This window comes from Salvelinus alpinus, chromosome 27, assembly GCF_045679555.1.
Source record: "Salvelinus alpinus chromosome 27, SLU_Salpinus.1, whole genome shotgun sequence".
Taxonomy (NCBI): domain Eukaryota; kingdom Metazoa; phylum Chordata; class Actinopteri; order Salmoniformes; family Salmonidae; genus Salvelinus; species Salvelinus alpinus.
The window spans coordinates 15889266-16033444 of record NC_092112.1 but is presented as its reverse complement, the minus strand read 5'-3'; the positions used below and the strand labels follow the sequence as shown (position 1 = coordinate 16033444).

At 45.1% G+C, this 144179-nt stretch overlaps 3 protein-coding genes and 1 non-coding gene across 6 annotated transcripts; 1 reads left to right on the top strand and 3 right to left on the bottom strand.

Annotated features, from left to right (window-relative positions):
* Positions 1-58902: 58902 nt before the first annotated feature.
* LOC139556018 (serine/threonine-protein phosphatase 4 regulatory subunit 3) lies at positions 58903-83832 on the bottom strand. 3 transcript variants are annotated; one of them, XM_071369478.1, is made up of 15 exons: positions 82905-83832; positions 82306-82361; positions 82098-82196; positions 81132-81752; positions 77857-77934; positions 77546-77662; positions 76607-76723; positions 73782-73913; positions 73332-73434; positions 72360-72518; positions 68308-68477; positions 65434-65576; positions 63259-63473; positions 62752-62975; positions 58903-60173 (listed from the first exon to the last, which is right to left on the bottom strand). In XM_071369478.1, exons 1-15 carry the CDS (start codon positions 83053-83055, stop codon positions 60054-60056), a joined length of 2505 nt encoding a protein of 834 aa, XP_071225579.1. In that variant the 5' UTR covers positions 83056-83832; the 3' UTR covers positions 58903-60053. The 3 variants fall into 3 exon arrangements, with proteins under 3 accessions (XP_071225579.1, XP_071225580.1, XP_071225581.1); XM_071369479.1 differs by having other exon boundaries at positions 65434-65573; positions 82905-83205; XM_071369480.1 differs by having other exon boundaries at positions 82914-83205.
* Positions 83833-90238: 6406 nt separating this feature from the next.
* LOC139556017 (enhancer of rudimentary homolog) lies at positions 90239-93264 on the bottom strand. The gene is made up of 4 exons (XM_071369477.1): positions 93099-93264; positions 92499-92586; positions 91958-92078; positions 90239-91215 (listed from the first exon to the last, which is right to left on the bottom strand). The coding sequence occupies exons 1-4, from the start codon at positions 93099-93101 to the stop codon at positions 91113-91115; spliced, it is 315 nt and encodes a 104-aa protein (XP_071225578.1). The 5' UTR covers positions 93102-93264; the 3' UTR covers positions 90239-91112.
* Positions 93265-93848: 584 nt separating this feature from the next.
* Positions 93849-111176, bottom strand: LOC139556028 (papilin-like). The gene is made up of 13 exons (XM_071369503.1): positions 111024-111176; positions 110871-110932; positions 106619-106728; positions 106409-106469; positions 106181-106283; positions 105935-106065; positions 105403-105711; positions 98305-98481; positions 97958-98108; positions 97727-97798; positions 95368-95515; positions 94636-94714; positions 93849-94284 (listed from the first exon to the last, which is right to left on the bottom strand). The coding sequence occupies exons 2-13, from the start codon at positions 110925-110927 to the stop codon at positions 93991-93993; spliced, it is 1692 nt and encodes a 563-aa protein (XP_071225604.1). The 5' UTR covers positions 110928-110932; positions 111024-111176; the 3' UTR covers positions 93849-93990.
* Positions 111177-143453: 32277 nt separating this feature from the next.
* trnaa-ugc (transfer RNA alanine (anticodon UGC)) lies at positions 143454-143530 on the top strand. The gene has a single exon. It is a non-coding gene; the product is annotated as a tRNA-Ala (tRNA).
* The last annotated feature ends 649 nt before the right edge of the window (positions 143531-144179 follow it).

Below are 144179 nucleotides of genomic sequence, written 5' to 3'. Positions count from 1 at the left end.
TAACGTTACACGACTCTTATCAGACACTGGCTGACTGCTTCAGAGATCACTAGTCTAACGTTACACGACTCTTATCAGACACTGGCTGACTGCTTCAGAGACCACTAGTCTAACGTTACACGACTCTTAGCAGACACTGGCTGACTGCTTCAGAGACCACTAGTCTAACGTTACACGACTCTTATCAGACACTGGCTGACTGCTTCAGAGATCACTAGTCTAACGTTACACGACTCTTAGCAGACACTGGCTGACTGCTTCAGAGATCACTAGTCTAACGTTACACGACTCTTATCAGACACTGGCTGACTGCTTCAGAGATCACTAGTCTAACGTTACACGACTCTTAGTCAGCACACTGGCTGACTGCTTCAGAGACCACTAGTCTAACGTTACACGACTCTTATCAGACACTGGCTGACTGCTTCAGAGACCACTAGTCTAACGTTACACGACTCTTATCAGACACTGGCAGACTGCTTCAGAGATCACTAGTCTAACGTTACACGACTCTTAGCAGACACTGGCTGACTGCTTCAGAGATCACTAGCCTAACGTTACACGACTCTTATCAGACACTGGCTGACTGCTTCAGAGATCACTAGTCTAACGTTACACGACTCTTAGCAGACACTGGCTGACTGCTTCAGAGACCACTAGTCTAACGTTACACGACTCTTATCAGACACTGGCTGACTGCTTCAGAGACCACTAGTCTAACGTTACACGACTCTTAGCAGACACTGGCTGACTGCTTCAGAGATCACTAGTCTAACGTTACACGACTCTTAGCAGACACTGGCTGACTGCTTCAGAGATCACTAGTCTAACGTTACACGACTCTTATCAGACACTGGCTGACTGCTTCAGAGGTCACTAGTCTAACGTTACACGACTCTTAGCAGACACTGGCTGACTGCTTCAGAGATCACTAGTCTCTCTCTCTCTCTCTCTCTCTCTCTCCCTCCCTCCCTTCCTCTCCCACAAACGTGCACCTGCTATAATGCTATACATATAGCACACATTGTCACACAAACAACAGCACTCACACACAGACACAGAAACACAGAAACACAAAAACACACACACACACACACACACACACACACACACACACACACACACACACACACACACACACACACACACACACACACACACACACACACACACACACACACAAGCACTCTCACACACACACACACACGTGTCTGCCGGGGTCACCTTCACCGAGATAAATACCTAGATAGGCACATTACACACATTATACACTAATGGATGAATAAGAGGCTAGCCTAAAGCTATTGTGTAATAACTGTAATAACTGAGTAATAACAGTAATACAGTATATAAATACCCAGACTACAGTAACAGTATATAAACACCCAGACTACAGTAATACGGTATAAAAAACACCCAAACTGCAGTAATACAGTATATCAACACCCAGAGTACAGTAATACAGTATAAAAAACACCCAGACTACAGCAATACAGTATATAAACACACAGACCACAGTAATACAGTATATAAAACACCCAGACTACAGTAATACAGTATATAAATACCCAGACTACAGTAATACAGTATAAAAACACCCATACTACAGTAATACAGTGTATAGACACCCAGATTACAGTAACACAGTATATAAACACCCAGACTACAGTAATACAGTATATAAACATCCAGAGTACAGTAATACAGTATATAAACACCCAGACTACAGCAATACAGTATATAAACACCCAGAATATAGTAATACAGTATAAAAACACCCATACTACAGTAATACAGCATATAAACACCCAGACTACAGTAATACAGTATATAAACACCCAAGCTACAGTATATAAACACCCATACTACAGTAATACAGTATATAAACACCCAGACTACAGTAATACAGTATATAAACACCCAGACTACAGTAATACAGTATATAAACACCCATACTACAGTAATACAGTATATAAACACCCAGACTACAGTAATACAGTATATAAATACCCAGACTACAGTAATACAGTATAAAAACACCCATACTACAGTAATACAGTATATAAACACCCAGACTACAGTAATACAGTATATAAACACCCATACCACAGTGATACAGCATATAAACACCCAGACTACAGTAATACAGTATATAAACACCCAAGCTACAGTATATAAACACCCAGACTACAGTAATACAGTATATAAACACCCAGACTACAGTAATACAGTATATAAACACCCAGACTACAGTATATAAACACCCATACTACAGTAATACAGTATATAAACACCCAGACTACAGTAATACAGTATATAAACACCCAGACTACAGTAATACAGTATATAAACACCCAGACTACAGTAATACAGTATATAAACACCCAGACTACAGTAATACAGTATATAAACACCCAGACTACAATAATACAGTATATAAACACCCAAGCTACAGTATATAAACACCCAGACTACAGTAATACAGTATATAAACACCCAGACTACAGTAATACAGTATATAAACACCCAGACTACAGTAACAGTATAAAAACACCCAAACTAGTGTAATACTGTATATCAACACTTAGACTACAGTAATACAGTATAGAAAACACCCAGACTGCAGTAATACAGTATATAAACACCCAGAGTACTGTAATACAGTATAAAAACACCCAGACTACAGTAATACAGTATATTTAAAAAAACATACTACAGTAATACAGTGTATAAACACCCAGATTACATTAACACAGTATATAAACACCCAGACTGCATTGCAAATGACACCCTATTTCTATAGTGCACTATTTTCCCCCATAGAGCTATGGTCAAAGTAGTGCACCAGTGGTGGAAAAAGTACCCAATTGTCATACTTGAGTAAAAGTAAAGAACCCTTAAAAGAAAATGACTCAAGTAAAAGTGAAAGTCACCCAGTAAAATACTACTTGAGTAAAAGTCTAAAAGTATCAAAAGTAAATTTAATCACTAAAATGTACTTAAGTATCACCAGTACAAGTAAAATAATTTCAAATTCCTTATATTAAGCAAAATTACAGATAGCCAGTGGCACACTTCAACACAAATTAGGTATTTGTGTTTAGTGAGTCTGCCAGATCAGAGGCAGTAGGGATGACCAGGGATGTTCTCTTGATAATTGCATGAATTAGACAATTTTCTTGTCCTGCTAAGCATTCAAAATGTAAAGAGTACTTTTGGGTGTCAAGGAAAATGTAAGGAGTAAAAAGTACATTATTTTCTTTAGAAATGTAGTGGATTAAAACTAAAAGTTGTCAAAAATTTAAATAGTAAAGTACAGATAACTAAAAAACAACTTAAGTAGTACTTTAATAAAGTATTTTTACTTAAGTACTTTACACCGCTGTAGTGCACTATGTAGAGTTGAGGTCGGAAGTTTACATACAATTAGGTTGGAGTCATTAAAACTCGTTTTTCAACCACTCCACAAATTTCTTGTTAACAAAGTATAGTTTTGGCAAGTCGGTTAGGACATCTACTTTGTGCATGACACAAGTCATTTTTCGAACAATTGTTTACAGACAGATTATTTCACTTATAATCCACTGTATCACAATTCCAATGGGTCAGAAATTTACATACACTAAGTTGACTGTGCCCTTTAAACAGCTTGGAAAATTCCAGAAAATTATGTCACGGCTTTAGAAGCTTCTGATAGGACAATTGACATCATTTGAGTCAATTGGAGGTGTACCTGTGGATGTATTTCAAGGCCTACCTTCAAACTCAGTGCCTCTTTGCTTGACATCAGAAAGAAATTGTAGACCTCCACAAGTCTGGTTAATCTTTGGGAGCAATTTCCAAGTATAAACACCATGGGACCACGCAGCCGTCATACCGCTAAGGAAGAAGACGCGTTCTGTCTCCTAGAGATGAACGTACTTTGGTGCGAAAAGTGCAAATCAATCCCAGAACAACAGCAAAGGACCTTGTGAAGATGCTGGAGGAAACAGGTACAAAAGTATCTATATCCACAGTAAAAACAAGTCCTATATCGACATATCCTTACAGGCCGCTCAGCAAGGAATATGCCACTGCTCCAAAACCGCCATAAAAAGCCAGACTACGGTTTGCAACTGCACATGGGGACAAATATCGTACTTTTTGGAGAAATGTCCTCTGGTCTGATGAAACAAAAATAGAACTAGAAAAAAATAGATGGCATCATGAGGATGGAAAATGATGTGGATATATTGAAGCAACATCGCCAGACATCAGTCATGAAGTTAAAGCTTGGTCGCAAATGGGTCTTCCAAATGGACAATAACCCCAAGCATACTTCCAAAGTTGTGGCAAAATGGCTTAAGGACAACAAAGTCACGGTATTGGAGTGGCCATTACAAAGCCCTGACCTCAATCCCATAGAAATATGTGGGCAGAACTGAAAAAGCGTGTGCGAGCAAGGAGGCCTACAAACCTGACTCAGTTACACCAGCTCTGTCGGGAGGAATGGGCTAAAATTCATCCAACTTATTGTGGGAAGCTTGTGGAAGGCAACCCGAAACGTTTGACCCAAGTTAAACAATTTAAAGGCAATGCAACCAAATACTAATTGAGTGTATGTAAAGTTCTGACCCACTGGGAATGTGATGAAAGAAATAAAAGCTGAAATAAATCATTCTCTCTACTATTATTCTGACATTTCACATTCTTAAAATAAAGTGGTGATCCTAACTGACGAAGACAGGGAATTTTTACCAGGATTAAATGTCAGGAATTGTGAAAAACTGAGTTTAAATGTATTTGGCTAAGGTGTATGTAAACTTCCGACTTCAACTGTAGGGAATAGGGTGCCATTTGAAACCTACCCAGTAACCTCAGAATTTGGAGCGATCTGTACGGTATGTGGGTGGTCCCCGGGTTCTGTGTCTGTCCGTATGTTTTGGGCCACGCTGTGTGTCCCCTGGCCTGTACTGCCCGGAATAAGAGCCCTGTCTGACAAATCAGCAGTCAGCCATCATTGCCATGGGAAAAACGGGCGGAAAGAGAACCATCAATTAACGAACAATGTCTTCAAGGACCGGGAAAAATAAGACAAACGTTATTTTCCGTCTTTGAAGGCTGTCGCTGTTGGGACGGTTCAAGTTTCATGGAATTGAGGGTGACAGGCTCCCCTTAGCCCAGTGTGTGTGTGTGTGTGTGTGTGTGTGTGTGTGTGTGTGTGTGTGTGTGTGTGTGTGTTTGCCATGCTTCCGTGCTAGGGTGTGTATGCACGTACGTGCATCAAGTGTTGTTCCGCATGTGTGTGTTTGCCATTCATGCGTGTGCACGTGTGTGCGCGCCCCCCAGAACAATGCCATTGTCCTATTCTAGTAGAGACTGGGGCTGGCATTGAGGGATGCTGCAGATTGTCAGCCTGTAATTTGCCTCTCTGTTGATGTGGAGGGATCAGGGGGAAGTGATGCGTGTGTAATTCCCTCTGTGGGGATCACATGGCCCTACCGGCCTCCAATCAAACTCCAACCTCCATCGGCCCGGTTACATAACCAAGTCCCGTCGTCACGGAGACCACCCAGCACTCCCCGCTGTAACCGCGGCCAAGTAGGTCATCGCTGGTGCACACGATCGATAGGCATCAGACATAACGCTTCCGTAACGTCTGGTTAACGCTCCACTAACGCTCAGCTAACGCTGGACTAACGTTCAATTAAAACCCACATGTATTGAATGGTTTATCGATGATCAATAGGTAGCTTTGAAGCAGACAGGGTTGGATTGGGTGTGCAGCTAATGTTCAGCAAACGTTTGAATTATGTGACCGTTGTGGCGTGCGTTGTGTAATCGATTATTCCTGTACATGATCAATAGCAAACAAACGTGTGTCGGTGCGGCGACAAACGTGGAGCCGACTACGTCTCTGCAGTGCTTTACCCTAATCCCATACTGTGGAGTTTCAACTGCTCATGTACGATCAATATTCTGTTGAAACTGATCTAAGTCACGTATCCCCACTGTAGTTTATCAGATTTTCCAAAGCTTCGCAGTAGTTGACATGACTAATAAGGAAAGAGAGGGGAAGAGAGAGAGAGAGAGAGAGAGAGCGAGAGAGAGAGAGAGGGGGGGGGGGGCGAGATGCTGCTTGCTAATGTGCTCAGACAGTAGCTTTGTGTCACTCATTGTCCTGTCCCGTTGTTTGATGGCTTCCCTGAGGCCTCTCACTAACCGGCCTCCACTAGCCTTCGTTGGTGGCAATTTTCCTGTGTCACATCAGGTTCATTTCAAGCCACGTTTACATGTTGACACACATTCTAAAAAGACCTGCGGAGTGAGTGTCCCTATGGTGCCCTTTGGTTCCTGGTTCAAAGTTCCAGCTGTGGGTCCAACGGGGGTCTGACAGGCTCAGCCATGCCCGAGGTGACAGCTCTCTGTTTGGGGTAAGCAGAGACCCTGAAGGGGTCCCGGAGGGGGTCCAGCAGAGGTTCACAGACTGAGTCTGGACACTGGGGGTATGGGCAGCTGTGAGGGTCGGGGGCTAGGAAGGTGGTAGGGGGTGGAGGAGGGCTAGATGGGTTATTTTCACCACCTATCATCTCTCATTGCTCTGGTGAGGGTTGAACGGCCTGTTTTGGCTATTGTAAAATTCTCTTTCTTTTTTGGATCCCATGACCTTGGCTTCTCTCTCCTCCTCCCTTGTCTCCAGAGTATAAACACTACAGTCCCTCTTCATTTTAAGGGAATATCTACAATAACCAGAATGTCCTATATTCCCCTTTAACATCAATGACGAATTCACAGTACTACAATGACAAAGTGACAAAGGGTCAGCAGACTTGGAAGCACTCCCTTTCTCCCCTCACCTCCCTCTAGCTACAGTACACTTAGCCATCCATGAGATAGTTACTGCACACAGGGCTATCACAGACAACCCCGAGGGTTCGGCTGAGGACACAAACAAGTACAAGAAGTCCCCCTACGACCTCCACAGAGACATCAAACAAGCAAATATAGGAATACGGTGGAATCTTATTACACAGCCTGACGCATGTGGCAGGGGCTACAGTCCATTACGGATTACAAAGGAAGATCCATCCGTCATCTGCCCAGTGATGCCTCTCTACCAGACGAACGCAATGCATTGTATGCACGCTTCGGCAAAACAACTCTGAGACATGCACGAGGGCCCCCGCTGACCCAGGAGACTGGGTGATCTAGCTCTCCAAGGCCGACGCGAGTGAGGTTTTTAATCAGGTCAACACTTGTAAGTTCGTGGGGTCCGGACGGTATTCCAGGGCACGTTCTCAGAGCATGCACATAACAGCTGGCAGGCATATTCACAGTCATTTTCAACCTCTCTTTGTCCCAGTCTGTAATCCCCCTGTTTTAAGATGACCACCATCATTCCTGTTCCCAAGGCTTCAGGACACAATGACTACCACCCTGTAGCACTCACATCTGTAATCATGAAGTGATTTTAAAGGCTGGTTATGGCACAGATTAACTCCACCATCCCAGCCACCCTAGACCCACTCCAATTTGCATACCGCCCAAACAGATCAATAGACGACACAATCTCAATTGCTCTCCACACTGCCCTCACCCACCTAGATAAGGGGAATACCTATGTGAGAATATTGTTAATTGACTACAGCTCAGCGTTCAACACCATAGTTCCCTCCAAGCTCATCACCAAGTTTAGGACCCTGGGACTGAACACCACCCTCTGCAACTGGATCCTGGACTTCCAGACAGTCCGGCCCTAGGTGGTGAGGGTAGGCAACATTGCCTCGACCATGCTGACCCTCAACACGGGGGCCCCTCAAGGGTGTGTGCTGAGTCCCCTCCTGTAATCTCTGTTCAACCATGACTGCATGGCCATGCACGACTCCAACACCGTCATCAAGTCCGCTGACGACACGAAGTTGGTAGGCCTGATCACCGGCAATGATGAGACAGCCTACAGGGAGGAGGTCAGTGAACTGGCAGTGTGGTGCAAGGACTGCAACAGCCTGTCCCTCAACGTCAGTAAGACCAAGGAGCTGATCGTGGACTACAGGAAACTGGGGGGGGTGAGCACGCCCCCATCTACATAGACAGGGCTGCAGTGGAGCGGGTTGAGAGCTTCAAGTTCCTCAGTGTCCACATCACTAAGGACTTAAAATGGTCCATACACACACACCAAAACAGTCGTGAAAAAAGTGCGACAGCCCCCCATTCCCCCTCAGGAGGTTGAAAAGATTTGGTATGGGCCCACAAAAAGTTATACCACTGTACCATTGAGAGCATCTTGACTGTCTGGGCCGCCTTCGGCAGTATTACTTATGGCTAGGATACGGGGATTTAGTTATCTGGCCCTAATGTATTACTTGGGTCTCGGCTGATTGGGGCTACTCTCTGGCAGAAAATTACACGGGCTGCTTTATATAATTAACATTTCATTTTTCTGTTATTTTTCCATATTTTCCTAATTGTTTCTGCGATCAAAAAATACAATTAACATTTAAATGAAATTCTTCAAGAGTCCTGTGTAGTATTTTAGTAGATACTTTGTGCAAGACAACTGATAAGCATTAAAAACTTTGTGGACAGAGCCTCCCGAGTGGCTCAGCGGTCTAAGACACTGCATCACAGTGCAAACTGCGTTACTACAGATGCTGGTTTGAGACCCGTGCCGGCCGCGACAGGGAGACCCATGAGGCGATGCACAATTGGCCCAGCGTCGTCCGATTTAGGGGAGGGTTTGGCCGGCCGGGATGTCCTTGTCCAATCGCGCTGTAGCGATTCCTCTGGCGGGATAGGCGCAAGCACGCTGACATGGTCACCAGGTGTATGGTGTTTCCTCCAAGACAAAATGGTTTTTGTGGATGTGTATAATTTGTATGTATAAAATGTATAAAAGTAATCTTTAAAATTACTAAATCGGGTAATTTAGTATACATTTATTTAAATTTGCATCGGGCCGCTTCTGGGGGGATTCTGGTAAGATGCCGGCAAAGTCGGCTGAATTCCGGTCGACGGAAGCGGCCCGATGTACTTGGGCCAATTCAGGGCAGTCATTCATTTTGATTCCGGGTCGAGTCTGACACCCGATTCCAGTCCGATTCAATCAGTTCCGGCCCCCCAGAAGAGGGCCGCTTCGATACCATCGACTGCATCTTGCCTATGCCGTTCGGCCATCGCTCATCCATATATTTATATGTACATATTCTTATTCATTCCTTTACACTTGTGTGTAAAAGGTAGTTGTTGTGAAATTGTTAGATTACTTGTTAGATATCACTGCATGGTCGGAACTAGAAGCACAAGCATTTTGCTACACTCGCATTAACATGTGCTAACCATGTGTAAGTGACCAATAAAAATTTATTTGATTTGAATGTATTTGTTGAGGATCAGCATAGCGGATGTGTTGTTACCTACCTTTACCACCTGAGGGGCGGCCCGTCAGGAAGTCCAGGATCCAGATGCTGAGCTGTAGTCAATGAATAGCATTCTCACATAGGTGTTCCATTTGTCCAGGTGGGAAAGGGCAATGTTGAGTGCAATAGAGATTGCACCATCTGTGGACCTGTTGGGGCGGTATGCAAATTGGTGTTTGTCTAGCGTTTCTGGGATAATGGTGTTGATGTAAGCCATGACCAGCCTTTCAAAGCACTTCATGGCTACAGACGTGAGTGCTACGGGTCGGTAGTCATTTAGGCAGCTTACCTTAGTGTTCTTGGGCACAGGGACTATGGTGGTCTGTTTGAAACATGTTGGTATTACAGACTCAGTCAGGGACAGGTTGAAAATGTCAGTGAAGACACTTGTCAGTTGGTCAGCGCATGCTCGTAGTACACGTCCTGGTATTCCGTCTGACCCTGCGGCCTTGTGAATGTTGACCTGTTTAAAGGAACAGCTGAAGCTCCCGTGTATGCTTCAGTATTACTTGCCTCGAAGCGAGCAACGAAGTAATTTAGCTCGTCTGGTAGGCTTGTGCCGTGGCTATGCTTCCCTTTGTTGTCTGTAATAGTTAGCAAGCCCTGCTACATCCGACATGCGTCGGAGCCGGTGTAGTACTATTCAATCTTAGTTCTGTATTGACGCTTAGCCTGTTTGATGGTTTGTCGGGGGGCACAGCGGGATTTCTTATAAACTTCCGGGTTAGAGTCCCGCTCCTTGAAATTGGCAGCTCTACCCTTTAGCTCAGTGCGGATGTTGCCTGTAATCCATGGCTTCTGGTTGGGTATGTACGTACGGTCACTGTGGGGACAACGTCATCGATGCACTCATTGATGAAGCCAGTGACTGATGTGGTGTACTCCTCAATGCCATCGGAAGAATCCGGGAACATATTCCAGTCTGTGCTAGCAAAACAGTCCTGTAGTTTAGCATCTGCTTCATCTGACCACTTTCTTATTGACCGAGTCACTGGTGCTTCCTGTTTTAGTTTTTGCTTGTAGAGAGAATTATGGTCAGATTTGCCAAATGGAGGGCGAGGGAGAGCTTTGTACGTGACTCTGTGTGTGGAGTAATGGTGGTGTAGAGTTTTTTCCCTCTGGTTGCACATTTAACATGCTGGTAGAAATGAGGTAAAACGGATGAGTTTCCCTGCATTAAAGTCCTCGGCCACAAGGAGTGCCACCTCTGGATGAGCGTTTTCCTGTTTGCTTATGGCCGTATACAGCTCATTGAGTGTGGTCTTAGTGCCAGCATCGGTCTGTGGTGGTAAATAGACAGCTGCAAAAAATACAGATGGAAACTCTCTTAGTAAATAGTGTGGTCTACAGTTTATGATGAGATACTCTACCTGAGGCGAGCAAAACCTCGAGACTTCCTTAGATTTTGTGTACACTGTCCACAAAATGAGGTGGAAACTGAGCTGCACTTCCTAACCTCCTGCCAAATGGATGACCATATTAGACACACATATTTCCCTCAGATTACACAGATCCACAAAGAATTCGAAAACAAACCCAATTTTGATAAACTCCCATATCTATTGGGGGAAATACCACAGTGTGCCATCACAGCAGCAAGATTTGTGACCCGTTGCCACAAGAAAAGGGTAACCAGTGAAGAACGAACACCATGGTAAATACAACCCATATTTATCTTCCCTTTTGTACTTTAACTATTTGCATATAATATGACATTTGTAATGTCTTTATTAATTTTGAACTTTTGTGAGTGTAATGTTAACAGTACATTTGAATTGTTTATTTCACTTTTGTTTATTGTCTAGTTCACTTGCTTTGGCAATGTAAACATATGTTTCCCATGCCAATAAATCCCTTAAATGGAAATTGAATTGAGAAAGAGAAAGAGAGAGAGAAATAACGAGACAAAGAAAGTAATGAGTGAGACAGAAGGAGACAAAGAGGACTACATCATCAACACCTGAACATCTCCCACAGTGGCTACTCTTAATAACCACTGCTGTCTACATGTCTAACAATGGTTGCCTCCCAAATGGCCTATGGGCCCTACTCAATAGTAGTGCACTATATAGGGAATAGGATGCCATTTGAGATATACTCCATGTCAACCTCCTAGCAAACAACGTTAAGCAATGAGTGCAACCTCTACTATGACATCATCTATACATTACAGCATGGACTGAGAAAGGAACAAAGAGAAGGAGGGAGAGAGAGAGAGAGGAGAAGGGAGGGAGGGAGGTAGAGCGAGAGCACATGTCAGAAAGAGAGGAAGGGTGGAGGGGAGGGATGGATGGTGGGAGGGAGGGAGGGGGGATAGGGAAAGTACACATGAGAGAGAGGGAGATAGAGAGAGCATTACCCTCTGTAAGACAAAGAGAGCATTACCCTCTGTAAGACAAAGAGAGCATTACCCTCTAAGACAAAGAGAGCATTACCCTCTGTAAGACAAAGGCAACATTACCCTCTGTAAGACAACGACAGCATTACCCTCTGTAGGACAAAGAAAGCATTACCCTATGTAAGACAAAGAGAGCATTGCCCTCTGTAAGACAAAGAGAGCATTGCCCTCTGTAAGACAAAGAGAGCATTACCCTCTGTAAGACAAAGAGAGCATTACCCTCTGTAAGACAAAGACAGCATTGCCCTCTGTAAGACAACAACAGCATTACCCTCTGTAAGACAACGACAGCATTACCCTCTGTACGACAGCATTACCCTCTGTACGACAGCATTGCCCTCTATAAGACAGCATTGCCCTCTGTAAGACAGCATTGCCCTCTGTACGACAGCATTACCCTCTGTAAGACAGCATTACCCTCTGTAAGACAGCATTACCCTCTGTAAGACAGCATTACCCTCTGTAAGACAAAGAGAGCAAAAGACAGAGATGGGAGATTAATTTGTCAGAGTGCTCCTCCCCCTTTCAACACCCTGAAGTCCCGTCTTCTTTGTTGAGTGTGCAGGCGGAAAAACTACCAAGTCTCCAGCATAAAAACACACATTACTTAGCACCCCCGACTCCCTCCCTCCCCCAATTACCATCCCCTTCCCTTTGTTCCAATGCCCAGAAACAATAGAAAATCTAGTACAGATCATCTCTTATCACGTACAGATAATCTCCTATTTAATTTGATCTAGGATAATGAATTCCCTCATCGACTGGCCATCATGGAAATATTGCTCATCAGTTGCGACATGAATAATGGTACTATGGTGCGACAGGAATTATGGTCCTACAGTGCGACATACTGTATGATGTGTGAAAATGCGGCCCAGATTAACCAAAGTACTAATCCTAATTTTGCTGGAGGTCATTTAAGGTAATTCTCAACCGAATGCCAAAGAAAACGGTAGAGAATTTTGAAATAAACGTCCAATTTATGACACATTGTGAGAAAGCCTTACAAAGAGAACATATTGGGGATGTATAGGCATACCACCCTGGGCAGGTGAACTGTTAAATAAATACATTAAATACGTTAAAAACATCCATTTAAAAAAGAGAACAATGCTATAAACACATTTTTTTTAAAACAAGGTTTAAAACACATCTTCATGTTGAAAAGAATAATGCTGGAGTCTTAGACACCTCTACAGTGTTACCTGTATCAGAGATACAAATAAAACACATCTTCATGTTGAAAAGAATAATGCTGGAGTCTTAGACACCTCTACACAGTGTTACCTGTATCAGAGATACAAATAAAACACATCTTCATGTTGAAAAGAATAATGCTGGAGTCTTAGACACCTCTACACAGTGTTACCTGTATCAGAGATACAAATAAAACACATCTTCATGTTGAAAAGAATAATGCTGGAGTCTTAGACACCTCTACACAGTGTTACCTGTATCAGAGATACAAATAAAACACATCTTCATGTTGAAAAGAATAATGCTGGAGTCTTAGACACCTCTACACAGTGTTACCTGTATCAGAGATACAAATAAAACACATCTTCATGTTGAAAAGAATAATGCTGGAGTCTTAGACACCTCTACACAGTGTTACCTGTATCAGAGATACAAATAAAACACATCTTCATGTTGAAAAGAATAATGCTGGAGTCTTAGACACCTCTACACAGTGTTACCTGTATCAGAGATACAAATAAAACACATCTTCATGTTGAAAAGAATAATGCTGGAGTCTTAGACACCTCTACACAGTGTTACCTGTATCAGAGATACAAATAAAACACATCTTCATGTTGAAAAGAATAATGCTGGAGTCTTAGACACCTCTACACAGTGTTACCTGTATCAGAGATACAAATAAAACACATCTTCATGTTGAAAAGAATAATGCTGGAGTCTTAGACACCTCTACACAGTGTTACCTGTATCAGAGATACAAATAAAACACATCTTCATGTTGAAAAGAATAATGCTGGAGTCTTAGACACCTCTACACAGTGTTACCTGTATCAGAGATACAAATAAAACACATCTTCATGTTGAAAAGAATAATGCTGGAGTCTTAGACACCTCTACACAGTGTTACCTGTATCAGAGATACAAATAAAACACATCTTCATGTTGAAAAGAATAATGCTGGAGTCTTAGACACCTCTACACAGTGTTACCTGTATCAGAGATACAAATAAAACACATCTTCATGTTGAAAAGAATAATGCTGGAGTCTTAGACACCTCTACACAGTGTTACCTGTATCAGAGATACAAATAAAACACATCTTCATGTTGAAAAGAATAATGCTGGAGTCTTAGACACCTCTACACAGTGTTACCTGTATCAGAGATACAAATAAAACACATCTTCATGTTGAAAAGAATAATGCTGGAGTCTTAGACACCTCTACACAGTGTTACCTGTATCAGAGATACAAATAAAACACATCTTCATGTTGAAAAGAATAATGCTGGAGTCTTAGACACCTCTACACAGTGTTACCTGTATCAGAGATACAAATAAAACACATCTTCATGTTGAAAAGAATAATGCTGGAGTCTTAGACACCTCTACACAGTGTTACCTGTATCAGAGATACAAATAAAACACATCTTCATGTTGAAAAGAATAATGCTGGAGTCTTAGACACCTCTACACAGTGTTACCTGTATCAGAGATACAAATAAAACACATCTTCATGTTGAAAAGAATAATGCTGGAGTCTTAGACACCTCTACACAGTGTTACCTGTATCAGAGATACAAATAAAACACATCTTCATGTTGAAAAGAATAATGCTGGAGTCTTAGACACCTCTACACAGTGTTACCTGTATCAGAGATACAAATAAAACACATCTTCATGTTGAAAAGAATAATGCTGGAGTCTTAGACACCTCTACACAGTGTTACCTGTATCAGAGATACAAATAACACAACATTTTATTGGTCCCAAACATGAAAGGCAGATGTTATTGCGAGTGTAGGAAAATGCTTGTGCTTCTAGTTCCGACAGAATACGTGTTAGATATTACTGCACTAACAATTCCACAACAACTACCTAATACACACAAATCTAAGTAAAGGGATGGAATAAGATATACATATAAATATATGAATGAGCGGCATAGGCAAGATGCAATAGATGATATCAAATACAGTATAAACACATGAGTAATGCAAAATATGTAAACATTATTAAAGTGGCATTATTAAAGACGTTTAAATAAATGTCTTACATGATCTACATCCACACTAGTGCAAAAACAAAACATGCCTCCCAGAAATGTCCGTTGTTAGTTTATATGAGAGTGCTTCTCTAAGGTACATCACCTACACTGTGTACCCTCACAGAAGACAAGGACAGAAAGGCTTTTCATTTCAGACAGGCAGGGCAGGGGGCGACCCAGGGGCTATGAACGGGGGCCACAGAGCCAGTTCTGACACCGTAGGAACTCCTCAGGAATTTACCGTGACAACAGAAACAGACTCTCCTCAAGTAGACCCTTATAACAAGAGAAGAAAAAAAACATGTTTTGTCGTCACATCCACTGGATAGGTGCAGTGAAATGTGTTGTTTTACAGATTGGTGCAGTGAAATGTGTTGTTTTACAGATTGGTGCAGTGAAATGTGTTGTTTTACAGATTGGTGCAGTGAAATGTGTTGTTTTACAGATTGGTGCAGTGAAATGTGTTGTTTTACAGATTGGTGCAGTGAAATGTGTTGTTTTACAGATTGGTGCAGTGAAATGTGTTGTTTTACAGATTGGTGCAGTGAAATGTGTTGTTTTACAGATTGGTGCAGTGAAATGTGTTGTTTTACAGATAGGTGCAGTGAAATGTGTTGTTTTACAGATAGGTGCAGTGAAATGTGTTGTTTTACAGATTGGTGCAGTGAAATGTGTTGTTTTACAGGGTCAGCCATAGTAGTACAGCACCACTGGAGTAAATTAGGGTTATATGCTTTGCTCAAGGGCACATCGGCTGATTTTTCATCTTGTTGGCTCGGGTATTCAAACCAGCAACCTTTTGGTTACTGGCCCAACGCTCTAACCGCTAGGCCACACATGCATGCAGACCCCCATGCACCCACGCACAGATGGAGGATCTAGGCAGTGAACCCTTCCCATAACCTCCCCGTTGGTTCTAGGAAAAATGTGAGCCCCACGCTCAACCCTTTTGATCCCTCAAATGTTCTCTCACTCACTCAGTCCTGTGCTGTCAACACAGTGTCAGGTGAAGACACTTCTTTTATTATTACTTCTACGCAAATAATCCAAACGTAAGTCTTTCTCTGGTACAGCGCCTTCAGAAAGTATTCATACCCCTCGACTTATTCCACATGTTGTTGTGTTACAACTTGAATTCAAAATGGATTCAATATCATTTCTCACCCGTCTACACACAATATCCCAATAAATGTTTGCAAAGTTATTGAAAATGAAATACAGAAATCTCATTTACATAAGTATTCACACCCGAGTCAATACTTTGTAGAAAAACCTTTGGCGGCGATTAAAGCAATGTCTTTTTTGGGTAAGTCTTTAAGAGCTTTGCACACCTGGATTGTACAATATTTGCCCATTATAATTTTGTTTAATTATTCAAGCTCTGTCAAGTTGATTGTTGATCGTCGCTAGACAGTCATTTTCAAGTTTTGCCATAGATTTAAGACCATTTAAGTCAAAACTAACTAGGCCACTCAGGAACATTCAATGTCTTGGTAAGAAACTCCAGTATATATTTGACCTTGTGTTTTAGGTTATTGTCCTGCTGAGAGGTGAATTTGTCCTGCTGAGAGGTGAATTTGTCCTGCTGAAAGGTGAATTTGTCCCGCTGAGAGGTGAATTTGTCCCGCTGAGAGGTGAATTTGTCCCGCTGAGAGGTGAATTTGTCCCGCTGAGAGGTGAATTTGTCCCACTGAGAGGTGAATTTGTCCCGCTGAGAGGTGAATTTGTCCCGCTGAGAGGTGAATTTGTCCCGCTGAGAGGTGAATTTGTCCCGCTGAGAGGTGAATTTGTCCCGCTGAAAGGTGAATTTGCCTCCCAGTGTCTGTTGGAAAGCAGACTGAACCAGGTTTTCCTTTAGGATTTTGTCTGCTGTATTCTATTTCTTTTTATCCTAAAAAACTCCCTGCCGATGACAAGCATACCCATAACATGATGCAGCCACCACAATGCTTGATAATATGAAGAGTGGTACTCAGTGATGTGTTGGATTTGCCCCAAACATAAAGCTTTGTATTCAGGACAGAAAGTGCATTAATTTTTTTGCAGTTTTACTTAAGTGCCTTTTTGCAAACATGATACATGTTTTGGAATATTTTTATTCTGTACAGGCTTCCTTCTTTTCACTCTGTCATTTAGGTTAGTATTGTGGAGTAACTACAATGTTGTTGATCCATCCTCAGATTCCAGCCATTAAACTCTGTAACTGTTTTAAATCACCATTGCCCTCATGGTGAAATCCCTGAGGGGTTTCCTTCCTTTCCAGAATCTGAGTTAGAAAGGATGCCTGTATCTTTGTAGTGACTGCGTGTATTTATACAGCATCCAAAGCCTAATTAATATTTTCACCATACTCAAAGGGATATTCAATGTCTTCTTATTTTAATTGTAATATTATTAATACCCATCGGTGAGTCCATGCAACTTATTTTATGAATTGTTAAGCAAATTTTTACTGAACTTATTTAGGCTTGCCATAACAAAGTGGTTGAATAGTTACTGACTCAAGACATTTAAACTTTTCAAAAAAATAATTAACAAAAAAATTCCACTGACATTATGGGATATTGTGTGTAGGCCAGTTTTTTCCCCCTCACCTTTATTTAACCAGGTAGGCCAGTTGAGATCTAGTTCTCATTTACAACTGAGACCTGGCCAAGATGAAGCACAGCAGTTCGACATATACAACACAGAGTTGCACATGGAATAAATAAACATACAGTCAATAATACAGTAGAAAAAGGTCTATATACAGTGTGTGCAAATGATATTCAACGTCTTGTGTAGGCCAGTGACAAATATATATATTTTTTTAAATCACCATTTAATTCATTTTAAATCCAGGCTGTAACACAACAAAATGTGGAAAAGGTGAATACTTTCTGAAGGCACTGTATGTCAGACAGCTAAATGAGACATCAAGGTGTTGAGTTGTAACCAACACCGTTTGGTTCCTAGAACTCTCATTTCCCAGGGGCATCATTAGAGGGTGAAACTTCCTGTTGCACAAAAAAAAACATCCCCAAAAGCAGCGACGGTGGGGCCTTCACTTTACCGTGGTACCAGACAGGGATGTTTGTTTACCCCGTAGCAAATTCCCTTTGTTGCAGGTCCAAAAAAAACAGTAATTGACCACACAAACACGACAGTGCAGCCATGAAACTTCCAATTAACAAAGCTGGCAAACAAAAGCTGGGTTGGGATGCTAGAGCAGGCCTGTGCTTGATCAGCGGGGGTCGAGCCACGGCGAGAAGCTAAATGGAGCCAACCTGGTTCTATAGGCACCAACGGGGAAAAAAACGGACTGAAGCTGGGAGAGACAACCTGAACTTGTCTAATAGGAACCACTTGTTTTTTGTTTTCCGTTGGAAAATGTTTTGCTACAGTGTGCACTAATGAATACAACCTTGGATCTGCCTGAGCCCAGCGCACTGCCTGAGGGCAGAACATTCCCTGGTTATGATCCAGACCAATCAAAGAGGTATGCCTCTGAAGGTAGGTTGAACTCTGGCGACCTCAGAGAGGCAAGATAAAACAACATGCATCCTGGGTAACTTCCAGGTATTTCCGGAGCGCTCCCGGTCTAACGCACCTTGGGCCGATTTTACAGTGAACTTCGCGGATCGGCTTTCAGCATGTGCGCGCGTGCATACATACAATCATGCGTGTGTGTGTGTGTGTGTGTGTGTGTGTGTGTGTGTGTGTGTGTGTGTGTGTGTGTGTGTGTGTGTGTGTGTGTGTGTGTGTGTGTGTGTGTGTGTGTGTGTGTCTTGGCCCAACATGTGTTTCTGATGAGTCAATATAAATCTGCATTTCAAATAAAACCTAATGGGAAGCAGGAGAGAGGGATGGAGTGGGAGAAAGGAGAGAGGGATGGAGTGGGAGAAAGGAGAGAGGGATGGAGTGGGAGAGAGGGGTGGAGTGGGAGAAAGGAGAGAGGGGTGGAGTGGGAGAAAGGAGAGAGGGGTGGAGTGGGAGAAAGGAGAGAGGGGTGGAGTGGGAGAAAGGAGAGAGGGGTGGAGTGGGAGAAAGGAGAGAGGGGTGGAGTGGGAGAAAGGAGAGAGCGGTGGAGTGGGAGAAAGGAGAGAGGGGTGGAGTGGGAGAAAGGAGAGAGGGGTGGAGTGGGAGAAAGGAGAGAGGGGTGGAGTGGGAGAAAGGAGAGAGGGGTGGAGTGGGAAAAAGGAGAGAGGGATGGAGTGGGAAAAAGGAGAGAGGGATGGAGTGGGAGAAAGGAGAGAGGGATGGAGTGGGAGAAAGGAGAGAGGGGTGGAGTGGGAGAAAGGAGAGAAGGATGACAAAATCGTGGGGGGGGGGGGGTGACGTGACATTCTTGCGGCGTGATGTAGAATGGATGCAAAATTAAAAATATCCCACGCTCCTGGAGGGGGTCCAAAACCTTGGATACACACACACAACCACTGTCAGGGGATCCTCCCCCAAAAAGAAAGGAATTGCTCTGGATCCGGTAACCGCTCACTCACAGCCAATTGCGCCCCTGTGATGTGCGCCCCTCCTACACCCCATCCTGCACCCCTCCTGTGCCCCAGCCTACGGTCTTACCCCTCTGGCATATCAAACGCCAGAGAGAGGGAGCTGTCAAACCACTGGGATCAAAAAGCGTAATGAAACGTGAGACTGACAGAGTCCCAGGTGATGATTAATGAACTGTGTTTCTCTATAGTTGAGAAGAAACGAAAGAAGCGGAGCAGGGAAATATACAGATGGGAGCTCTCATTGAAAGTAGAGTACAGTAAGTAGCCCAACATGCTAAGAGAAGATGTGTGAGAGACTCACACGTTTCAGGGATGGCCATTTTGACGCAATTATCTTTATTCGAGATGAAAGGTTTGAGTTTTGTTCAGTTGAGGGCAGAGGCTGTCAGTCTATTTTCTTAGGCTTCCCAGAGAATTAACAGTGGATACAAGGTTTTCTATTCATGTCTCTCTCAGGTTTCCACTGGCATCCAGCCATGTACACACACACACAGTCTCTCTCTCTCCTTCACTCTTTGCCACTGGCGTCCAACCGGGTAGAACGGTGGAAACCAAACACTCCAGTATTTTGACTGGCCGTGATCCGTGGTTCCGGGCGGAATGAGGCCAGAACGGGATTGATGACTCTCACCTGGAGGAGGACATTTACAGGAAAAACTTCCTCGCTGGAATTCCCAAGTTCTTATATTGGATCCTGGACACACAAGGCCGCAGTCATGCCTGTGTGAGGGCCAAGTGGTCCCTGAGTGAAAGTGAAGAGTCCCTGGCGGCACATACCACACACAGACAGACACGCATGTGAGCTTGAAAACTCATCCAAGCACAGACAGACAGGCGAGCATGCACGCATATGTGCACACACACTACGTGTGTCTGTCTTTGTGTGTGTGTGTGTTCGGATTAGTGTTTTCAAGCTCACGTGTGTGTGTCTCTGTATGTGTCGCCAGAGACTTGCTTTTCACTCAGGGACCACTTGGCCCTCACACAGGCATATGAGAGAGAGAGAGACAGAGCGAGAGAGAGACACACACAGAGACCGAGAGAAATAATCAAATCAAAATGTTATTTGTCACATGCGCCGAATACTACAGGTGTAGTCCTTACAGTGAAATGCTTACTTACAAGCCCTTAATTAACCAACAATGCAGAATAGAGAAAATGGAGAGATAATTGAGAGCGAGAGCGAGAGCGCGCGCGAGAGAGAGAGAGAGAGAGAGAGAGAGAGAGAGAGAGAGAGAGAGAGAGAGAGAGAGAGAGAGAGAGAGAGAGAGAGAGAGAGAGAGAGAGAGAGAGAGAGAGAGAGAGAGAGAGAGAGAGAGAGAGAGAGAGAGAGAGAGAGAGAGAGAGAGAGAGAGAGAGAGAGAGAGAGAGAGAGAGAGATCATGAGCAGATGAGCTCCTGCATTTTTCAGTATGTTCTTAAACAAATATATAGAGTTAGATAAACTTGGATTTTGTGGCAGGGACATATACAGGATGCTACCCTCCACAACATAACCTTCACTCCAAAACCTACAACCTGAATTTGGACGGAATTACCTGGAAGACCCAAGCTATCCAGCAAATGCTCTGGCAAACAAACAAACTGAAAACACCATCCAACCTGGAAATGAGTGAGTAATGTTTAGTCTGAAACTATATTTTATATTCAAAAGCCAAGAAGAAAAATACATTACAATGATATATTTTACTTTATAAGGACTGAATGCTAAGTTAGGCTACCAAGCTTGCTTGGACAAGAGATACAACTTCAATTAGCACTGATGTGTCAAGTGTGAATGTTGCCAAAGTCCTTTAGCCCAACAATGGCAGGAGAATCAAACAGGCTACCCCAACGTAATTCAGAGCTGCCTCCCGCTGTTCAGAGGTAATTCAAATACAGTACCCTCTGTATGTAATAAATGACAAGGCAAGAAAATTATTCAAAATGAAGCTCCTTATGGAAAATCAAGAGACAATTTTTGCTAACTGTTATAAAAATGGGGACATAAGCAACTTAATCTTCCACACAGATCATCCCCTGGCATGGCACAGTGCTATATTAACCAGACCATCCCCTGGCATGGCACAGTGCTATATTAACACACTACCCCTCTGTTAAGAGGGGGGGGGGTGTTAACGAGGGGTGGAAACTCTGGATATTAGACCATGAGGACTCTGAGTCAGCTAATATAGATCTCAATAGTTCTGAAACAGTAATGGTACAGGGCAACCCCAAACAGTTTCAGCTGGAATTTCACCCAAACAAAGATTTAGCTGAGCAGGAGAAGCTCTCCCTTGAGAAAGATACCCCCACCCCGAGCGGGTCAGACCAGACCTCTTCATTATTTAACCCCACAGACAAGCAACCCCAAGCGGAAAGTCAACCTCCCAGCACAGAGTACTACCCCCTCATTGAAATGAAGGATGAATTCACCCAGCTCGAGGTAAGGCAGGTGGAGCTGGAACAGCAGGTGATTACACTCCAGTCAGCACAGACCCAGACAACAACACCCCCTTAACTAGACCAGGAGAGAGACATATCTGCACTCTGGACTGTAGTGAGACAACATCTACAGGAGAAAGAGCAGGAGAAGAACGGAGCACTGGAGAGGATCAGACTGCTGGAGGAGAGGGTGAGGGGGATGGCGTGTGACAGAACAACCTACTAGAGAGGTGGCCACCCCTACAGAGAAGCCAGCAGAACAGCCCACAGCTCCCGACAAAAGTCTCGACACGACAGCAGAACAGTCCACCCCAGACCCTGACCATAAAGTCAAAATCACAGCGGGACAGACAAAGAACCCCAAGCCCAGGGGATCTCACCCCCTCTGAGCCCCCCGTCAGCACCCTAATAGCCCTTCTGACAACCCCCTCACACCCACTGAGGACATACACAAAACAAATTGTACTCCTTATGGACTCAAACGGAAAATGTATACAAAAATATATACTTTTTCCCCAAACACAGTGTGTCTAAACTCTGGTGTCCAAACACCCAGCACGCCCTAGACCTTCTGTGTGAGGACAAACTAGGTTCACCCAGCCACATAATAATACACACAGGCACAAACGACCTGAGAGCACAGCAGGGAAGGGTGGCCACAGCACTGAAGGGAGGAATTGAAAAAGCTTCCCCAACGCACAAGTGGTTATCTCCACCCTGCTACCACGAAAAGACTTCCACACAGCGGGTAAACGCAAGAATTTCCCGTGACTGTGACTCAAAACCAAATGTTTACCTGGCCCACCACTCCACCCTGGACTTGAACAGACTTTACGACCAGGTCCACCTATACAGGGCAGCAGTGCCCCATCTTCGCACGGACCCTAAAAGGACATCGCTCTCAACCGCAGCCCCAACACTTCACACAGGAGCAACAGATCAATAGACACACCGGACGTACACATAGAGGACCCACGCCGAGAGGACCTACATGCAGACCACACCCCCACCAGCCACATCCACACCCCCACCAACCAACACCCACCCCCAAGTCAACCATGCCCACACCCCATTTAGACCCCTAGAGATCAGACCTACGCCCCTGCTGCCCACCCCATGCCCCCCACTCCCGCAAAGAGAGCCTCAACATGGAAGTCACACATACACCCAGGCCGTGAGCAAGAACAGGCCAACCCCCACTCTTACACTAGTCCAAGTCAATGGAATGTACCAGATGCTCAGCAGGCTCTGCTCACACTTACTGGCCTGAGGCCAAACCACACAACCAACAACATTGGACACTTTATGGAACACAAAGCCTTCACTATCTCATCCTGGAATATCCAAGGCCTGAGGTAATCTGCCTTTGGCCTAAAGAGCAGGAACCTGGACTTTATCAAAGAAATACAGACATTGTCATCCTACAAGAAACATGGTATAAAGGAGAATGACCCACTGGTTGCCCTCTAGGTTACAGAGAGCTGGTAGTCCCATCCACCAAACTACCAGGTGTGAAGCCGGTTAGGGACTCAGGTGGTATGCTAATTTGGTATAGCGCAGACCTAACTCACTCTATTAAATTAATCAAAACAGGAACATTTTACATTTTGCTAGAAATTAAAAGGAAATGATCTCAACAGAGAAAAATGTCCTCCTGTGTGCTACCTATATCCCCCCACTAGAATACCCATACTTTAATGAAGACAGCTTCTCCATCCTGGAAGGGGAAATCAATAATTTCCAGGCCCAGGGACATGTACTGTAATAGCCTGTAGCGACCTAAATGCCAGAACTGGACAAGAACCTGACACCCGCAGTATACAGGGGGACAAACACCTGCCTGGAGGTGACAGCATTCCCTCCCCCATTTGCCCCCCTAGGCACAACTATGACAATATAACCAACAAAATAAACAGGTCACAACTCCTGCAGCTCTGTCGCACGCTGGGTATGTACATGGTCAATGGAAGGCTTCGAGGGGACTCCTATGGTAGGTACACCTATAGCTCATCTCTTGGCAGTAGTACTGTAGACTACTTTATCACTGACCTCAACCCAGAGACTCTCAGAGTGTTCACAGTCAGCCCACTGACACCACAGTCAGCCCACTGATCACAGCAAAATCATAGTCTACTTGAACAGAGCAATACTCAAGCATGAGGCATCAAAGCCAAAGGAACTAAGTAATATTAAGAAAGGCTATAGACGGAAGGAATATAGTGTGGAAACCTACCAAAAAGAATTAGGCAACAACAAATTCAATCACTTTTAGACAACTTCCTGGACAAAACGTTCCACTGTAATAGTGAAGGTGTGAACTTGGCAGTACAAAATCTTAGCAGTATATTTGACCTCTCAGCTTCCCTATCAAATCTTCAAATTTCAAACAAAAAAACGAAGAAAATGAACAACAATGTAAAATGGTTTGATGAAGAATGCAAAAACCTAAGAAAGAAATTGAGAAACCTGTCCAACCAAAAACATAGAGACCCAGAATACCTGAGTCTACGCCTTCACTATGGTGAATCACTAACAATACAGAAACACCACGGGAAAAGAAGGAACAGCACATCAGAAATCTGCCCAGTGTAATTTAAGAATCTAGAAACTAACCACTTCTGGGAAAATTGGAAAACACTAAAACAACACAAATAATTATCTATCCAAAATGGGTAAACCACTTCTCCAATCTTTTTGGCTCTATAACAAAAGAACAAAAGAACAAACAGCAAAACATATACATGATCAAATACAAATCTTAGAATCAACTATTAAAGACTACCAGAACCCACTGGATTATCCAATTACCTTGAATGAACTACAGGACAAAATAGAAACCCTCCAACCCAAAAAGGCCTGTGATGTTGATGGTTTCCTCAATGAAATGCAAAAATATACAGACCACAAATTCCAATTGGCTATACTTAAACACTTTAACATCATCCTTAGCTCTGGCATCTTCCCCAATATTTGGAACCAAAGACTGATCACCCCAATCCACAAACGTGGAGACAAATTTGACCACAATAACTACCGTAGGATATGCATCAACAGCAACATCTGCATTTGTCACGCCCTGATCTGTTTCACCTGTTCTTGTGACTGTCTCCACCCCCTCCAGGTGTCGCTTATTTTCCCTCTATTTATCCCTGTGTTTCTATGCCAGTTCGTCTTGTATGTTTCCAAATCAACCAGTGTGTTTTTCCCCCGTGCTCCTGTTTTCCATTCACTTTTTCTAGTCTTCCCAGTTTTGACCCTTGTCTGTTTTTCTGAACTCCGTACCGCCTGCCTGACATCGAGCCTGTATGCCACTCTTTAACTCTTGAACTCAGAATCTGGTTTTGACCTTTTGCCTGTCCATGACCATTCTCTTGCCTACTCCTTTTGGATAAAAATAAACAACAAAGACTCTAACCATCTGCCTCCTGTGTCTGCATCTGGGTCTCGCCTTGTGCCCTTATAGCATTATCGTTAACAGCAGACTCGTACATTTCCTCAGTAAAAACAATGTACTGAGCAAATATCAAATTGGATTATTACCAAATTATCGTACGACAGACCACGTATTCACCCTGCACACCCTAATTGACAAACAGACAAACCAAAACAAAGGCAAAGGCAAAGTCCTCTCATGCTTGGTTGATTTCAAAAAAGCCTTCGACTCAATTTGGTATGAGGATCTGCTATACAAATTGATGGAAAGTGATGTTGGGGGAAAAACATACGACATTAGAAGATCCATGTACACAAACAACAATTGTGCGGTTAAAATGAGCAAAAAACACATTTTTTCCCACAGGGCCGTGGGGTGAGACAGGGATCCCTCTTAAGCCTCACCCTCTTCAACATATAATCAAATCAAATCAAATTTTATTAGTCACATACACATGGTTAGCAGATGTTAATGCGAGTGTAGCGAAATGCTTGTGCTTCTAGTTCCGACAATGCAGTAATAACCAACAAGTAATCTAACCTAACAATTCCACAACTACTACCTTATACACACACAAGTGTAAAGGGATAAAGAATATGTACATAAAGATATATGAATGAGTGGTGGTACAGAACGGCATGGCAAGATGCAGTAGATGGTATAGAGTACGGTATATACATATGAGATGAGTACTGTAGGGTATGTAAACATAAAGTGGCATAGTTTAAAGTGGCTAGTGGTACATGTATTACATAAAGATGGCAAGATGCAGTAGATGATATAGAGTACAGTATATACATATGAGATGGGTAATGTAGGGTATGTAAACATTATATTAAGTGGCATTGTTTAAAGTGGCTAGTGGTACATTTTTACATAATTTCCATCAATTCCCATTTTTAAAGTGGCTGGAGTTGAGTCAGTATGTTGGCAGCGGCCGCTAAATGTTAGTGGTGGCTGTTTAACAGTCTGATGGCCTTGAGATAGAAGCTGTTTTTCAGTCTCTCGGTCCCTGCTTTGATGCACCTGTACTGACCTCGCCTTCTGGATGATAGCGGGGTGAACAGGCAGTGGCTTGGGTGGTTGTTGTCCTTGATGATCTTTATGGCCTTCCTGTGACATCGGGTGGTGTAGGTGTCCTGGAGGGCAGGTAGTTTGCCCCCGGTGATGCGTTCTGCAGACCTCACTACCCTCTGGAGAGCCTTACGGTTGTGGGCGGAGCAGTTGCCGTACCAGGCGGTGATACAGCCCGACAGGATGCTCTCGATTGTGCATCTGTAGAAGTTTGTGAGTGCTTTTGGTGACAAGCCGAATTTCTTCAGCCTCCTGAGGTTGAAGAGGCGCTGCTGCGCCTTCTTCACAACGCTGTCTGTGTGGGTGGACCAATTCAGTTTGTCCGTGATGTGTACACCGAGGAACTTAAAACTTTCCACCTTCTCCACTACTGACCCGTCGATGTGGATAGGGGGGTGCTCCCTCTGCTGTTTCCTGAAGTCCACAATCATCTCCTTTGTTTTGTTGACGTTGAGTGTGAGGTTATTTTCCTGACACCACACTCCGAGGGCCCTCACCTCCTCCCTGTAGGCCGTCTCGTCGTTGTTGGTAATCAAGCCTACCACTGTAGTGTCATCCGCAAACTTGATGATTGAGTTGGAGGCGTGCATGGCCACGCAGTCGTGGGTGAACAGGGAGTACAGGAGAGGGCTCAGAACGCACCCTTGTGGGGCCCCAGTGTTGAGGATCAGCGGGGTGGAGATGTTGTTACCTACCCTCACCACCTGGGGGCGGCCCGTCAGGAAGTCCAGGACCCAGTTGCACAGGGCGGGGTCGAGACCCAGGGTCTCGAGCTTGATGACGAGTTTGGAGGGTACTATGGTGTTAAATGCTGAGCTGTAATCGATGAACAGCATTCTCACATGGGTATTCCTCTTGTCCAGATGGGTTAGGGCAGTGTGCAGTGTGGTTGCGATTGCGTCGTCTGTGGACCTATTGGGTCGGTAAGCAAATTGGAGTGGGTCTAGGGTGTCCGGTAGGGTGGAGGTGATATGGTCCTTGACTAGTCTCTCAAAGCACTTCATGATGACGGAAGTGAGTGCTACGGGGCGGTAGTCGTTTAGCTCAGTTACCTTAGCTTTCTTGGGAACAGGAACAATGGTGGCCCTCTTGAAGCATGTGGGAACAGCAGACTGGGATAAGGATTGATTGAATATGTCCGTAAACACACCAGCCAGCTGGTCTGCGCATGCTCTGAGGACGCGGCTGGGAATGCCGTCTGGGCCTGCAGCCTTGCGAGGGTTAACACGTTTAAATGTTTTACTCACCTCGGCTGCAGTGAAGGAGAGCCCGCAGGTTTTGGTAGGGGGCCGTGTCAGTGGCACTGTATTGTCCTCAAAGCGGGCAAAAAAGTTGTTTAGCCTGTCTGGGAGCAAGACATCCTGGTCCGCGACGGGGCTGGTTTTCTTTTTGTAATCCGTGATTGACTGTAGACCCTGCCACATACCTCTTGTGTCTGAGCTGTTGAATTGCGACTCGATTTTGTCTCTGTACTGGGACTTAGCCTGTTTGATTGCCTTGCGGAGAGAATAGCTACACTGTTTGTATTCGGTCATGCTTCCGGTCACCTTGCCCTGGTTAAAAGCAGTGGTTCGCGCTTTCAGTTTCACGCGAATGCTGCCGTCAATCCACGGTTTCTGGTTTGGGAATGTTTTAATCGTTGCTGTGGGTACGACATCGTCAATGCACTTCCTAATGAACTCGCTCACCGAATCAGCATATTCGTCAATATTGTTGTTGGACGCAATGCGGAACATATTCCAATCCGCGTGATCGAAGCAGTCTTGAAGCGTGGATTCAGATTGGTCGGACCAGCGTTGAACAGACCTGAGCGCGGGAGCTTGTTGTTTGAGTTTCTGTTTGTAGGCTGGAATCAACAAAATGGAGTCGTGGTCAGCTTTTCCGAAAGGGGGGCGGGGGAGGGCCTTATATGCGTCGCGGAAATTAGTATAACAATGATCTAGGGTTTTTCCAGCCCTGGTAGCACAATCGATATGCTGATAGAATTTAGGGAGTTTTGTTTTTAGATTAGCCTTGTTAAAATCCCCAGCTACGATGAATGCAGCCTCAGGGTGTGTGGTTTCCAGTTTACAAAGAGTCAGATAAAGTTCGTTCAGGGCCATCGATGTGTCTGCTTGGGGGGGAATATATACGGCTGTGATTATGATTGAAGAGAATTCCCTTGGTAGATAATGCGGTCGACATTTGATTGTGAGGAGTTCTAGATCAGGTGAACAGAATGACTTGAGTTCCTGTGTGTTGTTATGATGATCACACCACGTCTCGTTAATCATAAGGCATACCCCCCCGCCCCTCTTCTTACCGGAAAGATGTTTGTTTCTGTCGGCGCGATGCATGAAGAAACCAGCTGGCTGTACCGACTCCGTTAGCGTCTCTTGAGTTAGCCATGTTTCCGTGAAGCAGAGCACGTTGCAATCCCTGATGTCTCTCTGGAATGCTACCCGTGCTCGGATTTCGTCAACCTTATTGTCAAGAGACTGGACATTGGCGAGTAGTATGCTAGGGAGTGGAGCGCGATGTGCCCGTCTCCGAAGCCTGACCACGAGACCGCCTCGTTTGCCCCTTTTTCGGCGTCGCACAGGGTCGCCGGCTGGGATCAGATCCATTGTATTGGGTGGAAGGCAAAACACTGGATCCGTTTCGGGAAAGTCATATTCCTGGTAGGAACGATGATGACAATATATATCAACGAATTGGCGAGGGCACTAAAACAGTCTGCAGCACCCGGTCTCACCCTACTAGAATCTGAAGTCTAATGTCTAATGTTTGCTGATGATCTGGTGCTTCTGTCACCAACCAAGGAAGGCCTACAGCAGCACCTAGATATTCTGCATAGATTCTGTCAGACCTGGGTCCTGACAGTCAATCTCAGTAAGACCAAAATAATGGTGTTCCAAAAAAGGTCCAATCTCCAGGACCACAAATACAAATTCCATCTAGACACTGTTGTACTAGAGCTCACAAAAAACGATTTAAACCTTGGCCTAAACTTCAGCGCCACAGGTATCTTCCACAAAGCTGTGAACAAGCTGAGAGGCAAGGCAAGAAGGGACTTCTATGCCATCAAAAGGAACATAAAATTTGACATACCAATTAGGATCTGGCTAAAAATACTTGAATCAGTTATAGAATCCATTGCCCTTTATGGTTGTGAGGTCTGGGGTCTGCTCACCAACCAATAATTCAATAAATGGGACAAACACCAAATTGAGACTCTGCATGCAGAATTCTGCAAAAATATCCTCCGTGTACAACATAAAACACCAAATAATGCATGCAGAGCAGAATTAGGCCGATACCCGCTTATTATCAAAATCCAGAAAAGAGCCGTTAAATTCTACAACCACCTAAATGGAAGCAATTCCCAAACCTTCCATAACAAAGCCATCACCTACAGAGAGATGAACCTGGAGAAGAGTCCTCTAAGCAAGCTGGTCCTGGGGCTCTGTTCACAAACACAAACAGACCCCACAGACCCCAGGACAGAAACACAATTAGAACCAACCAAATCATGAGAAAACAAAAAGATAATTACTTGACACATTGGAAAGAATTAACAAAAAAAACTGAGCAAACTAGAATGCTATTTGGCCCTAAACAGAGAGTACACAGTGGCAGAATACCTGACCACTGTGACTGACCCAAACTTAAGGAAAGCTTTGACTATGTACAGACTCAGTGAGTATAGCCTTGCTATTGAGAAAGGCCGCCGTAGGCGTGTAGTAATTACTGCTCATTTTTATTGTCTATTTCACTTTTGTATATTATCTACTTCACTTGCTTTGTCAATGTTAACATATGTTTCCCATGCCAATAAAGCCCCTTGAATTGAATTGAGAGATCGTTGAGAGACAGACAGAGAGATCGTTAAGAGAGAGAAAAGATAGGACAAATAGATGGGGGTAAGGGTGTGGTAAGAGGAGACCCCAGAGACTAGTCAGAGGGGCGAGCCCATCGATCTGGTACACTGAGTGGGGTTGCATTTCACCTCCTCAGCAGAACACTGGCGCTTGGCCCATGGAACTGAGCCTTGTCCCATCTGTTCAGGGTCACCTCCAGGTGTGTGTGTGTGTATGTGTGTACGTCAAATCAAATCACATTTTATTTGTCACATACTTTTAAACATTAGGAGTAAACTAACAGTAGGCAAACCATTTCTGTATGAACCTCGCTTTGTGCACGGAGGCAGTGTCATGTTGAAACAGGAAAGGGCCTTCCCCAAACTGTTGCCACAAAGTTGGAAGCACAAAATCATCTAGGATCAAATCAAATTGTACTCGTCACATGCGCCGAATACAACAGGTCATAGACCTTACAGTGAAATGCTGAATACAACAGGTCATAGACCTTACAGTGAAATGCTGAATACAACAGGTCATAGACCTTACAGTGAAATGCTGAATACAACAGGTCATAGACCTTACAGTGAAATGCCGAATACAACAGGTCATAGACCTTACAGTGAAATGCTGAATACAACAGGTCATAGACCTTACAGTGAAATGCCGAATACAACAGGTCATAGACCTTACAGTGAAATGCCGAATACAACAGGTCATAGACCTTACAGTGAAATGCCGAATACAACAGGTCATAGACCTTACAGTGAAATGCTGAATACAACAGGTCATAGACCTTACAGTGAAATGCTGAATACAACAGGTCATAGACCTTACAGTGAAATGCTGAATACAACAGGTCATAGACCTTACAGTGAAATGCTGAATACAACAGGTCATAGACCTTACAGTGAAATGCTGAATACAACAGGTCATAGACCTTACAGTGAAATGCTGAATACAACAGGTCATAGACCTTACAGTGAAATGCTTACTTACAAGCCCTTAACCAGCAATGCTTGAAGAAAAAAAAGTGTTAAGTAAAAAATAGATAAGTAAAACATTTTTTTTTTTAAGTAACAATTAATTAAAGAGCAGCAGTAAAATAACAATAGTGAGGCTATATACAGGGGGTACAGAGTCAATGTGCGGGGGCACCAGTTAGTCGAGGTAATTGAGGTAATATGTACATGTAGGTAGGGCTGGGCGGTATACCGTATTTTACTATATACCGGTATTGATGCAGGGACCGATTTGGGTTTTTAACTTTACCTTCTATAACGGTATTTGAATGTTTGGTTGTTAAATGTGATACACCGCGCTTAACGTCCATTTTTATAGTTTACTCCGCAACTCTCTCCGCTCTCTCTCTCCATGCTGCTTTCCACACAGACCTAGTCCCACCCCAGTCACTCAAGGAGTGCGTTTGTTGTTGCTTGACCACGAGACACTTTCGTTCAGTCTGCATGGTCAATGCAGCACATGCAACAATGTTGATGACAACGATGTTTCCACTTTGATCTTAATATAAATCCACAAGCGTTCTATAATTACAACATTAGTGTTTCTTACATCTGCAAAGAGATATTTTCTTAGCAAGTTAAGCTAAATCATGTTAGCCACTAATGCTAATCCCTAGTTGCTAGCTAACTAGCTAATAAAAGTACTGAGTCAGAGCAAACATAGCTAGCTAATACAGCCTGATACCAGTACTGGTGGAGGCTTAAATCAGTATGTTGTTTGTGTAACAGTATCTTCTAAATCAAAGAGGAATAGGCGAAGGATGAATATGTTGGCTATACGAATAAAGATTTTATGTATCCAAAGACTATAGGGTCCCCTAGGTAAAACTGAACATCACTTTGGTTCCTACCCTGTCACAATAACCCATCCATGGTATTTTCATTCATTGTCATGTCAAACAACACTGTATTCAATGTGCCCACTGTTATTTATATTCTAACTATAGAATTATAATAAACATTCTATTTCCATGATTCCAAAAGTTCACCCAAATATTTTGATTTAAATCGCAATTGCAACATTTGGTTAAAAATGAGGCCTAGTATTTTTGCCCATATCGTGGCAGTGTGGATCTCAAATGAGTGCAGGAAATGTAGAAATTTATGGAAATGCAGGATATTATTTTAGGTTGAAGTTGAATTGAACAGTATAAAACAATCAGAATGGAGAAAGACACATTGAAATCATTTAGAATATATGTGTTGCCACCCCTAGGATCACTCACTACTCATTAAGCAAATTTAGAACTTTTATTAATCATAAACATAGAACCATGATAGGATATTTTGGCCATATCGCCCAGCCCTACATCTAGGTAGAGTTAAAGTGACTATACATAGATAATAAACAGAGAGTAGCAGCAGCATAAAAGAAGGGTCTGGGTAGCCCTTTGATTAGCTGTTCAGGAGTCTTGACTTGGGGGTAGAAGCTGTTTAGAAGCCTTGTGGATCAAGACATGGCGCTCCGGTACAGCTTTCCGTGCGGGACCAGAGAGAACAGTCTATGACTAGGGTGGCTGGAGTATTTGACCATTTTTAGGGCCTTCCTCTGACACCGCCTGGTATAGAGGTCCTGGATGGCAGGAATCTTGGCACCAGTGATGTACTGGGCCGTACGCACTACCCTCTGTAATGCCTTGCAGAGGTCGGTGGTCAAGCAGTTGCCATACCAGGCAGTGATGGAACCAGTCAAGATGCTCTCGATGGTGCAGCTGTAGAACCTTTTTGAGGATCGGAGGACCTATGACAAATATTCTCAGTCTCCTGAGGGGTAATAGGCTTTGTCGTGCCCTCTTTACAACTGTCTAAGTGTGTTTGGACCATGTTAGTTTGTTGGTGATGTGGACACCAAGGAACTTGAATCTCTCAACCTGCTCCACTATAGCCCAGTCGATGAGAATGGGGGCGTACTCAGTCCTCCTTTTCCTGTAGTCCACAATCATCTCCTTTGTCTTGATCACGTTGAGGGAGAGGTTGTTATTCTGGCACCACATGGTCAGGTCTCTGACCTCCTCCCTATATCCTGTCTCATCATTGTTGGTGATCAGGCCTACCACTGCTGTGTCATCGGCAAACTTGATGGTGTTGGAGTTGTGCCTGGCCACGCAGTCATAAGTGAACAGGGAGTACAGGCGGGAACAGAGCACGCACCCCTGAGGGGCCCCTGTGTTGAGGGTCAGTGGGGAACATGTGTTGTTACCTACCTTTACAACCTGAGGGCGGCCCGTCAGGAAGTCCAGGATCCAGTTGCAGAGGGAGGTGTTTAGTCCCATGGTCCTTAGCTTAGTGATGAGCTTTGAGGGCACTATGATATTGAACGCTGAGCTCTAGTCAATGAATAGCATTCTCACATAGGTGTTCCTTTTGTCCAGCTGGGAAAGGGCAGTGTTGAGTGCAATAGAGATTGCATCATCTGTGGATCTTTTGTGGCGGTATGCAAATTGGAGTGGGTCTAGGGTTTCTGGGATAATGAATGTGATTGTATGCTGTAGCACTAAGAGTCCAATGACGGCGAGCATTACAAATCAAATCAAATTGTATTGGTCACATACATGTGTTTAGCAGATGTTATTGCGGGTGTAGCGACACGCTTGTGCTTCTGTACCTGCGGGACAGGGACAGGATGGTAACAACAACTGCCCGAGTTACACCAGGAACACACAATCCCTCCATCAGTGCTCAGACTGTCCGCAATAGGCTGAGAGAGGCTGGACTGAGGGCTTGCAGGCCTGTTGTAAGGCAGGTCCTCACCAGACATCACCAGACATCACTCACCAGACATCACCGGCAACAACGTCGCCTATGGGCACAAACCCACCGTTGCTGGACCAGACAGGACTGGAAAAAAAGTGTTCTTCACTGACGACTCGCGGTTTTGTCTCACCAGGGGTGATGGTCGGATTCACGTTTATCGTCAAAATAATGAGCATTACACTGAGGCCTGTACTCTGATGCGGGATCGATTTGGAGGTGGAAGGTTCGTCATGGTCTGGGGCGGTGTGTCACAGCATCATCGGACTGAGCTTGTTGTCATTGCAGGCAATCTCAACGCTGTGCGTTACAGGGAAGGCATCCTCCTCCCTCATGTGATACCCTTCCTGCAGGCTCATCCTGACATGACCCTCCAGCATGACAATGCTGGAGGGCCATACTGCTCGTTCTGTGCGTGATTTCCTGCAAGACAGGAATGTCAGTGTTCTGCCATGGCCAGCGAAGAGCCAGGATCTCAATCCCATTGAGCATGTCTGGGACCTGTTGGATCGGAGGGTGAGGGCTAGGGCCATTCCCCCCAGAAATGTCCGGGAACTTGCAGGTGCCTTGGTGGAAGAGTGGGGTAACATCTCACAGCAAGAACTGGCAAATCTGGTGCAGTCCATGAGGAGGAGATGCACTGCAGTACTTAATGCAGCTGGTGGCCACACCACACCAGTTCTTGCTGTTGGTGTGGCCACCAGATTTGCCAGTTCTTGCTGTTACTTTTGATTTTGACCCCCGTCCCCCTTTGTTCAGAGACACATTATTCCATTTCTGTTAGTCACATGTCTGTAGAACTTGTTCAGTTTATGTCTCAGTTGTTGAATCTTATGTTCATTTTAATATTTACACATGTTAAGTTCGCTGAAAATAAACGCAGCTGACAGTGAGAGGACGTTTCTTTTTTTGCTGAGTTTATATACATGTCAGAGCGGCATTGGACTAAGATACAGTGGCATAGTATAGAATACAGTATATACATATGAAATGTTTGATGCAATATTTACACACAATTGACCCTTACACACAATTAAAGGGACTAAGATACCGTAGAATAGTATAGAGTACAGTTTATACATATGGGATGAGTAAATGCAAGATACAAAGACAGTATTAAAGAGGCTAATGTTTAATTTCCTTAAAGTGGCCAGTGATTCCTAATCTATGTCTATAGGCAGCCGCCTCTGATGTGCTAGTGATGGCTGTTTAGCAGTCTGATGTCCATGAGATTGAAAAAACGCTTCTGTTTCTCGGTCCCAGCTTTGATGCACCTGTACTGACCTCGCCTTCTGGATGATAACGGAGTGAACAGGCAGTGGCTCGGGTGGTTGTTGTCCTTGATGATCTTTTTGGCCTTCCTGTGACATCGGGTGCTGTAGGTGTTCTGGAGGACAGGTAGTTTGCCCCCGGTGATGCATTGGGCAGACCGCACCACCCTCTGGAGAGCCCTGCGGTTGCAGGTGGTGCAGTTGCCGTACCAGGCAGTGATACAGCCCGACAGGATGCTCTCAATTGTGCATCTGTCAAAGTTTGTGAAGGTTTTATGTGTTAAGTCAAATTTCTTTAGCCTCCTGAGGTTGGAGAGGCGTGCCTTCTTCACCACACTGTGTGGGTGGACCATTTCAGTTTGTCAGTGAAGCTTTCACCTTCTCCACTGCGGTCCCATCGATGTTTCCTGAAGTCCTTAGTTTTGTTGAGTGAGAGGTTATTTTTCCTGGCACCACACTCCCAGAGCCGCTCTTACACCATTCCAGCGGACGCTTGGCATTGGGCATAATGATCATAGGCTTGTGTGCAGCTGCTCGGCCACAGAAACCCATTTCATGAAGCTCCCAACGAACAGCTATTGTGTTTACATTGCTTCCAGAGGCAGTTTGAAACTTGGTAGTGAGTGTTGCAGACGATTTCTACGTTCTACGCCTTCAGCACTCGGCGGTCCCGTTCTGTGAGCTTGTGTGGCCTACCACTTCGTGGCTGAGCCGTTGTTGCTCCTAGATGTTTCCACTTCACAATAACAGCATTTACAGTTGACCGGGGCAGCTCTAAAAGGGCAGAAATTTGACGAACTGACTTGTTGGAAAGATGGCATCCTATGATGGTCACTTAGCTCTTCAGTAAGGCCATTCTACTGCCAATGTTTGTCTATGGAGATAGCATGGCTGTGTGCTCGATTGTACACACCACACTGTAATGGGTGTGGCTGAAATAGCCAAATCCACTAATTTGAAGAGGTGTCCACATACTTTTGTATACATAGTGTACCTTGTGAAAAGCCTGACGACCACCAACACCGGATTTTTAAATCTCTCCCGTTGGAACAATAAACACCTGGTACAGTGATGTTATAGTACTGTTGGATTGTTTCACACTTTATTCGCTCCACCATTTTCTAATCATTTTTCACTAGCGGATCAAGGCAAGAGAACTTGTGAGGGGAAACGGCTCATATCCCCTCTTATCCTCTTTCGCTCGACCCAACAAAACCCACCAACCCAGTTTCCTGATCATAATGTAAATATAGCTCACCCCATGAAGAATACAGACTGTGCTGAAAACACAATGAGCAATATATCCTAAAATAAAGCATGAAAGAAAAAGAAAAACACTATTTACAGTAAGGTTTAAATCACAGTTAACATGAAAGAAAAAAAAGCTGTAATGTATCAAATATAACTTATTGTTATATCTTAGGACTTCTTACACTTCTCTTAGAATCTTTTCTTTCTCTTTTTTCATGACAGGAAAGTGAACCTCTTCTAGTAGTCACTCCCTGTACTTCTAAACTCTGGTTCCATGTCAGATTTTAACACAGTGGAGTAGTTTGAAGCATTCCTAAACTCACAGACCTTTAATTCTAGGGTCAGATTGAAAACACTGTGGGGAGCTCTACAGCATTCCTAAACTAACATCAAACTGGTTTTGGGTCAGATATTGAACAGTGGGGAAAAGCCCTGGGAAACATTACTGAACACTGGGTCTTGTTCTCTGGTCAGGTTGAGACCACTGGGGTGTAGTTTTCTACTTTTTAGTAGGATGGTTCACTTGTGTTTTGCACACGTTCTTGACTTAAAGTTCCACACACACACCAGTAGTCAGAGACTGTGGACAGATGTACCTGTCAATCTATAGAGGGTTTTCTCCTGAGAGGTGGTGCAGACGGTCATCCAGATCTCCGTTTCTTTGTGTGGGTGATCGTGCCAGACACAGAAGCCTCCACTCAAAGTCAATTTGCTCACTTTTCTTTCGCTTTCCTTTTGTGCCTTTAAAAACTATTCTCAATGTCTAGAAACCATTTAAAAACTCTTGTCAATGTCTAGAAACCCTTTCAACTCTTCTCAATGTCTCAAAGCCCTTTAAATTCTTCTCAATGTCTCAAAGCCCTTTAAATTCTTCCCAATGTCTCAAGGACACATTAACAAAGCTGGATTTAATGGGGCTGAATTAAGGTATCAGGACATCATAGCCAGGATGTGGGCATGGCATGGCATGGGAAGGGAAAGTGTGTGTGTGTGTGTGTGTGTGTGTGTGTGTGTGTGTGTGTGTGTGTGTGTGTGTGTGTGTGTAGGCTATTTCTGGTTCACACAGACTATCTACAGATCCATCTATAAACAGCTGTGTCAGATGCATAGCTGTCTGTATTTCATGTAGCTCAGATTCAGAGCTGTCTGTATTTCATGTAGCTCAGATTCAGAGCTGTCTGTATTTCATGTAGCTCAGATTCAGAGCTGTCTGTATTTCATGTAGCTCAGATTCGGAGCTGTCTGTAATTCATATAGCTCAGATTCAGAGCTGTCTGTATTTCATGTAGCTCAGATTCAGAGCTGTCTGTATTTCATGTAGCTCAGATTCAGAGCTGTCTGTATTTTATGTTTTTATGTAGCTCAGATGCAGAGCTGTCTGTATTTCATGTAGCTCAGATTCAGAGCTGTCTGTATTTCATGTAGCTCAGATGCAGAGCTGTCTGTATTTCATGTAGCTCAGATTCAGAGCTGTCTGTATTTCATGTAGCTCAGATTCAGAGCTGTCTGTATTTCATGTAGCTCAGATTCAGAGCTGTCTGTATTTCATGTAGCTCAGATTCAGAGCTGTCTGTATTTCATGTAGCTCAGATTCAGAGCTGTCTGTATTTCATGTAGCTCAGATTCAGAGCTGTCTGTATTTCATGTAGCTCAGATTCGGAGCTGTCTGTATTTCATGTAGCTCAGATTCAGAGCTGTCTGTATTTCATGTAGCTCAGATTCAGAGCTGTCTGTATTTCATGTAGCTCAGATTCAGAGCTGTCTGTATTTCATGTAGCTCAGATTCAGAGCTGTCTGTATTTCATGTAGCTCAGATTCAGAGCTGTCTGTATTTCATGTAGCTCAGATTCGGAGCTGTCTGTATTTCATGTAGCTCAGATTCAGAGCTCTCTGTATTTTATGTAGCTCAGATGCAGAGCTGTCTGTATTTCATGTAGCTCAGATTCAGAGCTGTCTGTATTTCATGTAGCTCAGATTCAGGGCTGTCTGTATTTCATGTAGCTCAGATGCAGAGCTGTCTGTATTTCATGTAGCTCAGATTCAGAGCTGTCTATTTCATGTAGCTCAGATTCAGAGCTGTCTGTATTTCATGTAGCTCAGATTCAGAGCTGTCTGTATTTCATGTAGCTCAGATTCGGAGCTGTCTGTAATTCATATAGCTCAGATTCAGAGCTGTCTGTATTTCATGTAGCTCAGATTCAGAGCTGTCTGTATTTCATGTAGCTCAGATTCAGAGCTGTCTGTATTTTATGTTTTTATGTAGCTCAGATGCAGAGCTGTCTGTATTTCATGTAGCTCAGATTCAGAGCTGTCTGTATTTCATGTAGCTCAGATGCAGAGCTGTCTGTATTTCATGTAGCTCAGATTCAGAGCTGTCTGTATTTCATGTAGCTCAGATTCAGAGCTGTCTGTATTTCATGTAGCTCAGATGCAGAGCTGTCTGTATTTCATGTAGCTCAGATTCAGAGGTGTCTGTATTTCATGTAGCTCAGATGCAGAGCTGTCTGTATTTCATGTAGCTCAGATGCAGAGCTGTCTGTATTTCATGTAGCTCAGATTCAGAGCTGTCTGTATTTCATGTAGCTCAGATTCAGAGCTGTCTGTATTTCATGTAGCTCAGATTCGGAGCTGTCTGTATTTCATGTAGCTCAGATTCAGAGCTGTCTATTTCATGTAGCTCAGATTCAGAGCTGTCTGTATTTCATGTAGCTCAGATTCAGAGCTGTCTATTTCATGTAGCTCAGATTCAGAGCTGTCTGTATTTCATGTAGCTCAGATTCAGAGCTGTCTGTATTTCATGTAGCTCAGATTCGGAGCTGTCTGTATTTCATGTAGCTCAGATTCAGAGCTCTCTGTATTTTATGTAGCTCAGATGCAGAGCTGTCTGTATTTCATGTAGCTCAGATTCAGAGCTGTCTGTATTTCATGTAGCTCAGATTCAGAGCTGTCTGTATTTCATGTAGCTCAGATGCAGAGCTGTCTGTATTTCATGTAGCTCAGATTCAGAGCTGTCTATTTCATGTAGCTCAGATTCAGAGCTGTCTGTATTTCATGTAGCTCAGATTCAGAGCTGTCTGTATTTCATGTAGCTCAGATTCAGAGCTGTCTGTATTTCATGTAGCTCAGATTCAGAGCTGTCTGTATTTCATGTAGCTCAGATTCAGAGCTGTCTGTATTTCATGTAGCTCAGATTCAGAGCTGTCTGTATTTCATGTAGCTCAGATTCAGAGCTGTCTGTATTTCATGTAGCTCAGATTCAGAGCTGTCTGTATTTCATGTAGCTCAGATTCAGAGCTGTCTGTATTTCATGTAGCTCAGATTCAGAGCTGTCTGTATTTCATGTAGCTCAGATTCAGAGCTGTCTGTATTTCATGTAGCTCAGATTCAGAGCTGTCTGTATTTCATGTAGCTCAGATTCAGAGCTGTCTGTATTTCATGTAGCTCAGATTCAGAGCTGTCTGTATTTCATGTAGCTCAGATTCAGAGCGGTCTGTATTCTATGTAGCTCCGAGAGTCTAACCTTCCTGTGCCATATAGAGTTTTACTTCTTAAATCGCACTCTATTTCCTATATAGTGTACTACTTTTGACCAGAGCTCCATGGGCCCTGGTCTAAAGTAGTGCATGGGCCCTGGTCTAAAGTAGTGCACTACATGTGGAATAAGGTGCCATTTGGGACACACCCAGAGATAATGAAACGCTAGTATAAAAAAGTGGAGAGGGGAGAAAAAACCATGACCATGGAAGAGAGGGCTAAGAATAGCAGCTAATTGTGTGAAACCTGCCACTGGCTCTCTCACACACACACACACACATTCCTTGGCAACGAGTCTGAACTAAGTCCCAGTACAGGCTAAGTCCCAGTACAGAGACAAAATAGAGTCGCAATTCAACAGCTCAGACACAAGAGGTATGTGGCAGGGTCTACAGTCTATCACGGATTACAAAAAGAAAACCAGCCCCGTCGCGGACCAGGATGTCTTGCTCCCAGACAGGCTAAATAACTTTTTTGCCCGCTTTGAGGACAATACAGTGCCACTGACACGGCCCGCTACCAAAACCTGCGGGCTCTCCTTCACTGCAGCCGAGGTGAGTAAAACATTTAAACGTGTTAACCCTCGCAAGGCTGCAGGCCCAGACGGCATTCCCAGCCGGGTCCTCAGAGCATGCGCAGACCAGCTGGCTGGTGTGTTTACGGACATATTCAATCAATCCTTATCCCAGTCTGCTGTTCCCACATGCTTCAAGAGGGCCACCATTGTTCCTGTTCCCAAGAAAGCTAAGGTAACTGAGCTAAACGACTACCGCCCCGTAGCACTCACTTCCGTCATCATGAAGTGCTTTGAGAGACTAGTCAAGGACCACATCACCTCCACCCTACCGGACACCATAGACCCACTCCAATTTGCTTACCGACACAATAGGTCCACAGACGACGCAATCGCAACCACACTGCACACTGCCCTAACCCATCTGGACAAGAGGAATACCTATGTGAGAATGCTGTTCATCGATTACAGCTCAGCATTTAACACCATAGTACCCTCCAAACTCGTCATCAAGCTCGAGACCCTGGGTCTCGACCCCGCCCTGTGCAACTGGGTCCTGGACTTCCTGACGGGCCGCCCCCAGGTGGTGAGGGTAGGTAACAACATCTCCACCCCGCTGATCCTCAACACTGGGGCCCCACAAGGGTGCGTTCTGAGCCCTCTCCTGTACTCCCTGTTCACCCACGACTGCGTGGCCATGCACGCCTCCAACTCAATCATCAAGTTTGCGGATGACACTACAGTGGTAGGCTTGATTATCAACAACGACGAGACGGCCTACAGGGAGGAGGTGAGGGCCCTCGGAGTGTGGTGTCAGGAAAATAACCTCACACTCAACGTCAACAAAACAAAGGAGATGATTGTGGACTTCAGGAAACAGCAGAGGGAGCACCCCCCTATCCACATCGACGGGTCAGTAGTGGAGAAGGTGGAAAGTTTTAAGTTCCTTGGTGTACACATCACGGACAAACTGAATTGGTCCACCCACACAGACAGCGTTGTGAAGAAGGCGCAGCAGCGCCTCTTCAACCTCAGGAGGCTGAAGAAATTCGGCTTGTCACCAAAAGCACTCACAAACTTCTACAGATGCACAATCGAGAGCATCCTGTCGGGCTGTATCACCGCCTGGTACGGCAACTGCTCCGCCCACAACCGTAAGGCTCTCCAGAGGGTAGTGAGGTCTGCAGAACGCATCACCGGGGGCAAACTACCTGCCCTCCAGGACACCTACACCACCCGATGTCACAGGAAGGCCATAAAGATCATCAAGGACAACAACCACCCAAGCCACTGCCTGTTCACCCCGCTATCATCCAGAAGGCGAGGTCAGTACAGGTGCATCAAAGCAGGGACCGAGAGACTGAAAAACAGCTTCTATCTCAAGGCCATCAGACTGTTAAACAGCCACCACTAACATTTAGTGGCCGCTGCCAACATACTGACTCAACTCCAGCCACTTTAAAAATGGGAATTGATGGAAATTATGTAAAAATGTACCACTAGGCCACTTTAAACAATGCCACTTAATATAATGTTTACATACCCTACATTACCCATCTCATATGTATATACTGTACTCTATATCATCTACTGCATCTTGCCATCTTTATGTAATACATGTACCACTAGCCACTTTAAACTATGCCACTTTATGTTTACATACCCTACAGTACTCATCTCATATGTATATACCGTACTCTATACCATCTACTGCATCTTGCCTATGCCGTTCTGTACCATCACTCATTCATATATCTTTATGTACATATTCTTTATCCCTTTACACTTGTGTGTATAAGGTAGTAGTTGTGGAATTGTTAGGTTAGATTACTTGTTGTTATTACTGCATTGTCGGAACTAGAAGCACAAGCATTTCGCTACACTCGCATTAACATCTGCTAACCATGTGTATGTGACTAATAAAATTTGATTTTGATTTGATTTTGATTTGAACAGTAACCTAAGCTGTCCCACCACAGAAACCAAGGCAATCAGGAAATCAAAGTGCTGTGTGTGTGGGGGGGGGGTGGGGGGATAAACGAAAGCAGAAGACATGGTGGAAACAAATCGTCCGAAAAATGAGTGGTGTGTGTGTGTGTGTGTCTCTGCAATCTGATGTATAGGTGAATGAGAGAGATTTTGTTCACTCATCCCCTCATCTTCCCCCTTCCTTCACTCCTGGAGAGCATCTGAAGTCCATTCTCTCCCCCTCTTCTTCCACCACACACAAATACAACATCTCTCTCTGATGGGCCACTCTCCTCTCTAACTGTGCCCAGACAATTTCTTAACACGAGACAAAAGGGAACGAAGGAGAGCAGAGAGGAGAGTGGAGGGGTTAGGTGAGGAAGGAGAGCAGAGAGGAGAGTGGAGGGGTTAGGTGAGGAAGGAGAGGAGAGTGGAGGGGTTAGGTGAGGAAGGAGAAGAGAGTGGAGGGGTTAGGTGAGGAAGGAGAGAGGAGGAGAGGAGTGTGGAGGGGTTAGCTGAGGAAGGAGCGCAGAGAGGAGACGAAAGTGGAGGGGTTAGGTGAGGAAGGAGAGTTGAGGGTTTAGGTGATGGAGGAGAGAGGAGGATGAGAGGAGAGTGGAGGGGTTAGGTGAGGAAGGAGAGAGGAGGAGAGGAGTGTGGAGGGGTTAGCTGAGGAAGGAGCGCAGAGAGGAGACGAAAGTGGAGGGGTTAGGTGAGGAAGGAGAGTTGAGGGTTTAGGTGATGGAGGAGAGAGGAGGATGAGAGGAGAGTGGAGGGGTTAGGTGAGGAAGGAGAGCAGAGAGGAGAATTGGTGAAAAGAGGGTGAGTGCAGAGTTGGAGACAGAGACCGAGAGAAAGAGAGCGAGAGTGGAGTGAGAAAGAGGAAAGGGGTGGAGTGGAGAAGAGTGAAGAGAAGAGAGCGAGGAGAGGGGTGGAGAGGAGAGGGTGGAGAGGAGAAGGTGCAGAGGAGAAGAGAGAGAGGAGACGAGAAGAGAAGAGAGAGAGGAGAGGGGTAGAGTGAAGAAGAGAGAGAGGAGAAGGTGGAGAGGAGAGGAGAGGAGAGAGAGGAGTCAAAGGAGGAGAAGAAAGGAAGTGTTTGTTCACAACCACCGGCTGATAACTTGTCTTATCTCTTGCCCAGCTAAACCACATGCCCCTAGGCCACACTGAGGGAGCTGTGCGTGTGTGTGAACAAGACAGGGCACGTGCCAGACAGACAGGGAAGAGAGAAAGTGTGAAAGAAAGAGGTCAAATAGGATGAATGGAGAAAGTGAGAGAATAAGAGAGAGAAAATATGGCCATGGAGAAAGAAGGCGAGAGAGCAAGAGAGTAACAGACAGACAGATGGGGGAAAGATGAGTGGAGTTAGCAGGGGCTCGGCTATGACCTGGTTCCACTCTCTCCCCCATGGTCACCCAGTCGCCTGATGACCACACACATCGCCGGCCCGCCGTGGTGCAACTGGCAGGGCACAGACGCCATCGCCCCACGACACAGAGCCGCCGCCACAATCCTCCAGACACCCCAGCGGGCCACCATTTTTGCTTGACAGCCCTGACTTAACATCTTTGGAGCTGATAGTTCGCCGTAACAAAAAAAATGACCGTTGTGTCCGTGGAAAATTTGTGAGGGAAAGTGTGAATGTCAACCAACGCTTCGACTGCTACCGTATGTAGAAAACATATATATTTGCTTATTTTTATATTACTAGCTAAACATAGCGGCTGCCAAGACATTAACATAAAAGCTACAGATTTTTGAATTGTCAAGTTAAACGTTAAGTTAAATGAGGAGTGAAATGTACACAGAGTATAACAGTGTGTATCCAGACAACGGTGACTGGGGTTGGGACGCAAATCGGTGACTCGCTCCACATGTTCCAACTCCGGTTGAACCTTTAGGTCCTCGACTTCTGACTCCTCTGTTTATTGCTTATTATTAATTTATTATAATTACTATTTATTACTGTTTATTGGAACGCGATATCTTTAAGGCTTTATTCGTTCCAGCTTTAAAAGACCTGGTGCAGTCAAAAACGTGATTTACCCGTGTTTTATATACACGAGTATACAAAACCTGCTCTTTCCATGACATAGACTGACCAGGTGAATCCAGGTGAAAGCTATGATCACTAATTGATGTCACCTGTTAAATCTACTTCAAATCCCAATCAACAGTTTCCCGTGTGTATCAAGAATGGTCTACCACCCAAAGGACATCCAGCCAACTTGACACAACAGTGGGAAGCCAGCATCCCTGTGGAACGCTTTCGGCACCTTGCAGAGTCCATGCCCCGACAACTTCAGGCTGTTCCGGGGGTAAAAGGGGGTGCAACTCAATATTAGGAAGTGGTTCCCAATGTTTTGTACACTAAGTGTATATTTCCACACTATGAGGTTGTAATAATAATGCGAAATTGTGAAAATTATGATAATGCCCTTTTAGTGTAAGAGCTGTTTGAAAAGGCTGATTTAAATTTCTGCCTGTTTTTGGCCTTTCTGGTGACATCACCAGGTGGTAAATTAGTTACATTTACATTTACATTTAAGTCATTTAGCAGACGCTCTTATCCAGAGCGACTTACAAATTGGTGCATTCACCTTATGATATCCAGTGGAACAACCACTTTACAATAGTGCATCTAACTCTTTTAAGGGGGGGGGGGTTAGAAGGATTACTTTATCCTATCCTAGGTATTCCTTAAAGAGGTGGGGTTTCAGGTGTCTCCGGAAGGTGGTGATTGACTCCGCTGACCTGGCGTCGTGAGGGAGTTTGTTCCACCATTGGGGTGCCAGAGCAGCGAACAGTTTTGACTGGGCTGAGCGGGAACTGTACTTCCTCAGAGGTAGGGAGGCGAGCAGGCCAGAGGTGGATGAACGCAGTGCCCTTGTTTGGGTGTAGGGCCTGATCAGAGCCTGAAGGTACGGAGGTGCCGTTCCCCTCACAGCTCCGTAGGCAAGCACCATGGTCTTGTAGCGGATGCGAGCTTCAACTGGAAGCCAGTGGAGAGAGCGGAGGAGCGGGGTGACGTGAGAGAACTTGGGAAAGTTGAACACCAGACGGGCTGCGGCGTTCTGGATGAGTTGTAGGGGTTTAATGGCACAGGCAGGGAGCCCAGCCAACAGCGAGTTGCAGTAATCCAGACGGGAGATGACAAGTGCCTGGATTAGGACCTGCGCCGCTTCCTGCGTGAGGCAGGGTCGTACTCTGCGAATGTTGTAGAGCATGAACCTACAGGAACGGGTCACCGCCTTGATGTTAGTTGAGAACGACAGGGTGTTGTCCAGGATCACGCCAAGGTTCTTAACACTCTGGGAGGAGGACACAATGGAGTTGTCAACCGTGATGGCGAGATCATGGAACGGGCAGTCCTTCCCCGGGAGGAAGAGCAGCTCCGTCTTGCCGAGGTTCAGCTTGAGGTGGTGATCCGTCATCCACACTGATATGTCTGCCAGACATGCAGAGATGCGATTCACCACCTGGTTATCAGAGGGGGGAAAGGAGAAGATTAATTGTGTGTCGTCTGCATAGCAATGATAGGAGAGACCATGTGAGGATATGACAGAGCCAAGTGACTTGGTGTATAGCGAGAATAGGAGAGGGCCTAGAACAGAGCCCTGGGGGACACCAGTGGTGAGAGCACGTGGTGCGGAGACAGATTCTCGCCACGCCACCTGGTAGGAGCGACCTGTCAGGTAGGACGCAATCCAAGCGTGGGCCGCGCCGGAGATGCCCAGCTCGGAGAGGGTGGAGAGGAGGATCTGATGGTTCACAGTATCAAAGGCAGCCGATAGGTCTAGAAGGATGAGAGCAGAGGAGAGAGAGTTAGCTTTAGCAGTGCGGAGCGCCTCCGTGACACAGAGCTGCCTGTGAGTTAGACTAATAAGGAAGAGAGATCCAAACCGTTCTGCCAAAAACAACTCGTTTTCAGTTTCCCCCTCCCCACTCAGATCACTTCCAGACAGTCCTTGCAACATTTTTGCTTGAGAAATTGCTCTTTGCTAAGAATGTCTTTTTGACCATTTTAATTGAAAACAATCAACACCATAGTGCCCACCAAGCTCATGACTAAACTAAGGACCCTGGGATTAACCAGTTATTCAACAACAATTTTTTATTTATTTAACTAGGCAAGTCAGTTAAGAACAAATTCTTATTTACAATGACGGCCTACCCCGGCCAAACTCGGACAACGCTGGCCCAATTGTGCGCCGCCCTATGGGACTCCCAATCACGGCCGGATGAGATACAGCCTGGATTCGAACCATCTCTTCCACTGAGATGCAGTGCCTTAAACCGCTGCGCCACTTGGGAGCCCAAATGTAATCAAAAATCTACATAAAACCCTAAAGTCATTATTTATCATGAGAGGGTCATAACCAATAACTAGTAGTGCTGCAAACTCAGAGAAAGGATCAAATCTTACTTTTCTGGTTTAAAAATAAAAGTGATATATTGCTGAGGTCACAAGCTCAAGTTCACAGTACAAATATGATACAAATATGAAATATTTTATATGATGCATTTCCTATTCAACAAAACTATGAATAAGGCTGGAAATGACATATGCTTTCTAAATTTATCATAATCAAATTATAAAACGACAAACTTTAAGATTTCACCTGTAAAATACATATTTTCATGTTTAGTGTTAAATAAATGTGCATATTTTCTTAAGGTCTCTTCTCTGCCCCCATCGCTTTGAACGTCTCAGAACTCTAGCTTGGCTTCCTGAATTCGTTAGGAACTCGCCTTTCATTTCATATTAATCTTGTCCGTCTATGACAAACAGAGTGTTTTTTTGTTTTAAATCTATGAACTATTTTAGTTGAATGGCTATAAATAGATCTCTGAATGTGCTACCGTGATGAAACCACTCTTCTACTGCGCTAGCATGTAACAATTACAGGAATGTGTGCTTTGTCAGTGGCTGCGATGTAGGGTTCAGCCAGGAATTGATGGACAGTCAGAAGAGCTAATTAAATGGTAGGAGGAACATCCCAGCTTCAAGTGGTTTCAGATTGCACATCCTACGTCATACAGGCTCAAAACAAATACTACTGGGTCTGTGAAAACCAGGGCTATCACTCAATGTAAGGCATTTCAATCTACCGTGTCCACAGATCAATTTATAAGTGAACATGTCAGTCGGAACCAGTACCAGAACCACACAGGTCCCCAAAACAGGGGTCCTTACATCGCAGATGTTTTAAACTCTTCCCTCTGTAACTGTATCATGCACTTCCTGACGGACTGCCCCCAGGTGGTGAGGGTAGGCAACAACACATCCTCCCCGCTGACCCTCCACACGGGGGCCCCTCTGGGGTGCGTGCTTGGTCACCTTCTGTACTCCCCGTTCACCCACGACGGCGTGTCTGCACACAACTACAACACCATCATTAAGTTTGTTGACGACACGATGGTGGTATACCAGATCACCGACGATGACGAGGGAGGAGGTCAGAGAGCTGGCAGTGTGGTTCCAGCACAACAACCTCTCCTTCAGCGTGAGCAAGACAAAGGAGCTTATCGTGGACTACAGGTAACTGAGGGCCGAGCACGCCCCCATTCAGATCGACAGGGCTGTAGTGGAGGAGGTCGAGAGCTTCAAGTTCCTCAGTGTCCACATCACTAAGGACATATTATGGTCCACACACACCAACACAGTCCTGAAGAGGACACAACAATGCCTCTTCCCCCTCAGGAGGCTGAATAGATTTGGCATGGGGCCTCAGATCCTCAAAACCTTCTACAGCTGCACCATTGAGAGCATCTTGACTGGCTGCATCACCACTTGGTATGGCAACTGCTCGACATCCGACCGCAAGGCGCTGCAGAGGATACTGCGTACGTCCCAGTACATCACTGTGGCCAAGCTTCCTTCCGTCCAGGACCTCTATACCAGGTGGTGTCAGAGGAAGGCCCTAAAAATTGTCAAAGACTCCAGCCCCCCAAGTCATAGACTGTTCTCTCTGCTACCGCATGGCAAGCGGTACCGGAGCGCCAAGTCTGGGACCAAAAGGCTTCTCAACAGTTTTTACCCCCAAGCCTTAAGACTACTGAACAGTTAGTCAAATTTATTTCCAGACTACTTACATAAAGCCCCTTTATATTGTATTTAGAAACATTGCGCTGGCTCTATGCACGCTCACTAGACTTTATCCACACATACTACACTGACACTTCAACACACACACACACACTTTCACATATGCTGCTACTCTGTTCATTGTATCCTGATCATATTTGATTTAAGTAGGCCTAAGTTTCTTAATTGTTTCCCAGAAATGATTTGATATTGAGATAAAAACAGCTGCATTGGACCTTTATACTTCCCTACCAAGCGAAAAAGGCAGTAACTGCTCAAAGCGTGGAACTGAGAAAAACAGCTTTTATTTACCTTGGTTTCACAGTAACTTTATGCAGTTGCTGCTAACATGACCACCATTTTCTACAAACAACAATACGAGGCAGGATACTTGTACACGATTAAGCATGTATTTAATGTAGCAGAAATTACTACCTAATTTTCAACCAAATGAGCAGTCACTGCCTTTTTGCTTGGTAGGGCAGTAAACTTAGGTGAATGAAGTGAATTCAATAACTTGATTGCTGTTGGCAGTTTCCCTCTATGCCAAGTGATGTTACACCGCTGTGAGTGAGGTTAGCTAACCTCATTCATTCATTAGGCACGAAACAAAAATAAACAGGGAGGGACTAGCTGAACTTGCCCAATGTGAAACGCTCATATTCGTTTTCCGTTGTAAAACACTTTGCTTTGGCATGCCCTAATGAATACGACCCCTGTCCGGATGTTTGTCTCTCTCTCCCTCTGGGCTGCGCTCAGAGGAGTTTTTGTGTTCCTGAACGTTCCCCAGCGCGGTCTCGTTCCTCAATAACACCTCCTGAACAGCCTACTGTACAAGCCTTTGGGACCTTTTTAACTGTTAGTTTCACTCAGTGTGAGTTTTATACGTCTGTTAATGGAGGGGAGAAATTCACACCTGTGGAGGTTTTAATCTGCTCGATCTCAATGCATGACTTTACATAGCAATTTTTTAAATTGAACCTTTATTTAACTAGGCAAGTCAGTTAAGAACAAATACTTATTTACAATGACGGCCTACACCGGCCAAACCCGGACGACGCTGGGTGAATTGTGCGCCGCCCTATGGGACAGCCTGGAATCGAACCAGGGTGTCTGTGGTGACGCCTCTAGCACTGAGATGCAGTGCCTTAGACCGCTGCGCCACTCGGGAGCCCATTCTCTAGAATGTAGAGAAATGGGAGTTGTAGCGATTGCGGAATAGTCTCTCTCACATTATCTCTCTCACACACAAACACACTTCCGGTGCCGGAGGTGCGCTCTTTATCACTGTGACAGTTCCATTTAACACGCGGCTCGAACGCACTTAGCCTCACATCCGTGTTTCCTGTGCCCCCATAGCGAGCAATAACACCCCCCCCGACACTTAACATTTGAGACGGGTGTAAAGCAGGAACAGATCCCATCGCCATTCACAGAAAAGCTCATCATATCCCTCCAGATCTGGAGTGACAGCAGACTGATGGTGGGATTGGGGGTTTGCTGTTATCCAAGACAAAGAGAATAGGCGATGTATCCAAGCTGCAAAATTTATTGAGAAACAGATGTATGTAACCGATAGTCACATTGAATAGCTGGGTTATACTGTATGCCTATACACTGAGTATACAAAACATTAAGGACACCTGATCATTCCATGACATAAACTGACCAGGTGAAAGCTATGATCCCTTATTGATGTCACTCGTTAACTCCAAAAGATTTAAGTGCCTTTGAACGGGGTATGGTAGTTGGTGACAGGCGCACCGGTTTGTGTCAATAACTGCAATGCTGCTGGGGCTTTCCTGCGGAACAGTTTACTGTGTGTATCAAGAATGGTCCACCACCCAAAGGAGATCCAGCCAACTTGACACAACTGTGGGAATCATTGGAGTCAACATGTGGATGGCTTTCGTCACCTTGTAGAGTCCATACCCCAGATGAATTGAGACTGTTCGGAGGGCAAAATGGGGTGCAACTCAATATTAAAGGTGTTCCTAATGTTTTGTACACTCAGTGTATGTTGGCACTTGAGAAAGCACATTTTGTACTGGTCATCTGACCTGGTAGGCCTTCCCTTTTCTCGTGGAAGACAAGTCTGCTTATTTAAGTAGTGTTGTACAGGAAATCACAGATGTACAACACGTGGCCATTTGTAGATGGGATAAGGGATATGAGTGATATAAGCATGCACGCAACGAACGAACACACACACACACACACACCTACATATTGGATAATGCTTTGCACAACTCAAAATACAAATTAGGTTACTGAATAGGGTAGGAAGACATGTTTTATATCCAAGAATACAGGATTCATCCAAGGCCTACATCTGACCTTTCCAGTGAAGCATGTTAGCACCAGAGAACCTGAGCTCTAATGTCTCATCAACGCACCTACTGACAATTAAAAAATAAAACTCCAGGGCTGGCAGAAAGCCAGCAGCGTAGTGCTGCAGTGAGGCCTCTTCTCTCCCGGCAGCGGCATTAATCTAAAACACATGGCGAAACAGATGACTTTTTTTTCTCAGGTCTTTCATTACAGCTACCGACGGACGGATGCTGACTGTTGCGGAGACGGATGCCGACTTGCTGTGACCTCGGGCATGGGGCGGCTACTACCAATTTCGCAACGCGAGCGGCAGCCATCTGCACAGTTGGACCTCCCGCCACTCTCTCGCCCCGTAGGACACAGCACACAGAGATCCGGCCGTTTTCACATGGTGATTAATCACAGCGGACACGCTGTGCTGAACATGGCCAATCACCTCTATTAGCCCGGGAACCGCCGCCAACACACGGCGAGACAGAGGAGACTTTGTTGGCGAGAACACAGGTCATTGTCCGCCGGTCGCGGGCGCGACGCCTGGGTCCATTTTGCGGACATGAAGTGGACATTGTGCGGGGCTTATTTAGACAACCTCGCCGTGTACGGTCATGTATTTCCTCTCCAATGCAGGCTACGTTTCCTATTTCCTATTTTGCCACAAGATTATTTTTTTTATGAATGTTTCATATTAGGCCTACATGCTAGAAGATTAAAAAAGGCACGCACTTAGCAAAAAGTAGCAGAAATGACATCTGGGTGGCTTCCTCCACGCTATAATTGGCACATGTAAATTGTTTTGCGCGTTGATACTCGAACCCTAACTTCTTGACTTTTAATTATATATCACTTTCTCCGAAGGGCCCGTTGCGGGGATTCGATGACAAAACGCCAGGTTACAATGAATTTCCTTTCTACAGTTTAATCCAAACCCAAGTAGCAGCAGCAAAGACTTCATCACTCTCCTTTGTTACAGCTGACGGGTGATTCCTCACTAAAACTAGGAAAGATTCCACTTTGGAACGTTATATTTTTAATATTCATGTTTATATATTTCTATATTCATAAATTTTGAAAATAGTTATTGATATCAAAATAACTTACTACTCATATTACAGCGCAAGAGGTAGAGCTTAATTTGACACACAGCCCTTTGTAGCGCATACATAGGAAACGTTACGTAGTATTAAAGGAGGTCTGGGTAAGGCCCAAAAAAATTCCAACTTAAAACATAATTGAGAAATAATTAAGACACAAACGTCAATTATACTGTATGCCAACAATTCTTTCTCCAAAAGACCCTTCGATTAATAATTATTATTTTAATTAAAAATCCTGGTCTTGTTATATTATAGTTTGGTGAGGAATCACCCTCTCATCTCTCAGGTGAATCTCCTCAGGTGCAGGTGAGCATTAGAAGGGTAGCCTACTGTGAAAATAAAAGTCCCAAACAAAGTCTCAATGGCAATGCTATAATAAAAGTATCAGATACACATAACATTTCTGATTCGGATTATAAAACATTTATTTCAAAACCATGGCCAGAGCGGTGGGCCAGTAACCGAAAGGTCGCTGGTTTTGAATCCCCGAGCCGACAAGGTGGAAAAATCTGCCGTCCTGCCCTTGAGAAAGGCAGTATACCCCCAACAACAACTGCTCCCTGGGAGCCGATGATATGGACGTGGATTGAGGCAGCAGCCCCCCGGACCTCTCTTATTCAGAGGGGTTGGGTTAATTGCAGAAGACACATTTTGGTTGAATGCATTCAGGTTGTGCAACTGACTAGGTATCCCCTTTCCATTCCCTGTCCCTGCTTTCAAGACCAGATCAGAGGACAAGATTGACCTACCTGAAGTGTGAGGTGACCAAATCAGGACTGTACACAGCAGAAGGGCTGCTGGTCACTCTAGTTATAGCGTCATACAGAAGGTTCAGGGCCCATATCCACAAAGTATCTCAGAGTAAGAGTATTGATCTAGGATCAGTCCATATAACCTTATTATGATCTAAAAAGGCAAAAATGATCCTAGATCAGCACTCCTACTCTGAATTGCTTTGTGAATATGGGCCGTGATCCTCATCTACCTCCCAATTAGGGGATCCGAAGTCATCTCACTGTTCAACACATTGTGTTAGCCTACCTCACAACCTCTATATCAAGGGTGGAAATCAGTCTGGGAACCCACTAACGTAAAATCCTTGAATTCACCTTAAATTAATTTTTTACATGTCAAAATTATTTCACTCCCAGAATCCGGTCCATGCCCGTATATAACCCTCAATTCCTAGGCTACTGATGTACAAACACAAATTACCAATGCCATAAGCATTTTGTATGCTTAGCCGGTTTAATCTCAACCAAATGCCATTAATATTTGCCGACATTTCCCTCTGCAGGAACCCACGACAGAGTCATGGCCCATTGGCAAGAAGATGATGCAGAGTCATCTGGATTCTTAATAGAACAAAATAAGACTGGGGTAGTAGGACTAAACATATGGGCTAACTATAGGCTACATACCTACGCCCTCCTAGGTCCACCTATTGCTGTGCCCCTGCCCAGTCATGTAAAATCCATCAATTAAGGCTAAATGCATTTTTTATCGGTTTCAATTGACAATTGTGATGCCACACACAGGCTTGGATGTTGCTTTGGGGGCCCACCTGGAAATTAAACTAGGGGAAACACTGGCCTAAGGGACCTTGGCTAGATCGCATTTAAGTGAAACAGTTATGTAGCGTTGTCAGTTACCTGCATTGCTGTTAATGCTCATCCTGGACTGGTCAGTCGACGGAACAGCTCCTGATCGCTCCCAGACAAAACTGTGGGCAGCAATGTGGGCGAAGACAGGGAGTCATGCCAATCAAAAGAGCTGTCAAAGAGGGTATTCAATGGCACGCCAGGAAGTCCACGGCACGCCAGCAGTTCCGCCAGTGGGGATGCCTTCAGGCTGGCAGACACACAGGCGGGCAACGCAAGGGGGCAAGGGTCTTGGCAAAAGCCTTGCGTTGGGTTGGCATGCCTTTTGGTCGAGTAGAGCTGGCATCACTAGGCCACTACCAGACTGCCCCTCTCCCCAGTCTGGTAGGGAGTCGAGAGAGAACACACACCGTCATGCTGTGGAACAAAAGTAGCATTGGCGGGGAGAAAGGCTGTTTTTGAAACGCGTCTTGTCTGTAAAGTCAATAAAGGCTTTGTAGTGAATGGGGTTGGAAATAGGCGTTGTGAATCACAATGAATTGCGGCCTGCTGAGCTTTGTGGATCAGATGGGTTTAATCAGATGGTTTTAATTAATAGCAGACGTTTGATAGCCGAACTCTGCTATTGAAGGGATGATGCAGGATAATGCGTCGCGCACCAAGGCGACGGTGTCACAGTTAGCTTTTTGGTTTAGTTCCAGGGCCCACTGAGGCACAGATAAGACAAGACTAATCAATGTTTATCGTAAAGAGAACTGTCAGTCACACATCTATCCTGGTCTTAACCATAAAAATTGTGTGTAGTTACCTTCAACAATTGCCCCTTGGGAATTAATAGAGTGGATGGAATTAAAACTAATCTCCCCTGGCCCATAGACTACCTGCAAAATGGGAAATATTTTAATAATTTACATTTTAATGAGCATACGAAGGCAATCTAATACAGATGAGAGAATACATTTTTATTTTTTTGTTATTAAATGTAAAGTGTTATTGTAATCCCAGAGGTGGTGCTTGTTGCTTTAGCGGTCAAACCCTGCTATCAAACGTTACACAGCGGGTTTAAGTGGACTACAGATGCTCTTCTCTGAAGAAACATGCACGACTGTAGTAGAACAATGTAGTAACAGAAACATGTGGTAACAGAAACATGCATGACTGTAGTAGAACAAAGTAACAGTTTATCAAAATAAGCAGTTTGTTGAGAAAATAAGAACCATGACAACCTCTGATTAACCTGCATGTGAGAACTCAATACTCAATATAGACAAAGGCCCAGAAAGAACATCAACAAAGACCCACAAAGGACTTCAACAAAGACCCACAAAGGACTTTGAATGGAGGGGATGGCTGCCATTTTACAGGCTACTAACCAACTGTGCTATGTTGTTTGTTTTTTCGCATTGCTTGTAACACATTTTGTACATAATGCTGCTGCTACCGTCTTTTATGACCGAAAAGAGCTTCTGGACCTCAGAACAGAGATTACTCACCTCCAACTGGACTAAGACTTTTTTCTTTAATGAGTCCGACGCGAAGGATATACTGTTTTGTCAAGACAAGGCCCAAATCCCCGTCATCGGCGTGAAGAACAGATGGAGAAAAAGGGGAAGGTGGGGTGCCTTGTAAGAATTTGCTGACGAGTAGGTAAACCACCACTACCCTCCGTATTATTGGAAATGTGCAATCACTGGAAAACAAAACTGGACGATCTACGATTAAGACTATCCTACAAACCGGACATTAAAAACGAATATCTTATGTTTCACCGAGACGTGGCTGAACGACGACACAGATAATATAGAGCTGGCTGCCTTCTCCGTGCAGCGGCAGGACAGAGCAGCTACGTCTGGTAAGACAAGGGGCGGGGCTGTATGTCTATTTGTCAATAACTGCTGGTGCACAATGTCTAATATTAAAGAAGTCTTGAGGTGTTGTTCGCCTGAGGTAAAATACTTCATGATAAGCTGTAGACCACACTATATCTACCAAGAGAGTTTTTATCTATATTATTGGTAGCCGTCCATTTACCACCAAACTGATGCTGGCACTAAGACCGCTGTATAAGGACATAAACAAACAAGAAAATGCTCATCCAGAAGCGGCACTCCTAGTGGCCAGGGACTTTAATGCAGGCAAACTTAAATCAGATTTACCTCATTTCTACCAGCATGTCATGTGCAACCAGAGGAAATAAATACTCTAGACCAGCTTTACTCCACACACACAGAGAGGCATACAAAGCTCTCCCTCACCCTCCATTTGGCAAATCTGACCATAATTCTATCCTTCTGATTTCTGTTTACAAGTAATAACTAAAGCAGGAAGTACCAGTGACCCGCTCAATACGGAAGTGTTCAGATGACACAGATGCTATGCTAAAGGACTATTTTGCTAGCACAGACTGGAATATGTTCCGGGATTCATCCAATGACATTGAGGAGTATACCACCTCAGTCACCGACTTCATCAATGACGTCGTCCCCACAGTGACCGTAAGTACATTTCCCAACCAGAAGCCATGGATTACAGGCAACATCTGCACCGAGCTAAAGGCTAGAGTTGCCGCTTTCAAGGAGTGGGACACTATTTCGGACGTTTATAATAAATGCCGATATGCCCTCAGATGAACCATCAAACAGGCAAAGCTTCAATACAGGACTAAGATTGAATCATACTACACCGGCTCTGATGCTCGTCGGATGTGGCAGGGGTAGAAAAATATTACGGTCTACAAAGGGAAACCCAGCCGCCAGCTGCCCAGTGACGCGAGCCTACCATACAGGCTATAAGCCTTTTATGCTCGCTTCGAGGCAAGCAACACTGAAGAATGCATGAAAGCACCAGCTGTTCCGGACGACTGTGTGATCACGCACTCCATAGCCGATGTGAGCAAGACCTTTAAACAGGTCAACATTCACAAAGCCGCGGGGCCAGACGGATTACCAGGACATGTACTCAAAGCATGTGCAGACTGGCAAGTGTCTTCACTGACATTTTCAACCTCTCCCTGATGAGTCTAATATCTCCATGTTTCAAACAGACCACCATAGTCCCTGTGCCCAAGAAAGTGAAGGTAACCTGCCTAAATGATTACCACTCACGTCGTTAGCCATCAAGTGCTTTGAAAGGCTGGTCATGGCTCACAACACCATCATACTGGGAATGCTAGACCCACTCCTATTCGTATAACGCCCAACAAGATCCACAGATGACACAATCGCACTCAACACTGCCCTTTCCCACCTGGACAAAAGGAACACCGATGTGAGAATGCTATTCATTGACTACAGCTCAGCGTTCAACACCATAGTGCCCACAAGGCTAATCACTAAGCTAAGGACCCTGGGACTAAACACCTCCCTCTGCAACTGGATCCTGGACTTCCTGATGGGCCACCCCCAGGTGGTAAGGATAGGCAACAACATCTGCCATGCTGATCCTCAACACTGGGGCCCCTCAGGGGTGCATACTTAGTCCCCTTTTGTACTCCCTGTTCACCCACGACTGCATGGCCAAGCACAACTCCAACACCATCAATAAATTTGCTTACGCACAACAGTGGTAGGCCTGATCACCGACTATGATGAGACAGCCTATAGGGAGGTCAGAGACCTGGTAGTGTGGTGCCACGACAACAACCTCTCCCTCAATGTGAGCAAGACAAAAGGAGATGATTGTGGACTACAGGAAAAGGAGGGCCGAACAGGCCCCTATTAACATCGACAGGGCTGAAGTGGAGCGGGGTCGAGAATTTCAAGGTCCTTGGTGTCCACATCACCAACAAACTATCATGGTCCAAACACACCGATAGTTGTGAAAAAAAAGTTATATAGATGCAGCATCGAGAGCATCCTGACTGGTTACATCACTGCCTGGTATGGCAAATGCTCGGCATCTGACCTTAAGGTGCTACAGATGGTAGTGCATCACTGGTACATCCAGGACCTATATACTAGGCGGTGTCAGAGGAAGGCCCAACAAATTGTCAATGACTCCAGTCACCCAAGTCATAGACTGTTCTTTCTGCTAATGCACGGCAAGCGGTACCGGAGCACCAAGTCTAGGACCAAAAGGCTCCTTAACAGCTTCTACCCCGAAGCCATTAGACTGCTGAAAAATTCAACAAATGGCCACCCTTTTGTTTTTACACTGCTGCTACACTCTGTTAATTATCTATGCATAGTCCCTTTACAAATTACCTCGACTAACCTGTACCCCCACACATTGACTCGGTACCAGTACCCCCTGTATATAGACTCATTATTGTTATGTTCTTGTGTTACTTTATTTAGTAAATATTTTCTTAACTCCATTTCTTGAACTGCATTGTTGGTTAAGGGCTTGTAAGTAAGCATTTCACAGTAAGGGTTACACCTGTTGTTTTTGGCGCATGTGACAAATAAAATTTGATTTGAACAAAACAATGGACTTCAACAAAGACCAACAAAGGACTTCAACAAAGACCCACAAAAGGACTTCAACAAAGACCCAGAATGAACTTCAACACATAATGAGTAGCTAAGACCAGAAAGGACAACCTTCCACCTCCCAAAGACCCCCAGTATAACTTTTCCAAATGGACTGGCACATCTTGTGTGATGCGAGGGCACCACCTGGAGGAGATGTTGAATGTGTGCACTAACTGAGGTTTACCCATGTCAATATTTACAACTGATAATTGATGAGGTCAGCTTCAAACTATTACAAAATTGTTAGAAATAGGTTTAAAGTATAAAAAAGTTCCTATTCACAATAAAACAATATTCCACTAGACTTTTCAACATCAGTTTTGGACCTATAATAATATTTTATTCATTTTGTATTTTTAATCCCAGCCCCCGTCCCCGCAGGTGGCCTTATGCCTTTTGGTAGGCCGTCATTGTAACTAAGAATTTGTTAACTGACTTGCCTAATTAAATAAAGGTTAAATAAATTAAAAATAACCCCCCCCCAAAAAAAAAAAATGTTTGAGGTGTCAGGTGAAAAGCAGCTAGAGAACATTTAAAACATGAGCCTAGTCCCAGCTCTGTTTGCTTTTCCAACTCCTGTGGTCAATGTCAAACCCCTATATGAGTTGGCAAGACGGCACAAACAGATCTGGGACTAGGCTACAGCAACATAGGAGTGCAGAGATAACACAATTCAGTCGCCATCACAAAAGGTAGTAGGACATCATACAGCAAAGATAATTTTTAATGGTCCCAAATATTTCTGAACAACTAAGTATACACTTATGTAAAAGAAAACAAAAAAAAGAGAAGATATGACAAAATTGATCACATCTACAATTCCACTCAATCTTTAATCAAGACGGGATTACAAATTCTTTTTCCCAAAAAATCTGCAGTTTCAAAGGGCAAAAAAGGGTCAAACTAGCTCAACCTACTGAGGTCTTTAAAAACCTGTTCAAGTGCGACTGAAAATGTCCTGAACATGTAAAGGCTGGGTTGTTTACAAAAACAGGAGAGAGGGAGAGAGAGAGAGCGAGAGAGAGAGGGAGAGAGAGAAAAAGAGAGTAAAAAGACAAAGTAAGAAACCGCCGTCTTTTTTCTAATCAAGAGGAAAAACCTCCCTCTGAGTGACGACAATGACATCATCAAAACGAAAAACAGACAGCATTTTCGCCGCGCCGGTGTCTGCCGTCTCCCGTCTGGTCCTAGAAACTAACTTCTTTTAAAAAACAACGTAAAAACAACAAGAAAACGGAGAGAGAAAAGGGGAGGAAATGTAGCGGAGGAGACAGAAAAAAAAAGGAGCTGGGTGAAGGAGGAGTCAGCGTAGGGGGTGAGTGGTGGTTCTGCGTCCGGATTGGCCGGCCCCATTTTGGAGGTCGTTGCGATGTCCTTCCCTGAGTGGGGGGTTGGGGTGGGGCAGTGAGTCATGGTCTGAGCCAGCAAGCTCTTTGGGGTTTTAGTTTGTATGTGAGTGTGTGTGTGGATAAATGTGTCTATTTTTCCGGTATTTTAGCTTTGTTGAATTATAAATCGTCAGTCCGCCCCTTTTATCTGACCGTAATATCGGAGATAGTCATTTCTCCACGCCTTCCTCTCTCGTCCATTCGTTCGCTGCGTTCGCTCCTAGCTCCGCGGCCTCCCGATTGGCACTTGTATATTGGGATTAGTCCGAGGAGACGCATTTCCATTCATAGTCCGCTCCTCAACAAGAGCCCCCATTAAAAAAACCAAGGGGGTGAAGTCATTCATGGTTTTAACAGTTTTTGTTAGTTTCTGTGCCTATCGTGGGATCGGTGGGAAATAGTCTGGCGCTCGGAGCGAGAGAGAACAACAACATTAACGTTTTTTTTATTTTATTATTATTATTATTATTTTTAGGAGCTCAGCTTGGACTTCTTGGACAGGGGAGGAGTCTCCTCTTTACTCTCGCCGCTCACGTCCTCTTCGTCTTCCTCGTCGTCGTCGGGGTAGTCCACCAGCCCCACCAGACCTCCCTGAGAGAGAGAGAAAGCGAGAGAAGGGGGTGAGAAAGCGAGAGAAGGGGGTGAGAAAGCGAGAGAAGGGGGTGAGAAAGCGAGAGATGGGGGTGAGAAAGCGAGAGATGGAGAGAGAAGGCGAGAGATGGAGAGAGAAGGCGAGAGATGGAGAGAGAAGGCGAGAGATGGAGAGAGAAGGCGAGAGATGGAGAGAGAAAGCGAGAGATGGAGAGAGAAGGCGAGAGATGGAGAGAGAAGGCGAGAGATGGAGAGAGATGGAGAGAGAAGGCGAGAGATGGAGAGAGAAGGCGAGAGATGGAGAGAGAAGGCGAGAGATGGAGAGAGAAGGCGAGAGATGGAGAGAGAAGGCGAGAGATGGAGAGAGAAGGCGAGAGATGGAGAGAGAAGGCGAGAGATGGAGAGAGAAGGCGAGAGATGGAGAGAGAAGGCGAGAGATGGAGAGAGAAGGCGAGAGATGGAGAGAGAAGGCGAGAGATGGAGAGAGAAGGCGAGAGATGGAGAGAGAAGGCGAGAGAAGGAGAGAGAAAGCGAGAGAAGGAGAGAGAAAGCGAGAGAAGGAGAGAGAAAGCGAGAGAAGGAGAGAGAAAGCGAGAGAAGGAGAGAGAAAGCGAGAGAAGGAGAGAGAAAGCGAGAGAAGGAGAGAGAAAGCGAGAGAAGGAGAGAGAAGGCGAGAGAAGGAGAGAGACGGCGAGAGAAAGCGAGAGACGGCGAGAGAAAGCGAGAGACGGAGAGAGACGGCGAGAGAAAGCGAGAGACGGCGAGAGAAAGCGAGAGACGGAGAGAGAAAGCGAGAGACGGAGAGAGAAAGCGAGAGACGGAGAGAGAAAGCGAGAGACGGAGAGAGAAAGCGAGAGACGGAGAGAGAAAGCGAGAGACGGCGAGAGTTGGAGAGAGAAGGCGAGAGATGGCGAGAGATGAAGAGAGATGGCGAGAGATGGCGAGAGAAAGCGAGAGATGGAGAGAGATGGCGAGAGATGGGGCGAGTTGGAGAGAGAAAGCGAGAGATGGAGAGAGAAAGCGAGAGATGGCGAGAGAAAGCGAGAGATGGCGAGAGAAAGCGAGAGATAGCGAGAGATGGCGAGAGATGGCGAGAGAAAGCGAGAGAAGGCGAGAGATGGCGAGAGAAAGCGAGAGATAGCGAGAGATGGCGAGAGATGGCGAGAGAAGGCGAGAGAAGGCGAGAGAAAGCGAGAGATGGCGAGAGAAGGCGAGAGAAAGCGAGAGAAGGCGAGAGATGGAGAGAGAAAGCGAGAGATGGAGAGAGAAAGCGAGAGATGGAGAGAGAAAGCGAGAGATGGAGAGAGAAAGCGAGAGATGGAGAGAGAAAGCGAGAGTTGGAGAGAGAAAGCGAGAGTTGGAGAGAGAAAGCGAGAGTTGGAGAGAGAAAGCGAGAGTTGGAGAGAGAAAGCGAGAGTTGGAGAGAGAAAGCGAGAGTTGGAGAGAGAAAGCGAGAGTTGGAGAGAGAAAGCGAGAGTTGGAGAGAGAAAGCGAGAGTTGGAGAGAGAAAGCGAGAGTTGGAGAGAGAAAGCGAGAGTTGGAGAGAGAAAGCGAGAGTTGGAGAGAGAAAGCGAGAGTTGGAGAGAGAAAGCGAGAGTTGGAGAGAGAAAGCGAGAGTTGGAGAGAGAAAGCGAGAGTTGGAGAGAGAAAGCGAGAGTTGGAGAGAGAAAGCAAGAGTTGGAGAGAGAAAGCGAGAGTTGGAGAGAGAAAGCGAGAGTTGGAGAGAGAAAGCGAGAGTTGGAGAGAGAAAATTCATCTATTCAGATCTGATCCTCTGATTTGAAGGAAAACTAAATAACTCCACTAAAGTCTTTACCTACAAACTCTACCAAACACAAGGCCCGTGGGCCACATCAGAACCACAAGCTACTTTCTTGGGGCCCAGACTGATATCTGATTCCCATCCAGAGAACTTATTCCCTATTGGACCAATTACGTGTATTACTATCGCATAATACAGGCCACATATCTTTGGAGTAACCATTTTGTGGACCACCTAAAAAACAATCTACATAAAGGACACAACAACTCCAACCACTAACATAGAATGCTAGCAAATATGTTAATGTGCCCCCAACACCACACAAATAATATTTTGCACAATGTGGACATTGCTCAAAATGGCCACCTATAAGAGCAGCAAGATGGGTGTTTGAGACTCCGGCATCAGACTGTGCAAAGCTAGCATACACTGCACCTGTTAATTTGAGATAAATTGACTACTGGTAAAAGTCAGCGGTTGTTGGTAGTGGCTCTGTAAACAAACCCAAAGAGTGGATTGCAGTCTGTCCTTCTCCAGACTGCGTTCAAGGTAAGGAAACAAATGTCAATTTTCTACTATGGGTAAACTATCCCTGTCTTCTGTAAGACCTAAACTACTAAAACACCCCCCAGCCCCCAAACAAATCACCCCATTACTAGACACAGAACGAAGACAACTGATAAACTGGCAGGGTTACCTGGACTTGTCCAATAAGACATTTTCATTTTACATCAGGAAACATTTAAAATGTTTTCTGTTCTTATGTGCCTTAATGAACACAACTCAGGTCCCCTTGGGTTAGGTACTACTACCCACCTTTGTGGTGACTGCTGTCGGGGGCGAGCCCTTGGCCCCTGACCCTGGCGATCCTGGGGAGCCTGGCGAGCCTGGCGAGCCGGGGTGCAAAGAGGCGGAGGGAGGCGGGCTGGACAGGCTGGTCTTGGTAGTGGAGCCGGAGAAGGACAGCTTGAAGCTGGGGCTTTGGCGGCCCGACAGACTACTGGACTTGCCCAGGACTTCCTTTTCGTCTGAGTCTTTCACTGTGGGGTGGAGAGACCGAGATAGACAGTTGTAGGCAGTCAGTTTGACCATTTTTAAAGACAAAACTTACTAACTTCTCAGTACATAGAGTATGTCAGCTACTTTCAAATGCATGAGCTGCGCTTAAATTTAGTTAACGCAGAGTAACAGAACCAATTGAATAATCCCAAAAGTACAAATTCCAAGTTAATCCACATGTGAAATACAGTTTTTGGTACACAACTGGCCTGGGTCAAACACATGTTTTGCCAGGAATTCATGCATTCTTTCCCTGCAACTTACGTTTCTTCCTCTCCATGAACTTGCTGATGGGGTCCATGAGGTCTTCGTTCTCGCCGGCGCCGCCGCTAGTCTTGGTGGTCTTGTTGTCTGAGGGGGGCACCACCGCCTCGCCGTCCTCCAGCTCGTCCTCGTCCGCGTTGAACCACATCTCCTCGTCGTCATCCAACGTCCGCGCGTCCCGGCGGAACCTGTGGTTCCTCAGGATCGACCTCATGCTGTGTGAGGGGAGGTGACCAACGGTTAAACCTGACCATGACTGTAGAGTTTATTTACAGATACATAATGAATAGCAATCAATAAAGAACCGGCAGATTCGAAACTGTAATTATTTTTTATTAACTAACACCCTGTAGCTAACGGTAGTCATTCCCAAACAACCACTCACTCACCCTGTAGCTAACGGTAGTCATTCCCAAACAACCACTCACTCACCCTGTAGGTAACGTCAGTCATTCCCAAACAACCACTCACTCACCCTGTAGGTAACGGTAGTCATTCCCAAACAACCACTCACTCACCCTGTAGCTAACGGTAGTCATTCCCAAACAACCACTCACTCACCCTGTAGCTAACGGTAGTCATTCCCAAACAACCACTCACTCACCCTGTAGCTAACGTCAGTCATTCCCAAACAACCACTCACTCACCCTGTAGCTAACGGTAGTCATTCCCAAACAACCACTCACTCACCCTGTAGCTAACGTCAGTCATTCCCAAACAACCACTCACTCACCCTGTAGCTAACGTCAGTCATTCCCAAACAACCACTCACTCACCCTGTAGCTAACGGTAGTCATTCCCAAACAACCACTCACTCACCCTGTAGCTAACGGTAGTCATTCCCAAACAACCACTCACTCACCCTGTAGCTAACGGTAGTCATTCCCAAACAACCACAGCTAGAATGAACACCACCAACTCCAAACATCACTAGCAGAATTTTGATTCCACCGTCCTTCCATCCATCCATCCATTCAATCATTCATCCACCCACCCACCTTCCATCCCTCTCCCACCACCCTCCCTCCCTCTCCCACCACCCTCCCTCCATCTTACAGTAGTCTTTATTATCCCAGAGGGGGGAATCCTTTTGCACCACATAGTAAAAACAATTGAAACATGACAAACATATACAAAAACAATATTTCCTGTCCAGTTTGGGGTTGTCAATATATTACCTGTCCAGTTTGGGGTTGTCAATATATTACCTGTCCAGTTTGGGGTTGTCAATATATTACCTGTCCAGTTTGGGGTTGTCAATATATTACCTGTCCAGTTTGGGGTTGTCAATATATTACCTGTCCAGTTTGGGGTTGTCAATATATTACCTGTCCAGTTTGGGGTTGTCAATATATTACCTGTTCAGTTTGGGGTTGTCAATATATTACCTGTCCAGTTTGGGGTTGTCAATATATTACCTGTCCAGTTTGGGGTTGTCAATATATTACCTGTCCAGTTTGGGGTTGTCAATATATTACCTGTCCAGTTTGGGGTTGTCAATATATTACCTGTCCAGGTTGGGGTTGTCAATATATTACCTGTCCAGTTTGGGGTTGTCAATATATTACCTGTTCAGGTTGGGGTTGTCAATATATTACCTGTCCAGGTTGGGGTTGTCAATATATTACCTGTCCAGTTTGTCAATATATTACCTGTCCAGTTTGTCAATATATTACCTGTCCAGGTTGGGGTTGTCAATATATTACCTGTCCAGGTTGGGGTTGTCAATATATTACCTGTCCAGGTTGGGGTTGTCAATATATTACCTGTCCAGTTTGGGGTTGTCAATATATTACCTGTCCAGTTTGGGGTTGTCAATATATTACCTGTCCAGTTTGGGGTTGTCAATATATTACCTGTCCAGTTTGGGGTTGTCAATATATTACCTGTTCAGTTTGGGGTTGTCAATATATTACCTGTCCAGTTTGGGGTTGTCAAAATATTACCTGTCCAGTTTGGGGTTGTCAATATATTACCTGTCCAGTTTGGGGTTGTCAATATATTACCTGTCCAGTTTGGGGTTGTCAATATATTACCTGTCCAGTTTGGGGTTGTCAATATAGGTTGGGGTTGTCAATATATTACCTGTCCAGTTTGGGGTTGTCAATATATTACCTGTTCAGTTTGGGATTGTCAATATATTACCTGTCCAGGTTGGGGTTGTCAATATATTACCTGTCCAGTTTGGGGTTGTCCTGCCTCTCCCTCTGCTGTTCGTAGCGCAGCTTCAGTCCTTTAAAGGTCTGCACATAGTTCACGTCCTCCAGAGCCTTCCAGTAGTTCTCCACTATGTGGGCCGTCAGGGACTTCACATCCTCCTGGGGGGAACGGGAGAGTATAAAGGGAGAAAGAGAGAGAGGGAGGAAGGCAGGGAGGGATGGGAAGAGGGAGAACGTACCAGTCTTGTTTAATACAATGTCCTGTGTCATGTATATATACGCACATTAGTATGTGGACTCTAATGAAATTTGTGGATTCGGCTATTTCCAGCCACACCTGTTGCTGACTGGTGTATAAAAATCAAGCACACAGCCATGAAATCTCCATAGACAAACATTGGCAGTAGAATGGCCTTACTGACTTTCAACGTGGCACCGTCATAGGATGCCACCTTTCCAACAACTCACAGTTCATCAAATTTCTGCCCTGCAAGAGCTGTGGCGGTCAACTGGAAGTGCTGTTATTATGAAGTGGAAATGTCTAGGAGCAACAACGGCTCAGCCGTGAAGTGGTAGGCCACACAAGCTCACAGAACGGGACCAACGCGTGCTGAACGCGCAGCGCGTAGAAATTGTCTGTCCTCAGTCGCAACACTCACTACTGAGTTCCAAACTGCCTCTGGAAGCAGCAACAGCACAAGAACTGTTCGTCTGGAGCTTCATTAAATAGGTTTTCTTGGCCGAGCAACCGCACACAAGCATAAGATCACCATGTGCAATGCCAAGCGTTGGGGCTGGAGTGGTGTACAGCTCAAACAACATTGGGCTCTGGAGCAGTGGAAACGCGTCCTCTGGAGTGATGAATCAAGCTTCACCATCTGGCAGTCCGATGGACAAATCTAGGTTTGGCGGGTGCCAGCAAAATCCCACACCATCACACCTCCTCCTCCATGCTTCAGGGTGAGAACTACACATGCGGAGAACACCCGTTCACCTACTCTGCGTCTCACAAGACACGGCAGTTGAAACCAAAAATCTCAAATTTGGACTCATCAGACCAAAGGACAGATTTTCACCGGTCTAATGTCCATTGCTCGTGTTTCTTGGACAAGCAAGTTTCTTGTTCTTATTGGTGTCCTTTAGTAATGGTTTCTTTGCAGCAATTCGAGCATGAAGGCCTGATTCACGCAGTGTCCTCTGAACAGTTGATGTTGAAATGTGTCTGTTAGTTGAACTCTGTGAAGCATTCATTCAGACTGCAATCTGAAGTGCAGTTAACTTTAATGAACGTATCCTCTGCAGCAGAGGTAACTCTGGTTCTTCCTTTCCTGTGGCAGTCCTCATGAGAGCCATTTTCATCATTGATGGTTTTTGCGACCACTTGAAGAAACTTTCAAAGTTGTTGAAATTTTCTGGATTGACTGACCTTCATGTCTTAAAGTGATGATGGACTGTCATTTCTCTATACTTATTTGAGCTGTTATTGCCATAATATGGACTTGGCCTTTTACCAAATAGGGCTATCTTCTGTATACCACCCCTACCTTGTCACAACGGATTGGCTCAAATGCATTAAGAAGGAAAGAAATTCCACAAATTAACAAGGCAGACCTGTTAATTGAAATGCATTCCAGGGGACTACCTCATGAAGCTGGTTGAGAGAATGCCAAGAGTGTGCAAATACATGATTCCATGTGTGTTATTTCGTTTTGATGTCTTCACAATTAATCTACAATGTAGAAAATAGTTTAAAAATATAAATAAATAAATAAAACCTGGAATGATTAAGTGTTCTAAATTTTGACTGGTACTGTATATAGATAACATTTTGTGCACAAATCTGTTTACATCCCTGTTGGTGAGCATTTCTCCTTTGCCAAGATAACCCATCCACCTGGCATATTAAGAAGATGATTAAACAGTATGATCATTAAACAGGTGCGCCTTGTGCTGGAGAAAATGAAAGGCCACTAAAATGTGAGGTTGTCACACAACACAATGCCACAGATGTCAAGGAATGTCCACTAGAGCTGTTGTCAGAGAATTGAATGTTAATTTCTCTATCATAAGCCACCTGACCACGTGTAACCACACCAGCCCAAGACCACACCCAGCTTCTTCACCTGCGGTATCGTCTGAGACCAGCCACCTGGATAGCCGAGGAAGTGAGTTTGCACAAACTGTCAGAAACTCCCTCTGGGAAGCTCATCTGCATGCTCGTCATCCTCACCAGGGTCTGAGTGCCCCACGGTGGCAGTGGGGTTTCGTTTTGGACTGGCATAAGCTACAGACAATGAATTGCAATTTTATCAATGGCAATTGCATTTTATCGATGGCAATTTGAATGCACAGAGATACCGTGACAAAATCCTGGGGCCCATTGTCGTGCCATTCATCCACCTCCATCGCCACATGTTTCAGCATGATAATACACGGCCCCATGTCGCAAGAAACTGTACACAATTCCTGGATGCTGAAAATGTCCCAGTTCTTCCATGGCCTGCATACTCACCAGACATGTCACCCATTCAGCATGTTTGGGATGCTCTGGATCGACGTGTACGACAACGTTTTTCCAGTTCCCGCCAATATCCAGTAACTTCACATATCCATTGAAGAGTAGGACAACATTCCACAGGCCACAATCAATAGCCTGATCAACTCTTTGCGAAAGGAGATGGTGGTCACACCAGATACTGACTGTTTTTCTGATCCACACACCTACTTTTCTTTTTTTTAAAGTATCTGTGATCAACAGGTGCATATCTGTAGTCATGTGAAATCCAAAAATAAAGGGCCTAATTACTTTATTTCAGTGTATATATTTGAAAATTACAATAAAAAGTTCAATCACAAAAAGATGAGACATCGGAAGCGGAAAAATACTCACCACGCGGACATACTCAAACATCTCTATGATGGCTGAGTTCATGAGGTTGTAGCGTGCGCCGTTGTTGAGGAAGGCCTTGACCACGGGCTCAAACAGGAAGTTCCTTATGATGTAGCGGTTGTAAAACTCGTCCTTCAGACCAATGATCCGCCGCATGAAGCGCAGCGCGCCTGGAAGAGAGAGGGTGGAGGAGGAGAGAGAGGGTGGTGGAGGAGGAGAGAGAGGGTGGTGGAGGAGGAGAGAGAGGGTGGTGGAGGAGGAGAGAGAGGGTGGTGGAGGAGGAGAGAGAGGGTGGTGGAGGAGGAGAGAGAGGGTGGTGGAGGAGGAGAGAGAGGGTGGTGGAGGAGGAGAGAGAGGGTGGTGGAGGAGGAGAGAGAGGGTGGTGGAGGAGGAGAGAGAGGGTGGTGGAGGAGGAGAGAGAGGGTGGTGGAGGAGGAGAGAGAGGGTGGTGGAGGAGGAGAGAGAGGGTGGTAGAGGAGGAGAGAGAGGGTGGTAGAGGAGGAGAGAGAGGGTGGTAGAGGAGGAGAGAGAGGGTGGTAGAGGAGGAGAGAGAGGGTGGTAGAGGAGGAGAGAGAGGGTGGTAGAGGAGGAGAGAGAGGGTGGTGGAGGAGGAGAGAGAGGGTGGTGGAGGAGGAGAGAGAGGGTGGTGGAGGAGGAGAGAGAGGGTGGTGGAGGAGGAGAGAGAGGGTGGTGGAGGAGGAGAGAGAGGGTGGTAGAGGAGGAGAGAGAGGGTGGTAGAGGAGGAGAGAGAGGGTGGTAGAGGAGGAGAGAGAGGGTGGTAGAGGAGGAGAGAGAGGGTGGTAGAGGAGGAGAGAGAGGGTGGTAGAGGAGGAGAGAGAGGGTGGTGGAGGTGAGAGATAGAGGGTGGAGGAGAGAGAGAGGGTGGAGGAGAGAGGGTGTAGGATGAGAGGAAGTGTCAGCACTGTGTGACAATATAGCTTCCGTCCCTGTCTGTCCAAAGCAGAGTTAGACCGAGAGACTCCGCACAACACCTGCCACCCAAATCCAGCCGTGCTAGCTGACAGGCCAAGAGACTAGTCTATCATGTTGACTTTTATGTCTAAGGGAAGGTGACGTCAATTGCACGATGGCCGTTACTACTATCGCTAGATACAAACTAGCTAGTGATTTCACATCAGCTACAGTGCATTTGGAAAGTATTCAGACCCCTTCCCATTCTCAACATGTTGTTACATTACAGCCTTATTCTAAAAAGGATTCAATTAAATTGTGCAAACCCACAGTTTCCTCAGCTATCCGGGTGGCTGGTCTCAGACGATACCGCAGGTGAAGCCGGAAAGTTTATTTAATCCATTTTAGAATAAGGCTGTAATGTAAGAAATGTGGAAAAAGGAAAGGGGTCTGAATACTTTCCACATGCACTGTATCACTCAGGGGGAAGGGATCTGATATAGGCTGAAGCATGGGCTTGGTCCACCTGTATTTACCCCATTGGACAACATCCTGATTCATCTTATTATTATTATTATTATTCACTCAAAAAAAGGTTGATTATTTTGGTTTCTATTACAAAGTAGGGCTATGTCATTGCCGGTTGTAACCGCATTTGTAAAACGATGCCACTCTAGCAATTGAAGGAGTAGAGAAATAAACGTGGCGACAATGGAAAACTGGGATCACCCTCTTTATTAACAAAGGCCAAAACGGCTTTCAAAATACATTTACAAAAACTGCTTTCGAAAGTGTTTTCCTGTGATTGCATTAAGAATTGCTGTGCATTGACTTTTTACATTTACATTTAAGTCATTCATGTCAGAATACATGTTTCCCTCCCTATCCCTAGGTAAACTGTTCTTCTATGGGGCTGTCTGATTTAGTTTTAATAACAGCATTAGATGGCAGAAATAGTAGCATTGGACAGTTCCATCCTGAGAGAATGACTTAGCCGGCAGCTATCGTAGGCTACACGCCGCTGCCACAGTGATGTGCATTATAGACCTGTTAATTCCCTTCATCTGAACATCGGAGTGTCCGCAAACAATCGTGCATGTCAGTTCAGTGCACACAGTGTAAGAGAAAGTAAAATATTTGAGATATACATTTATTTGGGAATATATTTCGTAGAACAGACATGGGTATGTATTAGTCCAAACTGATCTGATAAGAAAAAAATAATCTAGAATCCATGAGGGAAACCCGTCGTACTAAAAGTTACAGGCTGACTACACCGCGTGCGCGAATGTTGCAAAATGTTATTCAATTATTGCACCCACTGCTCGCGCGCGCCAACAAGCGTCTGCATTGCCACGGGCTGAAATAGAAGTCAGTTCTATTTCTGACGCAGATTCCCGCTGCAAGTCCTGTCTCTCCCATCTCCTCATTGGTTTATAGAAGCAGGTACCCACATGCCATCTCCTCATTGGTTTATAGAAGCAGGTACCCACATGCCATCTCCTCAATGGTTATACCCACGTGGGTGACTGAAAGACGAACGAGGTCAGTGGCGGTAATGCACCTAATTAATGAAAGTGGCCAATCGCAATATAAAGTCAAGAGAAGAAAAAGCCTAGGAGAGAGATGTATACTAGAAACGATTCGGTTGACCGTTTTATGTGTGGATTAATTGGCAGAGTATAGGACCTTGTGCATTTCAGGTAAAATAACAACTCAATGTCTATATCCCAGGACAAATTAGCCAGCAACAGCAAGCTAGCTAAAAAGGACAAATTAGCTAGCAAGTGCAAGCTTGGTGTGTGGTGACACTTTTTTTGTTGCACTGAAACATGCAAAGAAAATCCCTGCTAGGGGGAAATGCAGGTTTTAACTAATTAAACAACAAAGAATATATTCTACATGATCAGTCTCTGTGTGCAAAATAAAAAGTGGTTAATGTGAACTTAACTCACAGCTAAAACATGTAAAGAAAGCAATCTAATGTTATTTGTTACCTAGACTTTACCGCAAATTAGAAAAAACAATACAGTAATATTGCAGTTAGCCATGACGGCCTTTACAATAGAATGCTTGTTACCATGACGGCCTTTATAATAGAACGCTTGTTACCATGACAGCCTTTATAATAGAATGCTTGTTACCATGACAGCCTTTACAATAGAATGCTTGTTACCATGACGGCCTTTATAATAGAATGCTCGTTACCATGACAGCCTTTATAATAAAATGCTTGTTACCATGACAGCCTTAATAATAGAATGCTTGTTACCATGACAGCCTTTATAATAGAATGCTTGTTACCATGACAGCCTTTATAATAGAATGCTTGTTACCATGACAGCCTTTATAATAGAATGCTTGTTACCATGACAGCCTTTATAATAGAATGCTTGTTACCATGACAGCCTTTATAATAGAATGCTTGTTACCATGACAGCCTTTATAATAGAACGTTTGTCACCACACACACATAAATATTGCGTGGGGAAAAAACATCTTCAAGTAGAAATAGAATGAAACAAACAGGCATTCTATTGTTGCTCTATTATAGTGGACACTATAGTAGACATTGATCAAGTGCACAAGGCTATATGTGTGCAAAAATAACATTCACTGAGTTAAAAAAATGATAATCTCCCCTCATTCACACGTGTTACTGTCAAGTTCAACACAACAAAAGCAATATCTTTGGGCTACACATTACTACATTGTAGACTTTCTGCCTGTGGACATCTGTTCTACAATGTGCCAGCAAAAGTGAGAAAGTTAGAAAGATGTGGTGTTCCTTTCACCTCTATGGTGGCATCCAGCTTAAGCCAGGCCCAGCTCCAGCTACACTTTAACCCTCAATCCACTTGTTGAACAAGCAACACCTCATTTTCACCTAATTCTCTCCTTCTGAAAATTAACCACATACTTTAGAGGGAAAACATTAGTTAACAGATCGTGGTTAGTTCGTTAGCTAGTAGCTAGTGAACATTTCCAGGGTCCAGTAAGCACTAACGTGTTATAACTTGAGGAATGGCAAGGAGTCATCCAAAGCCCCCCCCTCCCTCCCAAACTTTTCTCATCGGATCTACACGAATCACGTAGGTCACCTATTTTGCATTCAAAATATATATATATAGGGGACTCACAGAGGGCCAGGAAGGCGTGCTGCGAGGCGGTGAGCACCAGGACCCGGCGTAAGACGTCCTTGTTGATGATGTAGTTCTTGATGTGGTAGGTGTGGTGCTCCACGCAGAACGTCAGCAGTTCCAGGATCAGAGCCAGCAGCTGAGACGTCTGGAAGTCATCTGGGGGAGAGAGGTGGTTACTGTGTTTGGGGGGGGTTCATAACTATCATAAAGCACTCACACATACAGTACACTGGCTCATATGGTGAGTGTGTGTGTGTTGTGTGTAAGATTGGTGTTCATTCACTCACACATACAGTAACTCATCTCAGGTGAGCGTGCCTGTATGTATAACTTTCAGTGAATGTGTCCGTCCTCATGATAATCAGAGAACTCACACATTTACAGTGGGCCATGGACAGGTCAAAAATAATGTCATCTTGGCACGCACGCGCACACACACACACGCACAGGGGATTGATGACTCTTGGCTCTCTCTAATTCTCTCCTCTCTTTCTTTCTCTCTCTCGGAGGACCATACGTCAGGACTACCGGGCATGATGACTCCTTGCTGTCCCCAGTCCACCTGGCCTTTCTGCTGTTCCAGTTTCAACTGTTCTGCCTGCGGTTATGGAACCCCTACCTGTCCCAGACCTGCTGTTTTCAACTCTTAATGATCGGCTATGAAAAGCCAACTGACATTTATTCCTGATTATTATTTGACCATGCTTGTCATTTATGAACATTTTTAACATCTTGGCCATGTTCTGTTATAATCTCCACCCGGCACAGCCAGAAGAGGACTGGCCACCCCTCATAGCCTGGTTCCTCTCTAGGTTTTGGCCTTTCTAGGGAGTTTTTCCTAGCCACCGTGCTTCTACACCTGCATTGCTTGCTGTTTGGGGTTTTAGGCTGGGTTTCTGTACAGCACTTCGAGATATTAGCTGCTGTACGAAGGGCTATATAAAATAAACTTGATTTGATTTGACTCACCTTTGCTGAGTTTGTCGTCTGTGGTGTTGGCCAGTAGAGGAGCAGAGAGGATGTGCATGCAGTGCTTGTAGAAGAAGCTGAGGAACTCAGTCTTCTCCGTTTTCTGCAGGAGGACCAGAGACAAACTGTGAGTTACAAACACTCCCAAGCAAATAAAAGCTTCAACAAAACACAGGAGACCTACACCAGGGGTTAGACGAGAGAGAGGCCTCGTCTCCGGACGAGAGGAGAGGGGTGTGAGAAGGAGCTAGACTTTCGTTGGCGAGGACCAGCATGTTCCCGGGTGAGGGTTGTTAGCTCAGGGTGAGAGGTGAAAGGAAGGGTGAGAAGTGAGAGGAAGGGTGAGAGGTGAAAGGAAGGGTGAGAGGTGTAAGGAAGGGTGAGAGGTGTAAGGAAGGGTGAGAGGAAGGGTGAGAGGTTAAGAGGTAAGAAGCGAGAAGCTCTACTCACGTTGGCGGTAGCCAGCATGTTCTCAGGGTCCACCAGGGTGCGCAGCAGGCCCATCAGCTGCACGGCGCCACCCAGCTCGGGGTCCGTGTCACAGATCATGTGCTCGATGATCAGGTTGATCAGCAGAATGTCCTGGGAGAGACACGGTGGGAGATACAAGAGAGACTTTAGACAGACACCATTAGCACTGCTCCCCTAGGGACAGATCTGGGATCAGCTTTCCCTCCCCCAAACCTAACCAGTAGTGGGGGAAATGCAAAAATGACCCAAGATCAGCATCTAGAGGCAATATTACCACTAGCACTCATGCTACCTTTAAAAACACATAGGCGACTCAAAGAAGGTCAGACCGGATGACGTGAAAATTTGTGGACTACCCTACGTTGCTTGGCCGTTTGCCTGGCTGGCTGATTTGAAGAACATGCTAGCTTAGCTACATCCAAAATTCCAAACTGAACAAATATGGCACTTTGAACATCCAAACTTCCTAGCTACACTGTAGGTGATGTTGCTAAACATATCCTGATAGACATTGAAATGAGCCTAGTTATTGTTTTAGTTGGTCTTCACGACTAGTCTTATGCTAACAGAAGGCAAAAGGTTCAATGTTTTAGGCATCATTGTCTCATTGCAAACAATGACATCAGGTTTCGTCCTGGCATGATGAGTCGCCTATGTGAACGCAGCATCATGCACAATGGTGGCGTTCCAGGTCATTTTTATTGCAGTCAAGCTGTGCAGATTACCAAAGGATTCAAGATCAAAGCCTGGAAAGGTGTGTAACGTCTCAGGAATCTTTTTGATGGGACATAAGCCTAGAAATATTCTGAAATGCACAGCAGTGCGACAGCAAAAAGAACAACCTGGAACGTCACCCCTCACAATGTTCAAACCAGTGGTTGGAACCGGTTCAGGGAACAGAACCGAAAACCGGAAAATAACGACATTGAGGAACGGAAACAGAACCGAAAGTGATCTCTAGTATTCCGGAACAGGCCGTTTTTTTGGTTGTTTCATATGTCCCATTTCGATAGTCCATAACTCTTGAGGTTAGCATCTCGAATGTCCTACTAATGGGAATGCAGGGGTGTATTCATTAGACAAACACCGTAGCAAATCCAGTTCCAAACATTTTGCAACGGAAGGTGTTTAAACCAAATGGAAAGCATTTGTTGCAATGAAAACGAGAGTTTCTATTGGACAAATGCAGGTACTGTTGAAGTTGGAAGTTTACATACACCTTAGCCAAATACATTTAAACTCAGTTTTTCACAATTCCTGACATTTAATCCTAGTAACAATTCCCTGTTTTAGGTCAGTTAGGATCACCACTTTATTTTAAGAATGTGAAATGTCAGTATAATAGTAGAGAGAATGATTCATTTCAGCTTTAATTTCTTTCATCACATTCCCAGTGGGTCAGAAGTTTACATACACTTAATTAGTATTTGGTAGCATTGCCTTTAAATTGTTACATTTGGGTCAAATGTTTAAGGTAGCCTTCCAAAAGCTTCCCACAATAAGTTGGGCGAATTTTGGCCCATTCCTCCTGACAGAGCTGGTGTAACTGAGTCAGGTTTGTAGGCCTCCTTGCTCGCACACGCTTTTTCAGTTCTGCCCACAAATTTTGGGATTGAGGTCAGGGCTTTGTGATGGCCACTAAAATACCTTGACTTTGTTATCCTTAAGTCATTTTGCCACAACTTTGGAAGTATGCTTGGGGTTATTGTCCATTTGGAAAACCCATTTGCGACCAAGCTTTAACTTCCTGACTGAGGTCTTGAGATGTTGCTTCAATATATCCACATAAATTTTCCTCCCTCATGATGCCATCTATTTTGTGAAGTGCACCAGTCCCTCCTGCAGCAAAGCACCGCCACAACATGATGCTGCCACCCCGTGCTTCACGGTTAGGATGGTGTTCTTCGGCTTGCAAGCCTCCCCGTTTTTCCTCCAAACATAACGATGGTCATTATAGCCAAACAGTTCTATTTTTCTTTCATCAGACCAGAACTGTTTCTCCAAAAAGTACAATCCTTGTCCCCATGTGCAGCTGCAAACCGTAGTCTGGCTTTTTTATGGCTGTTTTGGAGCAGTGCCTTCTTCCTTGCCGAGCGGCTTTTCAGGTTTTACCTTTACTCGTTTTACTGTGGAAACAGGTACTTTTGTACCCGTTTCCTCCAGCATCTTCAGAAGGTCCTTTGCTGTTGTTCTGGGATTGATTTGCACTTTTCGCACCAAAATACATTCATCTCTAGGAGACAGAACGCTTCTCCTTCCTGATCGGTATGACGGCTGCGTGGTCCCATGGTGTTTATACTTGCGTACTATTGTTTGTACAGATGAACGTGGTACCTTCAGGCGTTTGGAAATTGCTCCCAAGGATGAACCAGACTTGTGGAGATCTACAATTTGTTTTCTGAGGTCTTGGCTGATTTCTTTTGACTTTCCCATGATGTCAAGCAAAGAGGCACTGAGTTTGAAGGTAGGCCTTGAAATAGATCCACAGGTACACCTCCAATTGACTCAAATGATGTCAATTAACCTATCAGAACCTTCTAAAGCCATGACATCATTTGTCTGTCAACAATTGTTGGAAAAATTACTTGTGTCATGCACAAAGTCGATGTCCTAACCGACTTGCCAAAACTATAGTTTGTTAACAAGAAATTTGCAGAGTAGTTGAAAAACAAGTTTTAATGACTCCAACCTAAGTGTATGTAAAATTCCAACCTCAACTGTACGTCCCTCCCCGCTTAATTGTGTTTGCTTATGTTTGGTTCATATTAAAACACATCCCTGGTATAGGTGAGAGCTGTACTCACGTCGTCGTTCTGCTGGGACTCCTGCATGACAAACTCTCGTACCATAGAGGGGTTGTACTCCACCAGATAGGAGAAGATATCAGTGGCCGCGCCACGCACCTGCACATCATCCATCCCCTGATGGCGCGCACACACACACACACACACACACACAAACACACGACATCAGTCACAGAACACAATGGAATAGAATATTACGGAGTAGAACAGATTAGACTAGAATAACACCACAAGTAGTTAGTCAAGGAAAAAAAACATCTGAATTTGTTAGTAATTGTTAAAGGCTGATGACACCTTAGTACGCTGGTCAAAAAAGATCAGTCAAATGCTTGAGCGGTATTTGATTTAGTTTGCCTGGTCAAATGGAACGCTTCCAAAAGTTATTTGACCATTTCTGACCCTGACGCCTTAATCAACTGATGTTGATTGATTGATTTTATTCCAGTGTCATACACCTATTGGTGGTCAGCTCACATGGGATTATAAGTAACACTATTAATTCTTTATGTGCACAAAACTAAAATTACACGATCGCTAAAAACTGCACAATTTAAACACTTCACCAATCCCCTCATCCCCAAACACGTGTAAATACAGTACTATAAATTGGGCCTTCCTGTATTATACGGATGTTAAAATGTTTATTCTGTTCTGAGACATTTACTTTATGTTCCTATTATTATTTATTATTGTTGTTGCATTGTCCAGAAGGAACCTGCAAGTAAGCATTTCATTGGACGGTGTATGCCATACATACAACTAATAAAACGTTAAAATTACACACAGACCATAATCATGGCAAGAACAGCTGCCATTTTGTCACATTTGACAAACAATACATTTCTCCTTCTCCCCAAGACTATGAAAATAAAAATCCTCAAACACATTCAAGTATTTGTCGTGTATGACCCAGGTCTGGAGTGCTGTGTGGGCTCTCACCAGTACCACCTCTAGTGCAGGGAGAATACCCATGTTCGACAGTGTCTTGAAGAAGGCTTCTCTGTTTTGAGGTTGTAACGTTTGGGAGAAGGCGCAGAACTCCTTTAGGAAGTTTACCTGTGGGGAAGAGAACTTCATGTTTGCCAATGACTACTATACAATGTGTGAGAAAGGTGGTAATAATTGTCCATTTTGTCCAAATAAACCCTTGTGCTTGATTCACATTACAAGGCCAAGCCCCACCGGCCTGGTAATGCGACCTAGTGGGAGTCCGGCATTAGTTGCGTCTGTGCTGATGTCAGTTGGCGTACCAGTTCGTATCGCTTGTCGTCGTCGGTGGCCTCGTCTGTGAGCTGTGCAAAGAGGTCTGTCAGGAACTTCTCATCGTCCTGACCGTGAAGGAAAGAAAAACAAGAGAACAAAGGATGAGGAGGATGATAACGGCATAAAGTTGTACACGGACACAGATCTGTCCGTTTTTGAGTTTGACTCCCAAATGGCTATGGTTGGAGAGGGTTTAAACTGATCATAGATATGTGCCTATGAAGGTAATTTGTATCTGAAGCTATCATGGTCAATAGGTCTGCTGATGTTTAGCTGTCCCAACATGCCGTGTTTACCCTGGGGTTGTTTCAGTAGGCACGAAACAAGAGAACATCTTTCCAAAAAGAGGAAGTACTACCCATCCTTGTCCAATAAGAACACTCATTTTAACTTTTAGTTGAAAAACATTTGAGCTTAACAACCCTGACTCACTGTAAGAGGAAGTTGAAAACCGTTTCCTAGATAAAGGACCTTTATGAGAAGTCCTAATTAGTGATGGGGGGGGAAATGATTGTTACATAGCGGCATATTTATTTACTTATATTGCAAAAAAAAAAAAAAAACATTAATCCCGGTATTCTTTTTGTGCTAGTGGGCAGTACCTGTGACAAAACTCTGTTTCCTTCTATAGCACCTTCTCCTCTTTTTAAAATGGTGAGTCAACATGTTTTCAGCACTTATTTCCATGACTGATCAAAACCTAGTTTTGGAATGGCTCTCGTTTATCCCACCGCAGCAGACATATAGTGAGCAATATGTTTGGAACATTTAAAATAGCAGAATCGAAATACATTTAGAATTGTAATATACCGAACAAAAATATTTAAAAACGCAACATGCAAAAATGTCAAAGATTTTTACTGAGTTACAGTTCATATAAGGAAATCGGTCAATTGAAATAAACTCATTAGACCCTAATCTATGGATTTTTTACGACTGGGAATACAGATATGCATATGTCGGTCACAGAAGGAAAACCAGTCAGTATCTGGTGTGACCACCATGTGCCTCAAGCAGTTTGACATCTCCTTTGCACAGAGCTAATCAGGCTGTTGATTGTGGCCTGAGGAATGTTGTCCCACTCCTCTTAAATGGTTGTGCGAAGTTGCTGGATATTGGCGGGAACTGGAATGCGCTGTCATTCACGCCGGTCCTGAACATCCCAGACATGCTCAATGGGTCACATGTCTGGTGAGCACGCAGGACATGGAAGAACTGGGATAATTACAACCTTGAAGAATTTTGTTCAGATCCTTGCGACATGAGGCTGTGCATTATCATGCTGAAACATGAGGTGATGGCGGCGGATGAATGACATGACTATGGGCCTCATCACGGCATCTCTGTGCATTCAAATTACCATCGATAAAAAGTAATAGTGTTTGATGTCCGTAGCTTATGCCTGCCCACACCATACCCCCACCATGTGGCACTCTGTTCACATCAGCAAACCACTCGCCCACACGACACCATACACGTGGTCTGCGGTAGTGAGGCCGGATGGACATACTGCCAAATTCTCTAAAATGACGTTGGAGGTGGCTTACGGTAGAGAAATGAATTCAATTCTCTGGCAAAAGATCTGGTGGACATTCCTACAGTCAGTATGCCAATTGCAAACTCCTTCAAAACATCTGTGGCATTGAGCTATGACAAAACTTTAGAGTGGCCTTTTATTTTCCCCAGCACAAGGTGCACCTGTGTAATGATCATGCTGTTTAATCAGCTTCTTGATATGCCACACCTGTCAGGCTCACTAGTGTATGGACAATATCTGGGATCTTTTATTTCAACTCATAAAACATGGGTCCAACACTTTACATATTGCGTTTATATTTTGTTCAGTATACATATTGCATCAGCACCTAAGTAATTCCTAGTCACAACATTTTTACCATAGTTAGCCTAGTTTCAGAGTCAGCAAATTAACTTTTCTTATTGGACAAGCCCAACTAGTCCCTGGCTGCTTCAGTCTGCTTTCTTCCCTTTGGTGCCTGATTAACACAGCCCATGTCTGTCCGTTTCCCCCCAAACAGCATAACTTGTTTACAAAACACTCTGCCGTTTCCACGGAGACTACCGTACACAAACAAGGTGTGGAGTTGACAGTGCAAAAACCATAAGGTCACTTGACCATAAAAGTAGCCAATCATTGACCATGGGTACAGCACATACAAGACAAACTAAAAAGCACACGCTTCCTTTATAGTGAGAACACACAGCATATATAGACTTTATCTGGTGCCTCTGTACTGATACAAAGGCTGACCATTTATTTTAGTTCCAAGAGGTTTGGTTAGGGCCAGGAGAATAAACCCAGCCAGAGAAATCTCTGGGCTCTAGGTATGGTTCATATAGCCTGGGTACCAGTCTCTTTACTAGCTAATCCACTTCCTGTACTCCATGTCATGTGCCAAAGAGACTGGCCTTTCTGCCATCTTCAAATACGAACACTATCAATAATGAGCTTGAGGAGATCACCCTCACAGTTATCATCCAATCACAACGATTATGCAAATATTGGAACTACCACTTTTTCTCTTCATAGAACATGTTGGTATCTGGTTGCTAAGCAACAGTTTGTTTGTCCAGATGAAACCAGTCTGTCAAAAGTTTCTAGCTCACATCTAAATGCATAACGCAATTCAAATCACAAATTGCCTTAAAATACAACAACTTGCCTAGCTAACAGCTAAATGTTTATTTTTGACTTTGTTATAAATTATAATTCTATTTCAGGCTCCACATGTCATCATGGTAAATATTCAATGTTATTTCCAACAACCAATGAGCAACTCCGCTGTAAACCCAGCACATATTGAATGTTGAGATTGCCGAAAGGCCCGTTTATTTGCCAATGACAAGGAGTGGAACGTAAGCGACTGGTACTCAGACTGGGGTTTATATGGCTATCATAAGAAAAACTCTACGTAAATAAAAACCAAAACACAGAAATCGCTGACATTTCACCATTACGGCACGCTCCCTGCTCCCCATGTGTACACCTGCATGTGTGTGTGTAGCACCTTACTCTGGCCTATGATGTCCTGACTGTGGCCACTTAATTCAAATCAAAATCAAATCATATTTGTTACATCCTTGGTAAACAGGTGCAGACTAACAGTGAAACGCTTACTTGCGGGACAACAATGCAGAGATAAAATGTTACTAATTATAGAAAGAAAGTAACGAGGAAAAAATACAAAACATGTTTGTGTTCACTGTGCATGCTGGTGCCCTCCCCGTGTCCCCACAGACTCACCTGCAGCATACCCACGATCTCCACCTTGTTGAAGAAGATGAACGAGTGCAACGTGGAGAGCATGTTCTCCTCGAACACCGACGGCGTGGGCAGCACCATGTCCTGGATGTACTGCACCCGGTACGTCTGGTGGATCTTGGCGCGCAACTCGGGGTCGCCGATGGGGATCACCTCCTTGAAGCGGGCAGTCTTGGTGAGGAAGTCACGGTGGCGCCGCGGCGCAGCCCCCAGCACCGGGTCGTGCTCCAGGCAGCCAATCACGTCCATGATGCACTCCTCTGAGAACATGACCTCGAACAGGGCCGTGCGGTTCAGCAGGAAAATGCCCTTGACGATCTCGTAGAGGTGGTGGAGGCCGTCGGCGTTCTCCAGGTCCTCGCACTGGCGGAAGAGCTCCAGGAGCTTGCGGATGTAGCCCTCGTTCTCCACAGCCAGGGCCAGTTTCTCACGACGTAAGGGCGAGGGGAGGGAGGAGGCCACAAGTTCTGCGAGCTCCTCGAGGCGGCCCAGCTCGCAGGGTGGGAGCTCGAGCCCCGGGGAGGACATGTCGTCGAAGCGCTCCTCCTCCGACTCGTCCACCAGCTCTTGGGTGATGTCCACCGACGGGTCCTTGCCCTGGACCTGGTAGAGATGGGACGGAGACACGGGAGTCAAAAATCACATGAACAAACCAATGAGTTATAACAGTACAACATTAGCGACAGAACAGAGAGAAACACGAGTCAAAACACAACGCATGAAGGCATTAGTTATACATGAACATGCATGCTCTAACCTTTCAACCATACTTAGAAATGTAGAAAAATAAATTCTCTCACATTAAGTGAGTGCTAAACATATAATTATACTTCATTATTAAGGGATTTTTGGCTTCTAGCCTCAAGACAATAGAGTTGAGTATGTTCCACCTTCATCTTATGCGCACACGCACACACACACACACAGAGAGAAGAAAAGTGGGATTACCTGACAGATTTTCTCCCAGATCTCATCGCAGCCGGCCTTCTCCTGGAAGCTGAGGGCCAGGTCATAGTTCTCAGCCTCCGACCATACTATCAACGTGTCCTGATGGAAAGAGACAAAACAGCACTATTACTATCATAAATACACTGTTAGAATAAGACAGGAAACATTACGCTAACATTCAAGAGTCTTCATCTAGCAAGTGACTGACCTGTTGTTTCTGGTAGGCTGTGTTTGGGTTTATCTTCGATTCCAGCAGTAGGGAACCTGGGGATGTGAAGAAACACAAAGTGAGTTAGCGGTAACACCAAAACTAACATGCAGCTTTGCACAAAGATTTCCACAGCTGAAGTGGACGCAGCTCGCTGCTGCAAAAGGACGGCAGGGGGCTAAATCGGGAGTTGTGTATCTCAGCCCCTCTTTGGGTGGCTGTGGGGACAGTGTGATTATGTAACTGTAAGGCAATAACATACTGTTTAGATGCATTTACAACAGGGGCCTGGCTGAGATGGGGCATGATATTCCATGATCACTTCTAGCTATGTATTTGTATCTTTTAGTGCACATAGTATGAAGATTCAGGGTCGGTGACTTGTATAGGACTCAAGGGCTCAATGGACCACCCACTAATTAGATATCGAGGCTCCTCTTTTGACGGTCTTCATAATAGTACACAAAAACGAGTCTACGTAGTTTGTTTACAGATAGCTAGCTAGGTGTTATCAACAACATCGTGACATGATCAGAACAAAGAGTATAGAAATCAATCAATGGTTGTGAGAATTAGTGAGAGTATAACAATACTTTTACCTGACTCACCATCGCTCTCCGCTCGCACCAGCAGAGACATGCCTTTCAGCCGCTCTACATAGCCCGAGGAGACGTGTCCGGTGCCGCGGTCGTCCCATTGTCTGTCCTCGTTGAGCGTATAAACTTTGACTCGGCGGCGGGTGTCCGTCATCTTGGCAGGTGGTCGTGACCGCTTTCCCCAGCCGACTTCTGTTTACCTTGCGCCGCAACGCGCCAACTCTACCGACTGCCTAGTATGGTGGTTGTGAGGATCAACTACTGTAGATCCACTTATTCAGAAGATTTCAAAAACTAGATTAACTAGCTAGTTATCACAGTTCGCTATGTGTAGCTTGCTACAGATGCTAGCTGGCAACCACAAAACTTGTCTCGCGCAAAAGCCTACGACGCGTCCGTTCGCGCTATCTAGCAGATCAGTTAGCTCGCTAGCTACCTACACATTCTCCTTCAGAAACTAGCTACACAAACAGTACAACCATAGACCAAATAATACGTATATAAACTAGGTTCGAATGGGAAACATTCAGTGTAATATTATGGCTATGTTAGAGGACTTCAGCTATAGTACACTGAGATAATTGCTGTATGCTAGCTAGCTAGCTATCTACCGGAGCTAACTAGCTAGCACGTTAGCTAGCTAGTCGGCTAACTGCCTTGCTACATTCAACATCTTATGAAAACAGTACATTATTATACATCGACAAATACCATACACCGGTTACATTATTGCCCGTTTACGAACCGCAAACAGTGTCGTTAAATGTAGCCCGACGTTTCCGATCAGCTATACGGCTTTCTATAATACGTTAGCTGCTAGCTAGCTATTTCTTTCCCAAGTGTTCCGCCATGTTCTGGCTCCGGGCCGCGGAGAAATCCGTCTTTCTCACTGGGTGTCCTTGCATTTCAAAATGAGGAAGACCATCAAGCTGTAATCGTATAACTCCCCCCAATGTTATGTTTCACATACTAACATTATTTGTCATTCATTTCCATCATATTGCTTATCTAGATAATTGTTAACTACAGCTTCTGTGACCATTCAGCCATCTTGGGTCCCTTCAGAAAGTCAGTACGGGGTTTCCAGCACAGCAACAACAGGGCAGCACAATAGTATCCAGCTGCAGCCCCACAGTAGCCTGTCACTAAAACCAATACTATCTCCATCTACAGGCCGTGGTTAATCCCTAGTACATACATGTGAACTTTTTCTTTCCTCCTTTGCTAACTTTAAGGAAAGGGAGATAGAGAAGGAGGGGAGGAAAGAGTGGTAGGGATGGAAAGGAATCTAGGAAAGGAGGTAAGGGAGTTAGGAAAGGAAGCTAGGAAAGAGCAAAAGATAGGGAGTTAGAAAATGGAGTGAGGAAAGCGAGAAAGGAATCTAGGAAAGAAAATTAGTAAAGGAAAGGAAGCTAGGAAAGAAAGCTAGGTAAAGAAAGGAGATAAAGAAATAGAGAAAGGGGAATAGAAGTAGTAGGAAGGAATGAGAAGTAGGGAAGGAAAGGAAGGTTTTTTTACACTGTTGCTACTCGCTGTTCATTATCTATGCATATTTGCTTTACCCCTACCTACATGTACATATTACCTCAATTACCTCAACTAACCTGTACCCCCGCACATTGACTCAGTACCTCTATATAGTCTCGTTATTGTTATTTTATTGTGTTACTTTTTTTTTTACATTAGTTTATTTAGTAAATATTTTCTCAACTCTACTTTCTTAAAACTGCATTGTTGGTTAAAGGCTTGTAAGTAAACATTTCACAGAAAGGTTTACACCTGTTGTATTCAGCGCATGTGACAAATAAAATTTGATTTGATTTGATTTGGAAAAGAAAGGGAGCTAGGAAATGAGGTTGGAAAGGGAGCGAGGAAAGGAGAAAAGGAATCTAAGAAAGAAAATGAGGAGTTCACATGTATGTGGTAGGAATTAACCATGTCCAGTAGGTGGCACATTTTCTCATAGAAAATTGATGCAACAATTTCCTGCTATGATGCGATCACATTTAATTGTCTTGTATCTGTAAAAACAGCTGGACATAATGTCACATCTAAAAAACATTTTTTAAATGCTAAAAACTAGAATGTCAAATAAAAATGAAGTGGTTGAAGTGTTTCCATTTAGTCAAATTGCACATTAGTATCTGTTTCATTTCTCAGGTGGCATGAAAAAGCCAGTATGGATAGAATGCAAGAATTTACTAATATTTGCCATATTCTAGTAATTCTCATGTGTCAAATTTCTGCCCTGCTAGAGCTACCCCGGTCTGTAAGTGCTGTTATTGTGAAGTGGAAACGTCTAGGAGCAACAACAGCTCAGTCACAAAGTGGTAGGCCACACAAGCTCACAGAACAGGACCGGCAAGTGATGAAGCGCGTAAAAATCCTCTGTCCTCGGTTGAAACACTCACTACCGAGTTCCAAACTGCCTCTGGAAGCAACGTCAGCACAAGAACTGTTCATCGGGAGCTTCATGAAATGGGTTTCCATGGCCAAGCAGCTGCACACAAGCCTAAGATCACCAAACACAATGCCAGGCGTCGGCTGGAGTGGTGTAAAACTCACAGCCATTGTTCTCATGACCAGTGGAAACGCGTTCTCTGGAGTGATCAATCACGCTTCACCATCTGGCAGTCCGACGGACTAATCTGGGTTTGGCGGATGCCAGGAGAACACTACCTGCCTCAATGCAAAGTGCCAACTGTAAAGTTTGGTGGATGAGGAATAATGGTCTGGGACAGTTTTTCATGGTTCAGGCTAGGCCCCTTACAATGAAGGGAAATCTTAACACTACAGCATAAAATGACATTCTAGACGATTCTGTGCTTCCAACTTTGTGGCAACAGTTTAGGAAAGGCCCTTTCCTGTTTCAGAATGACAATGCCCCCGTGCACAAAGCAAGGTCCATTCAGAAATGGTTTGTCGCGATCTGTGTGGAAGAACTTGACTGACTTGCACAGAGCCCTAAACGCCGACTGCGTGCCAGGCCTATTCGCCCAACCTCACGAATGCTCTTGTGGCTGAATGGAAGCAAGTCCCCGCAGCAATATTCCAACATCTAGTGGAAAGCCTTCCCAGAAGAGTGGAGGCTGTTATAGCAGCAAAATGGGGACCAACTCCATATTAATGCCCATGATTTTGGAATGAGATGTTCGATGAGCACATGTCCACATACTTTTGGCCATGTAGTGTATGTTGTAGCTACATAGATATTATTATATGGGCTAGCCAACTAATTTTGAGCATTTCTTCAGTTAGTAGCAAAGTAGGCTACAGCCTCATGATAAGCCAATACCAACCTAATAGTTTCTTAAGAGGAATTTATACATAGGCCTACCTGTAGGTACTCTCTCCAGGGTGTCATCCTCCTCTTCGTCTACGGACGCCTCTCCCTCAGGGCAATTGTCATCACCTATGTGGAGATTGAGAATCACAACATTATTGCAAGTTACCTTGCTGAAGTCCTATAGCCTAACGTAACATTACTTACCAGCACGTGAGCTGTTTATGTTGGTGTGCATTGAAACAACAGGTCTTTGTACTAGGATTTCATTCTTTCTGATAGGAAGTGGAACATGCTTTTACCTCCAGGACCACTTCGAGGAAGCTCTCTTTTTTCACTCAGGTAGCGCTGTTTCAAGGCCTTCCACTTGGATCTTAAGATGTGCCAGGCTTTGTTATGGCCCTTACTCTGCATGTCTTATTTACAGTAATTGTTCAAACAATGAGGCGTTTCTTTGGCGTTTTCCATCTTTAATACTTTTGAATCAAACCAAAAAACTCTTTGGTCTCTTCCTCCGTCCACTTGAATCTTTGTGTGCTCGGCAGGGTTTGAATGGCGCTGGAGGGTATAGCAGCCGTTTTACAGGCTCCTGACCAATTGTGCTATTTTGTGTGTTAACTTCTTTAGTACATAATGCTTCCGCCATCGTTTCTTATGACAGAAAAGAGCTTCTGGACATCAGAACAGCGATAACTAACATCGATTTGGATGAGTATTTCTACTTCAATGAGTCGGAGGGGAAAGACATGCTGCTCATTCCGGACCAGGCCCAAATCCCTGAGACTCGGAAAAAGGAAGAGGCCGGAGTGCGGGATACCTGACAAGACTACTTTGCCGGACAAGGGGCCGCATATCGGGCACCCTTCTGAGAATCCGGAGGTGAGCGAGTATACTCCCACTGACATCCGTTCTTCTTGCTAACGTGCAATCATTTGAAAATAAAATTGATGACCTACAATTAAGATTATCCTACCAACGGGACATTAAAAACTGTAACATCTTATGTTTCACCGAGACGTGGCTGAACGAAGACACAGACAATATAGAGCTAGCGGGATTTTCCATGCACCGGCAAAACAGAGACGCTACCTCTGGTAAGACGAGGGGTGGAGGGGTGTGGCTATTTGTCAATAACAGCTGGTGGGCAATGTCTAATATTAAAGAAGTCTCGAGGTATTGCTCGCCTGAGGTAGAGTATCTTATGATAAGCTGTAGACCACACTATCTACTAAGAGAGTTCTCATCTGTATTATTCGTAGCCGTCTATTTACCACCACAGAACGAAGCTGGCACTAAGACCGCTCTCAACCAACTCTATAAGGCCATAAGCAAAGAAGAAAATGCTCACCCAAAAGCGGTGCTCCTAGTGGCCGGGGACTTTAATGCAGGCAAACTTAAATCAGTTTTACAAAAATTTTACCAGCATATCACATGTGCAACCAGGGGGAAGAAAAATCCTAGACCACCTTTACTCCACACACAGAGATGCATACAAAGCTCTCCCTCGCCCCCATTTGGCAAATCTGACCATATATCTATCCTTCTGATTCCTGCTTACAAGCAAAAACTAAAGCAGGAAGTACCAGTGACTCCCTCAGTACGGAAGTGGTCAGATGACACGGATGCTACACTATAGGACTGTTTTGCTAGCACAGACTGGAATATGTTCCGTGATTCATCCAATGGCATTTAGGAGTAAACCACCTCTGTCATCGGCTTCATCAATAAGTGCATCGATGACGTCGTCCCCACAGTGACTGTACGTACATATCCCAACCAGAAGCCATGGATTACAGGCAACATCCGCATCGAGCTAAAGGCTAGAGCTGCCGCTTTCAAGGAGCGGGAGACTAATCCGGACGCTTATAAGAAATACCGCTATGCACTCAGACAAACCATCAAACAAGCAAAGCGTCAATACAGGATTAAGATTGAATCCTACTACACCGGCTCTGACACTTGTCAGACGTGGCAGGGCTTGAAAACTATTACGGACTACAAAGGGAAACCCAGACGCAAGCTGCCCAGTGACGCAAGCCTACCAGACGAGCTGAATGCCTTTTATGCTCGCTTCGAGGCAAGCAACACTGAAGCATGCACGAGAGCACCAGCTGTTCTGGATGACTGTGTGATAACGCTCTCGGTTGCTGATGTGAACAAAACCTTTAAACAGGTCAACATTCACAATGCCGCTGGGCCAGACGGATTACCAGGATGTGTAGGCAAAGCATGCGCGGACCAACTGTCAAGTGTCTTCACTAACATTTTCAACCTCTCCCTGACCGAGTCTGTAATACCTACATGTTTCAAGCAGACCACCATAATCCCTGTGCCCAAGGAAGCGAAGGTAACCTGCCTAAATGATTACCGCCCTGTGGTACTCACATCGGTAGCCATGAAGTGCTTTGAAAGGCTGGTCATGGCTCACATCAACAGCATCCTCCCGGACACCCTAGACCCACTCCAGTTCGCATACCGCCCCAACAGATCCACAGATGACGCAATCTCAATCACACTCCACACTGACCTTTCTCACCTGGACAAAAGGAACACCTATGTGAGAATGGTGTTCATTGTCTACATACAGCTCAGCGTTCAACACCATAGTGCCCACAAAGCTAATCACTAAGCTAAGGACTCTGGGACTAAACACCTCCCTCTGCAACTGGATCCTGGACTTCCTGACGGGCCTCCCCCAGGTGGTAAGAGTAGGCAACAACACGTCTGCCACGCTGATCCTTAACACTGGGGCCCCTCAGAGATGTGTACTTAGTCCCCTCCTGTATTCCCTGTTCACCCACGACTGCGTGGCCAAACATGACTCTAACACCATCATTAAGTTTGCTGACAACACAACAGTGGTCACCGACAACGATGAGATGGCCTATAGGGAGGAGGTCAGAGAACTGGCCGTGTGGTGCCAGGACAACAACCTCTCCCTCAATGTCAGCAAAACAAAGGAGCTTATTGTGGACTACAGGAAACAGAGGGCCGAGCACACCCCCATCTTCATAGGCTCTACCCACACACACGCATATTTACGCTACACACATACACATATGCTGCTGCCTAGTCACTTTTACCCCTACCTACATGTACACCTGCACATTGACTTGGTACCGGTACTCCTTGTAGATAGCCTTATTGTTGTTTTGTTTTACTACTTCTTTTTTTTTATCAGCACATCTTTCTCATTTTAACTCAGCATTGTTATCTCATAAGTAAGCATTTCACAGTAAAGTCTACATCTATTGTATTCGGTGCATGTGCCAAATACATTAAATTTGTTGCTCTGTCCTGCAAGCATATGCTTGAATGAATGAAATGCAGACTGGTGATTTATAGTTACGTGATGATATTACGTGCCCCGCGTACCTTAAAAATGAGTCAGCATTAATCACTTATTCAAAAATCACTGTTTCTATCATTTGTTCGCAATAAAGTTTTACCAAAATATAAATCCACCACTGTTGAAAGGATAAAAACATTCATTTTTTGAAAATGTCTCTATATATTCCATTTCACGTCACATTTGCGACATTGCTTTTGTTGAATAAACCTGGGTCAATGGAAACCTGCCTAGTTTTAGTGGCAGGCTTCTGTGGGGCTGCAGCTGGGCATATCGAGCAGCCCGCCACATTTTAAAGCAACAGTACACAGGTTTCAAAACGTAAGACAAGAAGAGCCTCTCAGCATCACTTGGTGCAAAATATGAAGATATATGCAGCTAATGACAAGGAATCATAACTACTACACATGCACAGTAATAGGAAAATATTAAATTATTTGGAAGAATCTTTTCAGATTCAGGTCTCCCTAGAGAATGTCATGTTTCATCCTCTGGTAATTTACCAAATGTTTCTATCTAAAGAAATCAATCCATTTGTGAATCTTCATTACACCGAAGACGAGCTATATATTGATAATCTTTACATAAAGATTTGCCTCTTCCCCTCTGCTTGTTCTCATCTTCTCAGTATAAAAGCATAGATGCAGTCTGTACCATAAGTAGTATATTGATATGCTTTCAGTAAAAAAGACACTACAAATCAAATCTGAAAACAATAGTTCATTTCCTGTATTCAGAGAAAATAACAAATGAACATGAAATCAGATGTCAGGCAAATACATTTACAAAAACAGACTGGTTTAAAATGAGAATGACAGTAAGAGGTGCAAATATTGAAATTAATCTACTGACACTAACATCACCCTAAATCAAAAATCAACATTTTAATTTCATTTTTTTAATGAACAAAATCACACCCTTAGTGGCATGTTACAATTCAGTTCTCCCTTAAAATGTATAAAAACAAAGCAAATAGTCACTCATATCCCTCTTCCTTGAACAGAAAGAAAAACAGTACTTAAATAGTTGTCCTGTTTTTAGCTCGTTTTTCTTCTGTTCAATAGACCCATCTTCACCAAGCAACTAGCCCCTCCCACAAATAGACCCAAACAAATCCCAGGCTTGTCTCCCAAGCCCCACCCCATAGATCACTGTCCCATCACCCCACCCCCAGATCAGCCCCAGTTAGAATACCTTCAATATAGTTGTTTTCTCCCTTCCTTGGAGTACTCACTGATCTGATCTGGTTGGATTGGCGAAAGCAATAGGTTGATAACCTTGCTCGCATCTATCCAATCACTTCTAGATCTGTGATTCTCAAGGAAGGGATGCTGCACTTTGTTTTGTGTGTACTCGAACAGGGCCACTGTCCCCCTCCCTTTATACAGCCCAGTAATAACCCAGACCAATAAAACCAAGGCCCACCCCAACACCCATCTGATGAAGTTGCCCCCATGCACTGTTCCAGAATCAGGGTTTTTACCTCCTAGTGGTTAGGGTTCTGATTGTGGTAGAGCAAACTGACCCTCGATCTGTGCAATGGGGGCAACCTCTTGGCTACGCCCCTTCCTGCCTGCCTTTACTTCCCAGCTTGTTGGGCCTGACGCCGCAGAAGCACGTAAATCTTCTCCTTGATCCAGTCTTTGTTGTACGGCTGGTACGTCTGAGTGTCCGCCCGGTACCTGAATGCAGAGCAGGAGGTTAGTATTCATTAGCCACCAAACAGAATAAAAACAGACAAACCGGGAGGAAATACATCAACATTTCCAACAAGAAACCCTCTTTTTTTTTTTTTTTTTTTTAAATGGAACCTTTATTTAACTAGGCAAGTCAGTTAAGAACTTGTTCTTATTTACAATGACAGCCTACTGGGGAACAGTGAGTTAACTGCCTTGTTCAGTGGCAGAACTACATATTTTTACTCTGGGATTCGATCCAGCAACCTTTGGGTTACTGGCCCAACGCTCTAACCACTAGGCTACCTGCTACCCCCAAAATAGGACCCAGGAGAGACATGTCATGAACATAAGATTGTTCTCCCACGACATTAAGCCTTGTGCTGAATTGGTAGAGAGAATTATTTCCTGGGGTCAAATAGCCTACCAGATCTAATTACCCGGGGGAAAAACAGAAGGCAATTCTTAGTCGCAATCCAAAATGGAACCCTAGTTCCCTAAAACCTTGGCAAAGCTGTGAAATGACAGGTTAAACCAGGGTGGTATTCACTAGGAATGGACGCAAACGAGCCAAAACGGTGAGGGATTACCTGATTACCTGTTTTTTCCCCCCCATTGCAAAACATTTCGCTACAGTGTCAACTAACAAATACAACCATGCAGTATAATAATAGCACCTCTGAAATGCAAGGTGGATTTATTGCTAAACCATTGGGCTCTAACGGTGAGGTTGTACAGTCCTACTTACACTAGACAGCTGAGGTCCGCCAAGTCATCAATGAAGTCAAACAGCTGGCTGATGTCATAGGTGATGGAGGGACTGTTGGGATTCATCCTCTTCAGGTGCTCTTCATACATCTTACACACACCTGGATCAGGAGGGACACAGGTTGAGACAGTGATACATAGAACGAGGATACATCATGTGAAAATACTTCTGAGCTCAGGACAAAACACACCGTGCTGACCAACAGTTAAAAGCAGAATGTCACCATGTGGAATCGTCTGGATATTAACAGTAAGTGACGGCCAATGTTCTGGTCAGAGGCAATAGGAAGGCCAACCGCTTCTTTTAACCATTCGTTGACACAGTGTTCTTTAAGTAGGGCCTACACAGGAGGTCGTGTTCAGTAGGGCACACCGTAGCAAAACGTTTTGAAACTAAACATGAAAATCTGTCTTCTTATTGGACGTTCAGGTAGTAGCCTATACCCCCATAAAAAAAAAGTGGGAACGACCACTTCAGAGACCCAAACAGCACCACTCGGTGTCTGTAGACTGATTCGCACCTTCCATGCATTCGTTGACTGACTCGTAGTCGGCATATGTTCGCCCCTCTGGTCTCTTAGTTGGCTGGACAAGCAGAATTGTGTGTGACTGTAAAGACAAAAACACTGTCGGTTTTTTACATATGTAAGTGTGTATTTGGCCTATACTGTAACAACCAAAACACACCGACCATGACGTTGTCTTCCACAATTGCATTAGGTAAATATTGTTACACTTTACCACTGCTCAAATTGTATTTTATTATACAGACAAAGTTACAATTTATCCAATAAGAATTGAGCAGACGGAATTTGGTCTGACGAACCTCATAACAGTTCCTAACGGATCAGCTTTGCTTACTGTCTCGATAACGCATAGAGTTGCTGTTATTGTATGATACGCATCAACATCCGCGAAGCTTGATAACATTGTAAATGACTGCATTTTGCTCATTAGGCAAATGTGTATCTAGCTAGCAAAGTTGTGAGCTCATGCCAGAGCCCTGTGGCTCGGGCTAGCCAGCTAGCCACAGTTTTAGCTAGCTAGCTCAGCAAGAGTCGAATGATTGGATAATGTAGTTCAGATTGTTTTTGCTCTTCGTACAGTGCAATCACACTTACCATGTTTGTGCTGGTGTCCGATTATACTTTTAAAGCTAGACTTACAGATTCAGCGTTTAAATGGCTGTTATATTGCTCTGCTAGCCCCGTGAAATGCAGCTGTATGGAAAGAAATTACGAGAAAGGAAGTAGTGATGGTTCGTTCGGGAACGGCTCTTGAACGGATATTTTTTGCTGAACGTCGGGAACCGAACCGCAGTGGTGAAAGAGCCGTACGTTTGGCTCCCTGATTTGCGAACTGCTACGATTGCTTTTGGAGCACACAAATCATTTTTCTAAAGAGTGAAAATCCTCACTGCAGAAACAATAAATAGTGGTGAGAGCGCGTCAATCTGGTCCACGCAGATTTCTTCAGAGAGTAAAAAAAAAGCTATAATAATTTGCTCGGGTACAAATGTATTTGAACGCACATTCCACGATCTGACAACCTTTTGCTTTACATTGGAGGTTTGCTATGTTGTCATGGCTCTAGGTCGATTTTGAACGAAGAGCCGTTTGGGAGCCAAATAGACCAGCTCTTTTACGTGAAAGGAGCCAAGTTGGCTGGCTCACCGAAATGACTCCGAATGGACATCACTAAAAAGTGGAGAAAATGTCTATTTCAAAGTAAAAGCACCTATTCAAAATAAAAGTCTCAATTTACTACGTGATATTTATAATGCCAGTGATAAACTGGGGCCACTCTTCAAGTGTAAAAAGTAAATACAAATATATTATGACACAAGAAGAAGGATAACATGATTCAACAGATTTGTTCAGTTCAGTTTATTGATATCAACAATGACAGCAAGCACAGAGAAATGGTCATTTATGGAATTGCTTCACGGCTTTCCTTTCCTCTGTACGGTGTGTGTATGACTGAAACACATTCATCACATTCATCCTGTGTCTCTTAAGACCGGGCGCGGTATGCCCTCGCCCTCGCGCCCACCCTTACTCTCATGCCAGACCGTGCGGGTGGGGATGCCTGTCGTGGTGTCACGACGGCGCCGCCACACTCCCTCTGGCAAACGTCCCTGGACACAAAGTTGTTGGCGTTGCCATGGCAACCGCCATACCAGAACTGGGTGCAGCTGCCAGTGGCTGAGTTGTAGTAGAAGCGGGATGTCCAGTTGGCACAGGGTCCATCGTCACGTGACAGGGAGCACATATGGCCGGACTGAGCATAAGTTGGGGCGGAGTGGTCCTGCAGAGAGAGAGAGAGAAAGTCAGACACACGCACACACAGAGAGACATACATACAAACAGAAAGACAGACAAACAGGTGGTATAGTAAGACATATATATATATTTAACCTTTATTTAACTAGGCAAGTCAGTTTAAGAACAAATTCTTATTTACAATAACGGCCTACACCGGCCAAACCCATGACGACACTGGGCCCATTGTGCGCCGTCCTATGGGACTCCCAATCACGGCCGGTTGTGATACAGCCTGGATTCAAACCAGGGTGTCTGTAGTGATGCCTCTAGCACTGAGATACAGTGCCTTAGACCGCTGCGCCACTCTGGTATAATGGGTGGTAGCAGCTCTTACCGCAGGTGGGTGGTAATCAGCACATCCTGCCCTTCCATGACCCTGAGCAGGAGTCACCCCATCCAGACAGCAGCCGTACCTGACAACCAGACACACACACAGGTAAGATATAGAAAAGAAACCAACAGGTAGCTGGTATGGACAGGCACACACAAAGACAGGTGAGACAGAAACACGGACACAGACGGCATCCATACAGGCCAGGGCTGCCCAACCCTCATCCTGGAGATCTACCGTCCTGTTGGTTTTCAGCCCAACCCTCTTCCTGGAGATCTACTGTCCTGTAGGTTTTCGGTCCAACCCTAATTTAGCGTATCTGATTCAGCTAGTTAAGGTCTTGTTGAGCAGCTAATTAGTAGAATCAGGTTTGTTAAATTAGGGTTGGACTGAAAACCAACAGGACAGTAGATCTCCAGGAAGAGGGTTGGACTGAAAACCAACAGGACAGTAGATCTCCAGGAAGAGGGTTGGACTGAAAACCAACAGGACGGTAGATCTCCAGGAAGAGGGTTGGACTGAAAACCAACAGGACGGTAGATCTCCAGGAAGAGGGTTGGGCAGCCCTAATATAGGCCATCAAGTTGAAAGTCACTAGTTGGACTGCAAGTAACATACATTTTTGTCACAATCAAACTCTTTGTGCCATGTGTGTTCAACACAACGCTATCTCTATCTGAACATTATGTAATGTTCTGTAACGTTGCGCCGTACTGAACAGACCCAAGGTCTTACCGGGTGCGTTCACAGTCATCTGTGGGACAGCCCTCTCCTCTATGCCCACCAGCGGATGTGTGGCCATCCGGGCAGCAGCCATAGTATGACTGGGCACAGTGGGGACCAACCACGGTGGTGGAGTAAGGGTCGTACACTGTGTTAGTGGCTAAAGAGAGCAAACACACATAAGGTCACATGTTTACATAATGTATACAAATAGCCTATCCTTAATGAGAGTAGCTTACCAAGACAAACTTCCAAAAGTACTCATTCAAGATAAAGGGAGTTGGAGCACTCCACAAAGAAAGGCAGAGATTTATTTTTTTAAATCACTCTGAGGAAGACGTTAGCTTGACGTTGAAACGTCAGTCGTCTGTTCGCATCCTGTACAATGGATTAAAGCGAGCAAAAATAAATAAATCTCTGCCTTTTCTTTGTGGAGTGCAACAACTCCTTTTCACCTCAAATTAGCCCTTTTGGAAGTTTTCCTTGGTAAGCCCTTCTCGTGATTTTTGTCATTGTTGTTGATCACCACTCCTTTCCTTTGTATGGTGAGGCGCGAAGGCCCAACTGAACTCTATATTATACTTAAAGTACATATACAAAAAGTAACACCCACCCGGATGAAAATGAGCATGTAAGAATATGTAGTACTGGGTGTGTTTATTTTTTGCTATGGTATATTTACTAGTGGTAGGTATGTTTAGTAGTGGTAGGTATGTTTAGTAGTGGTAGGTATGTTTAGTAGTGGTAGGTATGTTTAGCTAGACAGTATATTTAGTAGTGGTAGGTATGTTTAGTAGTGGTAGGTATGTTTAGTAGTGGTAGGTATGTTTAGTAGTGGTAGGTATGTTTAGCTAGACAGTATATTTAGTAGTGGTAGGTATGTTTAGCTAGACAATATATTTAGTAGTGGTAGGTATGTTTAGCTAGACAGTATATTTAGTAGTGGTAGGTATGTTTAGCTAGACAGTATATTTAGTAGTGGTAGGTATGTTTAGCTAGACAATATATTTAGTAGTGGTAGGTATGTTTAGCTAGACAGTGTATTTAGTAGTGGTAGGTATGTTTAGCTAGACAGTATATTTAGTAGTGGTAGGTATGTTTAGCTAGACAGTATATTTAGTAGTGGTAGGTATGTTTAGCTAGACAGTATATTTAGTAGTGGTAGGTATGTTTAGCTAGACAGTGTATTTAGTAGTGGTAGGTATGTTTAGCTAGACAGTATATTTAGTAGTGGTAGGTATGTTTAGCTAGACAGTGTATTTAGTAGTGGTAGGTATGTTTAGCTAGACAGTATATTTAGTAGTGGTAGGTATGTTTAGCTAGACAGTATATTTAGTAGTGGTAGGTATGTTTAGCTAGACAGTATATTTAGTAGTGGTAGGTATGTTTAGCTAGACAATATATTTAGTAGTGGTAGGTATGTTTAGCTAGACAGTATATTTACTAGTGGTAGGTATGTTTAGCTAGACAGTATATTTACTAGTGGTAGGTATGTTTAGCTAAACAGTATATTTTTAGATATAGGCCTACCAGTTTGGCAAGTGGAACCTGTGTTGTATATATCTAGCTACGATTTTATGATGGATTACAACACTCCCTAGACCACTCAAATTCAACTCTGGACCTCAAAGCTAGTTCCTGGACTGATTCAGACCTGGGACACCAGGTGGGTACAATTAGTTATCAGGTAGAAGAGAAACCCAGCAGGATCTGGACCTCGTAGGGTCAGAGTTGGATACCTTTGGTCTAGACAGGGAGGACTGGGACATACAGTATGTACCATAAGAGAAGTGTGTTTTAGCACCACTACCACCACCACAGGAGGTTGGTGTCACCTTAATGTGGGAGGACGGGCTCGTGTTAATGGCTGGAGTGGAATAGGTGGAATGGTATCAAATACATAAAACCTGTGGTTTTCCAGGTGTTTGATGCCATTCCATTTGTGCCATTTCAGACCTTATTATGAGCTGACCCTCCCCTCAGCAGCCTCCACTGACCACCACCAATCAACTTACACCACTGTGCACACACCCGTCGTTACTATGACAACTAGCATAGCTATGTCAGCAAATGACTGCTGTCTGAACATGCACAAATCCCATTTGGTCAATTGTAACTTGCTGATTGGACAGTCTGTAGACCAAAACGGATTTGAAAAACAGAACTGATTGGAGCATTGAGGCTTGCAGGGAGAACAAGTCTTCAGAGAAGTGTGTTTTAACCTGAGGATAGATAGTCTCATAGTCAACTCTGATTTGTTGGAGTGAGAAATGAGTGATAAATAAACGGTAGGCTATTTCTGTCTCTACTTTAATTATCCCAAGACAGTCTACGCACATGGATGATTATAATTTCACACACACACACATACCTGAAGGGTCAGAAGGCACAAATCCTCTCAGAGTTCTATCATGTTCTCTTGGGTCATGGACACTTGGTACACCTATACAGAGAGAGATGAGGATGAACAGAAACACACACACACACACACACACACACACACACACACACACACACACACACACACACACACACACACACACACACACACACACACACACACACACACACACACACACACACACACAGGGATTGGACTAACTCTGGGCTTCATGGCAGGCCTGGGTGTTACAGTGCTCCACAGTGGGGGGTCTGGGGTGGGGGGAACATCTTTCCTCCCCATGTGGGTTCTGTTCTATGTCCATACACACCACCCTTCTCTCACGCACCCCTCCACCACACTTCTTAGAGCACTATAGGGACAAGGAGAGAGAGAGAAAGAGGTAGAGGACAGTGAGAAAGAGCAGGATAGAAGGATAGAGAGGGAGAGAGTGACACAAAAGTAAGGAAAGATGAGAGGATACATAAGAGTGTACTGTAGTCTGTCAAAAGTATCTCTCACTCTCTCTCTCGTTGTTTCTCTCCCAATAAAAAAAAGTTCTCTCTCACCAGTCCGAAGTCATTGACGTGCCAGCTGATGTGGGTATGGCAGGCTAGTTTGCGGCAGGCCTGGACTGTGGGTGGGCGTGCCAGACCACTGCAGGCCTGCTCCCCAAGGCGCTCTCCTCCCGCCCCCACACAGAACACCTCCCTGGTCTGCTGGCCATCACCACAGCTCACTGAGCACTGGACATTGGACATATCAATTAGGGAATTTAGCGGCAAAACAAAATCTGCAATCTGAAAATCATTCTGTGGCGACACTGTAGTTGGATAGTACAGTAGTTTACACCTTGCTAGAGAGGTACAGTATATTGAATATGATTTTGTGTACCGACAGATTTGGGAAACACTCTCCTAATCTACCCTCTGTCTTCATACTGTTAATGTTGACTCTATACTGGCCATACTGGTACCCGGTACCCAGTACCCAGTACTCACCACACTGTAGCTACCCAGTACCCAGTACCCAGTACTCCCCACACTGTAGCTACCCAGTACCCAGTACTCACTACACTGTAGCTACCCAGTACCCAGTACTCACCACACTGTAGCTACCCAGTACCCAGTACTCACCACACTGTAGCTACCCAGTACCCAGTACTCACCACACTGTAGCTAATCAGTACTTACCACACTGTAGCTACCCAGTACCCAGTACCCGGTACCCACCACACTGTAGCTACTCAGTACCCAGTACTCACCACACTGTAGCTACCCAGTACCCAGTACTCACCACACTGTAGCTACCCAGTACCCAGTACTCACCACACTGTAGCTACCCAGTACCCAGTACTCACCACACTGTAGCTACCCAGTACCCAGTACTCACCACACTGTAGCTACTCAGTACCCAGTACCCACCACACTGTAGCTACTCAGTACCCGATACCCATCACACTGTAGCTACCCAGTACTCAGTACACAGTACACTGTAGCTACCCAGTCCCCACCACACTGTAGCTACCCAGTCCCCACCACACTGTAGCTACCCAGTACCCAGTACCCACCACACTGTAGCTACCCAGTACCCAGTACCCACCACACTGTAGCTACCCAGTACCCAGTACTCACCACACTGTAGCTACCCAGTACCCAGTACTCACCACACTGTAGCTACCCAGTACCCAGTACTCACCACACTGTAGCTACCCAGTACCCAGTACTCACCACACTGTAGCTACTCAGTACTCACCACACTGTAGCTACCCAGTACACGGTACCCACCACACTGTAGCTACTCAGTACCCAGTACTCACCACACTGTAGCTACCCAGTACCCAGTACTCACCACACTGTAGCTACCCAGTACCCAGTACTCACCACACTGTAGCTACTCAGTACCCAGTACTCACCACACTGTAGCTACCCAGTACCCAGTACTCACCATACTGTAGCTACCCAGTACCCAGTACTCACCACACTATAGCTACCCAGTACCCAGTACTCACCATACTGTAGCTACCCAGTACCCAGTACTCACCACACTGTAGCTACTCAGTACCCAGTACCCACCACACTGTAGCTACTCAGTACCCGATACCCATCACACCGTAACTACCCAGTACCCAGTACCCACCACACTGTAGCTACCCAGTACTCAGTACACAGTACCCACCACACTGTAGCTACCCAGTCCCCACCACACTGTAGCTACCCAGTACCCAGTACCCACCACACTGTAGCTACCCAGTACCCAGTACTCACCACACTGTAGCTACCCAGTACCCAGTACTCACCACACTGTAGCTACCCAGTACCCAGTACTCACCACACTGTAGCTACCCAGTACCCAGTACTCACCACACTGTAGCTACTCAGTACTCACCACACTGTAGCTACCCAGTACACGGTACCCACCACACTGTAGCTACTCAGTACCCAGTACTCACCACACTGTAGCTACCCAGTACCCAGTACTCACCACACTGTAGCTACCCAGTACCCAGTACTCACCACACTGTAGCTACTCAGTACCCAGTACTCACCACACTGTAGCTACCCAGTACCCAGTACTCACCATACTGTAGCTACCCAGTACCCAGTACTCACCACACTATAGCTACCCAGTACCCAGTACTCACCATACTGTAGCTACCCAGTACCCAGTACTCACCACACTGTAGCTACTCAGTACCCAGTACCCACCACACTGTAGCTACTCAGTACCCGATACCCATCACACCGTAACTACCCAGTACCCAGTACCCACCACACTGTAGCTACCCAGTACTCAGTACACAGTACCCACCACACTGTAGCTACCCAGTCCCCACCACATTGTAGCTACCCAGTACCTGGTACCCACCACACTGTAGCTACCCAGTCCCCACCACACTGTAGCTACCCAGTCCCCACCACACTGTAGCTACCCAGTCCCCACCACACTGTAGCTACCCAGTCCCCACCACACTGTAGCTACCCAGTACCCAGTACCCACCACACTGTAGCTACCCAGTCCCCACCACACTGTAGCTACCCAGTATCCAGTACCCACCACACTGTAGCTACCCAGTCCCCACCACACTGTAGCTACCCAGTACCCACCACACTGTAGCTACCCAGTACCCAGTACCCACCACACTGTAGCTACCCAGTCCCCACCACACTGTAGCTACCCAGTCCCCACCACACTGTAGCTACCCAGTACCCACCACACTGTAGCTACCCAGTACCCAGTACCCACCACACTGTAGCTACCCAGTACCCACCACACTGTAGCTACCCAGTACCCAGTACCCACCACACTGTAGCTACCCAGTACCCACCACACTGTAGCTACCCAGTACCTGGTACCCACCACACTGTAGCTACCCAGTACCCAGTACTCACCACACTGTAGCTACCCAGTACCTGGTACCCACCACACTGTAGTTACCCAGTACCCACCACACTGTAGCTACCCAGTACCCACCACACTGTAGCTACCCAGTACCCACCACACTGTAGCTACCCAGTACCCAGTACCCGGTACCCACCACACTGTAGCTACCCAGTACCCAGTACCCACCACACTGTAGCTACCCAGTACCCACCACACTGTAGCTACCCAATACCCACCACACTGTAGCTAGCAGTACCCACCACACAGTAGCTACCCAGTACCCAGTACCCACCACACAGTAGCTACCCAGTATCCAGTACCCACCATACTGTAGCTACCCAGTACCCAGTACCCACCACACTGTAGCTACCCAGTACCCAGTACCCACCACACTGTAGCTACCCAGTATCCAGTACCCACCATACTGTAGCTACCCAGTACCCAGTACCCACCACACTGTAGCTACCCAGTACCCAGTACCCACCACACTGTAGCTACCCAGTACCCAGTACCCACCACACTGTAGCTATCCAGTACCCGGTACCCACCACACTGTAGCTACCCAGTACCCAGTACCCACCACACTGTAGCTAGCAGTACCCACCACACTGTAGCTAGCCAGTACCTAGTACCCACCACACTGTAGCTACCCAGTACCCAGTACCCACCACACTGTAGCTACCCAGTATCCAGTACCCACCACACTGTAGCTACCCAGTCCCCACCACACTGTAGCTACCCAGTATCCAGTACCCACCACACTGTAGCTACCCAGTCCCCAGTATCCAGTCCCCACCACACTGTAGCTACCCAGTACCTAGTACCCACCACACTGTAGCTACCCAGTACCCAGTACCCACCACACTGTAGCTACCCAGTATCCAGTACCCACCACACTGTAGCTACCCAGTACCTAGTACCCACCACACTGTAGCTACCCAGTACCCAGTACTCACCACACTGTAGCTACCCAGTACCCGGTACCCACCACACTGTAGCTACCCAGTATCCAGTACCCACCACACAGTAGCTACCCAGTATCCAGTACCCACCATACTGTAGCTACCCAGTACCCAGTACCCACCACACTGTGGCTACCCAGTATCCAGTACCCACCACACTGTAGCTACCCAGTACCCGGTACCCACCATACTGTAGCTAGCAGTACCCACCACACAGTAGCTACCCAGTACCCAGTCCCCACCACACTGTAGCTACCCAGTTCCCACCACACTGTAGCTACCCAGTACCCACCACACTGTAGCTACCCAGTTCCCGGTTCCCAGTACCCACCACACTGTAGCTACCCAGTACCCAGTACCCCCCACACTGTAGCTACCCAGTACCCAGTACCCCCCACACTGTAGCTACCCAGTACCCGGTACCCACCACACTGTAGCTAGCCAGTACCCAGTACCCACCACACTGTAGCTACCCAGTACCCGGTACCCAGTACCCACCACACTGTAGCTACCCAGTACCCACCACACTGTAGCTACCCAGTACCCGGTACCCAGTACCCACCACACTGTAGCTACCCGGTACCCAGTACCCACCACACTGTAGCTACCCAGTTCCCGGTACACAGTACCCACCACACTGTAGCTACCCAGTACCCAGTACCCAGTACCCCTCACACTGTAGCCATCCAGTACCGGTACCCAGTACTCACCACACTGTAGCTACCCAGTACCCAGTACCCACCACACTGTAGCTACCCAGTACCGGTACCCAGTCCCCACCACACTGTAGCTACCCAGTACCCACCACACTGTAGCTACCCAGTACCCAGTACCCAGTACTCACCACACTGTAGCTACCCAGTACCCAGTACCCGGTACCCACCACACTGTAGCTACCCAGTACCCACCACACTGTAGCTACCCAGTACCCAGTACCCAGTACCCCCACACTGTAGCTACCCAGTACCGGTACCCAGTCCCTACCACACTGTAGCTACCCAGTACCCACCACACTGTAGCTACCCAGTACCCAGTACCCACCACACTGTAGCTACCCAGTACCTGGTACCCACCACACTGTAGCTACCCAGTACCCAGTACCCACCACACTGTAGCTACCCAGTACCTGTACCCAGTCCCCACCACACTGTAGCTACCCAGTACCCAGTACCCACCACACTGTAGCTACCCAGTACCTGGTACCCACCACACTTTAGCTACCCAGTACCCAGTACCCAGTACCCACCACACTGTAGCTACCCAGTACCGGTACCCAGTCCCCACCACACTGTAGCTACCCAGTACCCAGTACCCACCACACTGTAGCTACCCAGTACCTGGTACCCACCACACTGTAGCTACCCAGTACCCAGTACCCACCACACTGTAGCTACCCAGTACCGGTACCCAGTCCCCACCACACTGTAGCTACCCAGTACCCAGTACCCACCACACTGTAGCTACCCAGTACCCAGTACCCACCACACTGTAGCTACCCAGTACCGGTACCCGGTACCCACCACACTGTAGCTACCCAGTACCCACCACACTGTAGCTACCCAGTACCCAGTACCCAGTACCCCCACACTGTAGCTACCCAGTACCGGTACCCAGTCCCCACCACACTGTAGCTACCCAGTACCCACCACACTGTAGCTACCCAGTACCCAGTACTCACCACACTGTAGCTACCCAGTACCGGTACCCAGTCCCCACCACACTGTAGCTACCCAGTACCCACCACACTGTAGCTACCCAGTACCCACCACACTGTAGCTACCCAGTACCCGGTACCCACCACACTGTAGCTACCCAGTACCCACCACACTGTAGCTACCCAGTACCCAGTACCCAGTACCCCCACACTGTAGCTACCCAGTACCGGTACCCAGTCCCCACCACACTGTAGCTACCCAGTACCCACCACACTGTAGCTACCCAGTACCCAGTACCCACCACACTGTAGCTACCCAGTACCCAGTACCCAGTCCCCACCACACTGTGGCTACCCAGTACCCACCACACTGTAGCTACCCAGTACCCAGTACCCAGTACACCACACTGTAGCTACCCAGTACCCAGTACCCAGTACCCACCACACTGTGGCTACCCAGTACCCACCACACTGTAGCTACCCAGTACCCACCACACTGTAGCTACCCAGTACCCAGTACCCAGTACCCACCACACTGTAGCTACTCAGTACCCAGTACCCACCACACTGTAGCTACCCAGTACCCAGTACCCAGTACCCACCACACTGTAGCTACCCAGTACCCAGTACCCAGTACCCAGTACCCAGTACCCAGTACCCACCACACTGTAGCTACCCAGTACCGGTACCCAGTCCCCACCACACTGTAGCTACCCAGTACCCAGTACCCACCACACTGTAGCTACCCAGTACCTGGTACCCACCACACTGTAGCTACCCAGTACCCAGTACCCACCACACTGTAGCTACCCAGTACCGGTACCCAGTCCCCACCACACTGTAGCTACCCAGTACCCAGTACCCACCACACTGTAGCTACCCAGTACCCAGTACCCACCACACTGTAGCTACCCAGTACCGGTACCCGGTACCCACCACACTGTAGCTACCCAGTACCCACCACACTGTAGCTACCCAGTACCCAGTACCCAGTACCCCCACACTGTAGCTACCCAGTACCGGTACCCAGTCCCCACCACACTGTAGCTACCCAGTACCCACCACACTGTAGCTACCCAGTACCCAGTACTCACCACACTGTAGCTACCCAGTACCGGTACCCAGTCCCCACCACACTGTAGCTACCCAGTACCCACCACACTGTAGCTACCCAGTACCCACCACACTGTAGCTACCCAGTACCCGGTACCCACCACACTGTAGCTACCCAGTACCCACCACACTGTAGCTACCCAGTACCCAGTACCCAGTACCCCCACACTGTAGCTACCCAGTACCGGTACCCAGTCCCCACCACACTGTAGCTACCCAGTACCCACCACACTGTAGCTACCCAGTACCCAGTACCCAGTACCCACCACACTGTAGCTACCCAGTACCCACCACACTGTAGCTACCCAGTACCCAGTACCCAGTACCCACCACACTGTAGCTACCCAGTACCCAGTACCCACCACACTGTAGCTACCCAGTACCCAGTACCCACCACACTGTAGCTACCCAGTACCCAGTACTCACCACACTGTAGCTACTCAGTACTCACCACACTGTAGCTACCCAGTACCCAGTACCCAGTACCCACCACACTGTAGCTACCCAGTACCCAGTACCCACCACACTGTAGCTACCCAGTACCCAGTACTCACCACACTGTAGCTGGACACACTGTACTCGGCACACTGCTGCTGGTTGCAGGCCTGCTGGCTGGCCGGCCTGGGTAGTCCCTGGGAGACGCAGTAAGAGTCGTCCACCACATGGGGCGCCGTCGAGTCCTGGACCATGCACTGTACACTGCGGTGCTGTGTGCCTCCGTTGCAGGGGGCTGAGCACTCGGACCAGGCGCTGTATGTGTAGGCATACGTGAGGGACTCGCGGTGGCGCAAGTTGGCGGCGGGAGCGGGAGGGGCCGGCACCACGTCACGGTCCATGCCGAGGATCTCTCCGTTGATCACCGCCTAGGTATCAGATAACAGATTAAGACAATATGAGTGTGTGTGTATGTGTGCGTGCATGCGTATGTGTGTCTGTGAGTGTGTGTGTGTGTGCGTATGTATGTCTGTGAGTGTGAGTGTTTGTCTGTGTGTGCGTCTGTGTGTGTGTGTGCACGCACGTGCGTGCATGGCATGTTGAACTATTAAATGTCGAATGAAAAGAACGATATAAGGTAAGTACTAATACCATGCAGATGCCTGCGATACAGATGTCACTGCGGCCCACATAGCAGGGTGTCCCGTCCACCACGGCAGGCCTGTGTCTGTAGAAGAAGTTCTCTCCACGGGGGACGCAGTTCAGCTCACATGGGTTAGACGCTTCACAGGTAAACAGCAAACATTAGTCATTCTTCATGTATGTATAATGAGGATATGGGTAATAATCCACAGTGAAATATGACACTTTATAATTTGCATGTAATTCCCGTTGCACCTCCATGGTAAGGCAGCCAGGCATAGCGTTTGCTCTGGAAGTCCATCCTATTGAACTGGGCACACTGCTCCTCACGGATATCCCTGGAACCCACTGGACATGCCTGCATGGAGCAAATACAGACAATCCCAGTCTGTTGGTGTTTTCATGGAGGGTGGGGGGGGGGGGGGTTGTGTGCGTGTGCGTGTGTGTGCGCGTGCGTGTGCGTGTGTGTGTGTGTGTGTGTACCTGCATATTACAGGTGCGGTAAGATTTTGAAGATCCCACGCAGTTGTTTCCTCCGTCTGTCCTGCAAATCAAAGAGGAGAGTCAGAAAGACATACAATCCTCATACACACACTCTCAACTCTCTCTTTCTCTCTCATTCTTTCTGTCTTTCTCTTTTCTCTCTCTCTCACACACACTCTCTCAACTCTCTCACATTCACTTTTCTTTTACCTTGCAGTGATACATTGCCTGGTCCTCATGGCTACTCCAGTGCCACAGGGGCGGCTGCATGGCCCATAGGTTCCGTATTCCCCCCAGTAGTCATTGCTGGGCGCCGTTAGCTGGAACACAACAGCAGTGAGCACACCAAACACCATAACCCGACAGTAAACACAGTACTCGTTATGTATACACCAGAATAGCAAGTGGAAAACATCCTATCACCACAAAGAATTACATATCATTACACAAACCTTTTACACACCAGTATGGTAACGATATAAAATCCCCACATTCCAGCTGTTTTTGTAAACAAGATATGACTATGTGTGCCTTTAATGTGTAATGACATGAGTTGTGTTGTATTATTGCTGTTTTATATACATGTTGGGGTATTACGTAGTAGTTTTAGATCATCATATGCATTTCCGGTTTGTTTTTGTTTTGTTTGTCTTCCATTGAGGACCTCACTGAAAATCTGCTTTGTATAACATTGATAAATAGTGAGCTCCAACAGTATTGGGAAAGCGACACATGTATTGTTGTTTTGGCTCTGTACTCCAGCACTTTGGATTTTAAATGTTACAATGATCATGAGGTTAAAGTGCAGACTGTCAGCTTTAATTTGAGGGTATTTTCATCCATATCGGGTGAACTGTTTTAAATTACAGAACTTTTTGTACACAGTCCCCCCATTTTAGGGGACCAAAAGTATTGGGACAAATTCACTTATATGTGTATTTAAGTATACTGAACAAAGATATAAACCAACATGCAATAATTTCAACGATTTTACTGATTTACAGTTCATATAAGGAAATCAGTCAATTGAAATAAATTCATTATGCCCTAATCTATGGATTTCACATGACTGTGCAGGGGCACAGTCATGGGTTGTCCTGGACCAGCCAATCAGAGTTTTTCCCCACAAAAGGGCTTTATTACAGACAGAAATACTCCTCAGTTTCATCAGCTGTCCAGGTGGCTGTTCTCAGATGATCCCTTAAGTGAAAAAGATGGATGTGGAGGTCCTGGGCTGGCATGGTTACACGTGGTTTGCGGTTGTGAGGCCAGTTGGACGTACTGCCAAATTCTCTAAAACGTCGTTGGAGGTTGGACATTCTTGCAGTCAGCATGCTAATTGCACGATCCCTGAAAACCTGAGACGTATGTGGTATTGTGTTGTGTGACAAAACTGCACATTTTATAGTGGCCTTTTATTGTCCCCAGCACAAGGTGCACCTGTGTAATGATCATGCTGTTTAATCAGCTTCTTGATATGCCCCACCTATCAGGTAGATGGATTATCTTGGCAAAGGAGAAATGCTCACTAACAGGGATGTAAACTAATTTGTGCACAACATTTCTGGGATCTTTTATTTCAGCACATGAAACCAACACATTATATTTTGCATTTATATTTTTGTTCAGTATAGTAAAATGCTAAGTGTTTAGTCCCATATTCCTAGCACGCAATGATTACATCAAGCTTGTGATTCTACAAACTTGTTGGATGCATTTGCTGTTTGTTTTGGTTGTGTTTCGGATTATTTTGTGCTCAATAGAAAGGAATGGTAGATAATGTATTGTGTCATTTTGGAGTCACTTTTATTGTAAACAGAATATGTTTCTAAACACTTCTACATTATTGTGGATGCTACCGTGATTACATATTGGCCTTAAACGAATCGAGAATAATGATGAGTGAGAAAGTTACAGAAGCACAAATATCATACCCTCAAGACATGCTAACCGCTCACCATCAAATCAACTGAAGTCAAGCTTTATTTAAACATCAACGCAATGTGCTTTACAGGAAAGAAAAAAAACAACAACAAAAAACTATGAAAATAACGCTGAAATAATTTACTACACAAAAAACATAAGATAAAAAACAAAAGACTGACAAACTGAACTAAAAAGAACCCTGAGGAAAAGCAAATCAAAAAATTTGTTTTAATATCTATTTTTTAATATGTTCACAGTTTCAGCCCCCCTCAGGTTCTCTGGCAAGCTATTCCAGAGGCTGGGGGCATAATAACTAAAGGCTGCCTCTCCATGCCTCTTGGTCCCCCTCAGGTTCTCTGGCAGGCTATTCCAGAGGCTGGGGGCATAATAACTAAAGGCTGCCTCTCCATGCCTCTTGGTCTGAGGCTTTGGGATAGTTAAAAATGCCAGAGGACCTGAGGGACCTACTGGGTACATAACTTAAATTCATGTCTGCATATATTGGGGTGCACAATCCTGGATTGATTTAAAAACCAATAGAATCATCTTAAAATGAATTCTAAAAAACTCACAGGCAGCCAGTGCAGAGACCTTAAAACCAGTGTAGTGTGTGCTCAGTCTGGTCTCGGTCACTACCCATGCTGCAGCATTCTGTATGTTTTGCAGTTGATCAATGGCTCTCTTGGGTTGACCAGACAGGAGAGCATTACAGTAGTCAAACCTGCTTGTAATAAAAGCATGGATGAGTCTCTCTGTATCAGCCTGAGAGAGAAATGGCCGCACCTTGGCAATGTTCCTCAGGTGGTAAAAAACTATCTTGGTCACATTTCCTAATGTGTGATTTGAAATGGAGTTCAGATTCTAAAATAACACCTACGTTTTTTTACCTTATATTGTCCGTAAATGAACATTTGTGGCTAGATTCTTTCTCTCTGCTTTGGCTCCAACAATAATTACATCTGTCTTGATTTAGCTGGAGGAAGTTGTAAGCCATCCAAGTATTTAAATCACTAATACAGTCTAATAATTTATCCATGGAGCTAAAATCCTCTGGTGACACAGAAATGTAAAGTTGTGTATTATCTGCTTAGCAGGGAAAATCAATGCTGTGCTTTCTGATAACGCTGCCAAGGGGTAACACATATAAACTGAACAGTATCGGGTCCAATATTTGACAAAAATAAAACTCTTGACCGGTTAAATAGGTCCTAAACCAATTTAGAACTGGACCGGAGAGACCAACCCACCTCTCCAGTCCATCCAGAAGGACATTATGGTCAACAGTGTTGAATGCAGCACATAAAACTAAGAGTACAAGGACAGAGCGCTGTTTGGCATCTGTGTTGACTCTAAGATCATGTATCACTGTAAATAAGGCTGTTTCTATGCTGTGGTGGGCACGGAAACCAGATTGGATTTTATTCTAAATACGGTTGGCACTTACAAAATTATTTAGCTCTTTGAACACAAATTTCTCCAGAATTTTGCTTAAGAATGGAAGGTTGGAGATCGGCTGAAATTTGCTAAGAGCTGAAGAATCTAGATGACTTTCTTCAGAAGAGGTTTCACCATAGCAGTTTTTAGTGCAGTGGGGAAAATGCCTGTAAACAGGGAGAGATTAACAATAGCTTGCATTTCTTCAGATATGCAATTAAAAACTGTTTTGAAGAAGGTGGTGGGGATAGGATCGAGAAGGCAGGTAGAAGACTTAAGTTGTGATATCACTTTCCTGAGCATGTCTGTGTCAACCAGGGGAAATCAATCCATAGTGCTTTTGCGTGCTAGGTTAGGGGACATATCACCAAACTTCTCATCAGGTCTTGACTGATACCCAGTCTAATGTTGGTTATCTTATCTCTGAAATATGCCGCAAACTCATCACATTTAGATGTGGAGGAAAGTTCACATAGGTTTGCGGGGGGGTAGGATTTATCAGGCCATCAATGGTCGAGAAGAGCACTCAAATTATTCAGATTATTAGTGCTCAAGTTGGAAAATGAGCCCTTCCGGCATTTCTAATTGCCTTGTTATATATGCCAAGTTGTTCTCTCCGAATATCATAATAGACCTGTAACTTTTACTTTCTCCATTTCCGCTCTGCCTTTCTGCAATTTCTCTTTAATTGATTTGTTTCCTCACTCATCCAAGGGCCTCTTCGTTTGGCTGTGGCCCTTTTCAACTTCACTGGAGCTATGGCATCAACAGTTGCCCTTAAATTGCAATAAAAACGATCAACTAAATCATCACAAGAGGAAGGCAGAATAGGTGATGGAGTATTGTTTCGGACACTCAATAAAATCTGTAGCAACTTCAGAGGTAAGATAGCGTTTCTTAATAATGCGTTCAGTATTACCCTGTGCTATGGGCAACAGGGTAGTAAAAAATAACACAAATAAAATACAATAACAGGGGATGTTAGTATTTCTGAGGTGGGGGGATATGGTATTGGTGAGTCTGTAACTTTCTCACTCATCATTATTCACCTGTATGGTTTTTTAACCCAAGCAATACATCAAATCAAATAAGTATCACTCACAGAGAATGATGGTACAGCCAGTAACTGCAGGACGACCAGGACCAGTAGGATGTTCATGTTTACTAGCAGAGATAGGATAAAATACAAAGGTGCCTAAACGTTTGCAAAAATGTCCAAAATACAATAGAATATATGATCATCATTCAATCGTACCTTTTCAAGATCTCTGTAGTTCAAATCCACTCCTCTTGCTCAGTGTCCCAGAAGGATGTGCACTCGCCCAGGAAACAGGAACGCCACTGACACTCAGTTATCAGCCCTCTTAACTTCCCAGCTCTCAGAGCTGTTAGTACAGGTGTCCGGTTACAATTAACTCCTTGCATGAAATTAACACCTTTTAAATTCAATTCACTTTGTTCCTTTCCACTTGGATTTCCCCCATCACTTTGTTTTTCAAAAAAATAAATGTTGCTTTTTATCAGGATACATACCTATTTCGGGGTAAAATTTTTCTTCTGTTCATTCTGGCAAACTATGACATTCAACTCTGTCTGAAGTGACATCCAGGCCAATAATGTGTTGGTAGTACAGTATGTTATTGTGTACAGTATTTGATACATCAACCTTGTTGCACACAGACATTGATATATTGTAAGGCAGGACAGGGCAGAGCAGGACACCATAAGAGCAAACAATAACACAAAATGTACCTTTTATTTCACTGTGAAGAAATTACCTCTGATTTACTTAAAAATGATTAAAACAGTCATTACACAAAAATAACCTAATTACAACACTGAATTACTCTTTCTCTAGGAATCAGTCTATCAAGCACCACTAGGCAAAACAGGTAGTTAGTTACCAGTTATGAAGTTTTGAAGAAAGTACCAGAAAGTACCCATTATAATTCCACAACCATTCCTATAGTACCAGGTAAGAGGTAAGTATCCGTGGTATCAGTAACGTAGAATAAAGTGAACTAAGATCATTGGAAGGACAATGAAATGATCCTAGAATTCAGAATGTATATTGTGATGGGGAAATGATAACAAAGGTCTATAGTGTGATGGTGTGGGCTGATTGTATCTAGAATTGATTGTGGCTGTTATAATAAATTGTTCTCATATATCTGATGATAATGATTGACGACAGAGCTAGTTACTGAAGGTCCAAGGACCTTGACGATTCACATGAATGTATACACACAGGAATTGTATTACACCATTATGTATCAAGTATATACTGTACACGCTGTGTGATTCAGTCTCTGACTGCAACAATCTTCTGCTCTGATGTGGATTGTTGTTCCCTTTTTGCTATTATTCAACCTAATTCATTGTACCAGCCGCCACTCTTTCTTAGAGGCCTGAGTTTTCCTTATTACAAATATACACATCAATAAAAGCATAGAGTATACCAGTTGGAAAAGACATGGTTACACACATCCAGGGACAACAGTTAGTTAAGTCCTTTAAAGGTTTGTTTGTGGCTCAACTTCGTGCGACGTTTACCACTCCAACCGCTGAAAGTCCCTTTTGCACACCACCACAACCCCACTAAACACACACCAAGTCACTGAAATCACCTTAGGGGGTTATTTCTGAGTTATTTCAGTGTGAAAACAGAGGAAGAGCAATGCCAGGGTGGGGAAGGAATCATGCCCTGTTTCTGTGTGTTAGGTTACCATTAGTAGCAGTTCCCATGCCACGTTTTCACCAGACAGAAGAAGACAGTAGACATTACGGTTTCTCTGCTGGTGAACACACAGCCACACGGAACCTTGGAATATATACTTTAATCTAATCAGTAGGCTATCTATCCTGGGGAGAGAAAGGGGGGGAGAGGGAGAGAGAGAGAGAGAGAGAGGGAGAGACACAAGGAAGAAAAAGAGGGAGATTTCTCAGTCAAAAGCAGACAAGACAGAGTGCAGGAGAAAGTGACAGAAAAAGACAAGAGAGCAGGAGAAAGGGACAAGACAGAGAGCAGGAGAAAGGGACAGAAAAAGACAAGAGAGCAGGAGAAAGGGACAGAGATAGGGACAAAACAGAGAGCAGGAGAAAGGGACAGAGAATGGGACAAGACAGAGAGCAGGAGAAAGGGACAAGACAGAGAGCTGGAGAAAGGGACAAGACAGAGAACAGGAGAAAGGGACAGAGAAAGGGACAAGACAGAGAGCAGGAGAAAGGGACAGAGAAAGGGACAAGACAGAGAGCAGGAGAAAGGGACAAGACAGAGAGCAGGAGAAAGGGACAGAGAAAGGGACAAGACAGAGAGCAGGAGAAAGGGACAAGACAGAGAGCAGGAGAAAGGGACAAGACAGAGAGCAGGAGAAAGGGACAAGACAGAGAGCAGGAGAAAGGGACAAGACAGAGAGCAGGAGAAAGGGACAAGACAGAGAGCAGGAGAAAGGGACAAGACAGAGAGCAGGAGAAAGGGACAAGACAGAGAGCAGGAGAAAGGGACAAGACAGAGAGCAGGAGAAAGGGACAAGACAGAGAGCAGGAGAAAGGGACAAGACAGAGAACAGGAGAATGGAACAAGACAGAGAGCAGGAGAAAGGGACAAGACAGAGAACAGGAGAATGGAACAAGACAGAGAGCAGGAGAAAGGGACAGAGAAAGGGACAGAGAAAAGGACAAGACAGAGAGCAGGAGAAAGGGACAGAGAAAAGGACAAGACAGAGAGCTGGAGAAAGTGACAAGACAGAGAGCAGGAGAAAGGGACAAGACAGAGAGCTGGAGAAAGTGACAAGACAGAGAGCAGGAGAAAGGGACAAGACAGAGAGCAGGAGAAAGGGACATAAAGGGACAAGACAGAGAGCAGGAGAAAGGGGCCGAGAAAGGGACAAGACAGAGAACAGGAGAAAGGGACAAGACAGAGAGCAAGAGAAAGGGACAAGACAGAGAGCAGGAGAAAGGGACAAGACAGAGAGCAGGAGAAAGGGACAAGACAGAGAGCAGGAGAAAGGGACAAGACAGAGAGCAGGAGAAAGGGACAAGACAGAGAGCAGGAGAAAGGGACAAGACAGAGAGCAGGAGAAAGGGACAAGACAGAGAGCAGGAGAAAGGGACAAGACAGAGAACAGGAGAAAGGGACAGAGAAAGGGACAAGACAGAGAGCAGGAGAAAGGGACAAGACAGAGAACAGGAGAAAGGGACAAGACAGAGAACAGGAGAAAGGAACAAGACAGAGAGCAGGAGAAAGGGACAAGACAGAGAGCAGGAGAAAGGGACAAGACAGAGAGCAGGAGAAAGGGACAAGACAGAGAGCAGGAGAAAGGGACAAGACAGAGAACAGGAGAAAGGGACAAGACAGAGAGCAGGAGAAATGGACAGAGAAAGGGACAAGACAGAGAGCAGGAGAAAGGGACAGAGAAAAGGACAAGACAGAGAGCAGGAGAAAGAGACAGAGAAAAGGACAAGACAGAGAACATGAGAAAGGGACAAGACAGAGAGCAAGAGAAAGGGACAAGACAGAGAGCAGGAGAAAGGGACAAGACAGAGAGCAGGAGAAAGGGACAAGACAGAGAGCAGGAGAAAGGGACAAGACAGAGAGCAGGAGAAAGGGACAAGACAGAGAGCAGGAGAAAGGGACAAGACAGAGAGCAGGAGAAAGGGACAAGACAGAGAACAGGAGAAAGGGACAGAGAAAGGGACAAGACAGAGAGCAGGAGAAAGGGACAAGACAGAGAACAGGAGAAAGGGACAAGACAGAGAACAGGAGAAAGGGACAAGACAGAGAGCAGGAGAAAGGGACAAGACAGAGAGCAGGAGAAAGGGACAAGACAGAGAGCAGGAGAAAGGGACAAGACAGAGAGCAGGAGAAAGGGACAAGACAGAGAACAGGAGAAAGGGACAAGACAGAGAACAGGAGAAAGGGACAAGACAGAGAGCAGGAGAAATGGACAGAGAAAGGGACAAGACAGAGAGCAGGAGAAAGGTACAGAGAAAAGGACAAGACAGAGAGCAGGAGAAAGAGACAGAGAAAAGGACAAGACAGAGAGCTGGAGAAAGTGACAAGACAGAGAGCAGGAGAAAGGGACAAGACAGAGAGCTGGAGAAAGTGACAAGACAGAGAGCTGGAGAAAGGGACAAGACAGAGAGCAGGAGAAAGGGACAGAAAGGGACAAGACAGAGAGCAGGAGAAAGGGGCAAGACAGAGAGCAGGAAAAAGGGACAGAAAAGGACAAGACAGAGAGCTGACGTGGAGAAGTGTCCCCCGATGACCTGAGAGCCCAAATCAAAAATAACTACAGTATGTAATGTGTAGAACTGTACTTCTTTCTGGTCGGTCCTGAACTACTTTGGTGACCATATTTCAGGTGCTCCCAACTGAGTTCAAACGCACGGTCTCCTTCATGCTACTGCGTTAGCTGTGAACTAAAGCCTAGGCATTAGCTCAGGGAGCTAACGCTAGTCTTCAGGTCTCAAACAAGACTGTTAAACTTGCATAGGCTCAGACATGACAGATTGCTCTTTGATTGACTCATCGCTCAACATCACAAACAGCTAAATAAAAACGCTAAAAATACCATTCCACAAAGACGTCTCCTCCCTCCCGTTTCTCCACACACAGAGTGATACATCTCTATCCTCTCTAACCCCACCACACAGTCTCTGCTCTCTCAAGTGTCCATTTGGTTTTCCATAGAGCAGTCTGTGACAGAATCTGAATCAGTCAGTCTCTCATGGGTTGTGTTCAGTATATCGCAAAACATTTCGCAGAACAAATGAAAATCTTCACTCTCATTGGAAACATCCAGGTAGAATCTCCCGGTTTCACTCCATTTCAAAATATTTTCTGCCTACTGAACACCACAGTGCTCTTTTCCCCTCAGAGCTGCCTGTTGAGCTTCTGGGCTTGCCTCTCCTTGGAGTTGAAGGCGAACTTGGTGTCCTGCAGCTCCTCCATGGTATCCATGGCCTCCTGCATGTCACGGGACAACGCCTCGTACCTCCCCGCCAACTCTCTCCGCTCCTGCCTCAGCTCCAGCACCATGCGGGTCAGCTCCGTCATGTTGTGGCCGCAGTGGCCCCGGAGCTGCTCCACGTCGGAGAGGAGAACCTCCATGCTGTTCATCAGCTGCTCCAGGCGCTCGGGAGACACCAGTATCCCGCCCTCCCCCATCTAGATTGAGACAAAAGGCTGTAGTGAAGAGGCTTCACAGGAAGACTAGCGGTTGCTATGGAGTCAGCTAATGGGGATCCAAAGAAAGAAGAAAGAGAAATCCAAACCAGGAAACAGAAATGTAGCGGTAATCAGAGGTGCTGATGATCAACAAGTAAAATGGGAAAGAAATATGAGTACAGAGTTGAAAGAAAAAAGCTAGAAAAAAACAAGAAGAAAGTAACAGAGAAAGAGAAATGGCTCCTGCTCTTATTCTCTCTGTAAAAGATTTTTAAGCTTCTTCTGGCTGAATACAGATCTAAGGGTAATCCTCTGTGCTTTGTGTGTGTGTGCGTGTGCGTGTGTGTGTGTGTAATAGAGAGTACAGTATGTCTGCACAGACCATAGTGTGTCTGCACCTGTGTGTGTTCAGCCCGCTCTCTGACGTCTGCTGCTCACTAATCCGCTTACAGCAGCTAACCTGCCCTCCACCCCACAGTCAGGGCGCCTGCTTACCTCCCACTCCATCGTCCTTCCCAGCCCTGAAGTTGTCTGTCTGAGTCAAGGTGATCATAGATCACAGAATTCCATATAAGACGCAGAGGCAGAATGTGAATTACGGGGGTCAGCTCCCCTGAATGAGACATGAGCTCCTCTAAAGGTAACAAAAGTAAAACTTTGGGGGGGGGGGGGTCTATAAATATTGATCATTTGACAGAGATGTGCGCCGACAGCAAGATGTGCGCCGACAGCGCCCCTCTGTCTCCGTATGTGTAGCCCAAGTATCTGATGCTGTCTGGACTAAAACAGTATGACATGGGCTAGATAGAGGGGGTGCTGTTTCACCCAGATGCTTTCTCTGGTGAGATACTGTAGATTCAGCCTGCTTTCTCTAGTGAGATACTGTAGATTCAGCCTGCTTTCTCTAGTGAGATACTGTAGATTCAGCCTGCTTTCTCTAGTGAGATACTGTAGATTCAGCCTGCTTTCTCTGGTGAGATACTGTAGATTCAGCCTGCTTTCTCTGGTGAGATACTGTAGATTCAGCCTGCTTTCTCTAGTGAGATACTGTTGATTCAGCCTGCTTTCTCTGGTGAGATACTGTAGATTCAGCCTGCTTTCTCTAGTGAGATACTGTAGATTCAGCCTGCTTTCTCTGGTGAGATACTGTAGATTCAGCCTGCTTTCTCTAGTGAGATACTGTAGATTCAGCCTGCTTTCTCTAGTGAGATACTGTAGATTCAGCCTGCTTTCTCTGGTGAGATACTGTAGATTCAGCCTGCTTTCTCTGGTGAGATACTGTAGATTCAGCCTGCTTTCTCTAGTGAGATACTGTTGATTCAGCCTGCTTTCTCTGGTGAGATACTGTAGATTCAGCCTGCTTTCTCTAGTGAGATACTGTAGATTCAGCCTGCTTTCTCTGGTGAGATACTGTAGATTCAGCCTGCTTTCTCTAGTGAGATACTGTAGATTCAGCCTGCTTTCTCTGGTGAGATACTGTAGATTCAGCCTGCTTTCTCTGGTGAGATACTGTAGATTCAGCCTGCTTTCTCTAGTGAGATACTGTAGATTCAGCCTGCTTTCTCTAGTGAGATACTGTAGATTCAGCCTGCTTTCTCTGGTGAGATACTGTAGATTCAGCCTGCTTTCTCTAGTGAGATACTGCAGATTCAGCCTGCTTTCTCTGGTGAGATACTGTAGATTCAGCCTGCTTTCTCTAGTGAGATACTGTAGATTCAGCCTGCTTTCTCTGGTGAGATACTGTAGATTCAGCCTGCTTTCTCTAGTGAGATACTGTTGATTCAGCCTGCTTTCTCTAGTGAGATACTGTAGATTCAGCCTGCTTTCTCTGGTGAGATACTGTAGATTCAGCATGCTTTCTCTAGTGAGATACTCTAGATTCAGCCTGCTTTCTCTGGTGAGATACTGTTGATTCAGCCTGCTTTCTCTGGTGAGATACTGTAGATTCAGCCTGCTTTCTCTGGTGAGATACTGTAGATTCAGCCTGCTTTCTCTAGTGAGATACTGTAGATTCAGCCTGCTTTCTCTAGTGAGATACTGTAGATTCAGCCTGCTTTCTCTGGTGAGATACTGTAGATTCAGCCTGCTTTCTCTGGTGAGATACTGTAGATTCAGCCTGCTTTCTCTAGTGAGATACTGTAGATTCAGCCTGCTTTCTCTAGTGAGATACTGTAGATTCAGCCACTTGTGAATTGAAGGAAAATTATGAAACATTATTTCATACGTTTTTTTCATTTTTTATATTGTTCACATTATTGGGGAAGATTGGCTTCCCGTGGAATACATGAATACGCCCACTGTAGTAGGCCTAATGACAATCACTGAATGTCACTACACGTATGGTGTTAAGCAGCGCAGCCGCAGGTAACCTACTTTTTTAGGTGATTTGTTTGAATATCAGATGAAAACATCATGACTGGTTGTTCATGCCACATTAAAATGTAATACATTTTTACTGTTAAATTACATGTCTTTACTATTAGACCCATTATAATATGTTTTCCATGCTCCTCTGAATGTCACAGTGTACTTTTCCCTCTGCAGAGGTCTTGCTTTCTCTCTGGCTTCATTATGGTGATAGAAACTGTGAAGACACACAATTCATGCATGTGTAAGGCAATACAATCTATGTACAAGAACTCTAGCATGGGGATATTAAACCGAACCGACCATGATGTATGAGATGCAGATTGACAGCTGCACCATTTGATCAGCAGAGGTCAGTTGCACCATTTGATCAGCAGAGGTCAGCTACACCATTTGATCAGCAGAGGTCAGCTGCACCATTTGATCAGCAGAGGTCAGCTACCCCATTTGATCAGCAGAGGTCAGCTACACCATTTGATCAGCAGAGGTCAGCTACCCCATTTGATCAGCAGAGGTCAGCTGCACCATTTGATCAGCAGAGGTCAGCTACCCCATTTGATCAGCAGAGGTCAGCTACACCATTTGATCAGCAGAGGTCAGCTACCCCATTTGATCAGCAGAGGTCAGCTGCACCATTTGATCAGCAGAGGTCAGCTACCCCATTTGATCAGCAGAGGTCAGCTACACCATTTGATCAGCAGAGGTCAGCTACCCCATTTGATCAGCAGAGGTCAGCTGCACCATTTGATCAGCAGAGGTCAGCTACCCCATTTGATCAGCAGAGGTCAGCTACACCATTTGATCAGCAGAGGTCAGCTACCCCATTTGATCAGCAGAGGTCAGCTGCACCATTTGATCAGCAGAGGTCAGCTACCCCATTTGATCAGCAGAGGTCAGCTGCACCATTTGATCAGCAGAGGTCAGTTGCACCATTTGATCAGCAGAGGTCAGTTGCACCATTTGATCAGCAGAGATCAGCTACACCATTTGATCAGCAGAGGTCAGCTACCCCATTTGATCAGCAGAGGTCAGCTACCGCATTTGATCAGCAGAGGTCAGTTGCACCATTTGATCAGCAGAGGTCAGTTGCACCATTTGATCAGCAGAGATCAGCTGCACCATTTGATCAGCAGAGGTCACTTTCAACATGGGAATGTAGTAACTTTGGTTACATTAGGACAAGATATTTAGGACACAAACACATTTGACCCCATACCCCACAAAGACCTGGACAAAAGGAACACCTACAGTACATGAGAATGCTTTTTATGAACTACAACTCAACCTCAGCAAGACGAAGGATCTTATTGTGGACTATAGGAAACGGAGGGCCGACCACGCCCCCATTCAGATCGACAGCGCTGTAGTGGAGCAGGACGAGAGCTTCAAGTTCCTCAGTGTCCACATCACTTATGACCTATCATGGTCCACACACATCAACACAGGGTATGACAACTCAGGAGGCTGAAGAGATTTGGCATGGGCCCTCAGATACTCAAAAAGTTATATAGCTGTACCATTGAAAGCATCTTGACTGGCTGCATCACCACTTGGTATGGCAACTGCTCAGCATCCAACCGCAAGGCGCTACAGAGGGTAGTATGTATGGCCCAGTACATCACCGGGGCAGAACTGCCTGCCATCCAGGACCTCTGTACCAAGCGGTGTCAGAGGAAGGCCCTAAAAATTGTCAAAGACTCCAGCCACCCAAGTTCTCTCTGCTACCGCACAGGAAGCGGTACCGGAGCACCAAGTCTGGGAACAAAACAGCTTCTACCCCCAAGCCATAAGACTGCTGAACAGTTAATCAAATGGCTACTCATACTATTTACATAAACCCCCTTTATTATTTATGTATCTTAAATTGTTTTGCACTGACTCCATGCACACTCACTAGACTCTACCCACACATACTACACTGACTCTATGCACACTCACTAGACTCTACCCACACATACTACACTGACTCTATGCACACTCACTAGACTCTACCCACACATACTACACTGACTCTATGCACACTCACTAGACTCTACCCACACATACTACACTGACTCTATGCACACTCACTAGACTCTACCCACACATACTACACTGACTCTATGCACACTCACTAGACTCTACCCACACATACTACACTGACTCTATGCACACTCACTAGACTCTACCCACACATACTACACTGACTCTATGCACACTCACTAGACTCTACCCACACATACTACACTGACTCTATGCACACTCACTAGACTCTACCCACACATACTACACTGACTCTATGCACACTCACTAGACTCTACCCACACATACTACACTGACTCCATGCACACTCACTAGACTCTACCCACACATACTACACTGACTCTATGCACACTCACTAGACTCTACCCACACATACTACACTGACTCTATGCACACTCACTAGACTCTACCCACACATACTACACTGACTCTATGCACACTCACTAGACTCTACCCACACATACTACACTGACTCTATGCACACTCACTAGACTCTACCCACACATACTACACTGACTCTATGCACACTCACTAGACTCTACCCACACATACTACACTGACTCCATGCACACTCACTAGACTCTACCCACACATACTACACTGACACAGCAACACACACACACTGCTGCTGTCGTGCTTGGACCTGGTCGCTCTTGAAAAATAGATTTTGATTCTGTTTGACATGATAATTCCATAAGGACATGGTAGGAGAGCAGAAATAGACAGCCACCCAGGCTAGTCCGGCACATATTAACCAGGCTAGTCCGACACTTATTAACCAGACTAGTCCGGCACATATTAACCAGGCTAGTCCGACACTTATTAACCAGGCTAGTCCGACACTTATTAACCAGGCTAGTCCGACACTTATTAACCAGGCTAGTCCGACACATATTAACCAGGATAGTCCGACACTTATTAACCAGGCTAGTCTGACACTTATTAACCAGGCTAGTCCGACACTTATTAACCAGGCTAGTCCGACACTTATTAACCAGGCTAGTCTGACACATATTAACCAGGCTAGTCCGACACTTATTGACCAGGTTAGTCCGACACTTATTAACCAGACTAGTCCGACACTTATTAACCAGGCTAGTCCGACACTTATTAACCAGGCTAGTCTGACACTTATTAACCAGGCTAGTCCGACACTTATTAACCAGGCTAGTCTGACACTTATTAACCAGGCTAGTCCGACACTTATTGACCAAGTTAGTCCGACACTTATTAACCAGACTAGTCCGACACTTATTAACCAGGCTAGTCCGGCACTTATTAACCAGGCTAGTCAGACACATATTAACCAGGCTAGTCCGACACTTATTAACCAGGCTAGTCCGACACTTATTAACCAGGCTAGTCTGACACTTATTAACCAGGCTAGTCCGACACTTATTGACCAAGTTAGTCCGACACTTATTAACCAGACTAGTCCGGCACATATTAACCAGGCTAGTCCGACACTTATTAACCAGGCTAGTCCGACACTTATTAACCAGGCTAGTCCGACACTTATTAACCAGGCTAGTCCGACACATATTAACCAGGATAGTCCGACACTTATTAACCAGGCTAGTCTGACACTTATTAACCAGGCTAGTCCGACACTTATTAACCAGGCTAGTCCGACACTTATTAACCAGGCTAGTCTGACACATATTAACCAGGCTAGTCCGACACTTATTGACCAGGTTAGTCCGACACTTATTAACCAGACTAGTCCGACACTTATTAACCAGGCTAGTCCGACACTTATTAACCAGGCTAGTCTGACACTTATTAACCAGGCTAGTCCGACACTTATTAACCAGGCTAGTCTGACACTTATTAACCAGGCTAGTCCGACACTTATTGACCAAGTTAGTCCGACACTTATTAACCAGACTAGTCCGACACTTATTAACCAGGCTAGTCCGGCACTTATTAACCAGGCTAGTCAGACACATATTAACCAGGCTAGTCCGACACTTATTAACCAGGCTAGTCCGACACTTATTAACCAGGCTAGTCTGACACATATTAACCAGGCTAGTCCGACACTTATTGACCAGGTTAGTCCGACACTTATTAACCAGACTAGTCCGACACTTATTAACCAGGCTAGTCCGACACTTATTAACCAGGCTAGTCTGACGCTTATTAACCAGGCTAGTCCGACACTTATTGACCAAGTTAGTCCGACACTTATTAACCAGACTAGTCCGACACTTATTAACCAGACTAGTCCGGCACATATTAACCAGGCTAGTCCGACACTTATTAACCAGGCTAGTCCGACACTTATTAACCAGGCTAGTCCGACACTTATTCACCAAGTTAGTCCGACACTTATTGACCAAGTTAGTCCGACACTTATTAACCAGACTAGTCCGGCACATATTAACCAGGCTAGTCCGACACTTATTAACCAGGCTAGTCCGACACTTATTAACCAGGCTAGTCCGACACTTATTAACCAGGCTAGTCCGACACATATTAACCAGGATAGTCCGACACTTATTAACCAGGCTAGTCTGACACTTATTAACCAGGCTAGTCCGACACTTATTAACCAGGCTAGTCCGACACTTATTAACCAGGCTAGTCTGACACTTATTAACCAGGCTAGTCTGACACATATTAACCAGGCTAGTCCGACACTTATTGACCAGGTTAGTCCGACACTTATTAACCAGACTAGTCCGACACTTATTAACCAGGCTAGTCCGACACTTATTAACCAGGCTAGTCTGACACTTATTAACCAGGCTAGTCCGACACTTATTAACCAGGCTAGTCTGACACTTATTAACCAGGCTAGTCCGACACTTATTGACCAAGTTAGTCCGACACTTATTAACCAGACTAGTCCGACACTTATTAACCAGGCTAGTCCGGCACTTATTAACCAGGCTAGTCAGACACATATTAACCAGGCTAGTCCGACACTTATTAACCAGGCTAGTCCGACACTTATTAACCAGGCTAGTCTGACACATATTAACCAGGCTAGTCCGACACTTATTGACCAGGTTAGTCCGACACTTATTAACCAGACTAGTCCGACACTTATTAACCAGGCTAGTCCGACACTTATTAACCAGGCTAGTCTGACACTTATTAACCAGGCTAGTCCGACACTTATTAACCAGGCTAGTCTGACACTTATTAACCAGGCTAGTCCGACACTTATTCACCAAGTTAGTCCGACACTTATTAACCAGACTAGTCCGACACTTATTAACCAGGCTAGTCCGGCACTTATTAACCAGGCTAGTCAGACACATATTAACCAGGCTAGTCCGACACTTATTAACCAGGCTAGTCCGACACTTATTAACCAGGCTAGTCCGGCACTTATTAACCAGGCTAGTCCGGCACTTATTAACCAGGCTAGTCCGACACATATTAACCAGGCTAGTCCGACACTTATTAACCAGGCTGGTCCGACACTTATTAACCAGGCTGGTCCGACACTTATTAACTAGGCTGGTCCGACACTTATTAACCAGGCTAGTCCGACACTTATTAACCAGGCTAGTCAGACACTTATTAACCAGGCTAGTCTGACACATATTAACCAGGCTAGTCTGACACTTATTAACCAGGCTAGTCCGGCACTTATTAACCAGGTTAGTCCGGCACTTATTAACCAGGTTAGTCCGACACTTATTAACCAGGCTAGTCTGACACATATTAACCAGGCTAGTCCGACACTTATTAACCAGGCTAGTCTGACACTTCATATACGTGCTTTTGAGGCAGCTCTGTTGCGTCTGCTGGGATGAAGGAACAGAGAAAATGTAAAATATTGCATGATATAGCAGCACAACTATCTACTTCAATTATTACCTCAGCTTCTTCAGTATCAAACATTGGCTTTATTTGCCTCCAACTTTGACGTTTGTGAGTTTTGTTCTGTAAGCATGTCCTCCGTTGCTTGTTGCTCGTTATGTGTTTTCCTGAACCACTTTACACAAGAAGAAGTTCCTTCACATGAACAATAAAGATTTGAGTTGAATTGAATATTTAATTAAATTGAATTGAATATTTAATAATATATGTATTTTCTTCCTGGTAACTATGTACCAGATTCAGTGATCATTTCTATCTTCAAGTACCAGAAAACACCCAGGTATAGTGTATAGTTGGTGCATGGAAGTGCCTTGTAAATGTTCTTGTTCTTCCCTCCAAAGGCAACAGACAGCACAGCAGGTACACATACAGAGCGATGATTGAGATCATGGACTCTTTTATTCTCTGGGTAATGACAAATAACATACACTCACTCCTCTCAAACAGAATGAAACAGTCTGAGAAAATGGCATATTGCAATAATATGGCTAAAGTTGTAGTACCACCAATTAGCCACCAGATGTCAGTCTATACACATCAATGTAATAAAATGTCAATATGAGTGAATATAATAATAATAATAATAATAATAATAATTTGGGGTGTTTATATTTTTCACTTACATAGGTGTGAAATGGAAATTAGGTTTCCATGATCATCTACTCTTCCTTGGCAAATAAAGGTGTGGTTCAGGTATGAATCTCTGAGACATTATTTTTCAGTCATATCAAACTCCATTCTTTGTATGATGATGTTTCTGCATGTATGTATTACAATTATACAGTTCAACAGTGTTTACCACTCCTGCTCCTGGGACATCAATGATTATAGACTAGAAACACGACTGATTTGTAATTCATATATACAGAAAGAAAAACGATGCATATCTAACTCCCTTCATCATTAATCTGAAGACACAGGATAGTATTTCAATGTGATACTTCATTTCAACCAGTGGAGAATGTGAAACGCTATCCAGGTGTTATAAATACATAATACATGCATGAGAGTTGATAAATGATAATTGTAATATTATATTATAAATACAAGTTCAATCTGTACTAGCTCTACTAGGGCAAGTAAAATGGTCAGAGTGGTCTCATTTGTCACACATTTCGTTATAATAATGAGAAAAAAAAATACTCTTTCAAAATGCAGATGTTGATTTAGTTATGGATCCATAACCAATTACTATGCGAATAAATATCACTGATTTACAGAAATATTGGAACAAAGTTATCGAATGAAGGCAAACAATTTAGAATCCGCCAATCCTGTAGCCTACTCCCGACCGTCACGTTGTACAGCGGAAACCCTGAGGGTCTCGTTTTTCTCTGAATAGAAACACCATAATATTAATCAAATGAAATTAAGCCAAATTTCTTAAAATTAATCCCATATACTATGTTATTACAAAAAGGTTTTAAATTCTCTGGTAATGCCAATACGGAATACTATCAAATGCTTCTCAAAGATGGTGGTCAAACTAGAAATAACTTGCAGTAACAGAAAAAATGGCTGAAAATGAAATGACGTGCCACAGAATGCTGCAGCAGCACGCAAGGTGTGCCGCAGTATGACGCAACTTTTGAAGGAGGAACCACTGCTATCAGCTACCGGCCCAAGCTCCAAACCGCCAGGCCACCAGCCCTCCAAGATCCCCCCCAGAGTTCCCCTGAGAACCCCCCCCCCCCCCCCCCAAGTCACCATCCCCCAATGCACCAACAACAACAAAAATGAACAAAAGAGAAAAAAACTGAAAATCGAAGGAAAACAGAAAACAATGCCAAAACAAAAGCCATCAAGGACAACAAAAAAACATAACAGAATCCGACTTCTTCCTGTGTTTGTAGGATGCCGTTCAAAGATGCCGTGTCACGCCCTGGCTATAGAGAGGCTTTTTATTCTCTATTTTGGTTAGGCCAGGGTGTGACTAGGGTGGGCAGTCTATGTTCTTTTTTCTATGTTGTTGGTTTTCTATGTGTTTGGCCTGGTGTGGTTCCCAATCAGAGGCAGCTGTCTATCGTTGTCTCTGATTGGGAGCCATACTTAGGTAGCCTGTTTTCCATTTTGAGTTGTGGGTGATTAATTTCTGTTTAGTGTGTGTTGCACCTGACGGAGCTGTTTCGGTTGTCACTTTGTTGTTTTTGCTTTTTAGTGTTCAGTTTATTAAACATGACGAACACTTACCACGCTGCGTTTTGGTCTTCACCTTCTTCCGACGACAGTCGTTACATATCCCAGTAGAATCACAGCTACCGTGCTTACTGGGAGTAACAGGAACCATCTATCTAAAATGAGAATAAGAGAAAGAAAATGAGTTAACCAATGAGTTCATGAGACATTTTTCTGTCTGTCCATGAAGCGAAACCTATAAAAAGGAATAATGGAATAATATCAACAACGTAGACAACCTAAAGGGACACTACACTTTCAAATAAAAATCTGTCAGATGTTTTCAGGTCTCTAAAGTACTCTAATGTCAAAATGAAACCACGTCCAACGAAACCGGTTGTATAGATCAAGCTATCCCATGACATTGTGTAGATCCAGCTATATGCCTCCACCCCAAATTAATAGACAAAATAGGCACCGAATAAAACCAAGACAACAGGAAATTAGACAGGGATGATCTTTCCATTCATTTGGGGTGGAGGCATATAGCTGGATCTACACAGACAATGTCATGGTACGTGGCTTCATCTTTCAGGAATGCAAACTGCTGAGGGCCCAAAAAGGTGACACCGAAATATGCAAAAAATCCCTGCTGGGAGGAAATGCAGGTTTTAATTAATTAAACAACAAAAATAATATGATCTCCATGATCAGTCTCTGTGTGTAAAATAACAAGTGGTTCATGTGAACTTGACTCACAGCTAAAACATGTAAAGAAAGCAATCTAATGTTATTTGTTACCTAGACTTTTGTTACCTAAAAAACAATACAGTAATATTGCAGTTAGCCATGACGGCCTTTACAATAGAATGTGTGTTACCATGACAGCCTTTACAATAAAATGCTTGTTACCATGAGAGCCTTTACAATAGAATGCTTGTTACCATGACAGCCTTTATAATAGAATGTGTGTTACCATGACAGCCTTTACAATAGAATGCTTGTTACCATGAGAGCCTTTACAATAGAATGCTTGTTACCATGACAGCCTTTACAATAGAATGTGTGTTACCATGACAGCCTTTACAATAGAATGCTTGTTACCATGACGCCTTAATAATAGAATGCTTGTTACCATGACAGCCTTAATAATAGAATGCTTGTTACCATGACAGCCTTTATAATAGAATGCTTGTTACCATGACAGCCTTAATAATAGAATGCTTGTTACCATGACAGCCTTTATAATAGAATGCTTGTTACCATGACGGCCTTTATAATAGAATGCTTGTTACCATGACGGCCTTTATAATAGAATGCTCGTTACCATGACGGCCTTTATAATAGAATGCTCGTTACCATGACAGCCTTTATAATAGAATGCTTGTTACCATGACAGCCTTTATAATAGAATGCTTGTTACCATGACAGCCTTTATAATAAAATGCTTGTTACCATGACAGCCTTTATAATAGAATGCTTGTTACCATGACAGCCTTTATAATAGAATGCTTGTTACCATGACAGCCTTTATAATAGAATGCTTGTTACCATGACAGCCTTTATAATAGAACGCTTGTGACCACACACACATAAATATTGCACTTGGGGAAAAAACATCTTCAAGTAGAAATAGAATGAAACAAACAGGCATGCTATTGTTGCTCTATTATAGTGGACACTATAGTAGACATTGATCAAGTGCACAAGGCTATATGTGTGCAAAAATAACATTCACTGAGTTAAAAAAATGATAATCCCCCCTCATTCACACGTGTTACTGTCAAGTTCAACACAACAAAAGCAATATCTTTGGGCTACACATTACTACATTGTAGACTTTCTGCCTGTGGACATCTGTTCTACAATGTGCCAGCAAAAGTGAGAAAGAGGGAAAGATGTGGTGTTCCTTTCACCTCTATGGTGGCATCCAGCTTAAGCCAGGCCCAGCTCCAGCTACACTTTAACCCTCAATCCACTTGTTGAACAAGCAACACCTCATTTTCACCTAATTCTCCCATTCTGAAAATTAACCACATACTTTAGAGGGAAAACATTCATTTCACAGATCGTAGTTAGTTCGTTAGCTAGTTAACATTTCACACAGATTGCTGACTGGACCCTGGCAACTAACCCGTTGCGTTCTAACTTGAGGAGCGGTGTTGTGCCAGAAAGCTCCCCCCTGTCAGAACCCCCCCCCCATTGCTGTGACTTGCTTGAACGCACACACACTCAATTCTACATTGCTGTGACATGCTTGAACGCACACACACTCAATTCTTCATTGCTGTGACATGCTTGCTAGTTGAGATTTCTGTTCACGTTAGGCTGCGTTTCATTAGATTTTTTATGTCGGTTTGATGGCGGGGAGGCACGAGTAATGTCTGCAGTTTTCGGTTTGGCTATTTGTTTCAAGTGTATTAGTCTACATATACATCTCTTTGCCAAAATGTGTCATCTCTCCAATGTCTTATTTGACTAGTTGTTGTTCTGAAATGTTTATTGCTTGCCTACATTTGACTCCCTCCTCTATGTTTAATATAACACACATACATTCATTATTCATTTCTTTCCATTGCCTATCCTGATGTGATGTTTGTTCTATAGAAAGTATTTGACTCTGATGTGTGCCACAGAAAGTAGTTGACTCTAGCCACAAAATTAAAGAAATTAGAAGGGGGGGGGATTTCGGCAAGGCTATTTTCTTGCCTGACGAAACCCCCCCCCCCCCCCACCCCACCCCTTATATTTTGGGACTGCATTTTGTGACCTATCATGACCTATCATGCCCTCTGATGTGTGCCACAGGAAGTATTAGACTCTGATGTGTGCCACAGGAAGTATTAGACTCTGATGTGTGCCACAGGAAGTATTCGACTAGTCACAAAAGGAAGTGGTTATTTCAGCAATAATAGTTTTCAGAGCCCTCTACTGTTCTCTCTACCTTATCCCTCAATCCCCCATTCCATCGTGCTTTTCCCTGTTATGGCTTTTCCTACATTTAAAAAAAGGGTTGTTTTTAAGAATGTAGGTACAGTAGTAATAATAACAATAATAAAATAAAATAAATTGTACTCTGGGAGAGAAATAAAGTTAAAATATATAAGTCAACATGAGTGCAGAGGAAAGGACATGAGTGCAGAGGAAAGGGCATGAGTGCAGAGGCAAACTAGATCCCAACTATCTCGGCCATATACGATTCGAGGTCTCGAAGGGAAAAGCGCGGACTTGGAAGATGACAAGGGGATTATCTTCCCTAAAATAAGCGTGGATCAGCTGAGGCCTCATGTAGAGGAAACTCGCCGGATCCCTCATAAAATAAAAATCAGCAGTCTCCACAGCCACCACACCAGCGTCCTCCACCTCCACAGCCACCACACCAGCATCCTCCACCTCACCAGCGTCCTCCACCTCCACAGCCACCACACCAGCGTCCTCCACCTCCACAGCCACCACACCAGCGTCCTCCACCTCCACAGCCACCACACCAGCATCCTCCACCTCCACCACACCAGCATCCTCCACCTCCACAGCCACCACACCAGCATCCTCCACCTCCACAGCCACCACACCAGCATCCTCCACCTCCACAGCCACCACACCAGCATCCTCCACCTCCACCTCCACACCAGCATCCTCCACCTCCACAGCCACCACACCAGCGTCCTCCACCTCCACAGCCACCACACCAGCATCCTCCACCTCCACAGCCACCACACCAGCGTCCTCCACAGCCACCACACCAGCGTCCTCCACAGCCACCACACCAGCATCCTCCACCTCCACAGCCACCACACCAGCGTCCTCCACCTCCACAGCCACCACACCAGCGTCCTCCACAGCCACCACACCAGCATCCTCCACCTCCACCACACCAGCATCCTCCACCTCCACAGTCACCACACCAGCATCCTCCACCTCCACAGCCACCACACCAGCATCCTCCACCTCCACCACACCAGCATCCTCCACCACACCAGCATCCTCCACCACACCAGCATCCTCCACCGCCACAGTCACCACACCAACAGCAGTTACTGATATAAACAATGTTATGTATGTAATCTTGTCAGGTTAATCCATGTATATATCTCAGTACATCTTGCAGGTACATTTTTCCAGGTGTTGCAGAGGCTTGGGGAGGGAAAGATGTATATGTGCTGTTGTCTAGAATCGGCCAAATCTTTTATCAGGATCTCCACAGAACTGGTCCAAATATGGAGCTGGAAAATGAGGTAAGACTGTGTTGCACATACAGTATATGTAAACGCTGTATGTGTGTGAGTAATCTGTGTATTTATAAGGAAAACCTAAATTGCTGTGTTTCCATGTAACAGATTTACCTTCATTGTCTTTCTTTTTTTGTGTCAGACCATCAATGCCTACATGTTCCCTCTGGTGCGGAATTTTAACAGGCAGTCAACTGAGCAAGCTTTCTACATTGACACCTTTGAAATTAATGCCATTTGGGGGAGCAAGAAATCGTTGGTTGGTTGGATTATTCTCATAATATTATATTTGACATATTTTGAACTCAAGCAACTGTATCCTTGCTCTTTTAAATTTCAGATTGATCCAATGATGTACAAGTAAGTACATTATTGGCATCATCAATGAACACAACCACTGGACTGTGACGGTACGAGCCGCTAAGGCAGTACTAAGAACTGAGAAATACATACATAATATACATATGAACACATACACGTGTGTAAAATGTGTGTGTGCCATGTGTGTATTTATGTGTGTGTAATGTGTCTGTCTGTCTAAAAATGGTTATGCTGCCATCCCAAAAGAGGGCTATGTTCCTCGACCCAATGGGGCAGTAAGGCTCTGTTCCTCGACCCAATGGGGCAGTAAGGCTCTGTTCCTCGACCCAATGGGGCAGTAAGGCTCTGTTCCTCGACCCAATGGGGCAGTAAGGCTCTGTTCCTCGACCCAATGGGGCAGTAAGGCTCTGTTCCTCGACCCAATGGGGCAGTAAGGCTCTGTTCCTCGACCCAGTGGGGCAGTAAGGCTCTGTTCCTCGACCCAGTGGGGCAGTAAGGCTCTGTTCCTCGACCCAATGGGGCAGTAAGGCTCTGTTCCTCGACCCAATGGGGCAGTAAGGCTCTGTTCCTCGACCCAATGGGGCAGTAGGCTCTGTTCCTCGACCCAATGGGGCAGTAAGGCTCTGTTCCTCGACCCAATGGGGCAGTAAGGCTCTGTTCCTCGACCCAATGGGGCAGTAAGGCTCTGTTCCTCGACCCAATGGGGCAGTAAGGCTCTGTTCCTCGACCCAGTGGGGCAGTAAGGCTCTGTTCCTGGACCCAATTGGGCAGTAAGGCTCTGTTCCTGGACCCAAAGGGGCAGTAAGGCTCTGTTCCTGGACCCAATGGGGCAGTAAGGCTCTGTTCCTGGACCCAATGGGGCAGTAAGACTCTGTTCCTCGACCCAATGGGGCAGTAAGGCTCTGTTCCTCGACCCAGTGGGGCAGTAAGGCTCTGTTCCTCGACCCAGTGGGGCAGTAAGGCTCTGTTCCTCGACCCAGTGGGGCAGTAAGGCTCTGTTCCTCGACCCAATGGGGCAGTAAGGCTCTGTTCCTCGACCCAATGGGGGAAAGATCCAGAAAGATAAAAAGATGCCAGGGAGTGACAAGGTAAAAACTGCTTTTAATAAAAGAAATTATAATGGAATCAATAAAGTCTTTGAAATGCTATACTGTTATTAATCTCTATTGTAATCAATAATGTGTTTCAAAATGCTGTACTTTTATTAACATATGTGTTCAGATCATTCCTGAGAGAGAAGGGGTGTAGTATCTCCAGATGGGCGTGTGGTGCCCTTCCTCACCCATGCCAACAAGATGTTACTTATTGTGGGGTCCTTGCCTTGAAAGTGAGTATACAATACAACAACACATGGAGTAAAACAAACATACAGTAGAAAAATAAGTCTATATACAATGTGAGCAAATGAGGTGAGATAAGGGAGGCGAGGGCCAGCCAACGAGAGCGTACAGGTCGCAGTGGTGGGTAGAATAATGGGCTTTGGTGACAAAACGGATGGCACTGTGTTAGACTGCATCCAATTTATTGAGTAGGGTGTTGGAGGTTATTTTGTAAATGACATCGCCGAAGTCGAGGATCGGTAGGATGGTCAGTTTTACGTTTTACGAGGGTATGTTTGGCAGCAGGCAACTCACTACTCTGGACGGGCGGGCAGGTGCAGGCAGCGATCGGTTGAAGAGCATGCATTTAGTTTTACTTGTATTTAAGAGCAATTGGAGGCCACAGAAGGAGTGTTGTATGGTGTTGAAGCTCGTTTATACAGAATGGTGTCGTCTGCGTAGAGGTGGATCAGGGAATCACCAGCAGCAAGAGTGACATCATTGATGTATACAGAGAAGAGAGTTGGCCCAAGAATTGAACCCTGTGGCACCCCCATAAAGACTGCCAGAGGCCCGGACAACAGGCCCTCCGATTTGACACACTGAACTCTATCAGAGAAGTAGTTTGTGAACCAGGCGAGGCAATCATTTGAGAAACCAAGGCTATCGAGTCTGCCGATGAGGATGTGGTGATTGACAGAGTCGAAAGCCTTGGCCAGGTCAATGAATACGGCTGCACAGTATTGCTTCTTATCGATGGCGGTTAAGATATCGTTTAGGACCTTGAGCGTGGCTGAGGTGCACCCATGACCAGCTCTGAAACCAGATTGTATAGCGGAGAAGGTGCGGTGGGATTCAAAATGGTCGGTAATCTGTTTGTTGACTTGGCTTTCAAAGACCTTAGAAAGGCAGGGTAGGATAGATATAGGTCTGTAGCAGTTTGGGTCAAGAGTGTCCCCCCCTTTGAAGAGGGGGATAACCGCAGCTGCTTTCCAATCTTTGGGAATCTCAGACGACACAAAAGAGAGATTGAACAGGCTAGTAAATAGGGGTTGCAACAATTTCAGCAGAACATTTTAGAAAGAAAGGGTCCAGATTGTCTAGCCCGGCTGATTTGTAGGGGTCCAGATTTTGCAGCTCTTTCAGAACATCAGCTGACTGGATTTAGGAGAAGGAGAAATGGGGAAGGCTTGGGCGAGTTGCTGTGGAGGGTGCAGTGCTGTTGACCGGGGTAGGGGTAGCCAGGTGGAAAGCATGGCCAGCCGTAGAAAAATGCTTATTGAAATTCTCAATTATAGTGGATTTATCGGTGGTGACAGAGTTTCCTATCCTCAGTGCAGTGGGCAGCTGGGAGGAGGTGTTCTTATTCTCCATGGACTTTACAGTGTCCCAGAACTTTTTTGAGTTTGTGTTGCAGGAAGCAAATTTCTGCTTGAAAAAGCTAGCCTTGGCTTTTCTAACTGCCTGTGTACATTGGTTTCTAACTGAAAAGTTGCATATCACGGGGGCTGTTCGATGCTAATGCAGAATGCCATAGGATGTTTTTGTGTTGGTTAAGGGCAGTCAGGTCTGGAGAGAACCAAGGGCTATATCTGTTCCTGGTTCTAAATTTATTCTATGGGGCATGCTTATTGAAGATGGTGAGGAAGGCATTCAAAAAAAATAACCAGGCATCCTCTAATGACGGGATGAGGTCAATATCCTTCCAGGATACCCGGGCCAGGTCGATTAGAAAGGCCTGCTCGCTGAAGTGTTTCAGGGAGCGTTTGATAGTGATGAGTGGAGATCGTTTGACCGCTGACCCATTACGGATGCAGGCAAGGAGGCAGTGATCGCTGAGATCTTGGTTGAAAACAGCAGAGGTGTATTTAGAGGGCAAGTTGGTTAGGATGATATCTATGAGGGTGCCCGTGTTTACGGCTTTGGGGTGGTACCTAGTAGGTTCATTGATAATTTGTGTGAGATTGAGGGCATCAAGCTTAGATTGTAGGATGGCTGGGGTGTTAAGCATGTCCCAGTTTAGGTCACCTAGCAGCACGAGCTCTGAAGATAGATGGGGGGCAATCAGTTCACATATGGTGTCCAGAACACAGCTGGGGGCAGAGGGTGGTCTATAGCAGGCGGCAACGGTGAGAGACTTGTATTTAGAGGTGGATTTTTAAAAGTAGAAGTTCAAATTGTTTGGTTACAGACCTGGATAGTAGGATAGAACTCTGCAGGCTATCTCTGCAGTAGATTGCAACACCGCCCCCTTTGGCCGTTCTATCTTGTCTGAAAATGTTGTAGTTAGGGATGGAGATTTCAGAGTTTTTGGTGGTCTTCCTAAGCCAGGATTCAGACATGGCTAGGACATCCGGGTTGGCAGAGTGTGCTAAAGCAGTGAATAAAACAAACTTAGGGAGGAGGCTTCTAATGTTAACATGCATGAAACCAAGGCTATTATGGTTACAGAAGTCATCAAAAGAGAGCGCCTGGGGAATAGGAGTGTAGCTAGGCATTGCAGGGCCTGGATTCACCTCTACATCACCAGAGGAACAGAGGAGGAGTAGGATAAGGGTACGGCTAAAAGCTATGAGAATTGGTCGTCTAGGACATCTGGAACAGAGAGTAAAAGGAGCAGGTTTCTGGGGGCGATAAAATAGCTTCAAGGTATAATGTACAGACAAAGGTATGGTAGGATGTGAATACAGTGGAGGTAAACCTAGGCATTGAGTGATGAGAGATATTGTCTCTAGAAACATAATTGAAACCAGGTGATGTCATTGCATGTGTGGGTGGTGGAACTGAAATGTTGGATAAGGTATAATGAGCAGGGCTAGAGGCTCTACAGTGAAATAAGCCAATAAACACTAACTAGATAAGCAATGGACAAGGCATATTGACATTAATGAGAGGCATGCTTAGCCGAGTGATCATAAGGGTCCAGTGAGTAGTGAGGTTGGTTGGGGTCACGGCGATTCAGAAAGCTAGCTGGGCCATGGGTAGCAAGCTGGCAGAGGATGGAGGTCTGTTTTTAGCCACCTCGTGCGTTTCCGTCGGTAAATTAGTGGGGTTCCGTGTGGTAGAGGGGACCAATCCAATTGGCAAAATAGATATAGTTATAGTGACCCAAGAAAATTGTCTGATAGACCTATTCAGATAGCAGCCGATAAGACAGCTAACGATTAGCGGGCCGCAGATGGGCGTTCAGGTTACGTCGCGACGGAGGGGCCAGTTGTATAACTCCCTCGGGCAGATAACGTCGGTAGACCAGTCGTGAAGGCCCGGTGGGGCTCTGCATCGGCAGTAAAACGGGTCCGGATAGGTGATTGTAGCCCAGGAGTGGTTGATGGAACTCTTCAGCTGGCTAACTCCGGAATAATTTATGTTTGCTCTGGGACCGACGTAAGCCAATAGTCACTCGGATAGCAGCTAGCTAGCTGCAAGATCCAGATGTAAATGTCCAGAGCTTGCGGTAGAAATCCGGGGATATGGAGAGAAAATAGGTCTGGTATACTCTGGTCTGAGTCGCGTTGTACAAAACTGGCGATAGCTTTTCGAGCTAAAGGATAGCTGATGACCGCCAACCGTGGTTAGCTGAATATTAACATTCTGGCTAGCTTCTGGCTAGCTTCTGTTGTGAATTTCAGATTTGAGGTGAATAATACTCTTTTTTTTTTTTATTGGTGAGGCGGGTTGCAGGAGAGTCTTTTGAAGTTGAGTTTTTAGAAGAAAAAAATATGTATAAAAAGATATGCGAAGAAAATATGTAAATATATATATATATACATGGGACACGACAAGACGAGGACAAAGGACGTCTGACTGCTATGCCATCTTGGAATGAAGCATTGGAGGATTATGTCTGCGCTGCCTGTCAGGACGAGGTTAGGCTTGAGTTCCAGGCGATGATATCACCTGGAAAACGTTCCATAAAAAGTGGACTAAATGTTCAGTCGAGCTGTTACAGGCACAACAACGGCAAGGAATCGTATACCAGTTAATACTATAGCGAATTGGTTTGGTTACTAACGTTAGCGCATCAACGTCAGCCATCTGACTTTATTAGCCAGCTAATTTTCACACCATAAACTCAATTATTTGATTAGTTAAATTGGCTAACTGGCTAGCTAATGGAGAATTCAATCCAGCTAGCAAGATACTTAACAATGCTAACAATACTTGTTCCACCACACTTTCTCCCTCACCTCAAACTTTCCAAATGCCAGTTGTTTTTTGGATACAGTTCATGAAGTACGCTTCATAACCTTCACCACCCCCGTCTCCATGGTCAGGCTTCTCACCTAACGTTACCTCTTCGTTATCGTTCAGGGGACGCGCTGGTGTAACTGACAAGCTGCCTTTCCAGAGCGCTAGCTGATGCTGTAACTAGTAAGTTGGTTGTCTCTTCAGTCGCGTGCTGTGCTGCATTCTGTTGTTATGTCAACAATTGGCTGAGCCTTGGATACAGCCAGTATTGCTCCAAACGCGCATCACTCGTTTGCTTTCAGCCAGTAGTGAGCCAAAGACCTCTCCCTCCCATCGGATCTACACGAATCACGTAGGTTACCTATTTTGAATTAAAAACGGCGAATTTCGCTGAATGGTGACCAGTTTGCATCCCTGATCTTAACATTACTCTAGTTTCAAGCTCTGAAAACATCTGACAAAACATTAATTTATGAGTGAAATGTCCCATTAAGCGCCTCCATGGTCTTTGAATCGCCATTCATTTCTCTAGGAGGCACACGGCATCTACTGCACAAAAATATCCAACAACAAACGCAAGTGTGTCTGGCTGTTTTGCCAAAACACTTACCTCTTGGGCTGGCAGGGGGTGTCCCGTTCCGGGTAGTGTTCTGCTGTTCTGTGAGAGTCAATGTTACAGTGAAATCAATTGTAATGTAACAAATTCAACTCAGATGTTATATTTTGTCTGTAGAACTAAAAGAGGAAAAGCTAGTGTAGTTCGAGCCCTGAATGCTGATTGGCTGACAGCCGTTGTATATCAGACCGTATACCACAGGTATGACAAAACATGTAATTAGAGCAGTAAAAATACAACAGTAACCAGTTTATAATAGCAATACGGCACCTCAGGTTTTTTGTGATATAATGGCCAATATACCACAGCTAAGGGCTGTGTCCAGGCACTCTGTGTTGCGCATAAGAACAGCCTTTATGTGTAGTGTATTGGCCATATACCACACCCCCTTCGGGCCTTATTGCTTAATTCTCATACAAGTAAACAAAACCATGGAGTCATGACCTGAAAGCAGGGCTCATTCACAGAGCGAGTGCTGCTTTAATGTAATTGTGTTCATTTTGATCTTAAAGGCTAAACTGATTATAGATCAGCACGCATACTCTGAGGTACTTTGTGAATACGTGTCCATATTCAAAATCCAGTCAAATCAACCAGGTGGTATTTATAGTGCAGACCTTGTTTAGATGTAAACATGCAGTAAAAAGTACCACCAACCCACTAAGTCTCATTATTCTCAAATTAGGACAAACATTAGGTAGCACTTTGACACATTTATAAATAGATTTCATACTACCAATAGATTTCATACTACCAATAGATTTCCAAGCATTACAATTAATAAGCATTTCTAATGATTTATAGAACATTTATAAGCATTAATTCTCATTTGTAACCTACTAATTTACTTAACTAAAATGACCAGCTATCTTACTTCCTTCAGAATAACTCAGTATGCAGGAGGGCGTGTATTAGAATGACTCTCACTCATCTAGCTTTGGGCATTTGTTTTGGGGAGAAGCAGCACGTAGACATGTGGGGAGGAACACAGATACTGCACTCCTACTGTGGAGAGAAAGACTTAACAAACAGCAGTCACACAGTCAAGGGGGGGGGGGGGGGGTCTATTGGGTCTGTCCTCCATTACTGTTTTACCTGTGATAAGCATTTATACATGTGTATTTATCAAAGTTATTTTAAACTGGTTAGGTTATGACAAATGGACACATAAAATATAGGTAATAATGTTTGAAAGAGGTCTGTACCAGGTGTGTCTGTGCCAGGTGTCGTGTTGGCAGAAATCTCTCCATCACAGTCAAGGCCTGACAGAGAAAAACAATGGTTCTGTGGTGTTTTGTGTCATATCATACCTATGCCATACTGTTGGAGATAGCAATGAGGAGATGGACAGGGGGGGGGGGGAAGAGGAGATGGACAGGGGGGGGGGGGAAGAGGAGATGGACAGGGGGGGGAAAAGAGAAGAGATGGACAGGGGGGGGGGGGAAGAGGAGATGGACAGGGGGGGGAGAAAGAGGAGATGACAGGGGGGGGGGAAAAGAGGAGATGGACAGGGGGGGGGGAAGAGGAGATGGACAGGGGGGGGGGAGGAGATGGACAAGGGGGGGGGGGAGATGGACAGGGGGGGGGGAAGAGGAGATGGACAGGGGGGGGAGAAAGAGGAGATGGACAGGGGGGGGGAGAAAGAGGAGATGGACAGGGGGGGGGGAGAAAGAGGAGATGGACAGGGGGGGGGAAAGAGGAGATGGACAGGGGGGGGGAAAGAGGAGATGGACAGGGGGGGGGAGAGAGGAGATGGACAGGGGGGGAAAGAGAGGAGATGGACAGGGGGGGGGGGGAGAGAGGAGATGGAAAGGGGGGGGGAAGAGAGGAGATGGACTGGGGGGGGAAAGAGGAGATGGACGGGGGGGAAAAAGAGGAGATGGACAGGGGGGAAAAAGAGGAGATGGACAGGGGGGGGGGGAAGAGGAGATGGACAGGGGGGGGGGGAAGAGGAGATGGACAGGGGGGGGGGGAAGAGGAGATGGACGGGGGGGGGGAAAGAGGAGATGGAGAGGGGGGGACAAAGAGGAGATGGAGAGGGGGGAAAAAGAGGAGATGGACAGGGGGGGGGAAAGAGGAGATGGACAGGGGGGGGGAAAGAGGAGATGGACAGGGGGGGGGAAAGAGGAGATGGACAGGGGGGGGGGAAAGAGGAGATGGACAGGGGGGGGGAAGAGGAGATGGACAGGGGGGGGGAAGAGAGGAGATGGACGGGGGGGGGGAGAGAGGAGATGGACAGGGGGGGGAAAGAGAGGAGATGGACAGGGGGGGGGAAAGAGAGGAGATGGACAGGGGGGGAAGAGAGGAGATGGACGGGGGGGGGAAGAGAGGAGATGGACAGGGGGGGGAAAGAGGAGATGGACGGGGGGGGGGGAAAGAGGAGATGGACAGGGGGGGGGGAAAGAGGAGATGGACAGGGGGGGGGGAAAGAGGAGATGGACAGGGGGGGGGAAAGAGGAGATGGACAGGGGGGGGGAAAGAGGAGATGGACAGGGGGGGGAAGAGGAGATGGACAGGGGGGGGGGAAGAGAGGAGATGGACGGGGGGGGGGGAGAGAGGAGATGGACAGGGGGGGAAAGAGAGGAGATGGACAGGGGGGGGGAAAGAGAGGAGATGGACAGGGGGGGGGGAAGAGAGGAGATGGACGGGGGGGGGAAGAGAGGAGATGGACAGGGGGGGGAAAGAGGAGATGGACGGGGGGGGGGAAAGAGGAGATGGACAGGGGGGGGAAGAGGAGATGGACAGGGGGGGAAAGAGGAGATGGACAGGGGGGGAAAGAGGAGATGGACAGGGGGGGGAAAGAGGAGATGGACAGGGGGGGAAAGAGGAGATGGACAGGGGGGGGAAGAGGAGATGGACAGGGGGGGAGGGAAGAGGAGATGGACAGGGGGGGGAGAGGAGATGGACAGGGGGGGGAAGAGGAGATGGACAGGGGGGGGAAGAGGAGATGGATAGGGGGGGGGGGGGGGGACAGGGGGGGGGGAAGAGGAGATGGACAGGGGGGGAAAGAGGAGATGGACAGGGGGGGAAAGAGGAGATGGACAGGGGGGAAAGAGGAGATGGAGAGGGGAGAAAGAGAAAGGAGAGTATAATCACTCCTGAAGAAAAAGAGAGAAAGGGAAGTAGGGAGAAATAAAATGGAACTGATGAAGTGCTGATGATGCATAGGAAGACATTGAGCGTTGTAATAAAATGAATAACTGAATTTAGGCATAGATTTGCCTTTTCAGAACTGTCTAGTTAGTGTAAGTAGTCTATTATGTTGAGGAGCCTACTATCTTTAACTCACTGGATTGATTACTGGCACATTCACCATCGCTGTTCCCTGAAACAAAAAATTGATTTGAATTAATATTTTTTCACACAACACACATACTAATTAGAGTCCTCACCATAATGTGTGCTGTCACATCTCAATGTTGTTTTCTCGTCCCACTTCAACCACGCCTGGTCGTCTTTAATGTAAACACAGCAGCCCTCCGAGCTTTTCAATCCTGTCCCGCACACAGGGTCATTACTTCCTCTTGGCTCAAAACAAGACACCGTTTCACCTCCTCTATTGGAAACCCTGGTTGTCCTGTATCTGCAAGCTTCTGTAAGAGAGAGACAGAGAGACACAGACGATTGACCATTGTGTCAGTTTGAGACAGGTATGTACGATGATTGAGTCTGTTTGAATAGGAGCTGATCGTGGACTTCAGGAGGAAGAGTGGAGAGCACGCCTCATCCACATCAACGGGGCTGCAGTGGAGCGGGTCGAGAGCTTCAAGTTCCTGTCACGATCGTCTTGCGGTGAGAGATTGGACCAAGGCGCAGCGTGTGAAAAATACATCTTCTTTTATTTAGAAGAGAGAAAAACACGAAACGAACACTATACACAAACTAACAAAATAACAAACTGACAACCGTGAAGCTATATAGACAAATAGTGCTGACAAACACTACACATAGACAATTACCCACAAACGCATGATGCCTATGGCTGCCTTAAATATGGCTCCCAATCAGAGACAAATGAAAGACATCTGTCTCTGATTGAGAACCAGTCAGGCAACCATAGACATACCTAGAAACATTCACTCAACACAAACCCATACACTAAACCCAACACCCCCTTTTACCATATAACCACCCAAAACGAGACAAAACACAAACATTCCCCATGTCACACCCTGACCTAACTAAAATAATAAAGAAATCAAGAATACTAAGGCCAGGGCGTGACAGTTCCTTGGTGTCAACATCACTAAAGACTTAACATTGTCTATACACACACCCGCATGACAACGCCTCTTCCCCCTCAGAAGGCTGAAAAGATTTGGCATGGGGCCTCAGATCCTCAAAAAGTTCTACAGTTGCACCATCGAGAGCATCTTGATTGGCTGCATCACTGCTTGGTATGGTAAACGCACCGCCCTCGACCACAAAGCACTAGAGGAAAGCCCGAAGAATTGCCAAAGACTTCAGTCACCCAAGCCATGTATATGCTTAGAATGATGTCTTGTAATGCTTGTTAATTCTTTGAAACTCAAGCTTTATGCCTTGTATGTGAATCCATTCATTTTACATAGTTATATAATTATATAATACTTGCTTTGATATTTGCTTCTCATGACCATTCCTTGATACATATGATACTATAAATACCTCACATGCGACTCACAATAAAGACTAAGCAATTATTAGCCTATTAAAATATTTATCTGACCTCATAAAGATAATTAGCAATATACAAAAATTCCCAATCTGGCCCTCATACCGTCACGGTCACCTAATCATCCCCAGTGTACAATTGGCTCATTCACCCCCATCCTCCTCCTCTCCCCTGTAACCATTCCCCAGGTCGTTGCTGTAAATGATAACGTGTTCTCAGTCAACTTACCTGGTAAAATAAGGGTACAAAAAATGTCAAATGGTTTAGCCACGTGCAATCAAGTATTATGAGTTTAGCTGGCTAAGATCAAGGAATAGTCATGAGAAGCGAATATCAAAGGAAGTAATATATAATAACTAAAATGAATGGATTCACATACAAGACATAAAGCTAGAGGATAAGAGAACAAGGGTATTTTTTACATTTATAACATCTGAAGGTATAACCTTCTCAACCCAAAACCAATGACCAGTCAAACGATACCAAGTTTACAGTGTAACCTGACCACCAAGGCCCAATCTCCACAGGGTGTCACAGCATCTAAGGGCTTATGTGGGGGATGAGACCAATGTAAAGAAAAATACAGAATTCCTGAGAAGACAATAAAACCTCTTTGCATATAGTAATTCAGAGTTCCCTCTGTCCAGATACAAGTTACCACAGAGATCATACAACCATATACTGTAGATAGCATCAGAGTTATCCTCAGTGAACAGTTACCACAGAGATCATACAACCATATACAGTTGAAGTCGGAAATTACATACACTTAGGTTGGAGTCATTAAAACTTGTTTCATCACATTCCCAGTGGGTCAGAAGTTTACATAACCTCAATTAGTATTTGGAAGCATTGCCTTTAAATCGTTTAACTTGGGTAGCCTTCCAATTGCTTCCCACAATAAGTTGGGTGAATTTTGGCCCATTCCTCCTGACATAGCTGGTGTAACTGAGTCAGGTTTGTAGGCCTCCTTGCTGACACACGCTTTTTCATTTCTGCCCACATATTTTCTATGAGATTGAGGTCAGGGCTTTGTGATGGCCACTCCAATACCTTGACTTTGTTGTCCTTGAGCCATTTTGCCACAACTTTGGAAGTATGCTTGGACTCATTGTCCATTTGGAAGACCCGTTTGCGACCAAGCTTTAACTTCCTGACTGATGTCGTAAGATGTTGCTTCAATATATCCACATCATTTTTCTACCTCATGATGCCATCTATTTTGTGAAGTGCACCAGTCCCTCCTGCAGCAAAGCACCCACACAACATGATGCTGCCACCCCCGTGCTTCACGGTTGGGATGGTGTTCTTCGGCTTGCAAGCCTCCCCCTTTTCCCGCCAAACATAACGATGGTCATTATAGCCAAACAGTTCTATTTTTGTTTCATCAGAAACAAAAATATAGTACTGGACATTTCTCCAAAAATATAGTACTGGACATAATAGTACTGGACATTTCTCCAAAAAGTACGATCTTTGTCCCCATGTGGCTTTTTTATGGCGGTTTTGGAGCAGTGGCTTCTTCCTTGCTGAGCAGCCTTTCAGGTTATTTCGATATAGGACTCTTTTTACTGTGGATATAGATACTTTTGTACCTGTTTCCTCCAGCATCTTCACAAGGTCCTTTGCTGTTGTTCTGGGATTGATTTGCACTTTTTGCACCAAAGTACGTTCATCTCTAGGAGACAGAGTGCGTCTTCTTCCTGAGCGGTATGACGGCTGTGTGGTCCCATGGTGTTTATACTTGCGTACTATTGTTTGTACAGATGAACGTGGTACCTTCAGGCATTTGGAAATTGCTCCCATGGACGAACAAGACTTGTGGAGGTCAATTGTGCTCTACCAACTGGTCCCGTGTGGCTCAGTTGGTAGAGCATGGCGCTTGCAACGCCAGGGTTGTGGGTTCAATTCCCACGGGGGGACCAGGATGAATATGTATGAACTTTCCAATTTGTAAGTCGCTCTGGATAAGAGCGTCTGCTAAATGTAAATGTACAATTTTTTTTCTGAGGTCTTGGCTGATTTCTTTTGATTTTCCCATGATGTCAAGCAAAGAGGCACTGAGTTTGAAGGTAGGCCTTGAAATACATCCACAGGTACACCTCCGATTGACTCAAATGATGTCAATTAGCCTATCAGAAGCTTCTAAAGCCATGACATCATTTTCTGGAATTTTCCAAGCTGTTTAAAGGCACAGTCAACTTAGTGTATGGAAAGCAAAATATGGTCATGCATTGCTGTGTGCTGCTGGTTGTAACATGGCAATAAAGAAGAGAGAGAAAAGAGGGACCAGTTTAATGTTTTAAGTGGGATGCTGCAGTTTTGCACATTGTTATTTATTTTTCTTTGATATGGTGCACTATTCTATTATGCTGTTCAGATTGTATTCGTTTTGAATGGTTAGATTTATGGACTTTGTTTATATACATTAAACAGTTATACTTTAAATGCAAATGTTTAATAGCATTATTTTTCATAACAAACACATGCATTTTTAAACACAATGTATTTAAGGTAGAGTATGATTTAATTTAATAATTTAATTAGAATTGTTTTAACACCAATCATAGTCAA

What these genes read in the sequence shown, in the direction of transcription:
- LOC139556018 (XM_071369478.1), bottom strand. Translation starts at nt 83,055, where the DNA reads ATGACGGACACCCGCCGCCGAGTCAAAGTTTATACGCTCAACGAGGAC. An exon ending in CTGCACTAGAGGTGGTACTG is followed by an intron (nt 76,724 to 77,545) that starts GTGAGAGCCCAC and finishes GCGCGCCATCAG; the next exon opens with GGGATGGATGATGTGCAGGT. An exon ending in TGTTTGAGTATGTCCGCGTG is followed by an intron (nt 65,577 to 68,307) that starts GTGAGTATTTTT and finishes CGTTCCCCCCAG; the next exon opens with GAGGATGTGAAGTCCCTGAC.
- LOC139556017 (XM_071369477.1), bottom strand. An exon ending in AGTCAACGAATGCATGGAAG is followed by an intron (nt 92,079 to 92,498) that starts GTGCGAATCAGT and finishes CTCCTGATCCAG; the next exon opens with GTGTGTGTAAGATGTATGAA. An exon ending in GCGGACCTCAGCTGTCTAGT is followed by an intron (nt 91,216 to 91,957) that starts GTAAGTAGGACT and finishes CTCTGCATTCAG; the next exon opens with GTACCGGGCGGACACTCAGA.
- LOC139556028 (XM_071369503.1), bottom strand. Translation starts at nt 110,927, where the DNA reads ATGAACATCCTACTGGTCCTGGTCGTCCTGCAGTTACTGGCTGTACCA. An exon ending in ACCGCACCTGTAATATGCAG is followed by an intron (nt 106,284 to 106,408) that starts GTACACACACAC and finishes TGCTCCATGCAG; the next exon opens with GCATGTCCAGTGGGTTCCAG. An exon ending in CTGATTACCACCCACCTGCG is followed by an intron (nt 94,285 to 94,635) that starts GTAAGAGCTGCT and finishes CTCTCTCTGCAG; the next exon opens with GACCACTCCGCCCCAACTTA.